Source organism: Sceloporus occidentalis, unplaced genomic scaffold (assembly GCF_023333645.1).
Source record: "Sceloporus occidentalis isolate IW3139 unplaced genomic scaffold, rSceOcc1.0.p SCAF_1, whole genome shotgun sequence".
In the NCBI taxonomy this organism is placed as follows: domain Eukaryota; kingdom Metazoa; phylum Chordata; class Lepidosauria; order Squamata; family Phrynosomatidae; genus Sceloporus; species Sceloporus occidentalis.
In genome coordinates this window covers 185647047-185786355 of record NW_028316981.1, presented here as the reverse complement: position 1 = coordinate 185786355, position 139309 = coordinate 185647047, and the positions used below count along the sequence as shown (strand labels likewise).

Genomic DNA, 139309 nt, shown 5'->3' with positions numbered 1-139309 from the left:
TATAAAATAAAGTGATTAAAAAGAAGCAACTAACTCTGGACACTGACACTGAACACTGGTCTAACAATGCCCAGTGGCCAATAAACTATTAAAGTAAATATGTTTAAATTTATACAGTCGTTGTTGTTTCACGTAATAGGGTTGGAAAATAGTAACAACAGTCTCTCTCTCTCTCTCACACACACACAAACAGTCAAGCCTCTATAACCACAGATTCTTTGTCCATGGATTCCAGCATCCACACCTTGATAATAGTCAAAAAAAGTATAAATTTCTTTTTTTTTTTTTTTTTTTTTTTTTTTTTTTTTTTTTGATAATAGTCAAAAAAAGTATAAATTTCAAATAGGAAACCTTGATTTTGTCATTTTATATAAGGGACACCATTTTACTCCACCAGTGTATATAATAGGACTTAAGCATTCACGCATTCTAGTATCCATGTCGCCAGTGGATACCAAGTGGATACTATCTATCTTGTTATTGTTATTGTTATATTGATATGTTGCTTGTGTGATTTGTTTTTATACTGGTCAATGACCGAATAAATTTTATTACTACATCTATCTATCTATCTATCTATCTATCTATCTATCTATCTATCTATCTGAATAATCATTTTTTAAAAATAGTGGTTTTTTAAAAAGTAATTTCGTTTAAACACTAAACTGGTTTAAACCAGCCAACCCTGATTTAATGCAGTAAACAAACACACTGATATTGTTGCCAGCGTTTCAACCAACCTCTAACAGTGCCTAAAGGATGTGGAGGCACTGAATTAAAACAAAACAAAACATTTTGGAGAAACCTGAAAAGCAGGCAGAATCAGCCACAGACATTTTGCTGCCTAAGGCAAAGGATAAAATGGTGCGTCTCCCATGCCACAGATGGACATGCATTCCCTTGAAGACAGCAAACTATCTTAGGGAAGACAGAGCAAACCACACAGCACACAGCTCTTCATCTCCAGCACCTTATTGTCACCTCCCAAGTAACCATCTCCCTCTCCCTAAAGGTGCGGAATCGACCATTGGTCAATAAATACATAAACAAATAAATATTGAGCTGAGCATTGCCAGCTCTGAAACCCAGCTGCTCATCAGGGTTTTAGGCAGGTGTTTTTCTAACTAGAGATGCCTGGGACCTTCTGTTTGCAAAGTACAGTATGAGCTCTGCCACTAAGCTATGGTAGCGTAGATGACATTGGCATGCGATAAACGTCAAAGTCTCCATTCAAAGGGCTAGTGATGACATTCAAGGCTCCAAACGGCCTGGGATCTTGACATTTCAAGAAGCACCTCTTTCTATATACATTTGCTTAAGGATAGAGGTCTGCTGGAGGGGCCCTTCTCTGTGCCCCCTCAGTGTGACCAATACACTGTGGGATAACATGGGAGAGGTTTTTCCGCTGCTGTTGCTCCCAATTGTGGAATACCTTTCCCTTAGAGGCCCTTTTGGTGTTGATGCTGGCAGCATCCCAGCACCAAGTTAAAACATGGCTTTTTATTAGAGCCTTTGGGGCCCAGGTGATTACTTCCCAAATGAATATGTATATAGTTTATACTAATCTTTTTAACCTGTTTGAATATAACATTGATTAATGCAGTATTCTTTTGGTCTGGTTAAACTTTAAATAATCTGTAGATGTTTTACATTTGTATTTAACCAATTGCAATTCATTTTACTTTATTTTACCCCGAGATTCCATGATATAGGATGAGGTAGATCTATCTGTCTGTCTATCTATCGATCGATCGATCGATCGATCGATCGATCGATCTATCATCTATCTATCTATCTATCTATCTATCTATCTATCTATCTATCTATCCATCCATCCATCTATCTATCTTGGATGGCAATGGCAAATCCCTGCTGAAGAAATTTTCCAAGAAAACCCCATGACAGGTTCACTTTAGGGTCACCATAAGTTGGAAATGACTTCAAGGCACACAATATCTATCTATCTATCTATCTATCTATCTATCTATCTATCTATCTAATCGATTGCAGGTATGGACAAAGTGCAGGCCTCCAGATATTAAAGTCATAGAGCTGGAAGGGCCATTTAGCCAACCTCCTATCCATGTAGAACCACAGTTCAATATCTCTGAGATATGACCATCTAAACTCTCTTTAAAAATGTCCAGCGAAAGAAGCCCCTCACTCCCTGTAGTAGTCTACTCCAGTCTTACTATGAAAAGGTTCTGCCTAATGTTTCGCCAGATTCACCTTTCTTGTAATGTGAACCTACTGGTTTGGGTCTTACCCCCTGGATCAACAGAACACCAACCCACATGACTGCCCTTAAGATATTTAAAGATGGCTATCGTATCACCTGTCTTCCCTTTCCAGCTAAACATATCCACCTCTCTTAAGCGTTCATCGTAGTGCTTGGCTGACAGACCCTTTACCATGTTGTTTGGCTCCCATTACTCCTTGCCATTATCACTTACCATTAGCTATACTGGCTAGGATTGAGTTGGAATCCAACAAGATAAGGAGAGATGTACATTGCTCATCCTGTCCATGGGTGAAAAGCCTCATCTGCTCATGTCTATGGATCTAGTAGCTTTTACAGGCACTGGGGCTTTGGTTTCCTTTTTTCCCCATGCACTTGGGTGGCACCATCTAAAGTTCCTGGATGACTGTGTCAGAACGGCTGGTCTAGAGGTGTTAATGGAGAAGGTGTAAATAGAGCTCCTATACCTATTTAGTACACCCAGCCCTCCACATTTGCAGCTTTTACTTTTGAGGATTTAATTATTCATAGTTTTGATTAATATGTTCTCTCTAGGGTTCTCTCAATCTTCCAGTGTGACTCTACTGGATGTTGACCATAGAAACATGCTGGAGGACCTAGAGAAAACACTTCTCTAAGTGAGCTGGCGGACTTAGAGATTCTCAGAGTGCTTAGGTAAAAATAATAGTAGTTTTTTTACCTGCAGTTTTCCCATGGGGATCCTGTGTCCCTAACCCCAGTGAACATGGAGGGCTCACTGTAGTTGTGCAAAAGAGGATATTTTGGAAGGCACAAACTGTAATGTTAAGGATGCAAGAGCAAATCCAGGCAATTTGCATGTGCTGCTGGGAGCCAACCAGGCACATTATTCCTGAACAGTTGGCAACTCAAGAGCAGAAGGTATGAATGTCTCCAAAGTCAGCTAGCTGAATGTATCCTCTGCCCTGTTCCCCCTTTCCTGCCCAAAACAGAGAAACGAAACACATATTACAGCAGGGTGGAAGTCATATAGTCCTACACATGTCTATTACCAGAATCACCTTGGAATGCAGACCTGATCCTGTTACAAGTTAAGCAGGGCTGGCTCAAGATATGTAGCTGCCTGAGGTAACATATAAGAAAAAGGCATGCATGTGCACACACATACACATACAAGAATCAACTGGTCTGGCAACTGAACCTAATTTCAACATTGGCAACCAGATAATATTCAGGGCCAGCCCAAGGCACTCTGCTGTCCCACTTCCAAACCGAGTTCACTGTTCCCAAGACCAGCCAGCTTATTATGGGAATTGAGGCAAAAAAGTTCTAAAACTGCCCTCTCTCTCCCTAGAGGTAATAAAATGATAACAGTGAATTCATAACTAACACTTGATCCTCTGTCTTGATACTGCAGATGTATTGTTTCAGGCAGCTGCCCCAAACTTATATGGACATATTTGTATCTTTATGTAATCCCTCTGTTTTTACGTTGTTTAAGTTACAGTGTCTCATGTTGGATCCATTGACTGTAAATAAAATTGATTGATTGATTGATTGTTGCATCAATCCTGAAGACCAAGATGGTTGTATACTTTTAAAGACACTGTAGCTGGAATTGCAAATTTCAGGTAGACTGCTCCTGCTCGCTCTACTGGCTAACCCATGTCATCATCATCTGGGTCATGAATTTCTTGCCTCCACTTTGCAGACCAGTTGTTTTCTGTGGCTGATGGGCTGAAAGTATTTTATTGTGCTAAAGCCCCCCAAGTATGGGGCCAATGAGAAGCTGTCGCAGTGACGCTCTACCTGTCCCATTTCCCTGGCCACACCTTTTGGTAAAACGCTATCGGTCTTTCCATCTACATCTCTGAAAACATGTCTTAATTATTCCAAACTAAAAAGAGAGAAACATTACAGAATTGGATACGATTTTGATGACTGCCGAAGTATCATCCATTGGATGTCCATTTTATTCTTCCATCATTATCCTAGTGATACCCCTCCTTGAACTTTACCCCCCTAAAGCTTTTTTTAAAAATCAGCCCAGGACAAGAATAGAATGTATTCATTTAAAAAAAAATCTTTTCCACTTTAAGCAGCAATATATCTGGAACCAGCTCTGTCTGGGGTTAGCTGTCCATGCTAGCCTTGGAAAAATTAATGGATAGCATTGATACAAAGAAGCTGCTTAGAACTGGAACATAGGGCTGGGCCTGGCTTGCCATTAAATGGTTGAGGCAGCTATTTCAGACCTTGGAAAATGTTTTTAAAAAGTAATTAATCACAAGGATTGTTCCAAGTCTTTACATTTTTGTGATGCATACTTTCAAGTAATTTCCAGTTTATGGCAATTCTAAGGCAGCCCTAGAAAACTAGCATGGTCTAGTGGTTTGAGTGCTGGACTAGGACACTGGGAGCTCAGGGTTTGAATTCCCACTCAGTTGTGGAAACCCACTGGGTGAGCTTGGGCAGATCCAATGTAAGAGGAAGGCAATGATAAACCTTCTAATGGGTTTCCATGACTGAGCAGGGATTCCAGTCTTGCTCTCCCAGAGTTTCGTTTCATTCCTTTCTCAATAACTAAGCTCTGGGAGACCAGGATTACAAATAAGGAGCATTTGTAAGTACTCCAAACTACGTTTATTATTATTGGTGTATTTTTTTATCAATAGGGCAGTGAAGAAGTAACTATGGGAATTTCTGCCTCAGCTGTGAAAATAAATTGCCCAGCCTTGGGTGCTATGGATCTTGGCTTTGTGAGGGGAAGGAGAGAATGCTTCATTATTTTACCTCCATTTTCAACTTTGCTGGGTCAGCCCCAGGACAGGATTGAGTGCTGAAATGCCAGACATCTCCTCGTGAGAAGGCATCCGCCATTGCAGTGAAGCCAGGAGAGGCACTTAGCCCTTCTCACCCCACAGTGGGAAGAAGGCCCAACCAGGTGTCACCCCTTGTCTGGGGTGTCAGCCAGTGCAGGTTGCACCCCACACCCTGCACCCCCCTAGTAACTCCATTGCCTCATTTAAAAAGCTTATCTTTTGCTGTTGTTTCTCCACCAACCCGCCCCTGTTATAGGTGCTCTCTGCAGCTACGATGGATGGGTGGTTGTCTTCCCACATGGTCCCTATGAGCCACTTGGTGCTGCCACTGTAGGCATGAGTGGGATCAGAATGAGGTGCCCAGTGTCAATAGTGTGGTTAGACACCTCGTTCTGACCTCAGCAGTGGCACTGTCTCATGTTCAGGGTGGCATGAGAAGGCAGTCATCCATTGTTCATTGCAACACAGCCAAAAGGTAAGGGATGAATTTGGGGAGAATTTGGGGCCATGTGTGGATGGGGCCTGTGATACCCCCTCTCAGCCTTCTGTCTCTGGTGTGTAGTGTCCCATTTCCAGGGTACAAGTCAATGTTGACGGCCATTCCAGTCAGGTTCTGTATGTGGACTGGGGAAGGGGCACTGCCTTGTTCCTTGCCACAGGAAGCAAAATAGCTTGGTGGAACAGTGCACCAATGAGCTTATGTGGCCCCTTTCTCTCCAAGTTTTTGCCCAATGCCATGTTCGCTGAAGAAGTAGAAGAAGAAGATACCCTGCCTGCATCTACACTGCAAAATTCATGCATTTTGACCCCGCTGCCATAGCTCCATGCTATAGCATTCAGGGATTTGGAAGTTTGTGAAATATTTAGCCTTCTCTGTCAGAGAGCTCTGGTGCCCAAATGACAAACCCCAGGATTCCATAAGATGGAACCATTGTAGTTAAAGCAGCATCAAACTGCATTAATTCTGCAGTGTGGCAGTAGTGCTTGTTATGTCTATGCCTCTTCTTCCCAAGACTACAAGGGGGTCCTCACCAGAGTGGAGTCACTGTGGGGATGATAGGAATTGCAAGACCAGATCCATGCCCTCAGTCAAGCCAAGCCAAGCCAGAGAGGCTGTCTCCCTCCCTCACTGACGCTCAAGATAATCGCTTCCCACAAATTACGAGCTGGACACAAGTTTTTACTGAGAAATAGATGGATTGTTGTTACCCCCTGTCTGTTGCTGTCGTTAGAGTGTCGTAAGCACTTCCAGGTTTAAATCCTGCTTTCGTACATGCCCTGCCTTCCAGTCCTCCAGCTTTGAATGGGCTGTTTGTTCCTCCTTCTCCTCTGTTAGAGCAATTTGTCTGGTTGGAGAGGAGGAGAGATCAGGCTGAGAGATTTGAATGATGCATGCTTATGTTCTCCCTACCACCTTGCTGTGCTTGAAAAACAGAAATGTGAACCCAGGCATTGCCTACAGAGTCTGACTGCTTCTTGCAAACTGTTGATTGGAGTAATCCAAGTTCTGCCTTCCCACCCCTGCCATTCATGGATAGGCCACAAATGGCTATCATCTATTAACTCTCCCAGCACTGAGACCTTTTCTCCTCTTTTCTCTGGATCCCTATTTCCCACCTTCAGTTGCCAATTCTGTCAACCTTTTCCTTCTTTCCTTTCAAATGCATTTCTCTCTTTTTAGAGTCACTTGAAAGATAAACACACAGAAATCTGACTGCTTGTTCCAGCACCTGCTGGTGCAAAATGGAAATAAAAAAAAATCACCTGCTCATTTGTGACTCACTGTGTGTGGGTCCATGCTGCTGCTCTTATAGGGATACTAAATGGTCGCATTGTAAAAAGAGCAACGCTTTGAGCAGCAGTTACTTTGCAGATCACAGGTCTTATATTCTATCAGCCAGCCATGCTGGCTGGGGGATTTGGGGATTTGTGGTTGTCAAAATACAACACAAATCCAAAATTCTCAAGCAGTGATACCTTTATTGGGCAAACATCAAAGAATAAAATACATTATGCAAGCTTTCGAAGTTTCATTGGCTTCTTCATCAGACAAAGATATTAAAAATCATTTGTTTCTTGTTTTTGTTAACCATCCTAGAGTCAGTCTCGACCACTGGTGACCCTGTGGATGAGACATCTCCAAGACCCCCTATCTTCCACTACTCTGCTCAGGTCTTGCAAACTCATACCTGTGATCTCTTTAGCCAAGTCCATCCATCTAGCATGCGGCTTTCCTCTCTTTCTGCTTCCCTCCACCTTTCCTAGCATTATTGTTTTGTCCAGTGAGTTGTGCCTTTCCATTATGTGTCTGAAGTACGACAGCATCAGTTTAGTCATCTTAGCTTCTAGGGAGATTTCAGGTTTGATCTGTTCAAGGACTCATTTGATTGTCTTTTTGGCTGTCCATGAGATCCTCAGCACTCTTCTCCAGCACCACATCATGAATGAACTGATTTTTGTCCTGGCTTCTTTCTTAATTGTCCAGCTTTTACATCCAGAAGAAAAATGGTGATAGTGTTACAGGCCTACATTCTTGAGATGTTGTAAATTAAGATGGTACTGAGAGATTTCAATGAAGGCAGAAGCCATTCTCCCTTTTGGACTAGAGCAATAAAAAGCAATAAAAGGTAATAAAATTTCAGTTCACTTAGCAACAACAAAGCAATTCTCTTGAGATCTAGCTGTCCCTGTCCTGTGCGAAGCTAACTGCTCCTTTCTTAAGTAGAAAACATTGACTTTATCAAGGAGTCTCTACACTTAGGACAAGTGGCTCCTATTAAAACAGAATATAGAGAAACAGAATGGTTATCAGTTGCCAAAGTGGTATGGAAAGGCTGCATCATTTCACACTATCTGTTCAACTTGTATGCAGAGAATATAATCAGAAAAGCAGGTTTAGACTCAGAAGAAAGAGGAATGAAGATAAGGGGAAGGAACATCGACAATCTAAGATATGCAGGCAAAACAATACTACTAGTACAGATGGATGGATTCTATTAAGGTGGTCACTTGTATGAAAGCCTTCTGCCTCACTTGTATGAATTTACAGAACCTGAGCAGTACAATGGAGGTTAGGGAATCTTGGAGATGTCACCATGATTTGGGATCGACCTGAAGGAGCTTTACAACAACAACAAATTCTGTACTGTTACATCTGGACAAACCTTTAGATGTTGTATAAGTAAAATTTGCCAAGTTGCAATCCCAAATTGTAGTCCAACAAAAGCGTTTTAGCTTTGTTATATGTAGAAAATCTTAGAGAATTATATCCCAGTCCTTTGGTTCCTACTTGTTTAGGATCAAAGGTCTGAAAACCAAGCCCTATGGGGAATGTCTTAGGAAGCTAGATTTGTTTAGCTAGGAGAAGAGAAGATAGAAAACTGACATGATTAGTCATCCTTAAATATCAGAAAGGATGTCACGTGAGCTTGTGTTCTGCTGCTCTGGGCATTAATACAAGGACCAATGCATTCAAATTACAAGAAAACAGAGTTTACCTACGTTTTAGGAAGAATTTCTTTACTCTAAGACCTGTTCAACAGAGGAATAGACTGTCTCAGAGTGGTGGAATTGCCTTCTTTGGAGACCTTTCAACAGAGGTTAGATGGCTTTAAGGAATGCTTTAGTTGTGTATTCCTGAAATTTGTTTGTTTGTTTATTTATTTATGGGGTTTATACCCCACATTTCTCCAAAAATGGGATTCATGGCTGTAGGGGGTGGTCTAGATGACCCTTGGTGTTCCTTCAAACTTTGCATTAACAATAAATGCTCGCAAATAAGAACCCAATACCGCTTCAGTTTCAGAAACGCACAAGTGCAGAAGCAAATAAAGCTTTGCTGTAGCTATCATATAGTCAATGCAGAGAACACAACTAGGACTTTCTGCTCAAAAAATGCATATATAATAACAGTCCAGTTGCGTAGAATAGAACCTGCATGGAACTAAACATATCCCTCTCATGCGTCTACAACCTATTGTATTATCGTAATTGTGAAACTGCGTGGAATGGTAGAGCACAATTTCATGATGCTCCAGTTTATTACACAAGCATGATAGTTGTGGAAATGATCCCAGTGTGATAATCTCCCATGTTAACTTAACCGGGGGGGGGGGGGGAGAGGAGAGAAGACGGGAAGGTTGTTTTTCCCTGTAGGCTCAGGCAAAAGCAAACTTTTACTAGCTTGTGTGTTCTTCCTCATTAATAATTTTTACCATCTTCATGACTTTCTGATGATGCTCGGCCTCACATGTCTTGGGTTTCTGCAAAATGTTAGAGAATGTCAACTCAGCCCAATGTGAAGTCACAGCTCCTCTAGCCCTTCTCCATGTCTCAGAAACTAAGCAGAGGCTATACCCTCATACCAACTGCCTGGTTGACTTTCTACTTTCCACTGAAATGAATGTTAAACCTTGTCTTTTTGACCTCCAGCTGGCAGTCCACTTGTTTACAGCCCAATCCTATGAGTAAGTTCTGCGTGCCAAGGAATGAAGCCTTAGGGACAATTCCCAGAAGAGCTTCCACAATACCTTCTTGAAGTGAATCCAGCAGAGTCTTGCAGACTAACAAATTAATTGTGGCGTGATTTTTTCTCCCTAGACAAATGTCTACTTCATTGTGGGCTGTGGTCTACACAAGCATGTGTCATAATTAATTTGATGGCATTTCAGGTGTCTTAACCACCATCTATACATGTTTATTTCTCACGGATATCAGTGGGCCTAACTGCCAAGTACTATACATTAGATTGACTGCAGCCCTGTAACCTGATTCTATGCAGAGATGGTAGGGCACATAAGCATAACCCTGTTACTTGGAAGTAAGTGGTATCCTATTCGGAGGTGGTAAACACTGGAGTAAAATGTATCCTATGCTGGAAGTGGGCAGTGATGGAGTGACCAGAGCCTGGAAAAGTTACTGTTTTGGATGACAACTCCCCAGAACCCTCCAGCCAGCATATTTAGCTTAGATGGGTAGAGTGAGCTGTCATCCCAAAAAGTAACTCTCCCATGATTTGGAACTGTTAGGGTGCAACTCAGCTTTCACTGGAAATGCATGCTATCATTGTTTTCAGTGTGATGTAAATGAATAAAAATGCATGGGATTAGGCTGTTAGACCTAAAAATGGGTTCACACATTAACACTTTTATGGTGTGGTCTGTTGTAAATTGCATTTCATTAACTATATAGACATTTAAGAGTCAGTTTCTCTGCCACTGATCCTAGAAATTGTGCAGAAGGGGGATCCTGGTTTGGAACTGCTCCAGAGCCCCAATCGCCTTAATCCAACCAGGAGGAGAGGAGGGGGAGAAGAGAGAGCTGGGGATCCTAAGGTTTTCTAGACTGTCCTTTACCTGCTTTGACTTTTGCTGACCTTCCTTCCAATTCTAGGCTGATACTCTCAGGGTCACTAATGCCACTTTGCGTTCACGTTTCTCCCAAAAAGAAGTCACTTTTGCTTTCTTCCAGAGAGGCTGATGACCATTATCTCTAATTTAGATGGGTAGAACTCGGAATTGCAATTTCTTTTTCTTATCGCAATGCATTTCCTCTGATAAATTTCAGCTTTTTTATTTTACTGAGTCCAGGTTAAAGTGCTCTCCTCCAGGTATTCTGTCATTTAAGAGGCTTATCTTCTATAATAGGCTCTGGCCCCATCTCCTACTTTTGAGCAGGAGAGGGGACACTTCAATTTTCTCCACTGCCACTACCACTAATTGTGACTTATTAGGAGATCATCACATTAATGTCATTACCACTGCTATCATGTTCATGTAATGGACGGGAGCACATCACAATTGAGGCATTTGTTTCTGAGTATTTTTGCAGTTGCGCATACATAACAACTCAGAGAGGTATGAAAGAAATAATGTACTTACAAAGTGGAAAAGAAGAAATCTTTTAGGAAACCTTTTATTCTAAGCAAGCAATCTTACACTAGCAAAAGAATATCTAGTACACGAAGGCACCTTCCTTCAGGCATACTTAGGAGCAGTTGGTCCAAAACACATTGCAGAAATAATCCACTTTGAGACTGCTTTACCTGTCCTGGCTCAGTGCTAGGGAAACCTGTGAATTGTAGTTTATTGTGGCACCAGAGCTCTCTGATAGAGAAGGTTAAATGCCTCCCAAAACTACTGTTTCCAGAATTCCCTAGCATTGAGCCAGGGTCATTAAAGCGGTCTCAAACTGGATTATTTCTGCAGTATGTTTTTAACCAAAGTTACAAAAACAGCCCAAGTCATATTTAGTCAAGATCAGAAGAAAGAGAAGCCCTAATGTGACTAGCTGAACATTCCTATTATACTCACAATACAGATGGTATTCTGGGTCTTTGGAAGTTTGTGGTAAGATGGGAGTCTGGGGGCCTTTGTCCAGCCCTGGATCAAGCTTTCTTAGGGACAGTGAGGCATGCAGCACCTCTCCTCCTTCTTTCACAATCTCTTCAATGATGCTGAAGATTTCTAAGTCAATTTCTCTTGCACCTCCTGGCACCATGTTTTATGACCTCTGATTTTGGAAGCATCTCAAAAGCTTCCACACTTCTCCCCAAACTGGTCATCCTCACTGGGCAATTGTCTATCATGATTTCTGTTGCTCCTACTGATGCTGGCCTTCAATAAATGTAATTAAAACCATCACATTATCAATAGTTTGCCTGGAAGAAAGACTATGGTCTTTGTTGTCCCATAGGGTAGGACCAGGTCTAATGGTTTGAAGTTACAGGAGGTTAGATTTCTACTGAACGTTAGACTGGTTTGGCAATGGAATCACTTGCCTAGAGAGGTAGTGAGGTCTCCTTCTCCAGATGTCTTCAGAAAGAGGCTGGACAGCTACCCAGGGTTTCCCAAACTTTGGTCTTCCAGATGTTTTGGACTTCAGCTCCCAGAAGTCCTTACTGTTGGTTAAGCTAGCTAGAGCCTCTGGGAGTTGAAGTCCGAAACACCTGTAGGACCAAAGTTTGAGAAACACTGTGGTGTAGCTGGAGATCCTGAATTGAACTCAGTTGATGGCCTATGAGGCCCCTTTCTATGCATCTATGATCAATACCCTCAGCTGTGTTGCCCAGATAATGAGAGAGTCCATTATCACATCTCCACTTCTCAACAGGTCCACTTCTCAGTCACTGTACACAGTTGAAGTCTGGTCACAGGTAGATTAAGGCTGATTGGGATCTGTCATTAAATCTTTGAGTGCATTGCAGCAGAGCTCCAATGCTCCCTCTGATTTCCCAATACAGTCAGCCCTCCTTATCCACAGATTTTTTTATCCACAGATTCAAGCACCCACGGCTTGGAAATAATCCCAAAAGTATAAATTCCAAATAGCAAGCCTTGATTTTTCCATTTTATATAAGGGACACCATTTTACTATGCCATTTAATGGCACGGATTGTGTTATTCACAGGGGGGCCTGGAACCAAACTCAGGCACATAACAAGGGCCCACTGTACTTTAATGAGAGCAAATGACATTATGAGGGAGAGGGGGACGCTTCCCCTCCATGTGGCATTGTTTATTTCACAGTATCAGTGATTCCAGAATAATAAACTGGAAATACTGATTGGTTTCTTTTGGCCACAACTTTACTAGCCAGTTTTAGACCATTCAGTCATTATGCCAGAGGTTTTTGGTAATTCGTGTGTGTGTGTATGCATATATGTATGTGCGTGTGTATCCCAGGGTAGGTTTCATGGGTGCAGTAGATAATAATTAATAATTTGTAACCTGCTCTGGCAGAATAACGGGTATAAAAACCCTGATTAAATGAAAGAATGAATGATTGCATACCCTACAACTGTCCTGATTTGGCAGGGACAGTCCCAATTTATCTTCTGTTGTCCCACTTTTTCGGCTGGTTTTAAAATGTCCCATTTTCTTTCTCCTCCTCCCTCTTTGTCTTTGGTTTACATCCATTGGTATAAACTGGCTTCAAAATACAAAAGCAGCTTACATCCAACTCTGCTGTGGGAGGATAGGTGGCGGCAGAGCTTTGCCTTTCCCAGTTAATTCAGGCAAAAGCAAACTACTGAAGCTTCCCCTAGCTTTTCTTCCCCATTAATAATTTTTGACATCTTGATCACACACTGATGTTCCATGGCCACATGTGTCCCAGTTTTCATCTGTGAAATTCTGGAGGGAATGTATTTGACTGTCCCTTAGCCAGTAAGTAATAGCTCACTCTATTTCTCCTCAGACTGCCATAGAAATGTGACTGCTGTCTATGTTTGCTAGTTTACAGTCAATCCTGGCCAGATCTATGAAGAAGTTGAACATTACTGATTCATCACAACATTCTTTGATGCAAGTGGGCTTAGGATTTTTTTCAAAAAACCTAAACTGTTTTTAAGCCTCCATAAAAAATTAATCAGTTTCTGTGGGGATCAGTAGCAGTCCAGCTTGCGGCTCACGCAGATTTCTCCCTCCTGATGCATTGCATAATTTGTATTAGTTCTTAAACCAGATTTGATTTTCTGTGCCTCTGGCATACTGATAACATTCATAAACAGAGTGTGACCTTTCTTCTAGCTAGGTGTCTGCTTTTAAAATGTATGAGTGTAAATCTGAACGAATTCCTGTAAACATTTTTGTCGCCTGTATGAGAAATGATCCAGAATATTTGATCATTGTTGTTGCCTTTTATAAAGCAGAAACATTGGGGTGAGGGAGCTATAAATGTTGCAAGCCAGGTAGAAAATGTGTGGCTCTCTGGATGATTTTGGACTCTTTCTATCCCTCACCTTTGGCTATACTTGGCTGGGAATGAAATTCAGCAATGTGGGCAGGGTCACAAGTTGCCCACCCTTGGTCTAAATAAATAAACGATTCTTATCTTAAGTTCTGAACAGAAGATCAAATCAGTCACTGACATTCACTGACCATGTTTGCACACCATGCTAAGTTTTGGTTTATGCCAGCCATGGTTTGTTGCTGTAGTAAAAATTGCCCCACACATAAATTCCCCCCCCCCCCCCCAATTTCTGGTCTGTTTCTCTCTAGCCTCTTTGTCAGCTCCTTTTTCAGGGTGGAAAGCAATCCAGAGATAAACCATGGCTCTGGGTTCAGGGGTAAAGACAAATTGTCGATTAAAGAAGCCAAAGCTCACAAGCAAGTAACAAACCATGGCTACTAACTTCAGTTTCTGGCTGGCTAACAAATCATGGTTTGTGCGCAGAGACAAATTCAGACACCACAACATGCCAAAACTGAGCAATCCACAACATGGCCACACAAGGCATTTTGCAAGTATCTTCTTGCCTTTTTGTTTTATGGCAACCTTTCTCCCAGCATACCGTTATTTGACAACAGAAAAATACATGGATATGAGACTGAGCCTGTCCTGAAAATAAAGCTAAAAACAGGATCCTGTATGCTGTTTCTACACCCTTTTTGGTCTCCTCTTCACTCAGTCCTGTGGCTTTAATATGAAGACTTTTTTCAGGTGCTGCTTTATCTTCTTTTACAGCCCTGCAACAAGAAAAACAGAAATTGTGGCCCATGTTGACTATGTCCCAATCATCTTGCTTCTGGAGCAGACCTAAACCAAATCCATAGTTTCAACATGAGAAGGAAAAAAAACCCCTCCTTGTTGCAACATTCAATTGGTAGACTGTTGACTTCTGAAATGTTGTTTCCTGATCAAGGAATTTCAAGGACAGTTTAAAGAAGGAGTGGAGAACCCTGGGCTAGGGGCTAAATATACACTTCCAGGGCTCTCAGTCCAGATTTTTGAACTCTCCTCATGTCATGCCTCTGGACCTTGCTCCAGGCAATGAACCATCCCTCTCTTTCTCCCTGCACCAGCTAAAAAGCTGATATTTCATATGAACCCTTGCATCATCATGAGACAACAACTCCTTGGATGCAAATTGCTTGGGTTCTTTTGTAGAATCATAGAGTTGGAAGAGACCACAAGGGCCTATGAACATTTCAGTGCTTATACGCCATACCCTCCAACATTTCAAGGATGAAAACCGGGACATATATGGCTAAGCAATATCAAGATAGTCAAGACGGCAAACATTATTAATGAGGAAGGACCTACAAGCTAAGAGAGGCTGAAGCAGTCTGCTTTTGCCTGAGTCTATTGGGAAGGGTGAGACTGCCCTCCCTTCTTCTCCCCCTGCTGAGTTGAGTGCAAACTCTTTTGCAATTTGAACTCTGTTTGCAACAACTGAAGTAAGCTAAGCACAAAAGGGGAAAAGAGGAGGAGGATAGAGAAACTGGGACATTTTAAAAGCCCCTGGAAAATGAGAGACAGAGGATTAATCAGGAGTGTACCTGCCAAATCAGGGCACTTATAGTGGTTTGAATACACACACACACACACACACACACACACACACACACACACACACACAATGTTCAAAGTGCAAACCTTAATTTTGCCATTTTATATAAGGGACACCATTTTACTATGCCATTGTATTTAAAGGGATTTGAGCATTCATGGCTTTTGCTATCCACAGGGGGTCCTGGAACCAAACTCCAACAGATACCAAGAATCCACTGTATAAAGTGGTGTACATAGTGTCCACAACTAGCCTAATTATGTTGGCAAAATCCATAAGTACATCTCCCCTGTTCTGGCAATAAAAATACAACAACAACAACAATAAACAGTTTGTTGCACTTTCATGAAAGCAAAACTGCCTGAGATGGCTCTCTTATTCTTTCATGGTAGGGTTGGCTCATATGCTCTCTTTCTCTATTAGGAATACAGTGGATTCTGCAAATGGAATTATTTACGGTGTGGGGTAAAGGGATATTTTCTGTGTGCCAACAAAACCCCAACCTGAAAGCACCCTCTGGGCCTTTCTTCTGGGCATAAGAAGCTTACAGGAATTCCTATTTGGCTGCCTGCTCTGGTCAAGGAATGCAAGAAAGGGGAAGGACAGCTATTGTAAGCCCCAGCTTGCTTAACAGAATAGTTATTTGTTATTCTTGGTTCAAATATTCTCTCTGTACTTGCTCAGCAGGGCTATGGCAGGACCACATATCATAACAAGAGCTCATCCAGTTTCCAAAATATTAGCGGCTATCACTTAACAACCCTAGGACAAGCACTCATACACAAGAGAGGAGACACAGGTTGTTGTTGTTAGCTGCATTTGAGTTGATCTCAACTCATGGCGACCCTGTGAATGAGGCGTCTCCAAGCCCCACTATCCTCTACCTCTCTCCTCCACAGGTCCATGATCTCTCTTATTGAGTCCTATCTGCTTTCTTCACTGTCCACCTCTCACATTCGTACATGGCAATGGGAAATGCAATGGCGTGGATGAGTCTAACTTTACTTTCAGTTGAATATCTTTATTCTTTAGGATATGTTGTCTAGTTCATATCATAGCTGCCCTTCCCATTCATAATCTTCTGATTTCTTGTCTGCAGTCTCTATTCTGATCAACGTTTGATCCAAGCTATGGGAAATCTTTAACTATTTCAATTTCCTCATTAACTAGGCTGAATTTATGTAAATCCTCTATGGTCATTATTTTAGTTTTCTTTATGTTTAACATTAGGCCTGCGTTTGCACTTTTTTCTTTGACTTTCTTTAGTGACTTTAGGAAACACATATCAGGTGTGAAATACTATAACATGTAAAAACCAGAAGTGGAAGCAGATCAACTCCTCAATACATTCTGGCACACCATGCTCACTGACAATTTTGGAAGGAGGATTCTAATTCAGTGTCCCCACCAACTCTCCTTATTCTCAGACAGGGTAGCTCCTAGAGGCCCTTTCTCACTATACAGTTACAGTGCTGTGGTTCATACTTGGGATTTGCAGTTTAGTTAGGGGCATTAAATTAGGGGCAGTGAGATAGATCCACAATCTGTTGTTGTTTGCCATGAAGTCATTTCCAACTTATGACAGACAACCCTATCAAACCTATTGTGGGGGTTTCTTGGGAAGATCTGTTCAGAAGGGATTTGCTTTGCTGTCCTCTGAGGCTGAGAGAATGTGACTCGCCCAGGGTCACCTGCTGGGTTTCCATGGCTGAGCCGGTATGAACCCTGTTCTCCACAGTCATATTTGGGATGGTTTGACTTAAAATGGAGGCTCCATGGCGAAACTCACTATGGGAGCTGCTAGGAAGGCTGTGCAGTTTACTTTATTCATACAGATTAGTGTAGCAGATTGTTTGAAAGACTGACAAGCTAAATTCAAAAACCACTTTTATTTTATGAACTATGAATGATCCCAATCAGGTTTTTTTTTATTCTTAAAGAATACTGAGTTTGGCAGTTGCCTGGGAGAGGCTTACTCTCTCAAGGGCCACTGAAACTGATGTGCGACGTGCGGAAAGTTTCAGCATCCAAAGAAAGGTACTCGTCCTCCAGAGCAGTTGAAACTGAACAATCCTTCATGATGGTTGTGGTTCTTCCAAAACAACAATGGGCTCTACAACTGGCATAAATATATAATTCACTGTACAATCAGGACATATCATACACAATACATGTACAATACACAATGCATTCAGGAGATCATCCCATGCATCTGACAGCCAGGACTCTACTGTGCACACACTTATGCCACAATACATGTGTTAGTTTTCCAGATTCCACACGACTCTTTTCTTAGTTTAATCGCAATAGGCAACGCTCTTTGCTTTTTGTTTTCTCTTCTGCCAACAAACCTTATTCAAGGTAAGGTAAAGTACATTTTTGTGCCACTAGAGGGAGGTCTATGAGAAAACATCCTTAGCAGGTCTTTTGCTGTTTCTGCTACTTTTTACAAAATTTGTGAGATTATTGAAAACAAGCAAAATCAATTTATAATGCAGCCAAGGATCTTGGATTGGATTCTTTGTGTTACAAGCAAAATGTTATGAGGACTTCATGACTTCCAAAATAAAGGCTGATCCTAAGCAGTTACTCTTATTTCAGCAGAGCCAGCATGTTGTAGTGTTGGACTAGGACTCCCAGAAGACCAGGGTTCGAAACCCTGCTCAGAAATGGAAATCTTCAGAGTGACTTTGGGCAAGTCACACTCTCTCAGCCCAGGAAGAAGGCCTCTCTTGAAGAAATTTTCCCAAGAAAAATGTATGAGATCTCCATAAGCCAAAGTCAACTTAAAGGCACATAGCAACAATACGTCTGTATTCATTCAGTGGTAAGTACTAGGCGGAAAATGCACAACAACAGTCTCAGAAAGGTGAGCAAAGCAATAAAGGAATGAAGGATAAGCAGCAATTCTACTTTACCAGAAGCTGACTGACTGCACCTCCCATAGTTTTTCAATATTGGCTATGCTAGCTAGGACTATTGGGAACTGTGGGCCCAAAACATCTGGAAGGCCACAGTTGCCCACCCCTGATGTATATATGTGTGATGCAGAAAAGGGGAATATTACTGTAATCCACTCAAATCTGAAAGAAAGAAAATGGCAGCATGAGCTTTCGTAGACATCAGTCTACTTTCTCAGATGCATTTGGGGAAGTAGACTGAAGTCTATGAAAGTGCATGCTGCCAATATCTTTCTTTCAGTTAGGAGCTTATTGCATGGACAAAAAACCCTACAACTTTGCTGTATCTGCTTGGGGTGCAGTTGAGTTTTTTGTCCATGCAATAAGCTCCTTAATCTCAAAGATGCTACAGGATCTCTCTGTGTACTGATTCTACAGACTAACATGGCTATGTCTTTGAATTCTACCACTCAAACCTGTGCGGGTTCCTCAGCCATCTTATGAAAGCTCTGCTCATTTCCATAAAGGGGATAAAAAGTAAGGAGATGGGGCAAGGTTGAGGAATCTCCCCTTAGCAAAGAGTCAAATTGACTTCTTATCCCCCTTCCCTGCATAGTTGATGGGTTTCCATGACTGTATCTCCATATGGAGGAGGCCTTTCTTTTCAGGAATTTCTGCTTAACAGGTTATGCGAGAAAGGCAGAAAGCCCACTCAGGGGGAAAATAATCTGGTCGTGAATCACTGATAGGAAATAACATCTTATATCTGAAAATGGGTTGGCAAGTGAGAATCTCTCTCCATGAAGATAAGGCTATCAGCATGACTAGTCACAATGGCTCTGTATTATCTCTAGTACTTATAACCATATTTCTCTAAGCATGGCATAGTGTTGCATTGTGATGTCCTTGGATTGCAACTGCTACTTCCTCAACTGCATGGAGTGTTGCCTCAGGTTGTTCAGGGTTTCTACAATAGATGGGCTGGGAGAAGGATGTGGAGAAATACAAATGCAAAAAGATGCAGACACTGATGGTTATCTAAACCAGAAAGAGGGGAAGGGACTGGGACATTCTGGCACCAATAAATAGATTAACACAGGTATGGTGATTAAAAGCATTTGTCCAAGCAGTGTATAAGAAATACAAACTGAACCTCTAGATCAGAGTGGGGATCATGTGGGCTTCCATATATTGTTGGGCTACAACTCCCAGAAGCCCTAACCAATATAGCCAGGAGAAGACCTTTAAGGCATAATAAAAAAATATCACTGACATATCAACAGTGAGGCCTGTGTGAAAGGGGGAAAAATCCAACAGGCAGATTGGGTTAGCATTGCATAAGCAGATGGAATCATTTTGAGCCTGCTACAGATCACTTAGAAGCTTCTTGCTATCCCTTTTAGTGGATAGATCTATGGACTTAAAACATGCTGATGGTAGCTGTTGAGGTAGCTGCTCTTCCCCACTGTTTTGCTCTTTGTGCATGCTCAACAAGGCCCTTTGGAGTTAGATTCTCTTTACCTTGCCTGTGGTAGGCAGGCACACACAACTATAGTTTATTGTTGCTGTTGTGTGCTTTTAAGTCGTTCCCAACTTACAGCAACCCAAAGGTAAACCAATCCATCCTCTTTTTTTCTTGGCAAGACTTGTTCAGAGGGTGTTTGCCATTGCCATCCTCTGAGGCTGAGAGAGTGTGACTTGCCCAAGGTCACCCCAGTGGCTTTTCATGGCTATGAAGCTCACTGGGTGGGTCACCTTGGTCAAGTCACACACTCTCAGCCTCAGACATAACAGCAACACACACTATGCTAAATATTTGATTGGCGTTAGCCATCACCATCAATAAATCTCAGGGCCAATCTTTAGACCTGTGCGGTTTAGATCTAGACACGGATTGCTTCTCACATGGACAGTTATATGTTGTGTGTTCTAGAGTCGGCAAACCAGACAATCTCTAAATCTACACAGACAATGGATCAATAAAAATATTGTATACCCATAAGCATTGTGAAATTAAATATTTCAGAAATGTGCGCTTTCTCTTTTTTCCTTTTCCATTTCACCAGACTGAGCCACAGCTAGTTAAATTATTAAATAAAACAAGCCTTGCCAAGAAAACGCCAGGATAGGTTTACCATAGGGTTGCCATACTTGAAAGCACACAACACTAGGGCAGGTCACACTGTCTCAGCCTCAGGGGCAGGCCAAGGCCAAGGCAAAGCTCCTCCCTTGCCAAGAAAGCACACCTAGTAGCACAGCATCATCCCTCCCAATCTCTAAGAAGCCAGTAGGTGGAGATGCTCCTGCGAGGCTGCGAGGCTCCCTCCCTGGGCGGCAGGTGGAGAGGAGGGGGCGGGACCTCACCTGCGGACAGGTGGGCGGAGGGAGGAGGGAGGGGCCTCGGGTCACAGGGCGAGGAGGCGGGGCAGCCCTGGCCACCCTCCTCCTCCTCCTGAGCCAGAAAGTGGCTCTCTCCTTGGGAAGGGACTCCGCCGGGCACAGAGCAGGTGGGCAACGGTGGAAGAGGAGGGCCAAGAGGACTCAGGTAGGGGGCTGGGTGGGTTGAATGCTCTCCTGGCCAGGACCTCCTGCCACCTCCAGGGAGGACGGGATGAAACACCTGTTGGCAGGCAGGCAGGGCAGAGGAATGCACCCTTCCTTCCTTCCTTCCTTCCTTCCTTCCTTCCTTCCTTCTTTCTCCCTCCCTCCCTCCCTCCTTCTTTCTTTCTTTCTTTCTTTCTTTCTTTCTTTCTTTCCTTCCTTCCCTTCCTTTCCCCTTCCTTCTTTTTTCTCTTTTCCTTCCCTTCCCTTTCTTTCCCTCCTTCCTTCCCTTCCTTCCTTCCTTCTCTTTTCTTTCCTTCCTTCCCCTTCCTTCCCCCTTCCTTCCTTCTCCTTCCTTCTTTCCTTCCTCGTTCTTTTCCTTTCTTTCCCCTTCCTTCCTTCCTTCCTTCCTTCCTTCCTTCCTTCCTTCCTTCTCTTTCCTTTCTTTTCCCTTCCCTCCTTCTCTTTCCCATCCTCCCTCCTTTCTCTTTCTTTCCTTTCCCTTCCTTTCTTCTTTCTCTTTACCTCCCTCCCTTCTCTTCTCTTTCCTTTCTTTTCCCTTCCTTCCTTCCTTCTTTCTCTTCCCCTTCCTTTCCTTTCCCTTCCTTCTCTTTTCTTTCTTTCTTTCTTTCTTTCTTTCTTTCTTTCTTCACAGGAGGGGGAATGGGGGTTTGGTTTCTCCTCCTTGGGAGAGCAGTTGGTGCCTCCTCATCCTTAGGAGAAGAGGTGATGCCCTCTCACCAAGGGTGACCCAGGCGTCCTCCTTTGCCAGAACAGGTCCTCCATTTCCCCCTTCTGCCCAGGAGGGATTTCAAAACATCCTCCCTTTGGAGCAGGGCTAAGAAGCAGGAATGTACATTTCTAGGAAGGGTTTGGTCTTTCCTTGGGTCCTGTCCCCCATTTTTCTTGAATGTCCTCCCTTTGGAGCAGGCCTAAAAATCTACATTTTTATGAGTGCTTTTAGCTTTTGTTTGGTAACATCCTCCATTTTCTTGGAAGGTCCTCCATTTTGCAGTGCCTTGCTCTCCTTTGTGGCCAGGACATCTGGTCGCCCTGCCTCTTAGCCCCTTGTGCCCACCCTTTTCAAGGGCCTTCCTGCTGGCTTGAATTTTACTCATTGGGTACAAAGGGTACATTTCAAGGTTCCCAAAGCACCTCTCTTCCACTTCTGACCAGTTCTCCTCCCCTTCCCAACCTCTCAATTTTCAGTTTCTTCCTGGGAAAGTAGAGGTAAGCAGGTGCATGGAGTCCAAAGAAAGGAAAAAAAAAACCCTTATTTTTCAGCCTCATACTCAAGGGTGATGCTGCTTTGCTCTTTTCTCTCTTTTGTGCTTGTTGTTGTTCTGTGCCTCCAAGTGATTCCCAAATTATGAAGACCTCAGATGAACCTATCATGGGGTTTACCTGGCAAGATTTGTTCAGAGGGGGTTTGCCATTGCCATCCTCTGAGACTGAGAGTGTGTGACATGCTCAGGGTCCCTCTCTTACCTTCACAGTGTTGTTCTCCACACTGCCATTTTTGAGGCGGCGAAGGAGATCCAGTGGGTTGTGACATTGCTTGCACAGTGGGTGATCTCCCCCTCCCTCCCTTGGGTTGTGCTTTCCTAATCATAGGGGTTGGTTAACCATTGAGCAACCTGCCAGGATCTCTTGCAGCCCAGGTCAGGATACTAGGCAGAAAGGGGTTTACTTATGGGTGGCCCCCTTCACTGTTTCTAATGTGGCAGACACTACAGAGTGTGGCGAGTCAGAAATACTTCTTCAAAGCAGTGTCTGTGTGTGGGAAACTACAACCATTTTGAGCTGGCACCTTGCAGTTGCTGTGTATGTTTTCCTCCAGCTTCCTGTGGTTTCCTTTTGACAAGAAAAGAATGCTAGAATTCCTCTGGTTTATTAACTGGTTATGAATTTATAAAGCAAGTCTTAGATTTGTGTGTTTGTGATACACACTCACACATGCCTGCACACACACCATGTATGTATCCACAGGTTGGGAAAGTGACTTTCTGGCTGACAACTCCCAGAACCCCCCAGTCTGCAGGACTAGGGGGACTGTGGGAATTGTAGTCCAAAAAGTCACTTTTCCAAACACTGGCTGTAGAGGTATGTGTAGGTATATGTCTATTTTAAGTTAATATATATTAACTTTAAATTGTTGGGGGTGTATTGACTCCTGTGCTAAGCAATCTTGGATATTAACTTTCTTTGAAGAACCTACGGAGTGTGAAGCTGAAGGCTTTCATGGCCGGCATTCATAGTTTTTTTCAGGCTATGTGGCCATGTTCTAGAAGGGAAATAAACTCTTCTAGAACATGGCCACATAGCCTGAAAAACCAACAAAAAATTAAGGTGTGCTGCGGATGGTTGAGACCAACGCCCCTGCAAGCAGTCCCACAGCCAGCTTGTTGTTGTTGTTGTTGTTGTTGTTGTTGTTGTGTGCCTTGAAGTCGTTTCCAATTTATGGTGACCATGGGGTTTTTCTTGGCAAGATTTGTTCAGTGGAGGTTTGTCATTGCCTTCCCCTGAGGTTGAGAGTATATGGCTTGCCCAAGGTCATCCCAGTGGGTTTCATGGCTCAGCCCTGGTCTCCAAAGTCATAGTCTAACACTCAAACTACTATGCCATGCTTGTTCTACCCACAGTTAGCAGAGGTCACCTATTAGAAACTGTTTATGAGTGGTGTGTTGGGAATAATCTTTTGCCCATCTGGGTTTATGGTGTCCAGGTGGAAAGGAGGATAGGGGTGTGTGTACATGTGCCTTCAAGTCACCTGTCAACCTTTGGCAGTCCTATTAATTTCATAGTGTTTTCTTAGGCAAGGGATATGCTGAACAAAAAGTGGGATGTAAATAAAAGTTTTATTTTATTGTTTATTTATCTTCTGAGAGAAACGCAGGATAGAAACTACAGAGAGACAGATGCAGAATCTGATATATAAAACAGATATTGAGTCAGTCTGTATGGTCACTCAGAGCACAGAAATCTGGGCTTCCTTTGCATATGGTAATCCTATAATATGTGTTGTTTTTGAAAAGGTGATGGCATGGTGCCACTCTTTAACATGGTGATCATAGTTCCATACCCACAGCTAGGGCTGTCATCATGTCATCAGTTTTAAAACCAAGCCGTGCGATGGCCTGCTTCACCCAGCTGCTACCTTGCCTTTAGTGTCACCTTGGAATGGAGTAGTTCTCCATGGAAAACTTGATGATCACTTAAAAGTTAAAAGAATAAAACCAGACTTAAAAAACCACAACAGACAAACCTCCGCATGTCTTTAAATTGGTAGTCATTTCACTGGGTTTGCACTTGTCTTGGAATCAGGGTACTGTTAGACAAGAGTCATGCTGTCCTCAGATCTGGAGGCATTGTGTGGGTGACTTGCTAGCTTTGTTTTTGTCAGTGGGGTAGGGCCTATATTTGACTTGACCAGGCTTGTAAGTTGATTTACCAATCTGAAAGCAGGAGGCAATGGAAGGGACATGCTTGTCTTTGTGTGGTTTTCACTCTCTCACATATCTCTAAGGCAGCCCTGGAGAATGGCATACCCTCTGGCTGTTGTTGGACAGCATCTCCCATCATCCCTTTGCCTCTGGTTATGTTTGCTTTGGGCTGATGGGAAGAGGCAGTCCAGCAAGGGTCTCATAATCCCCAGCCCTACTGTAATATTTGTTGTGAAGTTCTTGCTCTGTGTTTTTGTCTGTTAGTGATCATTTTGTATGGGAGCTGCTGCTTTGTGCGGGTAGATGTCTGCCTAGTAACTACTGTAAGTCCCCCCCCCCCCCCCCAGTGAGACCAGAGATGGGCAGTTTTCTTTGTTGGCAGGGATCCTGTGCATTTAACCACTGGATGACAAGCAGTGGTGTCACTAGGGTTGATGTCACCCTACCGCTGCCCCTTTCCACCAGCCTCCTTTGCCATGGTGGCGGTGAACGCTCTGTGAGACAGTTACTCCCATCTGCCCCAGGACCGCTACATCAACCCACTCCCACCATTGGCCACAGTTAATGGACAGCAGAGGTGGCCTAGCAGAGGGTGTGTGTGGCCGGAGGGGTCTTGGGCAGATGGGAGTGACTATCCCACTGAGTGTTCATCCACCTCCTGGAGGTGTCACCTGGTATGATCTGCAACTCCTGCATACCTCTGATGACAAGTAGAAAAAGGAAAACATGTTCTGTATGTTTGGAAAACATGCTGAATTCCCAAAAAACATTCAGAGGTAGCCATGTTGGCCATATAGCAAATCCAATAACATCCAAACAATGATACTTTTAGTAGTTTTTTGGGGGGTTTTCAGGCTATGTGGCCATGTTCTAGAAGAGTTTTTTCCTGATGTTTCCCCAGCATCTGTGGCTGGCATCTTCAGAGAATGCTGGTATGGGAGTGAGTGAGGTATATATACTGTGTGACCCTTGGTTGCAAGGAAGTGACTTACATGTTAATCTGTGAGTTGGTCTGTTGTTGAATGGCAAGACCTCAAGGTGTCCATTTAATCAGTGATCGATTGTCTGCTGGGAAAACCTTGGGTGGTTGTCATTTGCACTTGCTGGGTCTTGATTTTGGTGTTTTTCAGGACTGGTAGCCAAACATTTTTTATTTTCAGGGTTTCTTCTTTCCTGTTGAAGTTGTCTAGGTGTTTGTGGATTTCAATGGCTTCCCTGTGCATTCCGACCTGAGAATTGTTGGCATGGTCCTTTGTGAGGCCTACAAAGTGGCCTGTGGCCTCACAATGGATGGAGACATATTGGATTCCAAAGGAAGCATCTTTTTCATGTTGCAAATGGATGTTAAATTACCTGGACTTTGAGAATCTCCCAGTAACCACATGGCCAGGAGAAGGAGGTTTCAACCTGCAAGAAATACCCCTCCATACCATCTGAGAACAAAGACAGCAAAATGCAGACCTATGACTAACATCTTCAATTTTTAAAAATCTCCTGTATGGTTTTTTAACACCTTGCCTGATGAAGAAGCCAGTGCAGCTTTGCAAGCTTGTAACATGTATATTGTACATTTTTGTTGGCCCAATAAAGATATCATTGTTTGGATGCTGAATTCCCAATGGTGTTAAAACTACAGCAACCATGCCAGGAAAAAAAGAGGCTTTATAATGTTTTCTCACAATTTCTTACCTAAATTATGCCTGATTTAGCACTTGCTTGCACACACACTTTCTCTCCCTCTTTCTGCTGTGTCAGATGGTCCTATTTGTTTACACAAATATGCTTCTGAAAGAATATACATGAGATGTTCTGGAAGAGACAGATGGGTCGATTCAGATGTTTGCCTCAGTACTATTTATAACAAATATGGACTTGGTGCCTTCTAGTTCCCAGCTCTCATGCAAACTGAGAAAGCAGGTACAAATAAGCCTCTGGCTTACACCAGGTGACTCCTTACTGTTATACGCAATTAGACTTTAGTTACTTTAGGATTACTTCAGGCTGTGTTTGTTTTGGAAAGAAAAGTTTGAAGGTGGAGGAGATTTACCTGCCTGGGCTGCAGGGCAAGGTCAGGATGTTTCAATCCTCAAGGCAGAAAATCTAAATGGCAGCCTTCTTGTTCTGGTTGACATGAGGCACAATTTACCAGTCCTGCTTTTCCATAGCTCCCGTCCATGTTGGCTGATTGGTGTTGTATGGCATCCAAAATATGACACCTGTGGTGGCCACCACTTTACCTAGTCTCATGATAGAGTTCCCCTTTGTCAGTCTGCCTGGTATTGACCCATTTGGTATGCTATTATGGAAATCATAATAATGGTCAAGCAACCTTTCAGCTATGTCTCTAGGTAGAGCGGGATGCCTTGTCAATTAATGCTAAAGCATTAAGCTAGAGAGAGCCAGTGTGGTGTAGCAGTTTGAATGTGAGACTAGGACTATGGAGATTGGGGTTCAGTTCCCAGTTCAGCCATGGAAACCCACTGGGTGACCTTGGGTGAATCACACATTCTCAGCCCCAGAAAAGCCTGTGATAGGTTGCCTCAGGATTGCCACAATTCTTCAAATTACTTAAAGAAGCACAACAACAACTTTAAGCATACTTTACTATTAGGCACAGCGAGGCAACTGTCTCAGGTGATAAGATGCTGTGAGGCAATGGAGGCAAGTTCTGGGCGCCTCCTGAGCTCTATAGGTGCTTCCCTGTTCTAGTGGGCCAGACCACTGTACAGTATATCTCATGGCCTGTTCTGAGCTTTCTAAACTATCCTGCCTTAGGGCCTGTACAGACTGGCCAAAATAAAGCTGCTTCCGGTCACTTTGGAGGTATGCTATTTAAATGATGCATGTGTCCTAAGAGGCCAGAAGTTGTTCCAAAGCTGTGGTCTAGACCTTAGGACTGGAGCATGGCTTTGGCATGGCATACCTCCAAAGTGACCTGAAGCAGCTTCATTTTGGCCTGTCTGTATGGGCCCTTAGTGTGGTGAACAGTACACTCTCACCAAATTTTGATCTTGTTATGTTGTCTACATGTAACGGGGGAATCCTTTGCCTCAGGCAGCAAAACATCTTTGGACAGCCCTGGCTAATCCCTTGGTGCTTGCAACAGCCTGACCTAAGGAGTGCCTTAATAATTTATTTTTTAAGGCATGGAAAAAGAGTGTGTACTATTTATTAGGAGATTCTCTCTAATAGATTTAAAAATGGCATTCATTATTTAGTTTCTAAATTTTCTACATGTTGTATTTTTAATTTTTGTGTGTGTTTGAAGTGCACTTGGCCAACTCACACATACACTTGTGTATGCACATGCGTGTGTATGTGTGTGTACAGCAGACCATGTATTATGGAGTACATGCTCTATCTCAGAAATAATAACAGTGGCAAGAATAATCACAACAACAATAATACTTAATTTTGGTTGCTTTGTAGCATTAGTGGTTGATTCAGCAGCATCTTTTCCTAAGATACCTGCTGGCTTTTGATACCTGCACACCTGTCTGTAACATGCAGTCCATTGTCTGTATCTTGGGACCTTATGGCTAAAATATTTCGCCAATCCTTTTACTTCCTTGGTGCTGCCACCATCTTATAATGGTTGTGCCACCTGTCCTGATAAAGAGCTTGGAAGGGCATAAAACCTGGCACCCTTTTTTGCCATTCTGGTTGGAATGTGGCAGTTTTCTTCATCTGAAGAGTCAGCTCCACACTGTGATTTCCTGCAACACAAAAAATGAGCCCGTCATGCATGAGCTGAGTTGGTATCACCTCTCATTTGAGAGATGACTCATAGAAACTTGCCAAAGGTCATGGGAATGAGTCTGCCTAGAAGTTGTCTTTCCAACCTAGACTTCTAGCTGCTAGATTATGATCCCAGAAGGAAGGGAAGAAAGGAGAAATGACATTGAGTCAAGATAGGTTCACAACTGCAAAGTTTCTGTTATGTGAGCCCTGGGGAAACTGGTTCCTCCTTGCACTACTTCAGGTTTTTGGAACTGAAGGTACTGTGCTTCTTAGATCTTGGAAACATTACTCTTTTGGGCCACAGCTCTCAAACACTAGTCTCCAAATGTAACGTTTTGAAGTTGGGGCACTTCTCTAATTTCTCAGTATCTGCATGCTAGCCTATATGTCTCCTTTCCCCCTTGGGCCCTTTGCCAACCTGGGCTGGTCCTGGGCAGAATTAGGTGGTCTCCTCTAGCTTCAGGTTTTGGGAGGCAGCTGTAGGGTGGTGTCAGAAAGAGTTCTGTGTTCCCTAATTATGTTGCCTCCAGGTATTCTCCCATTGTCAAAGTGGAAGTAAACTTCCCAGTCCAGCCAGGTTTTGTATATGGAGAGTGGATGGACAAGTTTGCCATTTTGTCCTTTGTTTCCTTGGCCCAGCTCTGACCTTCTCCAGCCACACCTATGTAACCAGACTCCTTCCAGTGAAAAATGTGAATGAAGGAAGTCTTTGCCACATGTTGTGATTATGACCATTGGTGTAGAATGCTTTTTAAACAGGGAGGTGACAAATTAATGGTTAGTCATTGGTTTGAAAAGAGAATGGCAGACTAGATCATCCTTCCCAATCTGTGTCTCTCCAGATACCTTAGAATACCACTTCTACAATCCTGGATCATTGGCTGTGCTGGAGGCCAGCAGCATCTGGCAAGCTTTTATAATAAATCTTAAACTGAAACCATATGGCTGTTCCTAAGCCATTGATTCCACCTTGTCCTTCATCTTCTGTATGTTCTTCTGTTTATGGAAGAACTGACAAAGTGAGGACTAGAGGAAAAGCTCCCTTTTAACTGTTTGCTTCTCGATCTGGGTGGACTTGGTTTGTTTGAGAGCTCCACATGATTTTGAAGCCCGCTATGAAATACAGTACCCTTACTATAACTTCTTCCGGAGATACTTTGATAGTAGATAGTCAATTACCTTTGTTGTACCCATATATTTAGTATACTGTTAAACCCATTTAGGTGCATGACTCTGGATTTTATCCTTGACCCTTATATGTATTCATACGATATGCTAGAATATGTTGTTTCCAACGGATGCAATGTAATGTAATTTTTGTAAACTTTTTATTATTTTGTGCTGGCCATGTGCCATAATAACAAATTATTATAAATTATTACAGTACCCTGTCTGATCTTGGAAGCTAAGCAGGGTCAGCCTTGGTTAGTACATGGATGGCAGACTACCAATGAATACCAGGTTCTGTAGGCTGTATTTCAGAGGAAGAAAGTGGCAAAATCACCCCTGAGTACCCCTTTCGTAAGAAAACCCTGTGAAATTCATGGGTTGCCATAAGTCAACAGATTACTTGAAGGCATGTACACACACATGTGATAGGAGAACTACTCCTCCTCTAGACAGGGCAGTGCCAGAGTGAACATAGATTGACAATTCTACATATTGGCAACGTCAGAAAGACATGGCTTTTAGTTTGGGGACACTGCTCTTTAATATTAGTCATAAAGAAACTGGAGTCAGGAACTGCACCAAAGAATTCAGGAAACTAAAATCTAAATTGTGCAGACGTTCAGATGAATCTCTAAACTGGGCAATTGTAGGCCATTTTATACATTCAGCAGATGTAGGAGGTCATGTTTTTGTCAATTTCTTCCAAAGATCAGACTAAAAACTGGTATCTTGAATATTCTAATCTTTCCCCTCAAATTAAAAAAAAAAGTGCACCTAAAGAATTAATACTTCTGGAAGAGAAAATTTCTCTTTAGTTTTTTCGCCTGATGAGCTATATTTCTGTGTGAACAAAGAAAGTGTAGTAATCCAACAAAAAGCCTTTAGATGCTTCCCAGATGATACTGTCCAGGTTTTTATGATGATGACTGTATCATTTGGACCTGTGTAAATGGGAGTGACAGATGAGACACTGCGAAAGTACCTAAATACCTAGGTATCTGACTTAGTATGGTTTTTTTTTTGTTTTTCTATTGTAGATTTTGTTCTGCATTTTAATTTAATTATTGTTTATTGAAATTTATACACTACTTGGGACTTTTTTGTAATGATGGTGTGTGTGTGTGTGTGTGTGTGTGTGTATATATATATATATATATGTATAAGGGCAGGGAGAAGGTGTGTAAGATGGGTGCTGAAATGACAGAAAATATTCAAGCAGGAGCTCCTGGGGTCAGAGTAAATAGATCACTGAAAGAATATTGCCATGTAAGTCCTTGGCTGACAAAGGAATATGAACAAATTATTTTTTGGACTACATGCCCAGACTCCTGCAGCTAGTATGACCATAGGCTTTGATGACTGCTGCATTCTGGACATTAAATGTAAAGGTAGTCCCTTGATATGAATGTCTAGTCATAACTGACTGTAGCGGGCAGTACTAATCTCCCTTTATATGCCAAAGAGCCAGTGTTGTTCGAGGACTGCTCTGGTGGTCATGTGGTCAGCATGACTGCACCGAACGCTGCTACCCTCCCACTGAGAAGTGGTACTTATCTATCTATAGTGGACCCTTACCTTATGTGTGGGATCCATTCTGGACTCCCCACATAAGACAAAAAACACGTATGCTCGAGCCCCATTGAATATAATGGGGCTCGTGCTTGTGGCGTGGCAGAGTGCGCGCATCGCAGGCATGCACAACATTCATTCTTTTTCCGCATGGCTTCAGCGTAAGCTGAAAGCTGTGTATAGTGCGCCTGTGTATGGCGCAGGCACACTGTACATTTTCATGCTTTCAAATTGCTAGGCTGGCAGAAGCTGGACATTAGAACAAAAAATTAACATATCCCAGCTCTCAGCAACTATATATATAAAAAAGAAGTGGCTATGCTTTTCATCCATGACTATTTCATATGTTGTTGTTGTTATGTGCCTTCAAATAATTTCTGACTTATGGTGACCCTAAGTCATGGGGTTTTCTTGGCCAGATTTGTTCAGAGGAGGTTTGCCATTGCCTTCCTCTAAGGTTGAGTGAAACTTGTCCAGGATCACCGAGTGAGTTTCATGCCGAGCTGGGAATCAGACTTTGGTCTCCAGAGGTGTAGTCCAGCACTCAAACCACGATCCCACTCTGGCTCATATACTGTATAGCATCTCTATATTTGTCATATAAAATAAAATCTGCCTAATCTCATACTTACCATCAGTTGTGAGCAGTCAAACAGCTCAACATCATTATTAGGAGAGGAAGAGGGCCAACTAGTGTTTGCACCAATGTTTCAAAACCATTGGTATCACAATGCTGTTATTTACATTTGAACAGCAGGCTTTGTCTATATCAAGAATGTTTTGCAAATTCAAAAGTAAATGCAGTCCTGCTTTCTACTTTTCATTTTAAGGTGGGGGACTAAATGCTGTATTTCAGTTTCAGCACTGGGATTATTGCTGTCCCATCCACACCCTATTTCCATTCTCTGCTTTTTTCTAACAGCTAGCCTAAAAATGAGTTTTGGCAAACTCCAAAGCTTACTCACTGGTTTTATTATCTTTGGTCTGTCCCACTAAACATGCTGCTTGACTATGAGTTTTAGAAATGAACTTTGTATATTGTAGAATTCAGAAACATGTCCATGTTACTCTGGAATATCCCTTTGAATTTGGATATTACAATTCCTCTGGGCTTGTTCTACCTTCTCATATATTTTTCAGAACTGTGAGAAATTGTTTGTGGTGGGGCTAAATAAGGTGCTAATGGTTCCTCTTTTATTTAAAATATCCTAAGGCAAAAGAGACAGTGTGGCATAGTGCTTTGAGTTCTGGGCTGTAACTCTGGAGACCAGGGTTCCAATTCTGACTCAGCCATGAAACCCAGCCTTAGAGGATGGCAAGGGCAAACCCCCTCTTAAGAAACTTGCCAAGAAAACTCTGTGATAGGTTCGCCTTAGGATTGTCATAAGTCAGAAATGACTTGAAGGCACACAACAACAACAAGGTAACAGAAAGAGAATAAGGGAAAGAAGGTTATTATATGCTTACAAAGGGCTTGGCTCTAGAATGGGTGAATGAGGTAAGCTCACAAAAAGTCCGACTTTGCATATCACAGTAAGTTAGGGTTGTGCGGGAACCTTAGTTTAGGATATTGGGACATGGAATAAATAAATGGACCACAGAGCTTCCATACATAGTTTGCATAGCAGGATGTCCAAACACATCAGAAGCCAGCTTCTGCCTTCTCTCTCTCTCTCTTTGATCCCTGGCAAGCTATTTAAGTGATCAGTTGAAATAACCCACAGGGTTAAGTGTCTGTGTCTGTGTTGGAATGAAATCCTTGAAATGAAATGAATGAATGAATTTGTTTAGCCGTTCCCGCTGCAAGCAGGACTCATGATCAGTCAAGATGTGCCGGGATGATGACTTGTCCACAATGAACCAGAAATCTTTAAAATCCCAGCTTGTTGGGATGTCTGAGCATGTCCAATATGCGCCCACTGATACTGGTGGACAATAAATGGATCAAAGCCAGAAAGTGATGTTACGCCACAGCCAGGATCAACCATCCTCAAGACTTAGTTGTGTGTCTTCACAGGAGCCTTGATTAGTCTGCCTCTTCTGCCTGCAACTACATTGCATAGCAAACCACATTGATATCATGGATAGTATCAAAAGTGGTTTGTGATGTAGCAATATGTTGGTGTGCATACACAGTCACCCCTTCCATTTTCACGGATCCTGCCTTGACAGATTCAACCATCTGTAGCTTGAAAATATATTTTTTAAAAATTAAAAAAAAAAAAAAACCCTAACCTTGACTTTACAATTTTATACAAGGGACACCATTTTACTATCTCATTATACAGTGGGACCTTGTTATCCGCTGGGGTTTGGTTCCAGGATCCCCTTGGATAACAAAATTCATGGATGCTCAAGTCCTATTAAATATAATGGCAGAGTAAAGTCGTGTCCCTTATATAAAATGGAAAATCAAGGTTTGCTATTTGGAATTTATACTTTTTTAAAAAATATTTTCAAGCTGTGGATACTTGAATCCATGGATAAAAAAATTGTGGATAAGGAGGGCCGACTGTATACAATGAAACTTGAACAGCTACTGATTTTGGTATCCATAGGGATCCTGGAACTAAACCCCAGTGGATAGCAAGGTCCCACTGTACAATGAGATAGTAAAATTGTATCCTTTGTATAAAATGGTAAAATCAAGGTTAGTTTTTTGGAATTTTTTAGTGGACACCAATTACAAAGCTGAGGGGAAAGGCAAAAATTCCAACAGTTGTGTCTAACCATTCTTGGGCAAACCTAAATATTCCTGTTTGATTTCAACTGGTATGTAATTAACTCATAGGCTTGCTTTCCACAGAACGTGATGAAGCTTTCAAAAATAGATGAGAACTTTATTGGTCTCCACAAGACATGGTAACTAGAAAGGCAGCCTTGTGGGTTCACTACTGTGCCTGCCAAATGCGGACTTTGGGGAAATTCTGTTTTTTTGGACTACACTTCTCAGAATCTCCTGGCCAGCAGGCTGTTTGGGAGACTCTGGGAATTAAAAACAAAACAAAAACTTTTGAAAGCTTCATCACGTTGAAATTGTTGTGGCCCAGCATTCCCTGGTCTTCAACTTTACTGGGACATCCTATGGTTAGATGCAGGCAGGAGTGTTGGGCAAAGGGGACGATGAATCTGATTCATTAAATAAATTCCTACAGTCTAATGATTATGCAATGCAGTTTTGTTTTCCACATTGGTAATGGAGCAATGATTGACGTGCACTCCCACTGAACCAGTCATCTGGGGAATGTTCTCTTTGAAATGGGCTGCTTAGGCAGTTGGCATTGCACTTGCCTATGCAGTAGGAAAGAAAGGTAATTCTGGAGAACTTGTTGTGGGTGAGGTCAGTTGAAAGCAGGCAACAGCAGGAGTGAGAGAGAGAAGGAAGAAAGGCTTTGGAGTGTTCTGCTTTTTCAGAATCATTGATAGAGAGTCCTCAGGGAACATAGTGTAGCACTTTGATTGTATATTCCTGCATGGCAGCAGGTTGGACTGGATGGGCCTTGTGGCCTTTTCCAGTTCTATGATTCTAGTGTTTTACTGAGTAAAGAGGACAGGTCTGTGCCCCAGGGATCTTACAGTCTAGAGGTGACATCAGAAGGGGAAAGGAAACAAGGGAAGAGGCTTATCCGGGGTAGCTGTGTTGAACATACAGCAAAGTACAATAACATCCAAAATCCACAAAACTGATATCTTTATGGGGCTAACCAAAATGCACAAAATCCATGATGCAAGCTTTCAAAGCCCCACTGACCTTTTATCAGGCAAATATATTAAAATTGTAAAAGAGAAAGAAAAACATGACAATGTTAGAGTCACAGGCCTACATTTGTCAAGTTGTTGTGGTTCTTGTTCTCAGTTAAGATGGTATGGAGGGAAATCCATGCAGGCAGAGGCCATTACTTTTGGCCATGTGAGCTCTGGGAGACACATAAAGCTCCCAATGCTCACTACTTCATTTGAACACACACAGTCCAAGAAATAAAAATTAAACTCCATCAGCAACAAAGTAAGGAAATATCTTTTTGTGTTGCTAATGGACTTTAAATTTAATTGTTTAAGAAGCAGTGGTTATATCATCTGCAAATGATTTGGGATGGACATAGGCTGAATTGCAGTGTGGTATGGGAACATGCCACACTTCTTTGCAAACACTAGATGAATGTTTAGCACAAGAATGGGAGACTTTAGGCTCTCTGGATGTTTTGGACCTCAGCTTCCAGAAGACTCCACTGGCAAGGTTAGTGGTAAGGGATCATGAGAGCTGCTGTACAACACATCTGGAGGGTGAAGAGTTCCACAGCTTTGGTCTAGAGTGGATGAAAAGCCTGAGGGCATGGGTTGAGGTTCCTGGCATCCCATCATTTTAGAGGACAGCATAATATTTGGGGAGTTTCTCAGGAAGACAAGATGCAACTGTGGAGTTGGTTGAGGAAGTTTTCAATGGGGCCTATTTTTTTCTACAGGGGGTGGATGGATGGGGTATGTGGTATAAAGGCCAACAAAGGTCTAAGTCTAAAGTCTTAAGTCTGGAGCATTAGTAGTGTCAATAAGTTTTAAAAGGACTGTGTGTGTTCAAATGAAGGAGTAGTGAGCATTGGGAGCTTTATGTGGGTTGAGTGTTGCATGGAAGTGGTGCAGTGAGAGTGCCATATTGGACCAGCTGTGGAATTGTGCTTACTGCAGGAGTGTGGAACCTGTGGTCCTCCAGAGAGGATGCTGTGTGTTGTTTGGACTGTTGTTCCCACCAGCTTGGACCAGTGGCCGTGCTGACTTGGGCTGCTGGGAGTCCTGACAGTATCAGAAAGGCCATATGTTCCCTCATTCTTGATTTACTGGTTGTATACTTAGTCCAGACTGGACTCTAGGGAAACCAGTTGTGCCTCTTTGTGGTAGAAGCTGGCCCTGAAAATTATATTGGATTTCAGCACTGAAACTTTCCCCTGTCCCCTCCAGAATTTTCAGCTCTTCTAAAATGGATTTTTCATTTTTTAATAAGACAAAATATTTAAATTGGAGTGAGAATCATGTGGCTCTATGATTGTACTGAACTGTGTTGCAGCCCAAGCCAGTATAGGTAATGGTGAAATGCAATGAATTGCAGTCCCACAACTTCTGCATGATTCACAACCATGGCTTAAAAGAATTAGTACTGTATTCTTGAACATCACCACACGCCACACACACACTTGTACAAAGCCAAGATGAGGATTGGAAGGAGGGGCGATGTTGACTGCTGTCGGTTTCACATTGCTGATAGCACAGATAGTTGGGTATTTTTTATGTCTGAAATGGTCTCTCCTGCCCTTCAGTGCTATTGACATTCTGAGAATGGTTTACAAGGAAAGAAATATAAAAATACAGTTGCAAAAATCAAATTGCATACACATAGAGAATGCCGACTTAAAATAATCTTTAATAGTTTCAAAGAGCTAAAAAGTGCAAAACGTTTTTTAAAAGTATGGGGGGAGAGGCGTGCTTGGCTCATGGAAGAAAGAAAAAAGAGTGCTGGTGAGCCCCGTCTAAAGGTCTGTTTGAAGGTACACAGACTAGACTTTCCCCTTTCCTTGGCTGAGTGCCAGAACAGGAAGATGTGGAGCCAGAAAAATAGATCCTGTGGAGTTAAGCTTTAAAAAAATGCTGCTAGTCCTCCTCTCTCTCTTTCTTTTTTTCCTCCCATCTTTTTTTTATTAAAGTTTATCATACACATACATTCTGAATTAAGCATATCAAACAATAAACTGAAATGCGTGAACTTGTGATCATACTGAAATACGATTATAATACAATAAGATAATTATAATAAATAAAAATGCATCTGAGGATGTAGACTGAAGTCTATGAAAGGTCATGCTGCCAGTTTCTTTCCGTTAGTCTCAAAGGTGCTACAAGATCTCGCTACGTACTGATTCTACAGACTAACATATATACAGTATATAGTTCCACTAACCTTACAAACAACATTTTTGTTTTCCAACTTTCCCCTCATTGACCTTTCCTGAATGTTCCACTTTCTCTTTCCCTCCCTCTTCATCTATAGAAGGGTTGTTGTGTGCCTTCCAGGGTGGTTTTCTTGGCAAGTTTTTTCAGAGGAGGTTTGCCATTACCTTCCCCTGAGGCTGAGAGCATGCGACTTTCCCAAGATTGCCCATTGGGTTTCTATGGCTGAGCTGGGAATTGAACCCTGGCCTCCAGAGTCCTAGTCCAGCACTTAAGCCACACTTATTCAGGGACCATCTAGGGTTCCCTTGAAATGTTAAGAAGCTGCCTCTTGGGGGGCCGTGGCCCGGGTGAACTCAAGCTAACTATTTTTAATTTTCAACTGCCCTACCCAGAAGGGTTTTTTGGAGGGAATGTTAACAATGCATTGTAGAATATTCTTGTCTCAGCTCCCCTCCCCTTGCTGAAATGGCTAAGAATGTGTAATTTCAGTTTGCTCCCTACCTTCCTGGAACCATGTCATTTAACTATGGATACTAAATACCCTGAAGACACTGGATCCCATCTGATCTTGGAAGCTAAGCAGTGCCAGCTCCGTTTAGTACATGGATGAAAGACCACCAGGGAATCCTAGGTGCTGTAGACTATATTTCAGAGGAAGGAACTGGCAAAACCATATTTAAGTATTCCTTGCCTAAGAAAACCCTATGAAAAATCCATGGGGTTTCCATAAGTGGACAGGTGACTTGAAGGCGTGTGTATGTGTGTGCGTGCACACACACTATTCATATAATGCTCTGGGGCATGTTTAAAACACTTAAGATATTCCTCCTCTAAATAATCTCTGCAAAACTTTGCCCTGCACCACTTAAAGATTGGTGAGTAGCTTGCTTAGAGCCCACCCAGATGTGGAATTCAAACTACCAACAGGATTTAGGTTTGTGAGTACAGTCCTTGGCCTGCTTTCCTGTAAGTCCCACTGAACTTAGTAGGACTTGCTTTTGGACAGACAATGATAGACTGTACAGTACAGTATTGGTGTCCCTGCTGTCCAAGTGTTGCTTTGTGATGTGATCCGGTTCCCACTTCTTGCATTGACACTTAGAAACTTGCTGTTTGTGAATTTGGAGAACTGTTTGAAGTTCAAAGGCATTTGGACTAAGCTAGAAGATTATTTTGCATTCAGCATCCTAAAATTGAATTGTTTGTCATCATATAACATTCTGCATCCCAAACCCATTTTCTATGCTTCATCTTATAAAAGCCTAGTATAGGCAACAAAAGTTATTTCTGACCCAGATCTAAACCCAAAGATGCAACTAGCACAGGGGTGGGCAGCCGCAAAGAGGGCTTCTGTTTCATTTTCAGCCAATTTTTGGTTAATTGTAAAGTGTGTGGGGAAAATAAGCTAGGTGGGGGAGATAAATGGGTCATGTGGTTGCGGATACAAAGTTGATGCCTTGTGCAGAGGTTTTAACACTTTTTTTGCCATTTTCAGTTGAAAAAACTGGTGAAGAAAATTAAAAATATTTTGTTGGCTTGGGACTTTGGGGGCTTCAAGGACGGCAAACTGATGGGATGTGTCTCTCCACTCCTGCACTAGCAGTTGCCCAACAGTCCAGCAGGATCTCCTTCCATTCCCTTCTGCTGACTTCCAAAAGCTATTCTGGAGATTTGGAAATCATTATCACTAGGTACAGGAAAAAGTTTACATCAGGAAAAACACACAAAAGTTAAAATATAACTAAACTATCAACAGCACTAAATGGAAGTTAAAAATAAAGCCATGAAAAAACATGAAATGTAGACAGTGCGGCACATTATTAAAAGCTGTTTCCATATATGGGGTAAGTTTCCAAAAGGCCTGTTGAAACAAAAAAGTCTCCAGTAGGTCTGGGAGATGTATGGAGACCTGGAATGGATGTGGTAAATTCTGGTAAGGGAATTTATCCCCTTCCAGATGAAGTCCTTATGGAACAACCTCCCTGGATCTGCGTTCTGAACCATCCTAGTAGGTACATTATATTAACACAAGTACAGATTTAGTACAGAGTATTAATTGGCAAGAAAATATATACTGTTCCTACTTAATAGGTACAGCTGGAGGGTGTGGTGCTGTCCCCTAGGGAAAAAATAGCCCAGAACATGGTGACCCAGGTATTTGGTTGAACTGGTTATTGCCAGGCTGCCAGGGCTTGTTTATTTTCTACAAAACCATTTGCTTCATCTTATAAAAGCCTAGTCCATACCTTGGAAGTTCGCTTAGTAGGACTTGTCTGGAACATGGTATGGGTACATTTGGTAATGCAAGGCTCAGCAGTGCTGGCTCCCTGGAAAGTGTATGTGGATGACGGTCAAATTTGCAAATACAGTTTACATTTTGGGGGTACGTTTTAAAAAATACCTAAGTGTCAAGCTCAAAAAATCAACCATGTACAATGAATGATTCCTCATGGAACATGTGCATCACTCTGGATTTATAGTTGATTGATAGTCAAACCTGGAAAAGTCTTTGCCAATGGTTTCCCATCATCCAGGACAGAAGTGACAAGTGGGATTTTCAACAAATCTGCAGACAATGCTGAATTTGGAGGGCTTGCTAATACTTCAGAAGACAGAATCAGAATTTGAGATGACTTTAGTAGACTGGAGAACTGGGATAAAAAAAATCTATAGGGATGTATGGAAGGATCATACATTTAGGCAGGAAAAAAATGCACAAATGTAGGTTGTAAGACACCTAGCTTGATAGCAGAATGTGTAAAAAGGATTGATCTTAGTAGAACACAAGGTGTGATATGACTCAACAGTGTGACACAATGTTTAAAAAAGCTAATGCTGTTCTAAGATGTATTATCAAAACCATACTGTCCAGATCGAGGGAGAGTTATAGTTCTATTCTGTTCTGCTTTGGTTAGACCTTGCATGGAGTACTGTATCCAGTTCTGAGCACTGGAGTTTAAGAATAATAGTAGCAAGGTGGAACGTATCCAAAGAAAGGCAACCAAGATGATAAAAGGTCTGCAAACCAAGCTGTGACAAGGATTGAGGGAGATGGATGTGTTTTGCATGTAGAAGAGAATATTGAGAATATGACAGCCATCTTCAAATATATGAAAGACTGTCACATAAAAGATGTTTTCTGTTGCTTCAGAAAATAGGAACTAAACCAGCACATTCAAATTACATGAAAGAAGATTTCAAATAAATAAGGAATCTTCTGATGTTAAGAACTGTTTAAGAATGGAAGGACTACCTTAAAAGGTGCTGGTTTGCTGGCAATTTTCAAATAGAAGTTGAATAACCATCTGTCAGATATGTTTTAGCTGTGGATTTCCTACATTGGCAGAGGGCTGGACTAGTTGAATTATTTATCAAAGAGACATATTTTTCATGGGGCTGGTGTGGGGTTTTGTGTTTGGAAGTGCATAACAAGGCCAATCCTATCATTAGGCAGGATGAAAGGGGTTTCCTTAGGTGTCTGGACATAAGAGCAATGAATTGTGATGCTCTCATAACTGGGATGTACCTTCTGTTGCTAGCCTGACTCCTTCCCTTTCTTCCCAGTTCCAACATACCCTTCCCCTTTGCTTGAGTGCCCACTACCAGCCTCCTCTTTCTCTTCCTCTTCCTCTAGTGGCATACCTAGTATATTCAACGCCTGCTGCAGATCATTCTTTAACACTGCTGGCTGGGTGGCAAAGTGAGGAGACTTGTTTCCTGACCAGCCAGCAAAGCTGCCACATGTAAAAGGTAAACCTTCAAACCAGTGGCTGTTGGTGGGGTTGAACTTCTGCTATCACCCTGCAGCCTTTCCAGGTCTGGTGGGGCTGCTGGCTGGGTGAAAAGGGGAGGAGACTTGCTTTTCCACCCACCCAGCGGTGCTGCCAAGCCCCAAGGTGTCACCCAGTGTGGTCTGCACCACCCTAGTGATGCCCCGTCTTCCATCTTTCACTACCATGGTTGTCCCGTACCTGTACACCTTGTTCTGTCTATGAAGAGCCAGCAGGACATGGACCCTTTTAAATAACACAGGGAATTGAAGAGGCGGTGGCACAGTACTTATGGCCAGAAAGGTGGAGGCAACCGCAGCGCTATTCCCACTTCAAATGAGCTTTTCCTTTCAGTGGTGGGTAATACCGTCTCTGCACTCACATGGAAATTGCACAAAAGAATCCTCAAAAGAAAGGCCATATTGGGAATGTCTACCCTCTGATCTATGTTTCCTACTTCAGTATGAGGTGGAATAACTAATTCATTGAGAGATTATGCTTATATCTCACATACCTTGTCTCAGTGTCATTTAAACAAAACCAAAGCATGCCAGCCAGGCCACTCTGTCCACAGTAGGAACTTATTTCCTCACCCTTTTGGACTCAGTGTTTTGTTATGGCCAGTAAAAAAACAAACAATTTAGCAGGGAATAGTATGTAATTCAAATTTCTGTGAGAATTGACTTAATTCTTCTGCCTTTAATGAAGAACTGATGAACTGCAGGACAGACCAAAAGATTCAGGGTTGGGTGTGGGGACTACACTTATCTATATTACTGCTTAAGAAGATAGTCACTATTATCACTAGAATTAAAAACCAGTAGAACACAGTTGTTGTCATTCCATTCTTACAGGCTGCAGACTCGAGAGACAAAGTGACTTGTCCAAGGGCACCGCATGAGTCTAGGCAGGCTGAAATTTGAACCTGCATATCTGGGGCCAAGTGCAAGCCAACCAGTTCTTGCTTCAGCAACAGGAGGTAGGCTGATGCTTCCCCCTCATTCTGGGGTACTTGGTGATGGTGTGTCTTTCTTTTTAAAAAAATGCCAAATCTCATGTTACAACTTCTTTTGCACAGTTAGTGTCAAAGGTGCTGCAAGATCCCTTTCCATACTGATATTCTGCAGAAAGCACAGATATTGAAGTCTCATTGCTGCTAGACTGGACAACTCCCTTCCAAAGGAGGGTAGACTGATTCCATACCTGTTGTCCCTCTACCAGCAGGCAAACACATCTTTATTCTGCCAGGCTCCTTTTGTGTGTATGTGTGTGTGTGTGGGTGGGTGGGTGGGGGCAAATCTAGCTAGTGAGGAAAGCATACCCTCCAATATTTCACTCTTGAAAACCATGATATGTATAGCCAAGCACCATCAGAATGTGCTCAAATGGCAAGAATTATTAATGAAGGAAAATGCATAAGCTGCAGCAGTTTGCTTTTCCCTGAGTCTACTGGGAAGGACAAGATTCTGCCCTCTCCTTTCCTCCAGCCGCTCAGTTAATGGAGTGCAAATTTCTTTTGCACTTTGAACTCAGTTTGCAGCAGCTGAAGTAGGCTGAGGAATAAGGACATCCCACTTTGCTGCCCATGAATGGGCGAGAGACACGGACTTCAAGTCTGAGAAAATGGAGGGGCGATTGTCCTTGCGTTTTTGTGTTTTAATTTTGCTGTAAGCTGCCTGGAGTCTATTCTGGGAGAAAGGAGAGATATAAAGCAAATAAGTAAACCATATCTCTCTTTTATACATACAAACACACATACTTTCTCTAGTTGGTAACCAGACATTTACTGTCTCCACTATATTATTGCAGGACTTCACCCCCTGAGGACCAGGCTGAGACATTTGGAGGCTGCTGCAGTGCAAAGGGAGAGTATTATAGCCTGACCACCTTACTCTGGTTGGCAGGGAAGATCTCTGCTTCCCCTTGCCCCCCTCCTGGCTGGGGAGGCAGGCAATGGCACACTCAGGACAGCTTGCCTTCCTTCTGACAGTGTCTCTCCAGTCCTTCTTACAGACTGCATTGGCTCAAGGTGGGTATTCACTCCCATATATAATGTCTATTTAAAATGTAGTGTTGAAACAGTGTTCTGTAGTGGTTAGCATGTTGGACTGGAATCTAGTTTCTAGACCTCACTGAGCCATGAAAAACACTAGGTGACCTCAATCTGAATTTCACATGTGGTTGTTTGTGAGGAGTAAATAGGGACAGGGGGAGAAAAGGCTAGCAAGTTACCTTTGGAGGAAATACAGGATATAAGTAGAAAGGTAATTATAACGTGATGCTTATTTCAGGAGGAACTGGGGCTTCTGGCACTTCTTCTGGGTTGCATGCTGTCTTGCCATGCTGTCTTGCCAACAAGAACAATGACTTCTCTAAGTCATCTTCCTCTAGATCAGTGAAACACCTAATCAACAAAACTGCCCCTCTGCAACAGCATAGGTCTCAAAGTAACAAAACCCCAACCCCAAAGAGCAAATTCCAGATGCTTCTGGACTCTGTGACAGGTTATATGTCTGTCACAACAGAAGTTAGCTTTGTTTTGGCAGGCATCCATAGGATCTCTCATATTGTCAGTTGCTGAATACTGGTGCATGCCAATCTTCAAATATTGTATGATATAAAACATTGTTTCCTATTGTCTATTTTATACTGTATACTGTACTAAATATCAGGTCATGTCACGCACAGTAACTGTAGGCAAACCTGATGTTTCTAGGATCAAATTTAACACCCACTCTTCCCAACAGAATCTTGATATCCACCAAAGGATAGAACAACAAGTAGTAATAGAATGCTCACAGCCCTTCCATTTAAAGAAAAACAAAAACTAATCTCCCATTACTTAATTCTCATAGTATAATTTAGGGCAGAATGGAAATCGTTTTTGTTTTGCTATTAAACAATTTAAAGAAAGAAATCCTTTTTGATCTCTTGCAAATCAGAGCTCTACTAAATAGAGTGGAAGATGGCTGTTTGAAAAGGGCTGTGAGGCTCAAGACTTCTGTTGATCCCAGGTGTAGTTTCAGGACAAGATCACTGTGAAAGCAGAACTGAGTTCCTCCACCTAGGAATGCTTAAGAGCCCTTGTGGCTTTCCTTGAAGTGCTCCCACCCCTCCGGCCAAGTAGGCCTTGCCTGAGAGCAAAACACTTTCTGGGCGTGGATCAGGCTTCTTTTTTTCAAGGAGTGGGCTCTGGCTGACTCACTGGTGGTGTCCTTGCTGCAGCGGGTGTGGATTTTCTGAAGCGTAAAGGGAAGGCGGAGGAAACCAGGTTGCTCCTCCACCTTATGTTACCTTCTCACAACTGCTGGAATAGTGCCCAGCCTGAAACGGAAATGGAATGCCTGAGAGCAGAAACTGCCTAAAAGTGAAACACACCTCTCCTAGGAGGGGTTGAAAGTAATGCAGTTTAGTCCCACAACTAAGGGAATGAATGCTTCTGGAGGAAGATAAAATCAGGAAATACAGACCTCAGGTGCCCAAACCACTATCCACCACCACCACCTTCCCGGATAGTGCAGAGGAAGGAGTCTGGGGCTGCTTCACCCTCAACCTATTCTGGTGTGTTTGTACCCACCTAAATATTGGTTATGACAAGCACCTGTTTACAAAAATGTGTCATGTACATAAATGCAGCATGGAGCCATTAGGCAGGCTAGCCAGTGGTGAGGGATGATCGGAGTTATGGTCCAACAATACTTGGAGGATCATTCATTCCCTGTCCCTACTGTAGAATGAAGAAGTAAAGAAACACACCAAAATATCCCAGCATCTTCATTCACCCATCTAAATTATCAGAATGCAAGAATTTGATTTGATGGAGTAATGAGGGCTGAGGTTATGGGCAAAGCTCTCAGAGGTGAAAGATTAAACAGGAGCAAAGTATGCTTTGTAACATTGGCCAGCAGTTTGTATCATTCAGATGGATGCACTTTTCAAAGGAATTAAAAGATGACAATTTTAGTTATTTTTGATTAGTGTAAAAACAAAGAATTACTGTTAAAAATTGCAACATGAATGGTAATGAACTAATTTGGGTGGGTATGTTTGAACTGTAATGAATTAGCAACTTTCTGAGCTCTGGGCTTCACTAACAGAAACATAATGGAAAGAAATCATTCTGTATTAATGCCACAGCAACTTAGAGGTCTTTAAACAGAGGCTGGATGGCCATCTGTCGAGGATGCTTTGATTTAGATTTCCTGCATGGCAGGGGGTTGGACTGGATGGCCTTTGTGGTCCCTTCCAATTCTATGATTCTACTGTATCCAACTTGGGGTGCCACATTTTAAGATGGAGAAGGACTGGAATATGTTGAGAGGAGGAGGTCAAGGATAATTAAGAGTATGGAAACCTAGTTCTGTGAGGAAGGGCTGAAAGAACAGTTTGTTGACCTTAGTGAAGGTTAAGCAGGGATATGACAAGCAGCCTTCTTTTATGTAGAAGATGCTGCAAACCTGTTCTCTATTGTTGCCAAGGGTAGGCATAGAACTAGTGGCTAGAAATTTCAGGGAAGAAGATTTTGCCTAAATGGGAGGAAGGACTTCTTAATGAAAAGAGTTGTTCAAGAGTAGAACAGATTGCCTCACTTGGCAGTATGTTCTCCTTTGCCGAAATATTTTATTTAAGCAGACAGGTATGTGGCCATCTCTCAGGGATGCTGTAATTATGATCTGCACTGTATTACAGCACTGAGCAGAAGGATGGATTTGGTTTGTTGTTCTGTGCCTTCAAATAGTTTCCTTCCCATGGTGTCCCTAAGGCAGGTTTGCACAACTTGGTCAATGGTAGGAGCCAAAATTAAATAGGCTAAACCTCTTAGGGCCACAGATAGACTTTAATTAAATATTAATTAATTAATTAATTAATAATAATATTAATTCCATCCTCTTCCTCCTTTCCCGGGCCTTTTCCTCAGGAGAAATCCAAGCAGCAGAGGAGCCTTGTCTGTCTTCCTCTGTCTGGACTTCTCCTTGGTAGAAGGCCAGATGGAGGAAACTTCTTCCTCCACCGCCTGGCCTTCTCAGGATAAAATCTGGTGGAGGAGTCTTGCAGGGCAGTGTTTGCCCATCCTCATCCTCCTCCACCGCCCGTCCTTTTCCTCAGGAGAAAGCAGGGTGGCAGAGGAGACTGGCAGGTCAAGTGTTTGCCCATCCTCCTCTTCCATCTGTCCTTCTCCTTGGGAGAAAGTGGAAGAGCCTTGCAGTGCGAATATTTGCCCAGCCTCCTTCTCCTCCACCAACTGGCCCTCTCCTCAGGAGAAAGTGGGGAAGTGGAGAAGCCTTGCAGGGCAAGCATTTGCCTATTCTCCCACTCCTCTGCCTGTCCTCTTCTCAGGAGAAAGACTGGAGTTCCACATCCTCGTGGGCCACCTGAAATCCTTTGGTGGGCTGCATGCAGCTCCCGGCCCGTTTATTATGCAGGCCTTCCCTAAGACGACTCTATAATGGTTTTATTAAGGCTGAGAGTGTGTGGGTCATCCAGTGAGTTTCCATGGTAGTGGAGGAAATGGAATCTTGATCTCCAGAATCATAATCCAGTGCTCAAACCACTACACCACGCTGACTCTCCATGGACTAGGTTACCTCAGGTTTATCTTCCACATTTACAGATTTAAAGTAGCCAAAATGTGTCCCTTCTTACTGTATTTCTAACTCTGTCCTTTTTGTGTGTGTGTCTCCAACACAAGACAACTCAAACAACACTACAGTGGGAGCCCCGACAACGTCCCCCTCACATTCTTATAGCCTTTCGGTATGTATGCTTTTTTTTAAGGCTCCTCTTGGGTATGAGGTGGGTGGTGAAAAGCCTCTAATAATGCCCAGAGTACTAATTCTCCCAAGGGTGATGTCAGCGGCTGCTATGTTTACCATTATTTGGCTATCCTTCTACCACCTGGATGACCCTCCCTGCTTCCTTCTGGGTGTAATGGGAAAGGGCAGTGGTAGGAGGAATTTGGGGATAAGGGAGAATATAGTCCAACTAAGTAACTTTTCTCATTCCTAGGAAGTGGCATATCGAAACCCTTGTGGCAAGTTGGGTAGATACTGGCATGCTCAAGGCAATCCTATTAGTGCTCTACAAAATTACTGCAGCAAATAGGGACAGAATTATAGCAGAGAAGCATATAGCATATTGTGAGATGTGTCCCTTGAAGGGGGGAAAAAGAGAGAGATGGGTTTGGTTTCCTTCCACTGTGGTCAAGTGATGTTTTGGGTGGCAGCAGCTACAACTTGGGGAAGTTGGGGGGGGGGAGTTGGATTGTATTTCCCACTCATAAATAACCTCTCACCCCTCCTTTTTATTTTCCCATGGCAGAGTTCTGAATTGGCGGCAGCCATAGCCGTGCCTTGTGTCTTTGGAGGCCTCCTGCTGATTGGCCTTCTGGTTTTCATAGGACTCAAAGTCCGTGAGAAGCGTCAGACGGAAGGCACCTACCGGCCCAGCAGTGAGGAGCAGGCGGGTCCCCGTGTGGAGGCAAACAGCAATCTCAAGCTGCCCCCGGAAGAGCGACTCATCTGAGATGGGGAAAGGACTCTGCTCTTGGGCCCTTTTGGGAAGAAGCCCCAAAGGCCTCTTTTGGGAAGGAGCTGTTCAGCATAAAAAAAGAAAGGAAAGCAAGCATAAAATGGACCTTCTGCTGTTGTGCCTGAGCCTCTTGATGCATCCCTCAGCATTACAAGCAGGCTGGATGTGAACTGCAAATGGGAGAGGTCGAAAATGTCCTAACAAGGGCTTTGAGGATCCTCTGGTGCTGACATAGCAGTGATGGGGAGAAAGGCAGCCTGTTTGGAGGCCTCCCTGCTCACACAGAAGAGAAAGGATGCTTCTCCCTCTTCATGGGATGCCAGTTCTCCAGAGCTGTTTCTTTTGTCCGTCCTGTCCAGAAGAATGAACTTCTAGAGGGGATTGTTACTGCAGCTGATACTTTTGTATGAAAAGGAAAGCAATAGCTGAGACTGCTATTGGGTTTTAAGCAGGGCTTGGAAAAGATAAGTCCCTGGTCAGTACAGAGATTGGGGGAATGCTGATTGTTGTCGTCAGGGAAAAAGTAACTTCCCCTAAGCTCCGGTTTTAAGGGGCCCTACCCTATGGGATTAGGGATAGGGTTTGTTTTTATGAGAAAGAGTGTACTTTGCATTGTGCCTTTTAAATATGCCACTATTTAATAAAGACTCATCTCACTTCTCTGGTGGTGAAATGGTGAAAACATTGGTGCCTTGAATGTATTGAGAGTGTCATTGACTGCCCTGAACATTTACGTTTTCTGCTGCCTGAAAGGTTCTAAATGAACCAAACAAGCTCTACTCTCCAAAACCAGACAAATAAAATGAGGCAAACCTCAAAGGGATCAAACTTCAGGATTACGTTTGTCAAGCAATCCAGAAAATTTGTTGTGTTTCAAGTACGTTGAGTGCATTCTTTAACTCTTCCCAATAAGTCTATTACTGTAGGAACAAGCTACATTTCATTAGTTAGTAATGAATAAAAAGTATAGGAACTATGCCTAGAATTATAGCTTTGAATCCAGCCTTTGCCTTCCGTGGATTCCCATATTGCAGATGGAATGGCTGAGGCTGAGAAAATACTGTCTCCCATTAGCCCTACTGAAGTCTAGTGAATTCATGGCATATTTTATTCTTCCCTCAACTTCTCACATTCTCTCTGGGCCTGTTTTTTCTTCTTCTTGACAGAAAACCTACTCTTGTTCAAGATGGCTCAAACCCACTGGGTGTATAGGTGACAGAATTAAAAACTGGTTTTCTTTTAACTTTATGGAATCCCCCCCTCCCCTCTCTCTCTCTCTCTCTCTCTCTCTCTCTCTCTCTCTCTCTCTCTCTCTATATATATATATATATATATATATATATATATATATAATTTTTTAAAAGTCAGCATGTCCCTTCTTGTGGCACAGTTAGCAGTTCTGCTGTGTTTCTGAATGAGGAGTAATCCTTTTAACTATAGAGTGGCAGGGATGTGTATACTTCCAGAGGGGGGATTGCAATTCCCATTACTCCTACCCAGTATAGTCAGTGGTGGGGAATGCTGGGAGCTGCAGTCCAGCCATTTAGGGGGCCACATGTTCTCCATACCTAGAATGTTGTTGTGTGCCTTCTATCACAGAGTTTTCTTGCCAAGATTTGTTCAGAGGGGTTTTTCCTTTATCTGAGGCTGAGAAAGTGTGACTTGCCTAAGATCACCCTTGAGTGAGGATCCGAACCATGGTCTATTGAATTGTAGTGCATCACTCAAACCACTGCATATCCCCAGCATAGCTATATCTAATCTTTATATAACAATTGAAGGCAAAAGAGAGAGATGGACTTATCCCACACCTCCAATCTCCCAGTAAAATTGTGAACTTGTGGAGGTCGGTGTGACATAGTATTTCAAGTGTTGCCAAATTCCGGGGAATTCCCCAGAATCCAGAGAATTTAATTAATTTATTTCCGGGGATTTTGACTGGCTAATAATAATAAATATTGGGGAATTCCAGGGATTTTGGATTTTGGTAAAACATTCTGGGGAATATCTTTGAGGCTTGTTGACAATACTGGACTCTGGAGACCAGGGTTCATTATTTTCCCCAGCTTGCCCATGAAACCCGCTGGGTAAGTCACACTCTCTCAGCCTCAGGGCAAACCCCCTCTGAACAAATCTTGCCAAGAAAACTCCACGATAGGTTCACCTTTGGGTTGCCATAAGAGAGAAATAACTTGTAGGCACACGATGATGAGGACGACAACAACAAGAAGGTACAGTGCTGGAGAAAAGATGACCTCGAAGTTATGAACAAGTCTCTTTGTCGTTGGCGGGCACTAGATGGCAGCAGACTGTAGGAGAATTCATTTAAGCAAATCCTGAGCCATCAAATCCCTGTTGCTGCTGCCTTATAGGAATTTATGTAAGCTTGCCTACAGATATGCAAATCCAAGCAAGTAGACTTAGGCAATGCTGAAGGAACATCCAGCATTGCAGCAGTTTCAGTTATGGGTTGTCCTTGAATGACATAGGGGCCCCAAAGGAGAGCTGCTATTTTCCTCTTTCAGAATTCTAATTCTAGCCTTTTGAATAAATAGGCTTATGGGTTTCTTGTGTGTGGGTGTGTGTATGGGTGTGTTTTAAGGGAGGGAGACAGGCAGTAGGTTTTCTTGATTTCAACTAAGTTTATTCCAAAAGGATGGAAAATCCAAAATGACATTCATCCTCTGGTAGCAAGCAAAGGATGCAACCCACACAGAAATCCTGCACAATCCTTTCTGCATTGAATGCATGGTTGGTCTGTGATGCCTCCCTTTAATTTGAACTGTGTTTGTGCAGGGTATTCCTCAATACAGTTGTTTTGGACTGACTGGGTTGGTTGGGCATGTGGATCAATACATATGGCTGGGCCCAAGTTGGGAAGTCCTGGCACAGAGGAATGTTGCTCTGTTTATCTGCAGTTTTGTGTTACCTGGAGTTCTGTGTTGCCTGAACTTCACCATCTTATGATGGTGAAAGTATGGCCTTTAGGTTGCATGGAGCTTGCAAATCCCACTTTTGCATCTTCATGGCCACCTGACAGTCCTCCCCACCCCTGCAAGCCTCTCAACTATGTTGGCATAGTTTTGGGGCAATTTCTTGCTTAAAAACTGGCCAAAATTGTGAGGCAGATTGCCACCTCTCAAGCCTCCCTCCCCAAGCCAGAAATGGCAACCAGATGTGACACTGTGCCCCAGGATGGCTTGCATGCGGTGAAAATTCCTCCAATCTGCTGTTGACCACCCTTGCCTTACTACTATAGTCCTGCCCCCTGGAGTAGCTACTACTAATACAAACATTTGAAAACTGTGGCTAACATCCTGTTAAGCAGTTGAGATGTTGCAAGCTAGAGCAACGACCACAAATGCCCCTAAAATTCATCTTTAAAACCAGGCAGCCATTATTGTTAGCTTCTCGTGTTGTGAACCTATGAACCAAAGATTTCAATAGAAACATTGAAATTCTTCTTTCGGGGGAAATAATATGTGGAAGCCTGGTGATTTTTTGTTTGTTTGTTTGTCCTGTTAAAAATGGTGATGTCACTAACTCAGTAACATTCTTTTTTTAAAAGCAATGCAGCTGTAGCACTAGCAGTAGCAAGAATATTTCCATACTGCTTATCAGTGAACTAGCACTCCCTAAGCGATTTACAATGTGGAAGCCAACTGCTCCCAACAAGCTGAGTGCTCATTTTACTGACCTACAAAAGGATGGAAGGCTGAGTTGACCTTGGAGTCCTCCATGATCGAGTTTACAACATTTTGGTTGCAGGACCAGCATTTAACCACTGTTCCACCAGGGCTCCTGCAGTGAGTGATGGAGTTCGGCAGCACTGGTGGGCAATGTGTCAAAGTACGATGCAACCATCTCTTTCTTGCTAATGAGTTGCAGTGATGAGCAGCTGAGAAAGGACTCCTTGCTTTTGCCTATCACACTGCAGCTTACTGGTGGGAGAAGGCGGTGTGCATCATCCTTCAGCATCCCATTCACCAGTGCCACAGAATTTGGCTGCCTGGTTTTCAAGGATTTTAGGCAGTCAGATTTGGAGATGGAGTATAACTATGACAGTGTAGGTTTATGTCCCATGCAGGATCTCAGCCGACATTGGCAGATTTGAGGATTGAGGTTGAACTATGCCCACTTTCAGCCAATGCCAGAACTTTGAAATATACTTTTTAAAAGCAGCAAGTTACAGTTATAACCCTAAGCCACCACCAAGTATTTGTGTGTGTGTTGTGTGCCTTCAAGTTGTTTCTGATGTAAAGCAACCTTAAGGTGAAAACTGTCATGAGGTTTTCTTGGAAAGAAGTGTTCCAAGGAGGTTTGCCATTGCCTTTCCCAAGGCTGAGAGAATGTGACTTGGGCTTTCATGGCTGAGCTGGGATTCAAACCCTGGTCTCCAGAGTCATAGTCCAACTCTCAAACCACTATACCACACTGGCTCTACACTAGTATTTAGTTACCATTATATTTTCATACCAATTTTCTTTTTCTAAAGTTAACCATTTCTCAAAAATAACTGTAGCAGCCTCCTTTCAGTTACTTTTTAAAAACCTAGCAATAAAAGTATTATTAAAGTTACAGGTTAACTTTTTATAAAAGTCACACAGCAAATGGAGCAAAATTATATCTTGCTACATTTACAACCACATAAGTAGAACTTGTACTTTTGTTACAGGAGTTATACCCTTGTTATAGGAAACAAAGTCAGTGTGGGTGGGGAACTAAATATATCTAAATCTTTTATCTTGTAACTGATTATTACCAAGCTCAGTTAAAAGCTGATAAAGACAACACTGCACTTTCAGAACATTGTGTCCTGTTACTTTGCTTGATCACTTTCCCATTGAGCATTCACAGTCACAAGAGCTTTTGCAACTCACTAGCGTTGCAAATCCAGTGTGATTGTGCATGAGCAGTTATTAGAGACCAATGAACTAAACCTGATACACAAGCTGCTCTGAGGCCATAGTACTACTGCTTGCAGGCTTTCCTCTCAATCAGCCAACTCTAGACTGTCATCAGGACAAAATGCAGCCCAGCAGAATAGTTTGGCATTAGCAGCATAGGATGGAAGGGCCTGCATCATCCCTTATCTTTGAAAACTCTCAGTCTTGTATTTCCTTTTAAAACCTCTTAGGGCTGTGGCCTGCTTTCCCAACAGGTAGCTTGATCCAGCAGGTACCCATCAACAGGCAATTTGATCTGCTGCAAGTTTCTCCACACTCCTCCCTTCCATCTATCACAGATAGATGACTTCATGATGATGTCTCTTCTGGAAGCTTCTCATCTCCTTGCAGCACATTTAGACTATGCTAAGGGTCAGGGCTGGTGCAAGACATCTTGCTGCAGGAAGCAACCCATGTTCTCTCCCCCTCTCTCTTTTTCATGTACAGAAGTTGAAAAGGCACTCATAACTCTCTCCTCCAGTGTCTTACTGGAACTTCCCACCCACCTCTCCTAACGGAAGATCTGTTCCTTGTAAGGCTGCCTTCACCTGTAAATTGTACCAACCTCTGCTTTTCTGGAAAGGGCAGGCAAACTTCTGTAAGGGCTGGTGCAAGACATTTGAGTTCCATTTCTGAGACGTTCTTGGGGTCACTGGATCCAAGTGGTGGGTGACTCCCAAGGGCAAATGGGAAGGAAACAAAACTAGCAACATGTCTTAGTGTAAAGTTCTTACTCCCAGAAGAGTCACCTCAACCTTTTAGAATAAGGCGGGGGGGGGGGGGGTTGATATCATTGTGAAGTCCTGGCCTTTGGAGGAATCACATAGGCTGGATTTGGACCCCAAGATTCATCTCATAGTTTGAGATTCCTCAATTGTGTACAAAAGCAATTGAATTGTGCTAGGATAATGTGAAGGAAGAATCCTTTAACATAGGCACTGGCAGCAACCTGATGCAGAAGCTAAAAAGGCCAGTGTGATTCTAAGCTGCATCAATACAAGTATAGTGTTTAGATCAAGGGAAGTAATAGTGCCACTCTATTCTGCTTTGGTCAGGACTCACCTGGAGTACTGTGTCCAGTTCTGGGCACCACAATTCAAAAAGGAAGTGGACAAGCTGGAGAGTGTCCAAAGGAGGGCCACCAAAATGGTGAAGGGTCTGGAAACTATGCCCTATGAGGAGAGACTTAGGGAGCTGGGTATCTTTAGTCTGGAGAAGAGAAGGTTAAGAGGTGTTATGATAGTCCTGGAGTGGGAGTTTTCTGGCCAATTCAAGGGAGCGTTTTTCCTCTCTGGCAAGGGTGTTGGCCTCACAAGCACAATGATTACAGCTATCATTTCTGTGAAGGCAATGGAAGAAAGCCAGCAGATTCTCAGCTGGGTGTGACTTTCTCCCCAGATAACTCCTTATTTGTAGCTTACAGTACTCCCTTGTTCCAGAGTTGTGGGCAGGGAGGGACTGATGGTAGTACTAAATATTCTTCAGACATGTACATGCAATAGCAATAGCAAGTACATTTCTGTACTGCTTATCAGTGCACTTAAGCACTCCCTAAGTGGTTTACAAAGTGTAAGCTAATTGCTCCCAACAATCTGGGTACTCATTTTAACCACCTAAGGAAGGATGCAAGCCTGAGTCAAGCTTGAGCCCTTTTGCTGGTACTGAACTCACAACCTTACGGTTTGTGAGTGAGTGGCTGCAGTACAGGCATTTAACCACTGTGCCACCAGGGCATAAGGCAAAAAGATGATTCACAGTGAGGAGTCCCTCTCAGCCACTGGTAGATACTGTTTTCCCCCATTAATTTAATCAAACTTTCTTATTTTATAAAAAGATACAATTTACATCGGTGGTCATCATTCTGATTTTGTATTTCAGAGGCCAATGCTTGACTCTGTTTATGTTCACTGCTCATTTCCACCCATACACCATCACCAAACAGTGTAGCCATCAAATGATGAAGGTGCACAGGTGAACTAGCCAACAGCACTATTCTTCCTTCTAATTCTCCTCATATGACTCTTGGTTGCTACATTTAGGAAACATTTCATAAGAAGCAATCTTCTATGTTTAGAAGAGGAAGGGTGCTTGGTCAGTGTGACAAATTTATTTAAATGGTTGTCCTACCCAAGCTTGGAAATGTTACATTTTTAAATGTTGTAGCCCCCCAAAGCAGTGGTTCCCAACATTTCCTATGCCCCAAACCCCTAGGAAATGTTTGATTAATGTTCACACTCCCTTAAGAAGTAATCTCATATTTGAAGGTGAAAAGGTCTAATTTCTAATTTTTGAACTACAAATTGAACCAATACTATATCGTGGAAGAACAAACTGAATTTTTTTTTTTTTTTTTGGCCACATCAGGAGAAAACATGGCTTATTAGAAAAGACAACAATGTTAGGAAAGGTGGAGGGAAGTGAAGAAGACCAAACGGTAGATGAATGAACTCAACTAAGGAGGTCACAGGTATGAATCTGCAAGAACTTAGAATAATAGTGGCAGATAGAGTTTTGGAGATGCCTCGTCCACAGGGTTGCCATGAGTCGAGATTGATCCGAGGGGGGTTAACAACAACAACAAAGAGTGTTTCAAAGTCCAGAGTCTCCCTGCTGTTCTAGAGGACAGCTCTCTGGTGTGACTTGACCAGCCACACGGGCAATATGTTCTTTCCAGAAGCCACATGTAAGAAGGTCTTCTTCACCCAACATTACCCTCACTGCATCTTCAGGATTACCTTCTAGGTCTCAAATCTCTTCTTCAGTTCTGACACTCTGGGCTGGACCACAGGCCTGGGAACCAAGGGGCGTTGTGTGACCTGTCCAAAGACAGGTATGGTCTCCTTTGCCTCCTTGACATCCTTAGTCACACTAACTTTTGTTTGGAATGATACTGCAGGTGCCTGGATGCTGGAGCAACTGGTGACTGGTGGCTCTGCTTCTGGGCTGGAAAAGGCTGCTAAAGAGTCAAGGATCTGGTGAACCCTTGGTTCCTCTACAGATGTTACACCAGTGTGGCTTTCTGTTCTATTTGCAATAGGATGGGAGACCTCCTGGTCTATGTTCTGGGTCCATGCCACATATGATACCTCACTGTTATCAGAGGCAGCCATCTTTTCATCCTCCTCTTCTTCTTCCTGGAGCTGGAGCAGTGGTGCCTTCTCAGGACCAGAAACCTCTTCAGATTCAGAGATACCATGGCTATATTTCTCATTGTCCTGGTCTGCAGCACTCATGGACAGTAGCAAGGCACTCTGCATATCCTCCTGGTCCAGAGAAGCCAGAGACATCCGATCCACAGACAAGGACTCTCCATCATCCTGTTCCTCAGACAGGGGTTCATAGAGGGTCTCTCTGCTGGGCCTCATCTGCAACAGAGAAGGAGATACTGAGTTATCCAAGGGGTAGTCTAAAGCAGGAGTGGGCAACTGTGGAAGGCTAGGGGGTTGCATTGGTCTCCCAGGATACCTTGGAGAGCTGCACCCCCCTCAACACACACAGCTCTGCAAAACAAATCAAAAACATTTTTTGCCCCTGAATGTCCTTGGGAGCAATGCCAGTTGTTTCAGCTAGTGTAAAAATTAAGTGGGGGCACCAAATGTGGTAGAAATGCCCTCCACACCACTTAGAGGTCATTGTAGTGCATTTTGGAGCAACTGGGGGGGGGGGGAATTCGCATATGGCACATGGCACACTTTGCCCACCTTGATACAAAACACCCTTCTCCAGATGGTTTAGACTACAGCTGTGATAACCATTTACTATTGGCCATGCAGACTGGGACTGATGGGAGCTATGGGTCAATACACTCCAAGGGTCAAAGGTTCTCTGTTGCTGAGTTAGAGTTTACTCCTCTTAGAGCTACAACTGTAATGGACTATAACTGTCAGAATCCTAAGAACCATGCTGGTTGATAGATCCTAGAGTTGCAGTCCATAAAAATAACTTTTCCAAGTTCTGGTTCCTCGGAATCAGAGTTACAGCATGCCATCTGTACCTGAGCATCTTTGAATAGTTGCACAGGAGTTTATCACACAGGAGGATTTTCTCTTAATTTCGAATGAAAAGAAAGTGGGGCCAGAACACATTCACGTGAATTCGCTAGTTCAGCAAATTTACGTGAATTCAAATTGCATTTGAACTGACTTCCCATTGTCCAAAAATAGCTTCCCATTGCCCGAAATTGCATGTGGTAGTCTATCAGAAATAACATGAAACTCCATGATTGTGTTCCGATTGCCATTGGATTATACTTCCAATTTCCCTTGTCTGATAACGTCCAATGATGCCTGAACAAAGAGGGCTCACCTTCATATAGAAGTTCTTCTCATCTAAATTGCAAAAATCAAGGCTACGAGTGCCATAGAGAGGCCGTCCGGCTTGGCTGGGCTCCAACAGGTTTAATGTCTCAAAAATTTCACCTAAGAGATCAAAGTCGCCTGAATTCAGGACACCCGGTTGCAGATTTTCACTTTCATCTTGGCCCAGGGAGCAATCCAGTGATGTTGTGCTGGAAAAGGCAGAAACATCCCTGGGAAAACACATATATTTGACATGTGAAGCATGATCAGGAATAAAAAGAGCATGGCATCTTATGATGAAAGCAGAATCTAAAGTGACATGGGCCCGTTCTGCACGAGCAAAAAGTATGTACTAGGTACGTACTAGGGTTACGAAAGGGCGTCCCTTCTGGATGCCCTAACCCTAGTACATACCTAGTACGTACAAAATGGCGGCACCCTATACACATGGGCGCCGCCATTTTGACATTGCGGCTCACTTATGATGCCACAAGTGCGCCATTGGCGCCTTGTGGAGTCATAAGCGCACCGCCAAAAGAAGCCTCTTTTTGGGGCTTCTTTTTCAGCTGTCAGGAAGCATCGCCATTTGGAGGCTGAGGCTTCCCAGTGGCGGAAACGGAGGCGCCAGCAGACCGCCCTTTTTGGGCGGTCTGTAAAGCGCCATGGAGAACAAGCCTGGTACGACAGGAAATTATAGTGTATGTTAACATATGTTTGCATAAGTAAAAGCAAGGAGTCTTGTTAAAGTTTATCTAGTTTTATTTGGCATCAGTATGCCAGCCTGGAGATAACACATGGCCCACGGGGACCAGTCTTTTCCCTCCCCACCATATTTGTATTGCTACTTGACAATATCTCTTTTGCTGCACTTGATAAAAGCTGCACAAAACATAGTAAAACTTTTTGAAATGCTCCATTTCCAATAATTTTGAAATTGAGAATGCCAGCACCACCATTAAGCAAAGGAAAGCGACTGCCTCTAGTGGCAGAGGCTAGGAGGCATGGATCAGGGACAATGTGCTGGTGGCATCAGCAAGGTGCTCCACCCTGCCATTGCTGGCTTAAGTGTTTGTTGTGCCTGGACTATGGGTTGTTTTAGTAGGACGACAGAACTCTGGGTGTCATGCAATCTGTTTTATGTCTTATAAGCTAGCCACCTGCTCTCAGTGGAGGAGGCTGACTTATTACCTATGTTTGAGGAACACAAAATTACACCACCTTTGTATCTGGTATCAAAATCTCTTGCACTGTTCCAGTCAGAAGCTCACTTGGCCTCAGTTGTTTTTTCCACAAAGGAAGACAGTTGCAGCTCTGGGTTTTACAACATCACTATGTCAGTCCTCCTTAACCTGGAGCCTTCCAGCTATGGTGGGCCCTTCACCAGGTTGGGAAAAGTTACGTTGCATAATAAAAGCTACACTCTATAATTTTTAAAATGTTAAATAATATGATTAAGTTAAAAACCTGTTTGTGAGATTTTAAAAATAATCTATGAAACTCTGGAGCATAATTAAATTCCAGACCATAAGGGGACACTTCTGTCTTCTAGAAAACCATTCATATGCCTCTTTATTCAGAAGCAAATGTTACTCTGGCTCTAAGAGGACTTACCCATAGCAAAAGGGCACAGAGGGTTGTAGTCTATCTAAGGCAGGGATGAAAATCATGTGGCCCTCCAGATATTTTTGAATGGCAGCTCCCCGTATTCTTTACCTTTGGCTATGCTGGCTAGAATCACTGGGATTTGCAAACCGACAATTCCCACCCTGATTTAAGAGGTTTAACCTGGTGTGTCTTTAGACCTCCTAGGAGTTCTTATTTTAATTTAGTCAGTGCAGTGCAGCCAGTACAAGAGAACTTCCCTGAAATTACTAGTAGGTATAGAGCCACCCTTTGGCTTTTTGCCACATTAGACACAAAATTCTCATGGATCAGAGAGAGGGGATATGATCAACATAGGAGCAGAGCTATGGATGGAAGCAGCAAATGGTGTCCACCTAATTTAGTACGCCTCACCTTTGATCCTCCAGTTCTGTTCTGCTGGTCTGCCTTTGTGGTCGCCTGGGACGAGACTGTGAAAAGAAAAAAGGAGAGGCTAAGAGTCTTATCACACAAAGAAGGTAACTCACATTTGCACAGCACCTTCTATTGGTGCTTATTGCATTGTGAATGTCCTCACAATTGTGCAAGTCCCCAGATGATACATGTCACTCCTGGGGGAGTTGTGTGATCACAAGACACATGGTGTCACTGCCCCTTCCATTCCCCATTCCTCATCCCTTTGCTATTCTGAAGCATCCTGACTATCTTTTTTTCCTGTTTATTTCCTGTCTTTCTTTTTTTACTATTAAAAGGGCATAAGGAAGGGAGGTGGGTTGAGGGGGAGTGCAGAAAGAGAGTGCAATGGGCACCATAGCCCCATTTGAGCAAATGAGAAGAGATGCAGTGATGGCTGCTCTACAAGCAGTATGTTGCCATTTTATTATCAATTGCATGACTGCTGCAGGAGTGAGGTTTGTGTGGAAGAGTGTCTAGATTCTCTGTCCAAGGACTCTCTTTGCATCTGATTTCCAAAAGGAGGCAGTTGTGCTTTTTTGTGAATCCACCTCAAGAGTTTGGGAGGGGAGAAAGAAGGCTACACTCTCAAATTTTCATCTCTCAAAATTACATACATTAAGTAAAAAGAGTGTGGTGGTGGTGATTATTGTTAATTACTATATAACCCCACCCAGTCAGGAATAAATCCAACAGCATCCATGGCTTTTCCAGGCAACCCTGAAGCATCCTTGCCCTTCCCAATGTGCATGTATGCGTTGTGTGCTTTCAAATCGTTTCTGACTTATGGCAACCCTAAGGTGAAGCTTTTATGGCATTTCCAGCAAATACTTCGCTCAGCCAAGGACAAGAGAGACCCTCTCACAGCCTCAAGAGTTTACCGTATACCATGCAGCTGTGGACAAGTCTACATAGGGACCACCAAACATAGTGTGCAAACAAGAATCAAGGAACACAAAAGACACTGCAGACTGGGTCAGCCGGAAAAATCAGCAGTAGCAGAACATGCCACAAACCATCCTGGGCATAAAATGTTTTTTTGAAAACAGTGAAATTCTGGACCATGCTAACAACTACCATGTCAGGATGCACAGGGAAGCCATTGAAATCCACAAACACCTGGACAATTTCAACAGGAAAGAGGAAACCCTGAGAGTAAACAAGATTTGGCTTCCAGTCCTGAAAAACAGCAAGCTGAAGACTCAACAAATGCAAATGAGAAATCTCCCAGGCTCAGGGGCTTCCCAGCAGACAATGGGCACTAATCAAGCAGACACTAATCCTCCTTTGCGTATCCTCCCACCCTGAGGCCTGCCGTTAGCAACAAAACAATATGCATGCAAATCACTCCTCCTTTCCCAGGGTGACACAACACACACACACACACACACACACACACACACACACACACACCCAACTCTTTTCCGGGCAAGCATTCTCTGAAGATGCCAGCCACAGATACTGGAAAAACGTCAGGAAGAAACTCTTCTAGAACATGGCCACATAGCTGGAAAACCCCACAAAAAACTATTGTTGTGGATGATAGGTTTTAAAGGTTCTGACAGAATAGAGTAAGGCAGAAGACCCAGATTTCGTTGAGAATTAAGATTTATTCAAAGCTAGCTGTCTCCAATGGAATTCCCATTCCAACAGAACTGAAGCCTTGAGCCAAAGACAATGATTACTTTATAGGAAAACAGACAAAGAAAACTCATCTTCATCACCTCATTGGGCATTTCACACTACAAATATATAAATTTCCAGCAATCATAGCCCAGATACATGAATACATTTAAATATACTTTAAAATACATGTGACTACACCCCATTGCCCCTTATCAACTATGCTGGCACTCAGAGGCCCTTCTGCCAGTGAAATTACATCCTCTATCAGTCTTTTGCTAAGGCTCTTTGTTCCTTTTAGGCACCTGGATGAATGCTTCACCTTGAACATCTCTACATCTTCTCCCCTTTCTGCATTCCACTCTCCCAGAAGCCTCTATTCTAAACTGCGAGTACTTTGGTTCACTCTCTTATTTTTTCCACAAACACACACACACACACATTGATTCTTGCATATTACCAAACATTGATATTTGGGTTTGTCCACCTCACTATCATGGCATTTTGGATTTTATTATATGTATTTTTTGCTGTAAACCGCCTTGATTTCTTTAGAAAGGCAGTATAGAAATAAATTATTATTATTATTATTATTATTATTATTATTTTCTTGGCAATATTTGTTCAGAAAAGGTTAGCTATTACTTTCTTCTGAGACTGAGAGCATGTGACTTGCCCAAGTTCACCCAATGGGTTTCATGGCCAAACTGGCAATCGAACCCTGATCATCGGAGTCACAGTTCAACACTCAAACTACTACATCATGTTCTTATTAAGCTGAATGTTTTATCACTTTCTCCAGAACTTGGATGGATCCAGTTGTAAACTATACTATACATGACTATGCAATCACATACATTACAATCCTACAGAATTTGGTTGGGCTTCTGAACAAACCTGCTAGGATTAAACAGGCCATATAAAATATGGAAGTCTCAACATGGCTGATATTTTTTTATTCCACTGCCTCATTTATTTGCAGCCATCCATTTTCTCCAGACTTGCTTATAGATACCCACCTACAAACATAAGCAGTATTTGCACACAAACCAGACATTCAAAACGTCCTGACAATTTTTATATGCAAGAGACGCCTTTCTTTACTTGTTTTGTTTTATCATGGGCTAGTGAATGGACCAGAGAAATAGGATAGGAAAAGTGATTTGCCCTCCTCCCAACAAATACCTGGCAGATGGGGAAAACAAATAACAACCTGCCTCCCAATGATGAGCCACCTCACCTTAGAAACAGTCCCAGGGTCTCTGCCTTTTACAATCTTCATGCAGCTGTCTCATAGGCCTGTTACAGACAGCCAAAATAAAGCTGCTTCGAGTCACAGTGGAGGTATGGTGTTTCAATGATGCATGCGTCCCAAGAGTCCAGAAGCCACACCAAAGCCACACTCCAATCCTTAGGGCTGGAGCGTGGCTTTGGTGCGACTTGTGGACTCTTAGGATGCATGGATCATTGAAACACCATACCTCCACTGTGACTCGAAGCAGCTTTATTTTGGCTGTCTGTAACAGGCCATAACTTTCAGGCAAAGACTTCAGAAGGTGTTCATGGTCTCCCTGAAGTCTCCTTTGTCTTGTGGATGTCTCTAGCCTAGTTCCATTCTTCTTGCATGTCATTTTAAGTCTCTATTTCCCCTCCCAAGGCCCATGCCTACCTTCCCAAAATGCTGGGTGATGGGCAATCGGCTTTGCAGGGTCTCAGACTGTTTGTTCCTTGTGGGCATGATAGGACTAGAGATGTGATCGCAGTTCAGGGAATGACCTCGCTGTCGGTGCTGGTCTACACTGGAGTCCTAGAAGAGATCAGAATTATATGGAGCATAGGCTCTGCTTTTATTCCCTACCCCTGCCAGGGTGTCAAACAAAGCAATATTTACTCCCATAGAGAGTAAATAGAAACACAGACTGCAATACTAACAGAGAGCAGCCATATGGGGATTTTTCTTCTGTATCTTTATAATTTTAATAGACAGTTTGGATAGGGAAAGGAAATTGTTTCTTACCTTATCCATCAGGCGGCTCCGCATATTCTTTAGCCTTGTTTTGGCATGGCCTTTGGCCTTGAGACAAAAGGGAGACAAGATGGGGAAGCATACAGCAAATGTCAAGATGTATAAAAATGTGTGTATATGCAGGCACACACACATACAGAAACAACACACAAAGATATGTGATTAAAAGTCTAAGATTGATAACTTCTGAAAAACTCAGTTGCTCCTTTCTAGGGCTGTAGGAGGTTAGGAAACATGTATTCCTTCCTTAGATCAGACTTTCAGATCAAAAGAAGAGGAAGAACAACCATTCAGGTAAGGAAACAAGTCCCACAAGTGCCTTACATATTGGTATACGCTCCTCACTGCTGGATTGGCTTTGTTTTTCATGGTACTGATCAGGGCTCCTCCACCTTTCTAGGAAGAGAGAAGAAACATTAGCTCAAAGCAATAAACTGAAATCACACCCCACTCTAATGGAAAAAGCAAGAAAGGGTGAAAAACTCAACAGCAAGGTTGGCTGTATGACAAGAAGAAAGGTACTTGCTTAAAAAGGAAGGAGAGTAGTAGACACCTGATGTGTAAGAAGCTGGCCCAGAAGATGGAAGCTCCATTCCATGGTCTGTCTACCATGGAAGAGGTCTCTAAAGCTGCACCCTTTATAACAAGGATGAGCCAAATCTCTCCCTCCTGGTGTTGTTGGACTGAAACTCCACACTCCCCAACATTTCAGATGAAAACAGGGACATGTGTGGCCAAGAACATCAGAACGTGGTCAAGATGGCAAGTTATTAATAAGGAAGAATACACAAGCAGCAGTTTGCTTTTGCCTGAGCTCACTGGGAATGGCAAGATTCCACTCCCTTCTCTCCTCTCCTCTCCTCTTCTCTCCTCTCCTCTCCTCTCCTCTCCTCTCCTCTCCTCTCCTGATGCTGAGTTACTTGTGTGCAAATTACTGTTGCACTTTGGTTTGCAACAACTGAAGTAACAACTGAAGCCTGAGGACAAAGCAGGAAAGTGAGAGGAGGAGAGAGAAACAGGAAAAATTTAAAAGTAGCTGAAGCAGTGGGACAACAGAGGATTAAATGAGATTGTCACTACCAAATCAGGATAGTTGGAGGGTATGCAACTATCATTAGTCTAAGTACATATACAATCAACAGTGAGGAATACTAGGCATTGCAGTCCAGTGACATCCAGAGGGCTGCATTTTGCCTGCTTTCTCTCAAGTGGAGACACATCAAATTAATACAAAACATTAATTATCTTGATTATGATAGGACTAATTTTTAAGCTTGCTAGATACAAATCCACAAAAGACACACATCCTTGTTATTCTGAGCTGAGAAGGCCCTGCACGGGTCCTTAAGGACTGCTTTCGCTGCCCAAAGACACATTTTTCCATGATGAAAGCAAAGGAAAGGATGGAAACACACACCGATCCTGAGCTTTACTCAGAATACAAATTGATGGCCTGGCAAGGAGAGACATCTCTACCATTTTACACCCTCTAAAGCCACCGAACTAAGCAAAGTGCTGAGTGTTGCTATTTTATTGTAAGCAGCTCAGAGATCTTAAAATAATAGAGCAGAATACCAACATTTCATCATTGCCTCTCAGGTAATGCTTGGGGAGAAATGCTATTTTATGACACTGATTGTTATGCATGCCTCTCTAAGGATAAGGGAGTATTTAGAGCATTTTTTCTTTATTTTACAGTTCCCTGATTTCGCCTCTTGTCCTTTATTGACCCCAAATAAATCTCTTATTTTAATCTGGGCTCTGGAGATGGCAAAACAATTTGCTTAGCCCTTGAGTGATCACATTCACATGTCTAGTCATTTTGGATCTATCTTACTTCAAAGATAAAATGGAAATAAAGAGACTCGATCTGGGCTGGTGGCACCGAGCAGATTTTCCTGCTCTCATTTTCCTACATTTTAAGTGTTTCCTTATTGACAGTCAGGGAACATACAGGTGGTTACAATCTGCTCATAGATACATTACCAGAGCATGCTACAGTGTGGTCCTTCATTGCAGGGCATGCAGTGTAGTAACTGTGATAGATAGCCTTATATACAGATGATGTTTCATGTTAAGTAAGCAAACTAGAAGATGGGAACAGCCAAAAAGACTACCTATTGGTGGCTATGCAAGATGGAATATTTTCTGTAGGAGTCCCTCCCTAAAATAGACAAACCGACTCTATCCTTGCCTGCTTTTCAACAGATAGCTAAAACTGTACTATTTCTTCAGGTCTTTGACTTTTAAAATGTTTTTTTTAAATAATCTGTTTTTTTTTAACTTCAAGTTTAATGCACATTGCTTTTAGGAATTCTGGTAGGCAGAAAAGCCATTTATACGTACTTTTAATAAATAAAAAAAATGCAGTTGTGGGGACAACAAATAACTGGCAGAAGACAATGACTCCTGCCAGAATGAGGTACATTCACTTACCTTTAGGTTCTCCAGCCACAAGTGATAGGCATGCATGCTACCTGGGAAAGAAGAGAGCACAGATGAGTAGCCATCAGGACTTAAGTTCTGCCCTCAAAGATGTTGGGCTGAGAATTGGATATTGTATATACAAGATATACAATGCCCCCCTCCTTGTTTTGCTATTAGCAAGCTAAGTCCGTTTTGCTTAGACAGGCTTTTAAAACATAGTTTTTAAAGAAGAGACAAAGTCTTTCCTCCGGGAAGGTCAGATAATCACTGGCGAAGAGGCATACATGCTCCACCTGGCAGGCAGCGTGTTTCTGATAAAGTCTCTTTCGGCTCGACGCTCCCTGAAGGTAGGCACACTTCCCAGATCCTCCTCTATGTCCACAGCCTCAGCCCCAGGCAGACTTGGCTGCTGAACCTCTGGAGGAGCCACAGCCTCAGGCTTCCCAATTACAGGTTCAGGTTCCAGGGGCTCTTGCTCATCCTCTGAGTCCTCCGAGTTGTCCTCCAGGCTGGACATGTCAAACACACACTCTCAGAGTGTGGTGGAGTTTCCCTCTTTGGAGGTCTTTAAACAGAGGCTGGATGGCCATCTGTCAAGTATGCTTTGATTGAGATTTCCTGCATGGCAGGGGATTGGACTGGATGGCCCTTGTGGTCTTTATGATTCTATGATTTTAATGTCCTGGGGATATTGTACTGTTTTAAAATGCTATTATCTTTTAAAATGTGTACAGCTGATCCTCTATTTTTGTGGGGGATCCGTTCCGACCTTAAGTCAGAAACTACTTGAAGATACACAACAGCAACAACACATATAGTAGCGGATTCAGTATCCTACAAAGGAATGGACATGGTGGCAGCTTTGAACATATACCCTTCAGAGAAAAGCAGTGGTGCAACTATACAATTTTAGACCCTGCATCTCCCCTTTAAATATTCAAATCTATTACTATTAATAATCTAAAACGATAGTGCACAACATTTTTCTTTCTCCCCCATCCCTTCCCTGCATCTTCTTTCCATTTTAAATTCGCTTAACTTGTAGCACAATCATGATTACAGGGGCAGGACTTAAAGCAAACAAATTTTCTTGGACATAAGCACCATTTTGTCATAGCATTCCAGCTTGACCTGCTCTAGGACCCATAGCATCAAGTACCTAGCAAGGATATATAAAAGCTAAAAACAACAAAAATGCATGTCTATAACCATGGATGTACCCAGCCCCCATAATTCCCCAATTCCAATGCATTTGTATGTTTAAATGAGAAGAATGAAAGCAATAGCAAGTACATTTCTATACCTCTTATCAGTGTACTTAAGCGCTCCCTAAGTGGTTTACAATGTGTAAGCTATTGCTATTTGTATGTTTAAATGAGAAGAATGAAAGGATGCTCTAGCACTGAGCATCAGCTTCAACAGGCCCTGGCCGGTCCATGCTTGCCCATGGGGTGATGCAGGGCCTTTTTGTTCCTGACTCCATCACCTTCTGCTCTGTGGATGCTCATGGGAAAGAAGGCTTGGCTGTGGGAGCTCTTGATGTCAGGTGTGAGGCCCCTTGTAAAGTGCATGCAACATTATGGTGGCAAGTAAAGAGACAGGGCCACCTGAATCCTGGGGTCAATGCAGGACAAGAACTCCCAGTCTTAGATCTTCTCACTAAGGTAGTCTGGATATAGTGAGAAGTTTTAATCCTCAGTTGTGTATGACCCTAAAACACCAAATTTATTTTACTTCCTAAAAGCCTGTCTCTGCTCATACCTGAAGTTAGAGAAAACCACTGAAAGTATGGTTAGCCACACAGCTGAGCCTGTGGATACCAAAGTATGTGGATGCTCAAGTCCCGTTAAATACAATGACATAGTAAAATGGTATGCCTTATATAAAATGATAAAATCAAGGTTTGCTGTTTTCATGTCTGTTTTAATGACTTTCTCCTTTGTTCTTACCCTATTTTGCTGGGTTTCTCTCTCATTATCACCAAATCTTATATGGGAGTAATGTAACTTGTATACAGTATAACACTTTGCATGACTATCTCACCTCACTTTGTTCACAGGTGTCATGTGAAAAGTGTTAGCAGAGCTGGATTTATACATCTGGCAGCAAGAGGCAAAAACCCCCCAAAATGGAACCCCTCCTCGGGTTTAGAAGTAAATTGGATGGCAAATAGTTTTCCTTCCACTGGTAAAAGGACAGTGTGGACTCCTGCACCTTACATGTACTAGCTTTAGGGGTCTATGACAGGCTGTATGGTGCTCACACTCAGATTTGTCCTCTAAAAGAAGGAATGGTTAGAAGCTCAGAATCATTGCCTGGCAAGCTGCCATAGCTGTCTGTAACAGTTGTCATCTGAGGCACCTGAAGTTCCCTTACTCTTACTAAATGCAGGACGGGCTCCTTGAGGGAATATGTGGTCCTCTATTAACTATTCATACCAAATAAAATAAGTGGGGAAGGAGGAGGGAGAGGCTGACCTGAGATTGGTCAGCAGTAGCAGACTGCCCATTTCTACTGTTTCACTAGTGATTCTGGACACAACAGTGCGGAGTTTGAAAGAAACACCTCTGAATGGGAATAATGGTGAACAAAGTAAAATGGGAAGACTGACAGGACACCACACTGGAGAGTCTGAATAATTTAAAATTGGAAGCATCTAAAGGCTCTCAAAAACTTCCTGAGTAATTTTCTTTTTAAATACAGTGGGCCCTTGGTATCTGCTGGGGTTTGGTTCCAGGATCACCCATGGATACCAAGATCCTTGGAAGCTCCAGTTTCATTCTGTACAATGGCACAATAAAGTGGTGTCCCTTGTATGAAATAGCAAAGTCAAGGTTTGATTTTTGGAATTTATAAATTTAAAAATATTTTCAAACTGAGGATGGTTGAATTTGTGGATAAAGAATCCATGGATATAGAGGGCGGACTGTGTACCTTTTTAAAGAGCCAACAAAGGGGAAGGTGCCAAGTTCTGCAGTTTGGTGTTCAGCAGCTTCAGCAGCGTATCCACCTCTGCTAGCAAAGAGAGAAATGAAAACAAACTGACATCTGCATTACCTGGGGACAAGCTTTGATTGATCTCCTGCTCAAAGAGGTCACAGAAGTCCTCTCCGGCATTTAGCTTCTCCAGGCGGTCCTCAATAAACTGACAGATGTTGAAAGCATATGGATGGTTGGGGAGAGACAACAAAGAAAGGGACCAATTAGAAAGTGCAGGAGAGACATCATCTATGGATGAATTATGCATATTTAGAATGAATAACCCATGAATGAACATACAGGCATCTCCTACTCTTTGGGAAAATTAGTGGAGGTTTCATAGTGGCTTCCCAAACTGTGAAACAATCCTTAGAGGGCATCGTAAGGAGATTTTAACATTCCATAGGGGGTAAGAATAGTACAACCTTTCTCCTTTGACCCCCCCAAATCTACCCAAATAACCCTTGTTGAATGTATGTGTGCATGCATCCTCAATGCCTTGTCATCTCCACACTGATCTGGGATGTTTCCTCTTAAAGTTGTGGATGGTTTTAAAAATGAGACTCAATGAGATCCTGTTTCATTTTTCATATTTTGCTAATATTTATATCCTAGCCAACAGAGCAATTGGCTGTATGCATACAAGTCCTCCAAAACCCTTTGCATACTTAATGTTTGGACAGATCAGTGGTTCTAGGTCAGGCCTCTTAGAAAATAAAATAAAGTAAAATTGAAAAAAGAAGTCTCCCCAAGTGCAAAAAAGCTTGAGATTACTATACAAAAAGGATAATGGAAGAATAGACAAACCATGACGAGACAAACCAATAGAAGACAAAAAAAATTATTAAAGCATAACATTTCCTTAATATGTGAGTTCATTACAGTATTATTTATATAGCACAAGAAATTTGCATGCCACTATAGGAAGTAACATAAGCAAAAAGGACAGGTTTCTGCTCTAAAGAATTTGTTATCCAAATGTAGTCCTGGGCAGGGGTAAGACTGGGTGAAGGAGATAATAAAGAGGAAAGGCAATGGGGTAAAGGTAACTGCAAGTGAGTATTGGAGGAAAAACAAGGGCACTATTTAAATTTCATTTAAGTGTGGCCAAAAGATGAAGAGATTAAGCCAGGAAGTATAGGAAGAGGAAATGGGTTTAGTTGTATTAGAGAACTCAGTGGATATAAATATCACAGAGAAATGTGTGTAAAGAGGATGCAGAGAGCAGAGGAGATATATGGGACTCCATTGTACGAAGATGTCAAAATAAATCAGATGAGCAGATACGTGACCTTTGCATTTTATGATTTACAGTGCGTGTGTGCGCATGTGTGTCTGCATGTGCGCATGTGTGTGTGTGCAGTGGTAGAGAATTAAGGCACTGACATTATCTGCCACCCCTGCAGGCTTCTCTGCTTCCTCCTAATAGAAGATGGTGGAATACATTTTCTCAGCAAGGCTATAGTGCTGTGTGCATCCAAAACAATATGCTACTGCTTTTGTAATACACTGTTTCTGGGGTGATATGGCTTTGGATGGCTGACTGCAACACCATTTATTTTTAAAGAAACCTAGTGGTGGAGATAGAAGCAGCTAGAACTGGTTTGACATACTCCCTACATCTTCAGATTTTCCCTCAAGGCATGGCTATGTGGGCTGTCATGATGGGAACCTACAATTCAAAATGTACCAGCTTACTCACCCACAGTGTATGTGTATATGTGCATGTATGTAAGCTCACATGTAAAGGTTTTTACTCTAAGGAACATGGAGCTGAACATGACACTTCTCCTTTTGTGTCCCTTCCCTTTTTTTGACACATTTAAGAATGTATGCTTGAGTGTCATTTTCTTTTTCCTTCCCCCTCCCTGTTTCCTTTTCTAAGGAGTTTATCACATGGGGATTTTCCTGTGCAGAAATGGGATTTAAAACAGGGAAATCCCACAAAAGCGGGATCATTTTCACACGACGTTGTGTATTAATGTGTGTAGAAAGTTGCTTTTTACTTTCGGGATTTTCCCAAAAGTAAAAAATGGCTGATTTTGTCCACTTTCTGTACATTTTATTTTCAAGTTAATGCTAACTGCCCCTTATGAGTATGAAAATGATCCCGCTTTTGTGGGTTTTTCCCTGGATTTAAATCTTGTTTTTGCATGGGATTTAGGCACTTAGCCTCCCGTGTGATAAACTCCATAGAATCATAGAATCATAGAGTTGAAGAAACCTGAAGAACTATCCAGTCCAACCCCCTGCTATGCAGGAATATACTATCAAAGCACCCCTGACAGATGGACACCCAGCCTCTGCTTAAAAACCTCCAGAGAAGGAGACTCCATCACACTTTGAGGGAGCGTCTTCCACTGTTGCATAACTCTAACTGTAAGGAAATTCTTCCTAATGTTTAGGTGAAATCTCTTTTACTGTAGTTTGCATCCATTGCTCTGTGTCTTACCTCTTTGAAGAGCTGGAGGTGGACGGCCCGCTGGAAGAAAGCCTGCATGGTGCTGGATCCTTGCTGCAGGAAGCTGTCTTGAGAAAAGGAGATGGGCTCTCCCTGCAGTGAAAGAGGAAATGAGATTGACTCAGAAGTGGTAGCAAGTGGGATGGAGGGGCATAGATTCACAGATGCAATACATCTGATTTGTGTGGTGGTGTAGGACAACAGAGGCTCAGAAGAGAATGTTGTGAGAAAAATAAATGCTGGGAAAGATACTTAGGGTGCGGTACCTGGTGCAGTACTTCATGGTGTCTCACCCCATAGTCCCCAGTGTGACATGGTGGTTTCAGTGTTGGACTATGACTCTGGAGACCAGGGTTCGATTCCCAGCACAGCCATGCAACCCACTGGGTGACCTTTGGCAAGTCACACTCTCTCATACACCAGGGGAAGGCAATAGCAAATCTCCTCTGAACAAATTTTGCCAGGAAAACCTCATAATACGGTTGCCTTAGAGTTGCTATATGGCAGAAATGATTTGAAGGCACACAACACACACACAGACACAGTGCTATATTCCACTTTAACCACCATGTCTCCATACTACTGAATCCTGGGATTTATAATTTGGTAAGCCACTAGAACAAATTGAACATTTTTCCAGTTATAGTACAAAGCAGGTTTTCATGCTTATGTTTATATCCTGAAAACTTCATTACAAAATTCCTACACAGTAATCTTCAAAGAGACAAACAAGCCAATATATTTTTCTCTTACTTATCCTATGTGCTTTTTAAATTCAGTGGTGTGGTGGTAAATTTGGAAGTGCAAGTGCTCAGTCACCCAGCCTTCCCTGTCTGATAAGAGTCCAAAAATGCAGGCAGCTGCATTGATCAAAATACTTTGCACTGCAAAAGGGATAGCTCCCAACAATAAAAACCATCCCACTTGCCATGCAACTGTGAGGAGTAGCACATTAAACTAACAGGATCAGGAAAGCCTAAGAGGGGAAGAAGATGACACCATCCATGGCAGAAATCATGCAGTTTGACACTTTAACTGCCAGGACTCATTGCTATGGAATCCTGGGATTTGTAGTTTATTGTAGCACCAGTACTCTCTGACAGAGAAGGCTAAATATCTCATGAATCTACAAATCTCAGAATTCCATAGTATTGAGCCATGTCAGTTAAAGCAGTATCAAACTACATTATTTCTGCAGTCTATCTTCCCTGGTATTAGACAGGTTCAAGTGTTGGACCTTGCAAGCCTTGGTTCCAATATGCCACTGCCTAATTTCCTATCTAAAATGTTCCCATGAAAGAAAAGGGAGTTTGGCATATGGTAAGCAGACTCAACAGCCAGGCTACTTACTGGATTAAAAACAAGTGCCTCGCGGTAGCTGCCGAACAAGAGTGCTTGTGCCCTGAGGAAGGCTCGGGCCACACCGTCCCCAGTGGTTGCTGATTGTTTCTTCAACTGGAACTTCAAAAGAGAGATCTGAGCAGAGAGAGGAGTAGAATACAAGCTCATCCTTGGTCCATAGGCCTCTCCACAGTCTGTGGGCCTGAACAGACAGGACAAATAAAGCTGCTTTGGGTAACTTTGGAGGTATGCTGTTTAAATGGTGCATGCTTCCTAAGAGGCCAGAAGTCATGCCAAAGCCACGCTCCATTTCTAAGGACTGGAGCGCAGCTTTGGCACAGCGTCTGGCCTCTTAAGATGTGTGTGTCATTTAAACAGCAAAGTGACCCAAAGCAGCTTTATTTTGGCCTGTCTGTTCAGGCCCAATATCACAAAGATTAGGTTCAAAACATATTTTTCCACAGAAGCCCAAACAAGCAAGCGACAGCAGGATATCACCCGTGTCATTGTCAAACTCTATAATTTTCGGTGGTCTGTGCAAATTGAAAAGTAACATTAAGAACTTGTATCTGAGTTAGTTTTGCTTTCACCTCCCTATCTACTTTCTTTTTGTGCTGTGTCTTTTTAAAGCCTGTATACCTGTGAGCAGGAACTGTCTTGTCTTTTTAATTGATACCTAAATTGCTTTGAAAGTCTCCTCAGCTGAAGAGTAGGAGTGGAGTGGGATTATAGATGCTATAAATCAGGACTGGGTAATTTATGGCACTCCAGATGTTGTTGGACTGGAGAGGAGAAAACAGTTATTTTGGCTTGTTCTGGCCCCACTTTCTTTTCATTCGAAATTAAGAGAAATTCCTCCGGTGTGATAACCTCCATTGTTCCATACTGCCATATGAGACAGAACATCACTTAAAATCATATATATCTCTTAAAATCAACTTGAATTCCACTGTCTGCTTGCTGTGCATTAAAACAAGAACATTTGAAGACTCCTTTGGTGCTTTCGGTATTCAAATATGACTAAGATGTTTCTGAAGGATGTGATACATTATTAGTGCATGTAAATAGCATGTTAAAAATGTCGAGTTCTCTCAAATTATCGTTCTATTTATTGTATGGGAGTTGCACTGCAATCAAAATGACATTAATCTTATGAAATATAAGTAAACCAGCTTCAAACCTGTTTAGGGTAGCTGAACTGGTTACTGAACCATGTTTAGAAATTACTTTCTCAACAGGATATGTACAAAAGATTATTAATGAAACAGAACTGAACTACACTTTATTAAAAATTTTACTCTTTGGATCAAAACATACTCCCAAGCTGGTCATGGTTTTTAAAGACCGGAAGAATATTCCAGCAATTTAAGTAGGACAATTCATTTCCCAATTTTGCCATATCTTTGCTATTAGGAGGACAACAGAAGGATATCAATATACTTGCAATGTTTTTTTTTTTAATTTAAAAAAGGTTACAAAAGCAATACTAACTATATCACTTGGGAGACTTTCCAGGTCCGGGAATGGCGATTCCATTGTGTTGGTGTCAATGTTGAGGATGACAACATCTTCCAGCGCCTTGCTCCTAACTGTCTAAAGATATCCAAGAAAGAAATAAGAAACAGAAAATGCTTGTTTATGTCCACACTGCCATCTTTCAAGGCCTCTGCCACTCATGATAATCTGACTATGCTACATCTGATTTCATCCTCAACCATCCTAATTTGAGCAATTCCCATTCATATCTGAAACTAGATGGGTGAATGGTACCAGAAGGCCATGTTCTCAAACATATCTGTTGTGAAGACATGAGCACCCTCTCCCTGAGGCCAATCCCACCCACATCATCCAACCCTTACTACAGTGAGCCACAAGTAGGACCAAGGTTACCCAAATAGCTGCTAGGAGGTATCAGGAATTTTCTAGGGATATCAAAGAATCAGCTTGCAATCTGAAAGATATCTTCCCTGCTCCACCTTGGCAATGCTTTGCACTAGCAATGGCAATGCTGAGGTCCAGCTCTGGGTCTGGGAAGTGTACTGACTAAGTGGCTATAAAATGTCTTGGGCTTGCCTGCCTGGACTGCAAACAGTGGGCAAGCAGACCAAAGCAAAGGGAGTTTGTTGACTAACAGGCTTCCATTGATCATGCAGGCTACTTGTTGCAAAGGAATGGGAGTGGGTGGGTGGAAATAACCCAGCAGAACTTCTTCAGAGATGGTTCTGTTCCAAATTCAGCTCTGCTAATACAACTCTGAGTACTATACAAGCAAGGCCTGTTCCAGCTAGGATTGCCAGTTCTTCTCAGGTTCAGAGTCAGGGGAAAGGAACGTGTGCTTAGAAGGTCAAGAAGGAACCTGGTACATTGGGGAGTGATGCTTCATGGCACCTGGCAAGTCAGAAAGACAGAACTTGATGACCCAGGGATGGAGCCTAATGGATATACAAGCACAGTAAATGTCAAGCCATCTCATTAAACCAAGCAGAAAATAGCCTAGCCCCCAGTGAGACTTCTCCCTTCCCCTGAGATACAAGTTCTTTTCTTGGAGACCCCAAGAAAAAGGCTAAAATCTTGCCACAGTAACTCAAAGCCTGAACAATGGGAGCTGTATCTACCAGCGAAGGAGTGTCTTAAAGGAACACAAGATGTCTCCCCTGGCTCCATGCAATTCCTGCATAAATTCTCTGTGTACTTCAATTAGATTTATGCATGAAAGTTTCCTAGACAGTTGAGCCCTTTGTTTACTAGTGGGAGGGAGAATGTGCCAGTTTAATTTCCTGCTATAGCTACCAAATAAGTAGTTAGCTCAGGCGCCAATGACAACCAAACCTCCCCATTGCCCAAATAATTGTAGTGTTTGCTGCTGCAAACTTTATTAAAACGATGTTGTAAAAGACTTCAGTAAAGAACTAACTCATAATTAACACCATGCAATTGTGCAATCGGTCCTCCATATCCACAGATTCTATAACCATGGATTCAATAATCCATGGTTTGAAAATATTAAACAATATATATAAATCCTTGATTTTACCATTGTATATATGAGTCATCCTTGCTTTTAATGGGACTTGAACATCCACAAATTTTGGTATTCACGGGCTGTTATCCCAAGGTCTAGCCTCCCTCCATACCCCTTCTTTATGATACATTTTCATTCCCGTTTCTTATGATCACTATACTAATGCTTTATGACACATAACCTTTAGTCTATGGAAAAGGTGGGGAAAAGGTAGCTTGTGGACTGCATGGGGCCCCAAAGCTTCTCAGGACACCCTCAAAGACCCTAGAACCCCAATTCTTTTTTCAATTGTTTTTAGGAGTGATTTTTTTTTGCCAGAAAATCAGCCATAACATAACATAACATAACAATTTAAACCACCTAAAAACACAGAGATGAAGCTGAGCTCTTTTACTCAGACAGACCGACAGGTGCTACAAGATCTTTTTGCATCCAAAGACATGGTAGTTTGTTTCTTCCCTTCATCCCCCAAGCAGCCTAGATGCTGCAAAAACAACTCAGACAGGAACTGGAAGTTACGTGACATGACATCTGGGTTGATGGCTACACACCAGCATGGTGGCCAGGGTGTGCAAGGATGAAAATTATTCTCTTCTCCCAGTGCTAGTAACCATAGCCCCCCTTGGGCTTTTTTCCAGTCCTTGTTGCTTGTTTCTAACTGCCTTTGAGTTGAGCTTGACTCATGGAGACCCTGTGTATGAGAAATCTCCAAGACATCCTGTCTTTCACTGCTCTGCTTAAGTCTTGTAGATTCATGCCTTTGACCTCCCTAATTGAGTCTAGCCATCTGTTACAGGGACTTCCTGGGAAAGGTTAAGAATGGTAGAAAGACACTTAACCTTTCCCAGCATTATTGACTTTTCTAATGATTTGTGCATTCTCATGATGTGGCCAAAGTATGACAGCATCAATTTGATCATCCTGCCTTCCACAGAGATTTCAGGCTTGATCTGTTCAAGGATCCATTTGTTTGTCTTTTTGGCTGTTCACATAATCCTCAGCACTATTCTCCAGCACCACATCTCAAGTAAGTTGATTTTCTTTTTATCCACTTTCTTCACTGTCCAGCTCCCACCTCCACACATAGGACTTTATCACATGTGAGGAATTTCTCTTAATTTTGAATGAAAAGAAAGTGGGGCCAGAATGCATTCATGTGAATTCGCTAGTTCAGCGAATTTACGTGAATGTGAATTGCGTTCAAGCTGGCTTCTCATTGCCCGAAAATAGCATGCCATTGCCCGAATTTGCATGTGGCAGTCTATCACACAATAACATGAAATCCCATGATTGCATTCAGATTGGAAGTGCAATTTCTCTTGTCTGATAAACTCCATAGAGATGGCTTGGATGATTCTAACTTTACTGCTCAATTGTATATCTTTATTCTTTAAGATCTTCTCTAGTTCATTCATCACTGCCCTTCCCATCCCTAGTCATCTTCTTATTTCTTGATTACAGTCTCCATTCTGATCAATGTTTGATCCAAGGTACAAGAAATATTTTAATTATTTCTATTTCCCCATTGTCTAGAGTGAATTTATGTAGGTCCTCTGTGGTCTTTTACCACATTTTTGGTGCAAATTACTCATATGTAGTGAGAAGCCTGTCCTGGAGGTCTTTAAGAGTGGTGGATGTTGAAATACATACATATCATGCTTTAAAGTTGCTGAAAACATAAACAGGAAAGGATAGTGAAGTTCATTTTTGGCTTCTCACCAGGTAACTGTCAGCTGATTTTCAAGATGGTGCAGTGGGGATGGACAGGGGGTAAAAACTGGCCTCCATGCTCTCTGTAGTTGCTCCATGTCTGCCTTAAATTCTAGCTCCATGCCTGCCTTAGACTCTAAGGGTTAGAGGCATGGTTCAGTTATGGCCTTATTTGCTCTAGGGAAGGATGGCTTTGCAAACTCACCTCCATGAAGCTGGTATGGACTCCTATGAGGTAGGGCATGGGGGCACTGTTGAGGAAAGAAAGGTGAATCAGAGTTGTACATTATACCTTGATGTCACCTGTCAACTCAAAGTGATCCTTGACTTTCATAGTCTTTTCTTAGGCAAGGAATTATCATAGGAAGTTTTGCCAATTCCTTCCTCTAAAATATTGCACACTGGACATCGTATTGGTTAGAAGTCTTCCATCTGAGTACTAACCAGATTTGACACTGCATAGGTTCCAAGACAGAATCTGTGCTAGATATTTAGATTCCTGGAGTCACTTCCCATCCACCCCCCTTTTTTGCAAGCGTATGGGGTTAGAGCAGCTTTTCTCAACCTTTTCACCCTGGAAGAACCCTTGACATAGTTTTCAGGTCTCAGGGAACCCTTGCATAAAATCATTATACAAAACAAATGTATGTTATTTTTTCCCAATCACAATCCCTTGTGAAACCCCTAACAACCTCTCATGGAACCCTGATTGACAAACTCTGTGTTAGAGGCATTCAGTTCAGCCCTCCTAGTCCCACTTTGCTCCTAATATGTGAAAAAAAAAGAGCAAAATTAAAAAGTGGTCTGATTTTAACGCTTTTTGCATGGGTTAATTCCAGAGTGCCCCGACGTGTCTGAAAATGATCCCATTCCTGCATGAGATTTAAATACCGTTTATCCATGGGATTTGGGCACTTTACCTCCTGTGTGTTAAACTATGTGTAGGCAGTAGTAGTGAAGGAGGAAGCAGAAACAGCCGGGAGTGGACACAGAGGCAAAAAGAAATAGGTGGACTTCACTTTTCTCTCTTTTTTCTCTCCATTCTTAATATTTCTTCTTTTGCAGTGCAATCATCCCTTTAAGATGTGCACTGACTGTGGGAGCTTGGATTAGGCAGAAGCCTCTTCTCCTGGCAGAAATCTGCTTTTGCTAGCTAAACTCAAAGATTTGCTGATAGAGCAATCTGCTAGTAGAACTGCTCCTCTGGCTATGAGCCGGCAACAGATGAGCCAAATAGATGGATAGATAGATATTCCAAACACCCCTGGGCTGGTAAGCATATGGATTCAGCATAGCTCCAGCTGGCCCAGGAGAGACTCAACTGGCTCAGGGCCAGATTGACCATCTATCTATCTATCTATCTATCTATCTATCTATCTATCTATCTATCTATCTATCTATCATATAGCCCAACTTCCTCCCAATATGGGACCTAAGGCAACTTCACAAAACAAATTAAAACACAATGGATAATATTTTAAAACGTTAAATAAACAATCATGTCAAGCAGCAGTTAAAACATAAAAACAATTGTAAAATACAGCACATCCCACTTAAAAGAACTTAGACAGCAGAACAGTCAGGGGGCTATGTAAACAAAAAAGTCTTTGGCTACTGAAGAGAGGGGGCTTAGCCTCATGAGGAAAGGAGTTCCTCCGACTGGGAGCATCCACTGAGAAGGGTTTCTCCCACATCCTCACCAAATGTTTCTCTGATGGTGGTGATGGTTAGGATTTGTTCCAATGCTAGAGAATGGTTCTGAGCAATTCAAGGCAAGAAGAATTAAAATTAAGAAGGGTTACCAGAAAATAAAGTAAGTAAGCAACCTTTCCCTCACCACTGAGGCTGCTTTGGGAAACTGCTCTGGCATCACACATACTAAGTTGCCCTACATTGATTTAGACCCACTGAGGACCCTCCAGTCTTATGTCAGCACTGACTAACAGGGGCTTTCTAGGGTTTCAGATAAGGTTTTCTCCTTAGTCTTTTCTGATGAGGCTGATGATTGATTTGGAGGTTTTCTGCATGCAAAACATGTGTCCTACCACTGAGTTAAGACAACTCTTTTGCAGTCCATTTTACAGGCTGCCTATTTGATTTTTTCAACACCTCCATGCTAAATGGAAAACTGGTACTGGCCTATAATTTAGCCCTTAAATGAGTCCTCACTGGGGAATACCTTCACCCTAGCTAAGCTTCCATGACACCACCTTTTGTCAGAGCTTTTGATACCATCACATCTTGATTGACTCCAAGCAACTTGGGATGCCTCCACTGCTTCCAACATTTTCTCCTCCTTGGCACAGAAGCTGCAAAGATGTAAGGGCCATCACTCACCAGCAGTAGTCCAGGAGATGTGAGGGCAGCGCAGGGATGTAGATGTGCTGCCAGTGCATGGGATACAGCATGGAAGAAGATGCCTGCACACAGGCAGTGAGCTGTAGTAAGACAGAAACAGGCCTTTTGTTAGTGTGTGTTGTGTGCCTTCAAGTAGTTTCCGACTTATGGCAACTCTGTAATGGGGTTTTCTTCGCAAGATTTATTCAGAGGAGGTTTGTTATTGCCTTCGCTTGAGACTAAGAGAGTGTTATTTGCCCAAGATCACAGTGGGTTTCATAGTTGAGCTGGGAATCGAACCCTGGTCTCCAGAGTCATAGTCCAACACTCAAATCACTATGCCATGCTGGTTCCTAGAATGCTCTTCAACGATGAATGAAGGAACAGACTGGAATGATTCAGGTGCTTTAGGTGTCTTAGGCTGTCTGCACAGGCCAAAAGCCCATCTTCTCCCCCTCTTTTGGGATCATCCTGTTCAGATGACATACATTCCAAACCCCAGTTCTGGTGCAAGCAGTCCAGATGTCATCCAGCACATTCGATACCAGAACTGAGTTAATCCTCCCCCTTAACACACATTTTAAAAGTTACCTATCACCACGAATTTTCCAGGAAGATCCTGAGCCTTCCATTCCCACACTGTGGCAGATGTCTGCACTGGCATCCTACGGGCAGCTGCCCAACACTAAGCTCCCAGTCTCTGCCCTTTTCATTTCTGGGCTTGAGCCTCAGAAGCAGCTCTTCCAGTACCTGACCTTTCCTCTTCTCCATCCCCTTGCTCTCACCGTGCTCAGCTTGCTGGTGGTCAGCAGGATCCTTCGTTCATGAAGCAGGCTTGCATATAGATGCAGCATGTTGTTCACATCCACAGCCACAACAAACTCTGTCAGATTCCGCTGGGGATGGGGGAACATTTATTGATTTAAATACCTATATCCTGGCCTATATCAGGATTCTGAGTGGTATATAAATAAATCAATTTCAAACAGTAAGGGCAATCTCAACCATCTAAAAACATATTAAACAAATTAATCTAAAACAAAAGCATACCTAGTCATGTGTGATGTGCAATAGCATAGCATGAATGGCTTCTGCTGTCCCCTTAGCAACATAACATGCCCAAATTTGTGCCAATTGTGCTGAGACTCTGGATCTATTTCCATTCAGGTCTCTGAGCATATAGAGAATGTTTTACACAACAAAATAATCACACCCAGAACCTCATACTTGCAACTTTAAAAGCATAATATTTACAGCCATGAGAACTGATACCTCTTCCTTGAGGGAAGAAACATGATCCATATTAATCTTAACCTCCTACTTCAAAGCACTATGATAAAATCAACACTGTATGACTTACATTTTCAGGGATGGTTGGCAGTTTACCGTGGTCAGGGGCAATGAAATAAGCCTGGAATAGAGAAGAAAGGAAGGGATGATCAGGCCATGCTGGAAGGGTGGGTGCATGAGTGAAGCAAAGTGAATACAAGCAGCAATATTGGCCTCAAGCCAGAACTAACTAGCAAGGTTAGTTGGGGGCCAAATAATACATTATACCAGGTAATTTCCTACTGAACTATCAAAGTATTTTTTTGAGCAAATGAACTGTTTAGGAGATGTTGGTGATGATTTAGAAACATAGAAAGCTGCCTTATAGCAAGTCAGACACTGATTGGAAGAAGCTCCCTGGGATTTCAGACAGAGGATACCCCAGCCTGACCTGGAGATCAAATTTGGGACCTTTCAGAACATGAACCCTCAACACTTCTACAGCTCCTCCACAGATGGAAGGCAGAGGATGAGATGTTTAACTGTGCCCTGTGTTTTAGTCTGAACTTTAAAGGATGCTGAACCTATGAAAGGGGTACCATCCAAGATCATTCTTGGATAGCTCCTTTAAAGTGCAGGCTGGAACTAGATTCAGTGCTCCATTGACAGGGATGCCAAGAGGCACCAGTGGATTTATCACACCCACAGTCTGAAGTAGTACAACCTATTCTGATCAACTTTTTCTATTCTACTGGTACATAAGATGCCGAGCAGACATCATATAGGAAAATGGAGGAAATTCTATATGGCTAACAGCCACTAGTTTTAGCCTACATATGATGGGCATCTGACTCACCAGGGCTGTCCCAGGATCCTGGTTCCTGCCTTCTAAGTTCCGATTCTTCTCAGTGGAAATTTTCAATTTGGTCAGCTGTGAGTCCTTGAAAGACAATCAGAAGTGGTTACAAAGGAACTCAGAAAGATCTGATGGATTTTCCAAGCCAAAAACCCAGGTGGCAACAGACACAAAATATTAAAAAGTATTTTTCAGTTACAATTTTGCCTTTTCTGTGTGAAAAGGAGTAGTTGTGCTAGTTTGCTGCAGTGGAAACAACTGACCAAATGTTGCTGTAGCATAAGCTGTTATTCCAAGTATCTCTTAAAGTAATTCTATAATCAAAATAAAAATCACTCATTACTTTTAGCTACTTTCAGCATCCCCCTGGTGTCCCATCTCTGTTTTCTTCCTTGAGTATGTAATAACTTCTAATTTCTTAGGGAATGAAACTGTTCCCATCACCAGATCTTTTTTGTGCAGGGAAGATTACCACCTGTTGAACTGCAGCCTCTCCATACACTTGTTTGAAAACATACAGTACTTACAAATTCAAGCCTGATAGGACTGCTGAGGTCAGGCACAGGGTGGACATGCAGTGCTGACAAGAATTCATTCAGTTCCATCAACTGGTGGTGGAGGTAAAAGGGGAAAAAATCAGTCTCTGGATGGAAAAAAATAACATGGATACAGGGCAAGATAGTAACAGAGGACTCCTATCAGGTTCTGATGCAGACTTGCAGAATTCCCTTCCTCACCTGCTTCTTGACTAAATTATCCGCAATGTAGTTCAGGATCTTGTAGAAAATTTCAAACCAGGGCAAATAGCTGCAAAAAGAAGCAACGGAGAACCCATTTATCATAAGCACATGTGTGGGTGAGGAAGATTGTGCTCTCACTCTCTGCCATTTTCAGACCTGAGAAAGACTCTTAGCAGCCCATTGCCAGTTCAGGGGAACTGATACTAAGCTGAAATGGATCAAGGTTTTGCTTCTGATGAACACCTATGGCCCTCCAAATATTTTTGGCCTCCAGGTCCACCTTGACGTATAGGAACTGTTGTCCAGAAAATCTGGAGGGTCACAGGTGTCTTAGCCCTGTTGCATATGTTCCTACGGCCTCTGAAGAAGCCCTCATTTAATTAATTAATTAGTTCATTAAATATGCTGCCTTTCTCCTATATTGGACCCAAGGTGACCCACAAAAGATAATTAAAACTGGTAAAATTTTTAAAACAGAAATAGAAACACCACATTAATATAACAAGTTAAAAATATAATTAAACCATACAAAGTAATAAAATAAAATAAAGTAAAACCATTAAAAATAGACAAATGCAAACAGTCCAATAAGAAGCTCTCTAGGGGGCCATTACATATTAAAATTCTGCTTGAAAAGAAAGGTTTATATCTGCAGCAAAAAGTGGGAAGGAGTTCCAGAGGATGGGAGCAGAAACTCTGAAGACTTGCATCTTCACCAACTGACCCTGTGATTGTGGTGGACCAAGAGAAAACTTTCCTCTCAAGATCTTAGGGTTCTGTTAAGTTCCTATGGGAGCTACAGTCTTTCAAATAGTATGGTCCTAAACATATGGGCTTCATAGATCATAACCAGCACCTTGAATTGTGCCAAGAAATGAACTGGTAGGCAGTGAAGTTGTTTCAGCAAGGGAGTAATATGCTCCCTATAACTGCATTCTGGCTGCATCATTCTGGACCTGTTGAAGCTTCTGAACAGCTTCCAAAAGTAGCCCCATGTAGAGTGAGTTACAGCAGGATGTAATCAAAACATGTGTCACTGTAGCTAGATCTGGTGTCCCAAGGAACAGGTGTAGTTGGCTCAAAAGTTTTAACTGTACAATGCACACTTGGCCACTGCTGAAACCTGGGCATCCAGGCTCAGTCAGAAGCTGTAATCCACTCACCTGGTGCTTGGCACATAAAAGGCCCCAGAGTCTGCTCTAGGGTACTGTCTCATCTAACTGATCTTGGAAAAGCCCTAACATTAGGCAGACTGAAGTGATATTGGCTCAGGCAGCAGCTGACTGAGGGGAAATCACATAAGCAAGACATTGGAAGACAGCATAGACTCCCCTGGACTGCCTCAGGTGCAGTGGAAGATTCCCCCCCCCCCCAATTGATGTTGGCCTTGATTTGTGGTGACCCTGTGGATGAGACATCTCCATGACCCCCTGTTCTCCACTATTCTGCTTAAGTCTTGTAGATTCGTGCCCTTGACCTCCCTAATTGAGTCTAGCCATCTGATGTGTGGTCTTCCTCTCTTTCTACTGCCCTCCACTTTCCCCAGCATTATTGTCTTGTGCAATGAGCCATGCCTTCTCTTGATGTGGCCAAAATATGACAACCTAAATTTGATCATCTTGGCTTCTAGGGGAATTTCAGGCGTGATCTGTTCAAGGACCCATTTGTTTTTTTGGCTGCCCACAGTATCCTCAGCACTCATCTGCAGCACCCCATCTCAAATGAGTTGAATGCCTTTTTATCTGCTTTTTTCACTGTCCAGCTCTCACATCCATACATAGTGATGGGGAATATCAGGTTTGGATGAGTCTTATTTTGGTGTTCAGTTGTATATTTTTGCTCTTTAATGTCTTGTGTTTCAAGTCATAGATCATGAAAGACTATTGAACACCCTTAAAGACATGGGAGTGTCAACATGTCTGATAGTCCTGAGGAATCTTTACTCAGGAGGCCACTCTCAGGACAGAACATGGAGAAACAGAATGGTTCCCAATTGGCAAAGGGGTTAGACAAGCCTGCATCCTCTCACCCTATCTGTTAAACTTGTATGCATAACATATTATGTGAAAAGCAAGAATAGACACAGAAGAAGGAGGAGTGAAAACAGGAGGAAGGAATATCAACAATCTAAGATATGCAGATGGCACCATACTAGTAGCTGAAAACATCACAGACTTGGAACTACTGAACTAAGGAAAATCAAGGAGGAAAATGCAAAGGCAGGCTTATTGTTGAACATAAAGAAAACAAAAATAATGACCACAGAAAATTTACACAGATTCAACCTAGACAATGAGGAAATAGAAATAGAAATAGTAAAATAATTTTCATACTTGGAGTCAAATATTGGTCAGAGTGGGGACTGCAGTCAAGAAATCATAAGAAGATTAAGAATGGGGAGAGCAGATATGAGAGAACTAGAAAATATCTGAAAATGTAAGCATGAAAGTTAGAATCATAGAAGCCATTGTGTTCCCCATTGCCATGAATGGATGTGAGAGCTGGGAAGAGAATTAATTCATTTGAGATGTGGTGCTGGAGAAGCATGCTGAGGTTATCATGGACAGTCAAGAAGTTGAACAAATGGGTCCTAGAGCAGATCAAACCAGAAACCTGTCTGGAAGCCAAGATGACTAGACTAAAGCTGTCGTACTTTGGCCACATCATAAGGAGGCACAACTCACTGGAAAAAACAATAACAATAATAGGAAAGGTGGAGGGAAGCAGAAAGAGAGGAAAGACCATGCTAGATGGATGGACTGTATTAAGGAGGTCATGAGTATGAATTTGCAGGACCTGAGCAGAGCAGTGGAGCATATGGAGTCTTGGAGACATCTCATCTACAGGGTCACCATATGTTGAGAGCAACTCGAGGGTGGATAACAACAACAAAATGTCTTGTGTAGTTCTTTCATTGTTGCCCTTCCCATTCTTATCTCTTCACTGCAGTCTCCATTCTGATCAGTATTTAATCCAAGGTGTGAGAAATCTTTAAACATTTTTATTTCCTCATTGTCTAGGTTGTCCTATTACCATGGCTGAAATAAGATTCAACCAGCTGTTCAATTGGCTACTTTATATAGTTTGTAGGTAAAAACCGAATCTGAGAAGAGACTGACAGTTGCCTGAAAGTTCAGAGTGGAATTACATATGACATTCCTCTGTGTAGTTGGTGAAGAGAGGCAGCATGTCATAGTGGTTTGAGAGTTGGACTAGGACACTCGGAAACCAGGGTTTAACTCTTTGCTTTGCCATGGAAACCCACTAGGTGACCTTGGGAAAGTCACAGTCTCTCAGCCTCGGCAGAAGGCAAGGACAACCCCTCCTCTAAACAAATTCTACCACATAAACACCATGATAGGTTTACCTTAGAGTCAGCATAAGTTAGAAATTACAACAATAGTTGGTGATAAGAAAAGCATAAAGAAATCAATTCTTCTTCCCACGAGATATAAAATCTAATTTTTTGAAGAGCAACTAAGAGACTGAGCTCTGAACTTTCATCACATAATATATTTGCTCAGCAGGAAGAAGTACTTGTGTAAGTTGCCTTTTTAGGTAGCTGCAGATTCTGAAAGTTATTGTTCCCCAAAAATAACCTTTCCAAGCCCCAGAAGTCTAGAAAAAAGGAGCGACCTGTAGACCTTTACATCAACACCCTCTTTCCAGATTACCAAGTAATGAAGAATGCTGCTGTCAGAGACATGTCAAATCCTACCTGAGAAAGAAGGCGAGACAAAAATGAACTGTCATACCTGAGGATGCACAGGCAGGTATGGAAGCCTATGGACAGCCGGCAGAAACCAAAACGTTGCTTGCCTTCCATGTCGGTGAGTGCAAAAGTAAAGTGCTGGACTGTGGGGGTTTCCTGGACCCTTAAGAGGGAATGGAGGAACAGTATGAAAGCTGTGATGGGCAGCAGGGAGAATACAATAACTAATCTAAAACAAAAGGGCATTCTTTAATTATATTCTGTGCTAATTGATTGATTACTGGATATGCTCTCTTCTTTTCCAAAAGTACAAAGCCGACACTTAAGTTGTGAAATATATGTATATGAATACAGACAGGTCTGTATACAGAAGTTTAACTACCTTGAAAGCACCAGGTCCCCTCTGATATTAAAAAACTAAGCAGAATCAGTCCTTTTTAGGACTTGCATGGAGGATCACCAAGGAACACCAGATTCTGTAGGCTATATTTCAGAGGAAAGAACTGGCAAACCATCTCTTACTGTTCCTTGCCAAAGAAAACACTATGAAATCCATGGGGCCGCCATAAGTCTTCAAGGCACATATACACACAGACAGAGTGGCCAAGAAAGAGAGAAGTTAATGTGTTTCATATTCTACAGATTATATATCATTAGCCTATGTTTTAAAATTGTTTTATTAGTATACTTGAATTCATTTCTATTTTAATATGCTTTAAGGCTTTTTTTATTGAAAGCTTTTTAATTATGTTGTAAAATACTTTAAATCTCACCCTGAGAGAAAAACAGGAGAAAAATCAAACAAACAATTAAATGTGGTGTCAGAGGGGTACAAAATGGTTTGGGTCAGCTGTTCCATGCTGGAGGCTCACTTTGAAATCATTTTGTATTATTCAAGGGAGAATGGACAGGATTCAGCTTTACAGAATTTGTTTGTTCTTAGTAGAGGCTCAACATGCACTAAGTGGAATCTAGGATTTTCATACTGCTTTAAAAACATTTTGGGAAGGCCTTCCCAATTTGTAGGGTTGCCATAATTCTCTAATCTACCAGTACATGGACAGCTTTTGCCCGCTCCTGTTTTACATCCATGTTTCCCAAATTATGACAGCTGTGTAACACTAGCTTTTGAATTAAATGTAGCATATAAACTTCTCTCTTGCATCCAAACATGTTTACTTTTTAGCATGTTTAAATCTAAGATAGGAGAGGATTCTGTTGCCCTCCAAAGGTGGATCAACTGCAACTTCCAGCATGCCTCATCACTGGTTATGCCAGCTAGAGCTGCTGGGAGCTGCAGTTTAATGACACTGGGAGGATCAAACAATTCCTATTCCTGGTCCACAAAAGAACCTTCTCCCTCCTTTTGGTGTTCTCTGGAGGAGTCCCTTGATGGAAGGAGAGAAGTCAGAACAGTTATTAAACAGAAGTAAAGGAAAAATGTTTCTTTGAATACATAGAAACATGGAATCACAGAGTTGGAAGGGATTTCATGGGCCATTGCTTCCAACCCCCTGCTCAATGCAGAATCTCCAGCTAAAGCATCTCTAGCAGGTAGAGTTCCAGGCTCCTTTTGTTTAAGATATATTATTTCAAATTTGCATACAAAGATTTTTTTAAAAAAGACAGAAATATATACAAACAAGAAAAAAACCCAAAAGACAAAAGGATATATGCGACAAATAACAAGAAATATAAACAACAACTATATTTATTGTTATTTGTTCAGGCTTCATTTGAAGACATCCAGAGACGGCAGCCCACCACCTCTCTGGGTAATTAGTTCCACTGCCAAACTACTCTTACTGTCAAGAAGTTCCTTCTAAGATTCAGTCTCCTGCAATGTCAAACCATTAGACCTAGTCTAATGAAAATCATTCATCCTGAGTGGAGTGACTGAACTAACCAACTTGATTAAACAGAATAATTCTCTTTCTCCAACAGAGCCTGATTAGAAGGCAACATTGCTCAATGAATCATATGGAGACACTCTGGCATCCTCTTCAGTGGATGAGTTTCATTAAACTCATATGGAGACTTTATTTTATTTTTTGCTTTTGGATTTAAGATCACCAACAGATGGCCCAGAAGACCAACATTTTGTTCCACTGAGTTCTTCATGCTTTCATTTTTAGCATCTTATTTATCTGCATTTTTAAAACAGACAAACTATGTCACCTCCAAGATGTCAGAGAACATCCGAACCACCATTACTCCCCAGTTTTAGACATTATCCATTCATGTTTGTCCTTGATTATTACATGCCATGTGAAAAGTTTCTGGCTATAAAGAACCATCTCAGAGGTTTCATATCACCTCAAATACAAAATGTTTTAATGAAGAATAGTTTGTGATTTCAGCCTTGAAACAGTAGACGGGATGTAATGGGAAGAAGAGATCACATGATGTAACTGTATGTGTGAACAGATGACCTTATGATGCTGGGGTGGGGTGGGTATAGAACAGTCAAGAAAAAGGCTGAGAAAATCCCTGTGCTGAGGCAAAATTCTACACATCTAATTCTAGAAAAGGGGAAATGTTACACAAGTGATGGCGGTGGGGAACTTGTTACACAAGGAGGGATCTCAGTCTCCAGCATGTCATTCTTAGCAGTTAGAAAATGGGAAGCTGTTACGGCAGTGGTGCCTTCTGTGCATGGCGTAGCTGGGTGATGTTTGCCAACTGACCAAAAAAGAAAACAAGAAATCCTGCCTAACTCTCTCTTTGCCTTTGATAGAAAAATGACCAGAAAAAATTAACAAGCAAAGTTGTATACATGATATGAAATTCTGTTCATCAAATCTCTGCTCAGGGCGTAGGTGCAGTACACGGTTGAATAGCTGGCAATCTTAAGTGTAAGCAGAGCAATGTATAATATGTCACATAAATTATCCTTGCAAGGTTTTGTGTACCTTTCAATATCAAAGGGGAAGCAAAACCTGGGCAGCATCTGGACTGATTCCTACAGGGAAAGAAAAGGGATCCTTATTATTATGGGGCAAACATCAGGCTTAACACTAGGTCTCCCATTTAAGCATCTAGAGAAAGACTTTAGATCAAACAGGGCAGCAAGGAAAATCCTTGGGCAAGTAGAGCATAACATGCATTCTCAGACATTAGTATGCAAAGTTTAGGATTCAGAAAGATGATGTCTGTCTATACCTGTGCAAGCGTCTTAAATTGCCTGATGGATTGCCACTACATCCAGCTGAATTTGGTGCTTTCCATAATGGTACAATTCAAAGACATAGCATTCAGTATGCAAAAGGATCTTGTAGCACCTTGGAGACTAAGAAGTTAGTCTTAGTTCAGAGGGCTCATTGCTCTTAGCTTATTTGATCTGGCAGAGGAGGAGAAGGAATGGATTTTTATCTCTCCCCTGAGTCCACTATTTGGTTTTTGTGCCAGACACAAAGGAAGGGGAAGTCTGTCTGGCAGCTTCATCCTTCCCTACAAGTTCACTCAACAGAAGTTCACTCTAGGCTACTTGTCACGGCTTTTAAAAAAAATTCAGGCTAGTTACTTTGTGGGTTTATATATAAGGCTGTGGTTATGGCCTTGTCTGCATGGACCAGGATACTTCTAAGACAGCCCCGAGTATCCTAGCTTCAGCCTGCCCAACCTGTCCTTATTACCTGGTCCTCTATTCTGGCACAGGACTAGCTGTTCACATTTGCCACCCAGCACAGCAACCTGCAGGTTGTGTTGCTCTGAAATCACAACAAGGTGTCCAGCCTTGATCACATGGCTAGGCACCTCATTCTGACCTCAGACTAAGTGATATGTGCTGGTGGCAGGACATATTTCAAACAGCTGACCCTGAGCTGGAACAGAGGTATTCCCAGAAGATCCAGAGTAAAAAGTAAAGTTTTAAAACAAGTTACAAGAGAGGGTTATAGTTCAGTTCTGGTGCTGAACATGCTGGACATCATCTGATCTGTTAGCACCAGAACCGGGGTTTGAGCTTTGCATTGTCCAGATTCCCTGAGGAAAGCAAGCAGGGAGGCTGTTTCATTTGGCCAGAGCAGACAAGACCTATTATTGCTACTGAATAACTTCATATTCCTATCAGTGTAATTATGAGTTGCCAAACAATATTCTATGGCTAAGACTGCCAGATTGGGTGGGTAGGGTGAGAGTTGGAAAGGAAAGAAAAATAAACTCATAACCAAACCCAGATTCTTGATGTGTTTTGTTACCTCCTTTACAACCCAGCATTGCACACCAGTGTTTGTTCTTGGCATATGAATCTTGGTCACTTGAGAGGCAGGAGCCCTGGTTCAAGTGACAAGACTTTCTGGGTAATTTGGCCTAGGAGTTGGCAACATATGTCTTCCTGTTTTTTAGACCCTGAAACATTTGAGGGTGCTTCCACTAAAAGTTTGCCACTGAAACTCAGTGCCAACATATTAATAAAATCACTCTTCCCACCATCTGATCTCTTTGGGAAGGAAAGGAGATGCTGTGCACTGTAGGATTCTATGGTCCAGAAGAAATTTAAGTTAGCCATCTACAAGTAAGTTGCTCTACTCTATGGCTGAGCTACTCTTGCTTGCAAGAAAAAGCAGTTTGGAAAAACAAGCCATGTTCACCAGCAGGACATCTCATTAACAGTAAGCCTGTGGATCTTACAGAATGCTGGCTAACTATTGTATTGTACCTGAACATAACATGTAGTTTTTAAAGCCAAGAGATAGAAAGCAGAGAAACAGTGGCAACTCTAGCACATCCCTGTAGTGATTTGGGGATGTTAAGCAACTGGGAATGGCAAAGTTAGTGAGAACAACCTTGCAAAAGATGACAGACCTGGTCATCGAACTCCAGCGGGAACTGTCTGAGCACTTGAGGATCTGTGCAGAGAAAGAGAGCAGAGATCAGCTGATGTCATTCAGATACATTCTTTTTCTAATGAATTGACAGGGAAGCAGGGCTTGTTTGAGATGAGCCATAAGGCTCTAGTCCCCTGCTCCAGCTGCTTGGGAAGCCTAGGATCCTCTCTATAGAACAGAACTTGGAAATATTGCCTTTTTAAAAATAGCACAACTCCCAGAATGTTGACAACAGCAAATGTGAATGCCCACCCATAGATGCAAAGGGACCGTTCACACTAACGTTTTTGTGATGAGTAGAACCGGGGAGATTCGATGATGCAACACCAAATCAAAGTTCCCACTATGTTTACCCCGATCAAATCTCTCCATGGCAATTTAACCCTGATGAAGTTCACATTACCATTTATATCATTTTAAAATGGACCCGTCATTTCAAAAACTGTCAATCCAATGTTGCACATCTATGTCACACTGCTTGGGGGAATCCTCCCCCCTCCCATCAGCTTTGGAGGATGGCAACGGCAAACCCCTCAGAACAACCCTTAGCAGGAACCCTGGAATAGGTTAGCCTTGGAGGTCAGCCATATAACAATAATATAATCTCTCAGCAATATAATATGTGTGTGAGAGCTTTACTTTGCACCACCTAGGGAGCAGAGTTTGCTGTGGTTTTATTTCTTGGGAAAGAGGGAAAAACGACTCCTAAACCCTGATAGGGTGTTTTTAAAAAATGTCGAGCAAATCATGCGCACCTTTGTCATACTGATAATGTGAGTATTTAAAGGTGCTGTCTACTGTAGCCATGCATTAGTGCATATGTGCATAAGCTGTCAATTTTTTTTTTAAAAAAAACACAGTCTAATGACGTTCCCAGGAGAACCCCCTCCCTGACTTTGGTGAACTCTGGGAATCAGACATCAATGCAGATAAGGGGACTAAATCACTGGCAGAAGAGAAAAAAAGCTGGGCTGCATTTCTGGAGCTGCTTTTTTCACTCCTACAACTAAGTGCCAAGAGGAAAAAACAATGGCCTTGGCTGGCAGGGAGAGAGCAAAGTGGTGGGTGTGATCCACCCCCTGCACATTAAACCCTTCCTCCTGGATGCCCTGAATGGGATTGGGAGCAAGTTCCTATTGGTGGCACCCTGATAAAACCCGGTGTTTCGGACTCGCTCTTGGAAAATCCAGGGATTTGCACTGGTCTTCCTTGAATTTGGGTCAGGAAAAACAAGCACAAGTGCGAACTACCACCTTTTAAACTGGTTTGCAAACTGGCCCCAAAGTATCAGTATACTGCTTCCCTGAAAGAGCTCTACATAGTTCAGTGGCAGAGAATCTGCTGTGAAGACAGCCCAGGTCCAACTGATGACACATTTCCACTTATAAGGATCAGATAGCAGGTTATACAAAAAGGCATCTGTCTGAGACCCTGGAGAACTGCAGCCAGTAAGGATAATGCAATACAAGGCCAGGGAGATAAATAATCTGACCTGGTATAAAGCAGCTTTCCATGTTCTATCCCCTCTGTAACTGGATATTTAGGTGATATAAGGACATGTTGCCAGTGAGCTTGGGATGAAACTATAATAAGTACAGTTGGCTCCACAGTAGAATCAAACAGTTTACTAAGCAAATGTGTAATGGTCAATGTTAGCACTCAGGAAGACATGGAAAATTCTATTTCACCAGATACCAGGACACAGTGGGTTATTGCAGAGAACAATACAAAGGGACATTTTGCTAGAAAGCAGAGTGATCCTCACTGTGAGAATATGATGTTAGAAGGCATGTTTCCCTTTTTATTATTTGTGAAATGCTAGACAGCGTGCAGTTCCCTTTCTAACTTAGGCCCGGTCCAGACGGGCCAAATGCACCATGCTGGCAATGTACTAGGGTTAAGGGACCGCATAGCAACCACACGGTACCTAACCCTAGTATGGTGTGGCGCCCTAACAATGGCGGCGCCCTATGTATACATAGTGTTTGCACGTTGCGCCACACCAGTTACGTCACTAGTGCACCACTGGCGCACTTGAGCGTAACTGGAGCAGCTCTTTTTTCTCCTCAGGGAAGATGCGCGGTTTGGCGGCTGCAGCTTCCCTGCGGGGGGGGGGGGGGAAGGTGCTGGCAGGCCTCCCTTTTTGGGAGGTCTGTAGCGGGCCATAGATGCTACAGAAACACTGAGAAACTCTAGACTCGTGGTGGATACAGTACAGATCATTTGCTGCAAGTTCTTCCTTCCTGAGTCCTACAAATCCCCTCTGTCTCTCCCCAAAATAAGAAACCACACTGTCATAAGCCCCTGGGGTGGCCACAATTTGCCCTCTATATGCATTTTCACCTTGGAGCATTTCATATTTGCCCAAAGCCTTAAAAACAGAGGAAAAAGAAAATGAAAGTGAGTCTATATTCTAGAGCAATAACGCTTGATGATATCAGTGCCGTGTTCACTGAACCATGACGCCTATGACCTTAATTATCTTTTGCAAAATGCAGTTTTAAAATCTGAGCCAAGAGTTGGCATGCTCAGCTCTAATGGCCATTCTTAATGTTAGCACTCAGGAAGGCATGGAAAATAACCACATAAAACACCTCCATTTTGAAGATATGCCACTAAGTACCCACAGCCCTCTTGCACTTGGTATTCAGAGCAAGAGCTTTAGACAGGTATGCATGAGGCTGCATGTCCAGTATTCAGAAACTAACCAATTTGTGCAATGGAAGGAGAAAGGCTGGCAGGAGATGATGAAAGAGCTTCACACTGTCTTGTTCTGTTTCCAGGCACAACTGGGGTGGGGTTTTGCATGCAAACCAGCTTCCTTGGATAGCACAACTTAAACAGCAGTTCCCATTTCCCTTCTTTTTCTTATTTTTAACAACCACCCAACTACTACCTCAAGCCTTCTGAAGAAAATCAAAAGAAGTAAGGGGAGGGTGCCAAAATTACTGTATCTGTTTAAGAGTTGAAAACCATCCTGTTCAGAGAAGCCTTCCCAGGCATCGCATAATTGTCGCTTACTATCTGATGTTCTGTTGTTGACTGTTTATCGATCCATTTCCTGTATTGCTATGTACTGTATATGTATTATCCTACTTGTGAGTATGTATTTTCCCTGGATAATGATTAACCTTCCATTTTGAAGCCAAGCCCTCCCTCCAGTCCATCTGCCTTGGTCCAGGCCTTGGAGGTAGAGAGGAACTGCTGGACCTCTTACCCTTTCCCTCCACCACTCCCTTCTCCTTCTGTGTCATGTCTTTTTAGATTGTAAGCCTGAGGGCAGGGAACCGTCTAACTAAAAAGATTGCATGTACAGCGCTGTGTAAATTTACAGCGCTTCATAAATAAAGGTTAATAATAATAATAATAATAATAATAATAGGAACACATGGAACTGGAAAGGATGCAGATGGATGGGGGAGACTAGATTGTTGCCTTAAGCCAGCTTTAGATACTGCAAAAGACAAGAGCATGAACCTCACATACTGAACAGGGCTGGTCCCACCCTTAGGCAGAGTCAAGTGGAAGATGCTGAGAAGCACCAGTAGGATGATAGAGCAAGAATTGTGTGCTGAGTTGCCTGCAACCACTAAGGTTAGCTGTGTTGCTGTCAGGTATGGTGGAGGATGCTATCTTATCACCAGGGTTTGACTGCCAGTCCAACTTGCTTTTGTAAATGGAATGGGTACAAGCACATTTTAAAGATATGCCACTGAGTATCCACAGCCATCTTGCACTTGGGATTCAGAGCAAGGTCTCTAGACAGGCATGCATGAGACTGCATGCCCAGTATTCAGAAACTAACCAATTCATGCAGTGGAAGGAGAAAGGCTGGCAGGAGATGATGAAAGAGCTTCACACTGTCTTGTTCTGTTTCCAAGCACAATTGGGGTGGGGCTTTGCATGCAAACCAGCTTCTTTGGATAGCACAACTTTGCTTTTTGTCTTTCAAGCAGCAAAATGTCTTGGGCTGGCCCTGCAACGAGGCTTGAAATATAGCATACCTATCTAGCAATTACCACCCAACAGTCATTCAAGATCGTGGTTGGAGTCTTCCATATTATTTTGTAAGTGACTCTCCACCCCCCTGCTCTCATGGTTGGAAGGGGCTCAAGTTATTTCTTGGGTTGGTTTTGTTACCCTGGTTGATTTGGGTTCTGCTAGTCATTTTTTGAATGTCACATCTAAGGGCAGAGCACCTCTGAACATGCATAGAGTAAGTCCTTCTCCTTGAAAAGCAGATACATTCCTGGTCCATGTGTACTTTAAAACAGATCAGTTGTTCTCAATAGTTTAGGGTTGCATTGCTCTGGATAGTTTTTATAATTGAGTTTTGTATAAAATAGTTTTGTAATGGTAATTGAGTAGTAATATGAGTGCAAAAGTAACTCTGCCTGTTGCAGTCACAACTCACCATCATCTCCAGGCACTGGACAAGCAGCTTCGAAGAAAAGATCAAATATTTTCTGTGGATTTTCCCTAAGGAGAGAAGAATCAGGAATGGATCCAAAGGTGGCTTAGGCACAGGCAAAAAACAAAAAAAAAAAAATAAAACAGGCTTGGGAGCCACATAAATGGCAGGAGTGGGTTAGATGTCAGTGCTATGGGTCCTTTCCAAAATGCAGAAGCAGTTGGCCTCACAGGGTCTGGAACAGTGGCATTAAAGAACTTTTCCAATGCCAACCTGTTCCATGCCTGTTTAAAAAACATGAGATCCACTTGTGACTTTGTATTGAAAATGTCTGTTTCTTCTCCTTTCTTCAATTATTATGTAGTGAATGGTAATATCAGCTCTCCCAGTGTGATCCACTTTAGTTCAGGAATATGTGTGATCCAGTTATGGTGCCGCACAACCCACAAAGTGCAAATGAATTCTGGACCCACTTGTGTGTTGGTTCTCAATACTTTTGCCATACTTTAGGATGGCCAGCCAGACCTGGCTACACTTTAGGATGGTCACCTAAAATGATACAGGAAAACTCAGTTCTATATAATTTGGAATTCTTAGTATATGGATATCAGCTTCCATCAGCCACAGTCCACATCAGGGACGTAGCCAGGATTTTAGGAAGGGGGGGGGGGGTCCAGACTAAGTGCCATCATTATAATGGGTCTTGGGTGCAGTGGCGCAGCAGCACACACCATTCATTTTTCTAATGGAAGGGGGGGGGGGTCTGGACCCCAAGACCCCCCCCCCTTGGCTACGTCCCTGCCCACATGGACAATGCTAAGACACCATAGTCCAGTACATCAGGAGGTTTTGTACTCCTGATATACAGGAACATATATAGCCCCTCAGTCTAAATCACTAGTAAGGAACATATCCTTCTCCAGATGTTTTGAATTTAAATTGTTATTAGTCCCAACACTGGAGTGTTAAAGAAAGATGAGAGTTGCAATCGAACAACATATGCAAGGCTACATAGTCCTCAACCACAGCTTCCCTGAACAGCACAATATTTGAATCATAGAGTTGGAAGAGACCGCAAGGGACATCCAGTCCAACCCCCTGCCATGCAGGAACTCACAATCAAAGCACCCCCGACAGATGGCCATTCAGCCTCTGTTTAAAGACCTCCAAAGAAGGAGACTCCACTACACTCCAAGGGAATGTGTTCCACTGTCGAACAGCCCTTACTGTCAGGAAGTTCCTCCTAATGTTGAGGTGGAATCTCTTTTCCTGGAGCTTGCATCCATTGCTCTGGGTACTAGTCTCTGGAGCAGCAGAAAACAAGCTTGTTCCCTCCTCAATATGACACCCCTTGAAATATTTGAACAGGGAGATCAAATCATCTCTTAACCTTCTCTTTTCTAGGCTAAACATCTCCAGCTCCCTAAGTCTCTCCTCATAGGGCATGGTTTCCAGACCTTTCACCATTAGTTGCCCTCTTTGGACACGCTCCAGTTTTGCAACATCATTTTTAAATTGTGGTGCCCAGAACTGGACACAGTATTCCAGGTGAGGCCTGACCAAAGCAGAATAGAGTGGCACTATTACTTCCCTTGATCTAGACGCTATACTTCTATTGACACAGCCTAAAATCGCATTGGACTTTTTAACTGCTGCTTCACACTGTTGACTCATGTTCAACTTGTGGTCTACTTGGACTCCCAGATCCCTTTCACACGTAGTTTCATTCAGCCAGGTGTCACCCATCCTATATCTATGCATTTCATTTTTCCACCCTCAGTGCAGTACCTTACATTTCTCCATGTTGAAATTCATTTTGTTAGCTTTGGCCCAACTTTCTAATCTATTAAGGTCACTTTGAATTTTGATCCTGTCCTCTGGGGTATTACCTCCTAATTTGGTGTCATCTGCAAATTTAATAAGCAGGCCCCCAATTCTTTCTCGCAAGTCATTGATGAAGATGTTGAATAGCACTGGGCCCAGGACAGAACCCTGTGGCACCCCACTGGTCACTACGTTTGGAGGTACACAACTTTGAAGATGTTAGGATATCATAGAGAAGGATATTATTTACACAGTTCATCCATCTTTCTGTGCACTGATCACAGAATCCCAGTGGCCACACTGGCTAGGGGATTTGCAAAATTTTAGCCCAGAAAAGTACATTTTCAATGCTTCATCTGACTCAGTAAAAAGCCTCACAAACAGTTCTCAACCTAAACTGCCTACCAGGTCTAAACTATTATAATCGTTACTGTTTCTTCAACAATCTCACTACGAACTGGCCTAGACTTTTTACAGGCTGAAAGTGGTGTCACTAGGGTTAGCATCAACTGGTGTGGTAACTCATGGTGTCACCTCCTCCCAATTGACTTCCTCCTATACCACAGCAAACAGAATTCTTAGTAATTATTATTTTTTACTAATGTTACTCATAAATCGTAATTCCCATATATCACCGGATATAATGGTAATAGCGGCATAAACAACTAGCAAAATTTAAATCATACCTTTAAATTACAATCTCATATGCACAGCATAAATGTACAGTGGACTCTTGTTATATGCTGGGGTTTGGTTCCAAGATCCCCCGTGTATAACAAAATCTGTGGATGCTCAAGTCCCATTAAATATAATGACATAGCAAAATGGTGTCCCTTATAAAAAATGGAAAATCAAGGTTTGATATTTGAAATGTATACTTTTTTTAACATTTTCAAACCGTGGATGCTTGAATCCGTGTATAACAAATCCGTGTATAAGAAGGGCCAACTGTATTTACATGAACATAGTTTCATGTGGTTAAGGTGAAAATTTGGTAAAATGTATTAATAAAAAAGAATTTTAAAAATTATTAATTTTTAATGTTTTACACTAAAAATTAAAATTCAATGTTTAAAGAAAAATCTGGGGCTTTTTCTTTCTCCTCCAATGAGCCTCACCTGACTCATACCATCTCTTCAGTATTTTAAAGGGATGCAGGGGAACATTGCAGCCTGTTCCTGCCAAAGACAAATGTTTGGGGACAGTGGTTGTCACCTGGTGTGGCCAGCGTTCTCTGAACCCTCCTAGTGATGCCCATGCAGACTGAGAGCTTCCCCTGGTCAACCCAAATACCTAAGTAACCAAAGTTAGCAGCCTTGGTTCAATGGGAAGCTCTTAGGGTTTCCAAGGGACATTGAGCCTGATTTAGCAATCACTTCTCTAAGCAGTTGCTATGATCAATAACCAGTTAAGAGATCTCATTCAGTATAGGTAGCATGTTTTGTTGCTATGAGAGGAGGGATTTTGACGTCCTGTTGAACCACAGCTCTCAAACCACCCAAAGTCACAAAATGTTTCATTTTCCATCTGACCAGCGTATAAGATATTTGAAGTGCTTTTTCAGCACCATAGCATTAGAGCTGAAGAAAACTGCAGGCCAAAAAGCAATTCTGACAGATTGACCCACCCGGCTAGTCCAAGGCCTTACTTGATGCGGGAGCGGGATCCCATTGCCTTCAGTTCATTCCTTCACATGGTCATCTAACAGAAGCACCAAAACAGGCAGTCTCTACCCATCCAGATCAGAAGACTGAAGCCCTGAAGACTGAAAAATCTCTCTAGAGCTCACTTTGGTGCATTTCAAAAGTAGTATTTCCTTTTGTGGCTTTTTGTGAGAGGAAGTATGAAGCCTGTGACTGTCGTAGCTCACTGCAAGAGTGGGAGCTGCAGGGACTAGGGGGAGGGGAGAGCTGGTTGTTGTTTGGTCCCTTTCTGGTATTTTCTGCTCACCTGAACCTTCAGCTTAAGGTTACAGTCAATTCAGAGGATCAAGCAGAGTTGCGGCTATACAGTCAGCCTTCCATATCCACAGATGTTTTACCCACAGATTCAAGCATCCATAGTTTGAAAATATTTTCAAAAAGTATACATTCCAAAAAGCAAACCTTGATTTTGCCATTTAATATAAGGGACGCCATTTTACTGTGCCATTGTATTCAATGGGACTTGAGCATTCACAGATTTTGATATCCATGCAGGGTCCTGGGACCAAACCACAGTGGATACCAAGGGTCCACTATACAAATTTGCCCCCTCTCAAAGCTATTGTATACTTGCTAGATATAAGTAACGAATGGCCTTTGATTTCTGGTGACTATTAGCTCTGACATATCTTATCTGCTTGGGTTGGGGCTGAGGTCTGTCTGTGTGTGTGTGTGATGGAGAGGGAAGGGAGAGAAACAGCTTGGCCATTGTGGCATAGTGGCTTTAGCGTTAGACTAGGACTCTGGAGAGCAGGGTTCAAATCCTGACTCTGCCATGTAAACCCATGTGTGACCTTGGGCAAGTCATGCTCTCTTAGCCTCAAAGGATGGCAATGGTGAACCCCCTCTGAAGCAGCTTGCCAAGAAAACCACAGTATAAGTTTTCCTTAGGGTCACCATAAATCTGAAACAGCTTGAAGACACAGAACAACAATTTGTAAACATATGATAGTTTAATTTTTTAAAACACCACCTGGGTATGCTGCGTCTGATGAATGGCACAGAAATGTTTTAAAATAAAATAGATGTAACTCTATATGTTGTGGATTACACAAAGGCTTTTTATAAGCTTATATGTGTTAATCTTTTTATTTAGACTAGGATGTACACATTACCTCTCAATTTCTATTTATTTTAAATACATGATTGTTGAGATAATAATACATATTAATGCTTTTTTTATTTCTATTCCCCCAAATTATCCACCCACCTAGGAATGTACAGTATATTAATATCTGTCAAGTGAGTCATCTGATGATGCATTTGATGGAAGTGGGCTGTGGTCCACAATAGGCAATGCCAAATATAAACATTAGCCTTTACGGTGAAACTAAACCCTTTGTTGTTGCTTTTGTTGCAACAGATTAACACAACTACCAACCCACCCTCAGAAATAAAGTAAGCCTCCCATACTCTTTCTTCTTGAATAAAGTGATGTAGTAGCAGGGGTGGAAACAATGCGGCCCTTCACTGTGTTGGACTGCAGATCCCAGTACCACTAGCCACGATAGTCAGTAGTGATAAGTTCTGAAATTTACAACAACAACAGTTTATTTATGGCACACAGCCAGTACAAGAATAAAATACAATGATGGCTAGAAATTTACAGTCCAACAATGTATGGAGGGTTCCATCATTCCCATTTCTGTAATAATAGTTGCTGCAGAAACTTCCTACAAAGGGGAAGACAGGAGACTGTGAAATTATATTGGTAGGATTGTTAGGTAATCAGATTCTACTAGCTACAGTACTTGCTGACCATTTAGGGATAATCAGGACAGTTCGCCTTCAGTATCCACAGGTTTTCTCAAACTGTGTTGCAGCAGATCTTGTAGCACCTTTGAGACTAACTAAAGAAAGAAGTTGGCAGCATGAGCTTTCACAGACTAAAGTCTACTTCCTCAGCTGCATTTGGTGGCGTGGTAAGCCAGGGACAGACTTATATATCCCCTAGATGTATGAGAATGCCAATTTGAATTAAAAATCATTTGTGCATTAACTGTGGTCATTTGTGAACAAAGGCATTGTGAACTAGCCTTTGTGTGTGGAAATGCAATTCCAGTTTGGCAACGGAACTAGCCTGTGATGAAGAGAATAGATGAATGTAGGACGCACCCATGAGGATGTAGTCAGATAGTGTTGAAATGTGTGTAGTGTGTCAGGATGCCATTATCTCTGTTCAATCCATTGCTGAGGGACTGTAATTTGTGGATGAACTCCAGTTCTGCTGTTTCTTTTTCCACTCTACCCTTGTAGTACTTTTGTTCAAGGAATGCTGTTCTGAGGTCTAAGATGGAATGTCCAGGGAGATTGAAATGTTCTGCTATTGATTTTTGTGTGTTCCCATTCCTAATGTCTGATTTATGTCCAGTTATCCTCTAGCACAAGGACTGGCCTGTTTGCCCGAAATAGAGTGCTGATGGGCATTGATGTATAAATCAATGGCATAAATCACATTGGAGGATGAGCAAATTAGGGTCCCCCTAATATTATGGGTGATGCCATTAGATCTTGTGATGACATTTCCTGGATAAATATGTGGGCAGAGTTGGCATCTTGGTTTCTGGTACCTGTGTCCCCATCTGTGTCATGTTTCTTCCTGTAGATGAGTACCTGTTTGAGGTTTGGAGGCTGTCTGTAGGCAAGTTAAGGTCTTCCACCAAGAGCCCTTGAAAGAGGGGCATTATTGTCCAGAATGGGTTGTAGTTCATTGATGACATGCCTGAGAGGTCCCAGTTGGGAGCTGTATGTAACCACTAGTGAGGTTCTGTCATTTTCTCTCTTCAGTTTGGATACAAGTCTTGCGTTATTTATTTGTTTTTTCACTTCATGTGGTGGCTACTGTAGTTTGACAAATGCTTGTTGTAATTTTTGAGTTTGGCATCCCTGTCTTGGGGGTCTGAGCGGATATGATTGTATTGGAGGTCTTGGCTGTTGACTGTGGATCTGGTGCTGTGTTCAGGGTGGCTACTAGAAGCAAATAAATACATGTAATGGTCAGTGGGTTTGCGATATAGTATGGTGCTTAGATGTTCATTTTGTAGCTGTACTGCAGTGTGCAGAAAGTGAACTTGTTCTGTAGATAGTTCCAGGCTGAGGTTGATGGTGGAGTGGAAGTTGTTGAAACTCTGGTGGAATGTCTTGAGTGAATCTTTCCCATGAGTCCAAATTATGAAGACATCATCAATGTACCTAAAGTAGAGGGATGGTTTCTGTGTGCAGGTGTTAAGGAAGTGTTGTTCTAGGTTGGCCATGAAGATATTGGCATATTGTGGTGCCATGAGTGGCACCATGGCTGTACCATTAACTTGAAGGTATATGTTGTTACTAAAGGTGAAGTAATTGTGTATAAGAACAAACTGGCAGATCTTGGTAGTTAGGTCTGATCCCATCTGGAATGATGTTCCTGACCACTTGTAGTCCATCTTCGTGTGGGATGTTGGTGTATAGGGATTGCACATCCATAGTGGCTAAGAGGGTGTTTCCTGAAAGGTTGTGGATTGATCATATTTTCTGTAGAAAGCCTGTGGTGTCCTTCACATAGCTGGGAGTGTTGGTGGCGTATGGTTTAAATACATTGTCCATATATTTGGAGGCACCAACTGTGAGTGTTGCAACGCTGGAGACGATGTATCATCCAGGGTTGCCCTGTTTATGTATTTTGGGTAATAGATGGAACGTGCCTCGTTGGGGCTCTTGGAGTGTGTCAATACGGATTTGGTTTTGTGCCTCCATGGGGAAACTGCATGGGAAATGTGTTGCAGCAGGCAGTTTCAAAGTGACTGCTATAGCCTCTCTAGGGATCACCTCCTCCTCCTCAAATTTATCAAACTGCAGCTGGTACCAAGGGAGCAAATACTGCGCTGCCTCAGGAATCACTGAACAATATTGTTATATTGTGTCTTTCTCTGTCTTGTTATTAACTTTCCCAGTTCCATTCCCATCTTCAACTTCCTCAACCTAAACAGCTGAAGCTGCAGTACAATTTCCTTTCTTGGTCTGAGGCACACATGGGTTGCATCATTCTTACCAAAAGATGGACACAAAAAATCTTTCTTCTTCAGCACTGCTTATGTGTTTGAATTTTTTAATTCTTGTTTTCTCTCTCACACTTTCTCATCCTTCCCCTCCTGCTACAATTATTTGCTAAATGTCTGCTCTTTCCCTTCTCTCTCTCTCCTTTTCTTCCCCCCCACATCTGCTGGTTGCAAGATATCTTCCTGTAATTCTGTAATTCCCTTTCTCCAGCTCTCCTGGCTATATTTTACTTCTTCCTCCTTCTCCATTCCTCTCTTTCTCTCTCCCATCCTCCTTTTCCTTTTAAGGAATTTGTCATACTGGGGCTGATGTCAGCATTAAAGAGAGATTAAAGTGCATTTAAAGCATCCTGTAAACGAAGTGGAAATGGCGAGTAACTGCACAAATGATTATCACACCCAACTGCTCAAATAAAGTGATATCAGAAATACATTGTCGCTGAAATCCTGAAAGTAAAAAGATGCACATTAATGCTTCTTTCTGACCACTGTAATGGTGGGTTTTGTGTGATGTTGTGTGAAATCATTCCGCATAAGAGATCATGTAACACCTTTGAGACTAACTGAAAGAAAGAAGTTGGAAGCATGAGCTTTTTGAGGAAGTAGACTTAAGTCTATGAAAGCTTATGTTGCTGCCAACTTCTTTCTTTCAGTTAGTCTTGATGATGATGATGATGATTTATATCCTGTCTTTCTCCTAGTATAGAGACTCAAGGTGGCGAACAAAAATTAAACAGTACAAGTTAAAAACAATACAAAGTATTAAAAATACAAAGTTTTAAAAAAGCAATTAAACAATTTTAAAAAGTTAAAAATATTAAACATTAAAAATTTAAAACTCTATATAAAACTCTATACAAGCCTTACACAACACTTAAAATCCAACCCTTTAATTACTTGTTAATTTAGGTATGCTCTTAATTTCAACAACGTTTGTTTTAACTGTTCGAAAATGTCTTGAGTCCTAAACTGGGGAAAAGGTGGGAAATAAATAAATAAATAAATATCATCATCATCATCATCATCATCACTACCACCACAGATACAGACATGCATGTATACACACACTACAGTGGTCAAGATTCACCAGTACTATTGTTCTAGAAATATCACAGCCTTTGGAAAACTGGCTTATTTTGTAAAAGGTACTGTATTTACATGTCAAAACAAATCATGAAATGTACTTGAGTTGGCTTTGTATTTCTTTACAGTCTTTAGCTGCGTATATTTAGCCCAACATATTGTTTTTCTCCTGACTGTGATACTGGAAAAACGGGCATGTGCATTTCAGTTACTGGAGAACCAGAAGGATTTGGAACAGTATTAAGCAGCGGTATTCTGTGGGCAAGAATTAATGCATGTGCGCCAAAGGGGATCTCAGGTCATGGGAACCAGTGACAGGATGTCAGGAGAAAAATCCCAGGCAGGCTCTTAAGCAGCTGCTCAGCAGCCAGATCTCTGGACATATTTGCAGTGAAACAATGATGCCTGGAAACAAGAGGCAAAACGGTGGTCCCCTTTTCATTGTGATGGTAACCTGTGTTAGGATGCACAAGGGGGATCACATGCTGAAAGACCTCTCTGTATGAAAATATCACCTCGTCACAAAACCCAGTATGTCAGGGAAAAGGTTGTTGCCTAGCCTTCTCATTGGTGTGCTAGTTTTCTACATGCAGGATTTAAAAAATAGTAATAATAGTGGTACACTGTATTATGTTATTTGCTTCTGGCAGCCTGAACAGAAACAGCCAAATTTGTCACTCTTAACCCATAAAAGAGGATTTCAGTATAAAAGAAAGTGAAGTAAAGTGTATCCCACTGCACATAAAGGCAGAAGGGTAGATTGGGAGGAGGGCATCTAGAGCAGGCAGTGGTGTCATTAGGGGGTGTGAGGGATGCGGGTGATACCTTAGAAGAGGGGTGACACATGATTGGGCTCTTCTCCTGCTGTGTCTGTGCGTGTGTGGGGGGGGGTGTTGCAGTGCTGCTGCCAGTGCCTGTCCATTCTTCTTCAGTACCATGGCTCTCTCCCTGAGGAGAAAGCCAAGGCAATGGAAGAAGAGGAAGGGCGATTACCCCTCCTGGCTTTGCTTCCATCCGGTTCCCATTTTATGAAGTAGTCATACAGAGGTGAAGGAGGGATGAGCCTCCCTCCCCTCCCTTGCTTTCCTGGCTGTTCTCCCCTGCAGCCCAGGTAAGTGGGTGGCAGAACAAGTGGGCAGCGGAGGCTGCCCCTGCCCCCGGCAATCCCCCATACACCGGGCAACACCAAACCTGGGGATGCCACTGAGAGCAGATAATATGACATGGCTCTGTGCCCCTCAGAGAAGATTTGCACACTTGGCTGCATTGTTGCTAAAACGTCCTTAAAAGGTGGAGGAAGCATGCGTTTCTGAAAGCCAGGTACACTTCCTCAATCGTCATAGAATCATAGAATCATAGAGTTGGAAGAGACCACAAGGGCCATCCAGTCCAACCCCCTGCCATGCAGGAATCCAAATCAAAGCATCCCCGACAGATGGCCATCCAGACTCCACTACACTCCGAGGAAGTGTGTTCCACTGTCGAACAGCCCTTACTGTCAGGAAGTTCCTCCTAATGTTGAGGTGGAATCTCTTTTCCTGCAGCTTCCATCCATTGTTCCGGGTCCTAGTCTCTGGAGCAGCAGAAAACAAGCTAGCTCCCTCCTCAATATGACATCTCTTCAAATATTTAAACAGAGCTATCATATCACCTCTTAACCTTCTTTTCTCCAGGCTAAACATCCCCAGCTCCCTAAGGCGTTCCTCATAGGGCAAGGTTTCCAGACCCGTCACCATTTTAGTCGCCCTCCTTTGGACACGCTCCAGTTTCTTAATGTCCTTTTTGAATTGTGGTGCCCAGAACTGGACACAATATTCCAAGTGGGGCCTGACCAGAGCAGAATACAGTGACACTATTACTTCCCTTGATCTAGACACTATACTTCTATTGATGCAGCCTAAAATCGCATTGGCCTTGTTAGCTGCTGCATTGCACTGTTGACTCATGTTCAACTTGTGGTCTACTTGGACTCCTAGATCCCTTTCTCATGTTGTCTCCTTAAGCCAGGTGTCCCCCATCCTATATCTGTGCATTTCATTTTTTCGCCCTAAGTGCAGTACCTTACATTTCTCCCTGTTGAAGTTCATTTTGTTAGCTGTGGCCCAGCTTTCTAGTCCATTCAGGTCATTTTGAATTTTGATCCTGTCCTCTGGAGTATTAGCTATTCCTCCTAATTTGCTGTCATCTGCAAATTTGATAAGTATTCCCCCAATTTTTTCCTCCAAGTCATTGATAAAGATGTTGAACAGTACTGGGCCCAGGACAGAGCCCTGTGGGACCCCACTGGTCACTTCTCTCCAGGATGAAAAGGTGCCATTGTTGAGCACCCTTTGGGTTCGGCCGGTCAACCCATTACAAATCCACATAACAGTTGCCTTGTCTAGCCCACATTTTACAAGCTTGTCAGGGAATCGCCACTCCCTCTAGTGTCCCTGAATCATTGCAAGGGGAGCGGATTTCCTACGAATCCAAAGAAATCCACTCCCCAGGAATGATTCAGAAATGCTAAAGAGGGAGCGATGTTTCCCTGACTATTGATGAAGTGCGTCTGGCTTCCAGACATGCATGCTTCCTCCACCTTTTAAGGATGTTTGACAGACATTTTAGCAATGATGCAGCCAATTGTGGAAATCTTCAGTATCTGCTGTCTGAGGCAGTCTGTTTGCAGGGCAGGACTGCAGGGATTGCCTCCCTGCAATATGGACATCAGTGTGCTACAGAGAACAGTGCTAAGCAGGGGAGTCTGCAGTAGCAACATAAGAAAGAGCCTTTAAAGGCTAATGAATTATAGCATCATAGAGTTGAAAGAGACCTCGAGGGCCATCCAGTTCTGCCAGCAGGAACGCCAACCAAAGCAACCCTGACAGATGGCTATCCAGCTTCTGTTTAAAGACCTCTAAAGAAGGAGACTCCACTACTCTCCAAGGGAGTGTGTTCCACTGTCAAACAGCTCTTACTGTCAGGAAGTTCTTTCTAATAGGCACAAGCTTTCACAAATTATGTTATAGCATGGTTTAGAGTCCACTCTGTAAGGTTATCCTCAGCTGTCAGGAGGACATTTGTGGAAAGAGAGAGAGGGGGGGGTAATGGGTAGGAATTCTATGCAACGAGGTCAGAGGGAAATGAAATACAAACCAAGAGTAGACATTAACAATTAGAGCTTGAGTATTTGCAGAAGCAAGAACCAGTGGGGTGTCATGGTTTCAGTATTGGACTGTGACTCTGGAGACCAGAGTTTGATTCCCAGCTTGGCCATGAAACCCACTGGGTGACACTGGACAAGCCACACTCACTCAGCCTCAGGGGAAGGCAATGGCAAACCTTCCCTGATCAAATCTTCCCAAGAAAACCCCATGATAGGGTTGCCTTAGGGTCACCATAAATTGGAAATGACGTGAAGCCACACAACACAGACACATACATTTGCAGAAGCAGCACAATGGCTCTGTTAGCTGTTAACACAATCAATTTAGGAATGGTAAATTAATTAATTGCTATCTTGGGGCAAGAAACTATTGTTTCCAGTGAGACCCAGATTGCCTTATGTGAGAACTGAACATGATATAACTTGGGTCAAGCCACTGAATGCACTGAGTCGCCTGATAATGCCCCAAGTGATCTACCCCATGCAGTGATTTACCTTGCCTGCCTGCCTACCTACCTACCTATCTACCTTTTCTTTTCTTTCTTTTTTGGGAAAATGTCCTTTTCTTTTTTGATATGACAGCTTCTGTTTAAATAATGAGAATAAGGCAAGGCAGGGTGCTTTATTTAACTATGCAAGTTTTCAATATAAATGAGTGAACCTTTCCAAACTTAAAAATAACTTCTGACTCAGCATGGATTTTGCTGATGCTAAGAATTCATTCCTAGATACAGTATTTGGGAACAGAATTATTCAAATTTAATAGATTATGAAGAAATTACCAATTTCTCCTTCTGTGTGGATGCAGGCCTGACCAGGCGTCACTCCTTATCCTCCCAAGCTACCCTATTGTCCTTATGTGCAATGGGATACACTGTCTTGTCAATAGTGACGAAAAGTTTGAACTGTTTATCTCTTTTTGTACCTAAGAGAATGAGGTGGTTCTCTCTTCTCCTCCCTTGCCTCAGGAGGCAAAATACTGTAGGCTGACCATGATGTTAGCGAATGACTTCCAAATTAAGTGTGTGTGTGCGTTACCTTCCAATTTAGGGTGACCCCATGAATTTCATAGGGTTTCAAGGTTCCACCTGGAAGTATGGAAACCCCAATCTGGAACAGAGAAAATTAGTAGTCATCTATTACAATATTTGGCTATGAGGACTAGAAACATGTTAATTAAAACAGTCAGGGCGCACTATTGTCAGGAACCGCTGGTCTAAATAAAAGTACCTTGTAGTCATAACCCTCTACCACCCACAATTTCTGATGTATCATGGGGCTGAGAGTAGCCTGGTTGCCTCAAAGAAAAATCCCATTCTTCCAGTTTTATTATTTCAGAGGTCCCACTGAACCAATGAACTTTACATAAGCCAGGTATTAAATTGGTCTACTCTAGCTGGGTATAGTAACTGGATTTGGGCCGAGTTTGTTCACTTTATTTCATACATTTTTTTTACACATTATGGGCAGTATAAAACTGTACTTAGGTTTTCACTATTTTGCATAGCTATCCCCTCTCCCCACACATATATTCTATATACTGGGTGGACAAACTGCAGCCACTTAGGGCCATTTTTGCAGCTCCAGAATGCACCCAGATAAACTCTAGGGGTGTGTGTAGGGCATTTCCACCATGTTTGGAGCATCTGTGGACCCCACATCAAAAATAATATTTGCAATTTTAAAAAATCATGAAATGCATCCAAGTGTCCACTAGGGGGAAAGAGGTGCATTTCCATCACATTTTCCAGCCACCAGGCCTTTTTCGAAATAGGAAATGCATAGGATATAACCTATATTTCTGCTGTTAAAAGGCCCAGGAAGAACCCAAACCATGGTGAAAATGCCTCCACTCAGCCTAGAGAGGGGAGGAATTTTTCTTTTTACAGGAGCAGGTGCAGTAGAGAGGTGTGTTCTTCCAAGGTCTCTTGGGGGACTAATGTGATCCTGTAGCCTTTAACAGTTGGCCACTTCTGCTGTATATGATTAAAGCCCTCCACTGTCAAATTTTTCTTTGCATGAGCCCCTATTCTCCAAATGTCTCAGTGCTTCCTTGTATTGCCAACCACCAAATCTCCCCAGTGCAGTCAGCTGAGCTTTCCAACACTGTTAGGAGTTTATCACACAAAGGGCGAATTGGTAAAATCCCATGCAGAAACAGGATTTTAAAATCCAGGTGTTGTTTGTCAGATGCATTGGTGTGAAAGTGAAATAACATGATAATAATCAGAATGGAAAACCCCTTTGTACTTTTAGAATTTAGCGAAAATAAAAGGGAGTTGGTTTTGACGAATTTGCATTCGGGTTATTTTCGTGTTATTTCTCTTCTGAGCAAATGTCTTCTGAAAAACATCCCACAAACGCATGTTTTTTCAACTTTCTGTTTGGGTTAACCCCAAACGTCATCTGAAAAACAACATTTTCAGTTTAAACGTAGTTTCTGCATGGGATTTGTCTGGTATGATCAACTCCTTAGACAGAGCTAATAATAGACTGTTAGTATGTCATACATACCCTGTGCTGTATTTTGTGGTCCCAATATTTCATATTGTACTTAGAGTTAGCATATTTTTGAGAGATCAATGACTTCTCAGGATCACTAAGGCGGTATCCAGACCGGCGCAAAGCGCCGGCCTGGATACATACTAGGGTTGCCTTGGGGCGTCGTTTACAGATGCCAAGGACATACTCTGTACGTCAAAATGGCGGCGCCCTGTCTACATGGGCGCCACCATTTTGACGTGACGGATGCACCGCGTCCAAACAGCACAACGTGGGCATCACGTCCTGGCACCGCTGCAGGGCGCTTGTGGCGCCCTTTCAGCAGCGCCAGAAGGAGCGCCATGTGTATCACTGGTGCGGCGTTTAAATGGCCGCGCCAGCGATACAGAGAGAAAGGGGCTGAGTGGCCCCTTTCTCCCTTGCCCCACCGCTGTTGGGATGTCCTTGGGGCATGAAGCCCCAAGGACACCCCTTTCCAGGCTGCGGGGAAGCGGCGTTTTGCCGCTTCCCCGAGACCAGGAAAAGCGGCGGATCGGGGCCTTCAGGGCTGCCGCTGTGGTATGATCAACTCCGGAAAGGACGCCCCTTCCTAACCTTAGTACGTGCCGAGCACGTACTTTTTGGCGGTGTGTAACCCGCCTTTGTTATGAATTTTTGTTGTGAATCCAGGGTAGAGTATTTTTCATGGCTTCCTATCTTTCACTCCGTTTCGGGGGGGGGGGAGCAAAAACAAACACCTGTATTGGTGATGGATTTGTGAGAACCTGGTGAAGTACAATAGCATAAAAACAACACTGTTGTGGTTCCCTAAAAACAGGTTTTGTTTAGCACATGGTTTTAAGGTTTACAGCCTTTTTCCTCAGATGCCTTTGAAGCATCACACAATTCCTTGTTGGTTTTGGTGCAGCAGACTAGAGACTGTTCTCCTGCAAACAATAAGATTGTGCTTTCCAGAATAGACAATTATCTTAAAGCTGCAGTGTTAGAGCTACTTTAAGCATAAACGAAAAAAGCCTTAACATGTGTATTACTCTTAACATGTGCACAGTGGCTATTTAAGATGTCCTATTAAAATAGGCCAGTTAGGGGAGCATCACATACCAGTACAATGGAAACAGTGAGAACTGTGTTAGTGAATAGGAAGTCAATGTGAATAGTCAGTCAGTGGGGGTGGGTACGGATGTTGTAATGGATCTTTAGGCTATATATGGCATACAAAACCATATTTATCTTTGTGAAACTGTGAATCACTTTCTCCTTTAAGCATTGCCTAAATGATGCCTCACCAAACCCTTCAGTCCCTTGAGAGCTGTGCTAATACCCAGATTTCTCCACCATTTTTGTTTGTCACTGTTCATCCATTGTGATATAATGGTCTACTGAACTGCAGCTTGGCAGATCCTGATTCTCAGTCTTCATGTGTGTTGTGTGCCTTCAAGTCATTTCCAACTTATTGCAATCCTAAGACAAACCTATCTCAGTCTGCACCTTCACAAAATTCCTTGTTTTATTTTGGGTTAGTTATTTCCCTCAGCCTACCTCATAAGGTTGTTGTGAGGATAAAATGAGCTGTATGTGCCACCTTGAGCTCATCAGAGGAAAAGCAGGATATGAACATAAGTAATGAAATTCAAAGTATCAGTGAGGCTTGTCAGAACAACCTCTCAGTGGGAGGTTGCTCCGTTTTAGTAAGTAGAGGCACCATTTTCTTTTTCTGCCTCAAGCACTCGAATATCAAGCATGCCTTGTTTGTGTTGGATGTGATCTCCTGCTACCCAAAATTGAACTGATGTCATCTTAGGAACATGGACAAAAGAGCACAGTACAGGTGGTGCCTAGTCCTCTCTTTCTATGCCACACAAAGAGGCACATTGTGATGGTGAGACACTTCCATGGAACAAGTGAATCACGATGCTCTCTTTGTACAGAGAAAATTGGCACCCAGAGCCTTCCAAAGGGAGGCCAATAGCAATGTAGGCTGAGGAAGGAAAAAAACATTGTGTGTGTTCCTGCAGCAGCATAGAGGCCTAGATGAAGGGATTCAGGAGACAGTGGGCCCTCGGTATCTGCTGGGGTTTGGTTCCAGGACACCCACCTCCACTCCTGTGGATACCAAAATCTGTGGATGCTCGTCCCATTAAATACAATAGCTTAGTAAAAATGTGTCCTTTATATAACATTGCAAAATCAAGGTTTGCTTTTTGGAATTTATATTTTTAAAAAACGCATTCAAGCCATGGATGGTTGATTCTGTGGATATTGCGGGCCAACTGTATTGTCCTAGATACAGTTCTGATGGAACCTGGAAGTGAAAAAAAGACTACAGACTTGCCAATTTTGGGTTTAGAGTGTCTTCCTGTCTCTTTTATAAACACCTTGCAAAGGGATATTGCAGCACCTTTGAGACTAATTCAGTGTCTCTTGCAGATGCTGCAAGATCCGTTTGCATTGTGATTTCCCAGACTGACATGGCTATATCTTTGAATTCTTTCACCATTGGTAACAATATGAATGGCAGACACCATTTCCATCAAGGTAAAATGCCTCCCTGCAGTGACACCGCTAGACTGCACCCACGATTTCACATTTCAGAATATATAATTGTGTAACATTTGAGCAAATGAGATAGATAGACAACGGATTTTCGCACACAGTCAGTGTGGTTTAGAGGGCTGGACAGGTACTTGGGAGGACCAGGTTTGAACTCCCACTGAGCCATGAAAACTCTCTGGGTGACTTGGAGGGTGGGCTGGCTAGCCATTCATCCAACCACTCACTCAGTCTCATCTACTTCACGTTGCTGTGAAGAGCAAGTGGGAAAAGAAGCACTTGATATGCTTCCTTGAGTTCACTGGAAGGTGGAATATAAATAAGTAACCACTATATACCAGATGAAGATTTCAAGCTGACAGTTCTAAGGGCCTAGTTTTGTTCCTGAAATCTCCCAGGCAGCCAAGGTGATCAAACTGATGCTCTCATACTTCGGCCACATCATGAGAAGGCATGACACGCTGGAAAAAAAACAGTAATACTAGGCAAGGTGGATGAGAGGATGGATCGGCTCAGTTAAGAAGGTCACATAAGTACAAATGTGCAAGAACTAAGTAAAGTAGTGGAAAACAGGGGGTCCTGGAGGTGTCTCTTTCACAGGGTCGCTGACTCAAGAGCAGTTAACATCTTTACAACCCCTTGAATGAGAAATGCTCAAGTTATGCAATTTAACTAAATGGGACCTTCCCGATGACTGGCTGTGAGGATAAGGATGGGGATAAACTAGACTTAAGTAAGGGGTCAATCTTCTCTTATCCTTTCCTCCCTTAAATTGTATGGAAGAAAGAGTAGGCGGGCTTTGAAGAAAAAAAGAAAATTGAGTTATGCAGATCCAGCCTAGGCTCCTGTTTGTGAGGGCTAGTCTACTTGTTAGGTGTACTATGCAAATTGCTGCAGATTTTTGCACATTTGCATTGACAGTTGTCTTCATTTTCCTATGCAAATTTGTATCTATTCACCCTCCTCCTGCAGAAAATGTGCAGCTATGCAAATCCATGCAAAGTGGACAGAGCCACATGTTCAGTAATGTGAACCTTGTTGTTACTCCAGTAAAAGCCACAAATCTTTGTTTTTTTAAAAAAGGCTAGCAAGCCGAAGGTTCTCAAAAAGTGATTAGAATCCTTGATCTAATCACTCCCCCACCACAGTGATCAATACTCCACTGTATCCTCTTAGTAAACAGTGCCATCAGGCTTCTGAACAAATGAATGAGAGCAATGAATGGAAAGTGCTCAAGGGTACTGTTAGGGTAATTATCCAATGGGAGCTGCACTGCATTACTCAAAGCAGGAACCAAAAAGCAAGGCAAGCCTGCTCTACCACCACAACCTGTTTGCCAGCCAGCACACCCTGCTAGTTGCTCCATCTCCCTTAATATGTAGAGACATTCTTAGCCCCACAAGGACACCTGTGGGGAAGGGAACCATCAATTAGCCTCCAAATGACAAAATGAGGTCACGAGGCAATCATGTCATGTAGTTGAGCCCAGAGTTTTGTTCAGAGGAATGTACGGAAACTCAAAAATGCAAGAGTGTCAGTGAAAGGTACTGATGTTCCAACTCTGTCTGGATTCACTTCTAATACTGGAACCCTGTGTGTGTACTTTAGGAAACAATGGATTGAACGAAGCAAATAAGAGTTTAATTGAACACATTCTTGTCTTAGATTACAGCCACTCTACTTTTATGCAACTGGGACAGACTTACCTTTGAAGCTGTAAACAAAAATCCAGCAGTGATACCATTGTTGGCCAACCGAAATACACAATATCCTTGTTGCAAGCTTTTGAAGCTCCACGGGTTTCTTCATCAGGTAAGATGCTACAAACCAAACAGGAGGGGGAAAAACACAATTGGAGACTGTTGTTTCAATCCTTAGTAAAGATGGTATACTAGGAAGGATATATTTAGAAGCTGTAGGTTTCTCGGGAACACACACCATTTGACTTTGATTGTTAGACAATTTTATGGAGGTAAAGAATGTGCTGAGGATACCGTGGAGAGCCAAAGACAGCCCAAGGGGTCCTTGAACAGTTCAAGCCTGAAATACCCCTAGAAGTCAAGATGATCAAATTGAAAGTTTGATCTCATCAGGAGAAGGCAAGACTCATTAGAAAAGACAGAAATGCTAGGAAAGGTTGAGAGTAGTAGAAAGAGGAAGACCACACACTAGATGGCTGGACTATATTATTGAGATCTTGGGCATGAATCTGGAGAACTTAAGCAGAGAAGTGGAAGACAGGAAGCCTTGGAGATGTCATAGAGTTGTCATGAGTCGCGGTCAACTTGAGGGAACAACAACAACAACAACGAATGTTTGAAGGCTTGCACTTCATGTGTTGGGGGAAAAAAAATGAAATGGACAAGATGTGTAATTCAGAAACATAGCCATGTTGGTTTGGAATATTGGTATGCAAAGGAAGATGGTGAGCAAATGCGAGTGGGGGGATCCAGCTGGCAACAAATCCTTTTAAACAGCTACGAAGCATACTCATAATGACTCTTGCATGTACAACTTTTGTTGCTATGCTAAACTGTAACATTACTAGTAGAAATTGGCCACTATGATGCAGCCTATTTATGGCACACCCAGCATAGTGTAGTGGTTTGAGAGCTGGACTACGACTCAGGAGACCAGAGTTCGAATCCCTACTCAGTTATGGAAACTCACTGAACTTGGGCAAGTCTCACCCTGAGAGGACAGCAAAGGCAAACCCTCTCTGAAAAAAAAAACCTAGGGAGGCACACTGCAACAATTTATGGAAGATCAAGAGTGGAACATGGTTTAATAACTATTTAAACATTACATTGCCAGAAGGCACAGGCACTCTGCCTTTGCAAATCCATTGTCATAAAGATCAAGACACACCAGGTTTTCAACCACAGGACTTGTGCTATGGAATAAAGACACTACTAGAATTTTTAATACGCAGGGGAAATAAAGAGTGAAACAATGTGCATACTTTTTCAGCAGCTTATAAAGCACATCTCTCTCATCTCCGCTTGAATTCATATCAATGAAAGCTGGACAATTTTTCTCTTTTACTACAGATCTTCCTTTCTTATAATAGTCAGGAAGGTTTGAGGTTGCCAGGAAAATGCTGACTAGCTTCTTAGAGGGAGAGAAGGGTACCAGCAACACTTATACACTGTTGATGCTCCTACTTCTCTGCCATTGCACCTGGGCACAACAGTTTAATCCTGCTTTTAAGGGTGAATTGAACAAGCTGAGTTAAAAAAACCAGCATTAGCCACAAATCATTATTCAGTAGTTTATTGTGGAGACGTATAACTGCTTTTGACAGCAAACACACTCAAAAGGGGGACTACATTTCACCCTAAAGGACAGAGCCCCACCCAACCCTCAAAGCATCCCCACCCACCCAGATCCATTAACCTTTTCTTTAAGCCCAGCATGGATGAAGAAACAAAAAACCAAATGCAAGTTTTGAGTTAGTGCATACTCATCTCTGAAAACAAAAACTCACACGACCATACAGAACACTTAGGGGCACAGCACTGCAGGGAAGATGCAGAGCAGGCAGGGTGGGTGAGTGGGGAGATGAGAAAATATACTGGGTAGTGCTTTTAAGCTAGACATATTATCATTTGCTATTCCTGAACATGGACTGTAAAGCCTGCTATACTCCCCCGACACACCCCACCCCCAGTAAACCTATTTGTTTCGTTTCATCATGTGTTATTTAGGATGGGCAGGTGGGAAGGATGTAACGTGCAGCTCTGGTTTGACTCCTTTAGGGTGGCCAAGAATGTTCAAGTCTATGCCAGCGCAGGTGATATGGTCCATTGGTTCAGAAGACTGGTAGGAATAAGGAGGAGTCATGAGGAAGGAAGAAAGGATGGAGAGAGAAAGAAAGAGAGAGAGAGAGTGAGGAGGTCTTCATGCTACTTCTTCCTCTGCCTCCTCTTCAAACTCTCCTTCTTCAGCAGTAGCATCCTGGTACTGCTGGTATTCTGAGACCAGGTCATTCATATTACTCTCTGCTTCTGTGAACTCCATCTCATCCATGCCCTCACCCGTATACCAGTGGAGGAAAGCCTTGCGGCGGAACATGGCTGTGAATTGCTCAGAAATACGCTTAAACAGCTCCTGGATAGCTGTGCTGTTGCCAATGAATGTGGCAGCCATTTTGAGGCCACGAGGTGGGATGTCACAGACAGCTGTCTTCACATTGTTGGGGATCCATTCGACAAAGTAGCTGCTGTTCTTATTCTGTACATTCAGCATCTGCTCATCTACCTCTTTCATGGACATCCTACCTCGGAAAACTGCTGCAACAGTTAAATAACGCCCATGGCGGGGGTCACAGGCTGCCATCATGTTCTTGGCATCGAACATCTGCTGTGTTAGCTCTGGCACTGTCAAGGCCCGATATTGCTGACTGCCACGGCTGGTTAATGGGGCAAAGCCAGGCATGAAGAAGTGGAGGCGAGGGAAGGGCACCATGTTCACAGCCAGCTTGCGAAGGTCAGCATTGAGCTGGCCAGGGAAACGGAGACAGGTGGTCACACCACTCATGGTTGCAGAGACCAAGTGGTTGAGGTCCCCATAGGTGGGAGTTGTGAGCTTGAGGGTCCGGAAGCAGATGTCGTAGAGAGCCTCATTGTCGATGCAGTAGGTCTCGTCTGTGTTTTCCACCAACTGGTGCACTGAGAGAGTGGCATTGTAGGGCTCCACCACTGTGTCTGAAACCTTGGGTGATGGCACCACACTGAAGGTGTTCATGATACGGTCTGGGTATTCCTCACGGATCTTACTGATCAGCAGGGTCCCCATCCCTGATCCTGTGCCCCCACCAAGTGAGTGGGTCAGCTGAAAGCCCTGGAGACAGTCACAGCTCTCTGCTTCCTTCCTGACCACATCAAGGACGGAATCCACCAGCTCAGCTCCCTCTGTGTAGTGTCCCTTGGCCCAGTTGTTCCCAGCACCACTTTGACCTGAGCAGCAAAGAAAGAGAGGCAGGGTGGTGGAGAGAAGGAAATGAAAAGTTGCTTGGTTCATTATTGGATTTTTATAAGAACAAATTCAACTAGTGTGCTGGCTCTCTCACATTCATGCATTGTCACATTTACTGTCAGCCCTCCATATCCATGGATAGTTTATCCATGGATTCAAGCATCTACAGCTTGAAAATATATTTTTAAAAAATATTTAAGGACACTGTTTTACTCTGCCACTGTATTTAATGGGACTTGAGCATCCATGGATTTTGGTATTCATGGGGGGTCCTGGAACCAAACCCCAGTGGATATCGAGGGCCCACTGCACATAACCATTCTCTAAGAAACCATCTCCCTACAGGCACTTAAAGCTGACCAATGGAACTCGGTACTCCCCTGGTGAGTGAATTGTTTCAAGTCCAATTTTTCACTGTCTATAAACAACTGTGCAAAAAAGGAGAGCAGGAATACATTTCTAAAACTGAATGCTTATATTATTTAAACTCCAATTAACCTGCCTGTTTGGTGCTAATAAAAACCTGAACAAAACTACAGATCAATGTGAGTGCTCACTTTTTTCAGTGAAAGATGCCATGACGTGGCATTTTCCCCCCAGAAGAAAAGTGCTCCTGGGGTGGAGACAAAGTTACCTACTGGCAGTGATATCTGTCCCCATTCTTGGGGAAGTTATTTTAAGGAAGCAGTCTGTAACATCACCCACAGACAGTACCATGATATGACATGCTAAGTGAGGAATTATGTCATCAACAACATTCTCTAGGAAGAGGCAAACAAGTTTTGCTCTTCTTTCAATGCCTCTTAGAAAGACAACAGCCCTTTATAGCCCTTTATAATGAGGAACAAAAGCATGCTGCAAAATTATCCCATTCTTTCAGCTAAAACTCTAAACTCTGACTATTTCATGCAGCAAAACATGAAGTCTTAGAGAAAAGCATGCTCAGTTAACTAAGTGCTTTTCAAATTATTAAAACCATCCCTCCCAGTTCTGGGAATAAGCCCTCCTATAATCATAAGCAGTATTTTGTCATGTTGTCAGCAGATCTAAATTTTGATAAGGAATCTCAGCCATCAATTAAGCAACTGGTTACTAGCCTTTATGATTTGTAGGAAAACTGAAGGTGGCATCTACAAGACTTCTTGATTTCAGGGTGTGAGGCTTTCTTGCCTGTATGATTAATAGTATCTCCCATCATGCACCATACAAGCACCATACAAAGAAAAACATGTCTTGCAAAAATAAGTTCTAAAAAGCCCTGTGCTCCTTTTGAATGAAGTATCTAAAAGTAGAATGTAAGCCAAATAATATTTGTGCACAGAGATGTTCTGCGAAAACTATCACTGCAGTTATGAACCTTTCCTTTAACCTTTCCTTTAAGTAGTTTTCAAGCTGATGGGCAATAATTCAAACTCCCACTCTAGATTTATATTATCTAAATAGGGTCCAAGGGTAAGCAGTTAAAAACAGTGTCCTTGCCACAGAAGCAAGAACACTGCAGTTGCAATAAAAAGCTGGCTTTCTGCATGACCAAATGCAATTACAGTTCCTCAGCCCAAGAACTTTCTCATTCCAGATGGCCATTACATTCTCCCATTCTAGGATGACTCACCTCATTTGCTTCTACCCTACTCCTAGCAACAAGGTCACAGTCTAAAGTCTGCCCAAAGAGCATGATTCTCATCCCAGGACATAGGACACTAGGCTATGTCTGTACTTGTGGAATCCAATCTTATACAGAGATAGATGAAAACTGTTTTATTCTGGCTTCTTCCTTAAGGCACAAATGGAAGGTGATTTAATTTAAGACTTACTTTTGTAGAATTAGTGAATCATCAAGGAAAGGCAGTTTCTAAATCTGAGGCACAGCAAGACATAAGCTTGCTATTCACTACAAAAGTACTCAAAGCCATAGGCTGTTTCCCTTGCTGGACTCCAAGGCAAGAATACATTGAAAATACTAGATGCTATGGGGTCAGAGTATTCTGCAGCTTCTCCCAGCCTGGTGTACTTTAGTTGTGTTGGACTACAACTCCCATTATCCATGCTGAATGAGGATGGTGGGAAGATTTTAGTACAACTCATTTGGAGGGCACCAGGCTGGGGTAGTCTGGCACACCAAATTCTTTTTAGTGTCCAGAAACAGCCTGAAACTGGCATATCCTGAAATGACAGGGCAATTCATGTTCTCTTTCTCAGGCTAATTCTGAGAATTTTATTTGTAATTAAATATTGCAGGGATGGGTAGGTATCCTGGCTGAAGCTTCACAGAACAGCCTGATTCACAACATGAACAACAGCGCAGCACACATCACATACTGTTGCCAGTCCTGAATCCACGGGAAAGACCTTAAAGCAGCCTTCCAATATTTTTCACTATTACTCCTCTGCCCACTGGCAGATGGGAATTTTAGTCCAATACATATAGAGGACACTAAGCTGCCCATCCTTGATGTAAATGATTTTAATTTTATTTCTGCGCCACAAGGAATTGTGCCTATGGTTTCCTTTCTCCCTGTTATCCTTAGAATGACCTTAAGAGGCAATTACACTAATAAAAATAAGATTCTGAGTTCAAATCAGTGACTCCCAAGCTTCATGTTTGAACCAAAAGGTCTCCCCTTGGTCCCTACAGTCCATGTTTTGACACTTTTTACCTAGTATAATAACCGGTTGCAAAAAAAGTTTCCCCCGACCTTGTTCACTTTGGAAAACAGCTGTTTGTAATGTCAACATATAAATAACTTTAGGTTCTAAATAACTCAGATTCAAATATACAGACACACACACAAACACACAGAGTGAGGTAGTTTTCTAATTTAATGGGCAGTGTCTGCAAGTGCAGACTATCGCTGCTCCTTCTCAATTGTTCCTTACCAAAGACAAAGTTATCAGGCCTGAATATCTGCCCAAAAGGTCCAGACCTGACTGAGTCCATGGTGCCAGGTTCCAGATCGACCAAGACAGCTCTGGGCACATACTTGCCACCTGAGGAGAGATATATAAAGAGGGCTTTTAGAGGAATTGGTTAAAAATCCACCAGGTGGCAACAGTCCTCCCTTCCCAAGAGAATGGCTCTGATGTCTATTCAGGCAAACACATGCCAAGTAAATCAACCATTTCAAAGCAGGATGTGGTTTGTTCCTATTTGTGTTTACTGGTCACGTGTACCTAAGCTCTCCCTCTGAATTGGTCTCAGAAGATAAAAACTCAGAAGCAGCTTTCAGGATCGAGGCTGCTTCACTCCAGCAGCAAAAATGTGTCCTAAATCTTCAGTCCACCCTCTGGTTTCTCAGCACTGAGATGGCAAGCTTGATGAGATGCTTCTCTGGTGTTTTCCGTCCTCTCCCAACAACTGTTCAGTTGTAGCAGCTGCAGAAATGGTAGGCAGCTGCTACAGACTGCTTGCCCTCTTCTCCCCAGCTCCAGAGTTCATAGAGAGGTTACTCCATTCATTCTTATAACAGTGGCTGATCAGGTGCAGAAAGCAGGCAGACTGTTTTGTGAACCATCCGATGACAGCATTCATATTGATTGAATTTAGTCTAGCATCTCTCCCCAATTCCAGTGTGTTTACAATGAGGGTTGCCAGGTCTAAAACAAAAGAAAGCTCCTGTACCTCTAACAGTTATGGAGAAGAGGGAATTTCAGCAGCGATAAACATCCTGTTCTAGAAATATTAAAGGTATAGAAGTCCTCTCCTGTTTGTCACCTGGCACCTCTATTTATTATGTATAAATGGATAGTCAAAGACAGTGGGGGATGTATCACACTTTGGAAATATAATAGTTTGACACCACTTTAAGTGTCATAGCTCCATCCTGTGGAATCCTGGGATTTGTAGTTTGGTTAGGTATTCAGCCTGGCCTGTCAGAGCACTCTGGTGCCTCACCAATCTACAAATCCCAGGATTCTGTAGGATAGTCATGGCAGTTAAAGTGATGTCAAACTGCTTTATTTCTGCATTGTGGATTCACCCAAGGTCAGGATATAGTTCAATTGGAGGGGGGGGGGGGGGATAAGAGAAGACAGTGGGAGGCAAGTGGCTAAATTCATTACAATGAAAAGAACTGAGGGAAAATAACAAACTGGTTTCTAGTATTGTAACTAGGTCACAAACTGAATGCTGCCCTGCACTGGGCAAACTGGGTAGAAAAAACCCAGAGATACTACTTTTCTCTAGTCTCTGAGCTGCACTTTTGTTCTGCAACTGCAGAAAATTTTAATTAGGAACTAGGAAAGTTGGGATTGTCAATTCAGCTCTTGGCGTGCAAATCTGTATCCACCACCATTTGAGGCAGTTCCAATATTTCACTAGCCTTGCTGAAAGACCACTAGCCCCCCTCCAATTCCTTTGACCTTGTGTTGTGCCTTTTGAGATTGCAGGAGTGGTAGTGGTGGTGTAAAAATGCTTTAAGTGAATAGATAAATTGCTTGCATGGAAGCTGGGCAGCTAAAGTGTGATAACATAAATGTGCCCTAAGAAACCAGGCACTGCCCAGAACAAACCTGAGGCCTCATTGTAGTACACATTGATCCGTTCCAACTGTAAGTCACTGTCCCCGTGGTAGGTGCCAGTTGGGTCTATGCCATGTTCATCGCTGATGACTTCCCAGAACTGTAGGTAGGGAGGAAAAGGCAAGAGCATTAGGGACCCTCATGTGACAAAAAGCCTTTTGCAAACATACCTGTAGCCCAGGATCCGTGAAAGGAGGAAGCAAACAAAGCAGGTGGACTCCAGAGAGTTTTAAAAGCTTTACCAATAATGTTCTTGGAAGAGCTTGGAAAAGTTACCTTTTAGGACGGAAACTCCTAGAATCCCTCAGCCAATTGGGGATTTGGGAATTATCACCCATGAATGTTTTCCACAGATGTGAGCTATGATTCATTGCAGTTGGGCTCAAGCAGGAGAACATCCCAGTGGATTGGTATCATGCAGCATACTATCCAGGTTTTTCACCAGACACATGAGATCTCTCCCCTACATTGGTCCCTGAGACACTGCAAGGGGAGGTCTTCTTCACAGCTGTGGCTGACAGCCAGTAGTCACCATCACTATACACCTGCCACGTGGGAGAGCAGTGAACTCTGATACCTTGGAGGAGGGGAAGACTAGGTATCAGAATCACCCCCACTGGTTTCAGTAGTACTCAGATGGCATATATTGGATTTGCTACCAATTAGCTGAAGCACTGGCTGTCTAAGAGTATGGTTTGCTCTTCATTCAGCACAGCCTATTTGTCATTCTGACCTCTGAAGGTACTTGCATTAGAGATGGCATTTGGTTTCATAGAGCATGATCTAGAGCACAGCCGTGGGCTCATCAGCTTTCATAGACTCTACCTCTAGGTTATGTTTTCTATAGAAGCTCATATACTCCTCCCAACCTAGAGTCACACAATATCCATGTATATATACCCCACTAATTTCCATGCCAGCATTCTCTGAAGATGCCAGCCACAGATGCCGGCAAAACACCAGGAATAAACTCTTCTAGAACATGGCCACATAGCCTGAAAAACCCAAATACTGCGGGTCCACTGCATGTTACAGAGGATTCTGGGAAATATTCTACAAGGCACATTGGGCCAATTCATACTTCAGGACTGAGGAATATAGGAGCATCCAGATGTTGTTGAACCCCAATTCCCATCAGCCCTAGCCAACTTGGCCCTTGATAAGGCATGATGACAATGACACCATGCCTTACCAGTGTCATGTCTTATCTAGGCAATGAATTTCCTCTTGTGTTTCCTTCTTTGATAATCAACCAGCTCCCCACTATTACCCCATGTTCCATGATTAGGTCTAGCTTTGCCAGAGTGGAGAAGTTGCTCCAGGAAGCAGATACTGGTGACAAGCTGCTGAAAGACAGAGCTGTGAGCCAAGTAAGCAATGCAGGCCTCAGTTAAGATAGCAGAAGAAAGAATGTCTCTTTTCAAAAGGAGGTACAACTTGAAAAGGGCAACAGGAAACAACAAACAACAGTGAAGTCAACCATCTTGCAGATCATCACTCCTGCTGCTAAGCTCATCTTGTGAAAATAATCCTCAGTACATGACAACAATTTTATAATTATTTTGCTGGACACCACTCCTGTTTTTAAACCAGAAATTATTTTCTAAGTCATTTCTACATCATCTGACATTGTCGCATGGATGCACAACAGTCTCACAAGGGCTACACCACCACAACAAAAATGTATGTGTGGTCCTCGTCCATGGTTCCTACATAAAATACCCTTGAATATGGAAAGCCAGTACATCAGGATAGAGGCTTCTTGGTGAGATCTTTCTCAGCCAGAAGTTATCCTTTTACATATTTCATCAACCTGACACCATGAAAACCAAAAGCAGCTAAAAATCAAGTCCTGTTACATCAAATTTTGATTTAGCCAGTTTGTGAGGCTTTGGGAGAGTTGGAAGGCCATCACCACCAGAAACAATGTTCTGTTTTTTGTTTTTGCTTGTGAATATTTTGGTTTGGGGGGGAATTAGGAGAGCTACTGGATGCCATGTTTCCATCACCCCTAGGCCAAATGGACCGATTAACTTATTCATAAGGCATCTCCTATGGGACATATTCAAGCACCCATATGCATTGCACCAATTGACACAATCTAATTATGAGGAGGGCTCAAAGGTAAGCAAATACAAGATTGCAATGTTCAGGTTAGAACTGAGAAAGATGCTCATCTGAAACTCTGGGTAGCTGCTGTCAGTAAGTGCCCCCAGTACTGTGCTAGTGGAACCAAGAGCCCTACACTGTGTAAAGGCACTTACTATGTTCCTAAATATCATATTCTTCTATGCATGTTCAGACAGACTGTTAGAGAGACCAGAATTTCAACACATACAGCTGCTGACAGCATTAGCACTTCTCTGCTTGCCTGTTTTGCACAAGGCACATATACCCTTACTACAGCTCTGTGCACACGGTGCTTTATTCAGAAGTAATATGATATCCTTCCTCATGTCATATTTCAGGCACATGATTTAACTGCTGAAACCACACCCATGTCTTAAAAGTAACCCAGGAAGCAGCCCTACTTTGGAAACTCAGCAAGTTGTCATCACACAGTCATTTGAACCAAGAGATCAAGTCACTATCTGGTATAGGTGCAGCTGCTTTCAAAAGTTCATTTATTCTGTCACCAACCATCAGCCAGAAGAAAATGTGCTAAAGAAGACATTCAGAAAAAGGCCAACTAAAGAGTTGGGAGACCTCACTTCACTTTTTCCTAGAGCTTCCCCTCACCAGCATAACCATGCTGGTTGGGTTGCTCTGGAAGTTATAGTCCATTTTGATTCCAACATCTGCTGTTCACCCAAAGTAAGCTTAGGCGCGTTATAAACGGCCATTTAGTACACGCTCTGCGCGTACTAGGGTTACAAATGGGCGTGCTAGGGTTAGGAAGGGTCTTACCTTCCTCATGGCCCCTGAGCCTAGTACGCGCGGAGCGCTACTAAATGGCGGCCCCCGTCCACACGGGGAGCGCCATTTTGATGTCTCGGATGCACAGCGTCTGGATGTGGCACGGCGGAAGTGACGCCGCGAGTGTGTGCCTCGCGGCGCCATTTCCAGGGGCCAAAAAGGAGCGCCATTTTGGCACTCCTTTTTAGCTGCGCCGGGAAGCCTTGCAGTCTGGCCACTGGGGCTTCTCGGCGTAGCTAATGACGGTGGCAGCAGACTGCCCGCTTTAGGGCGGTCTGTAACGCGCCTTAGTTTCTGGGGTTTTGCAGCTGTGAGAAAAAAGGTACCCCTCAACACATTTTTAAAACACATTTTTAAAATTAGGCTGTTTTTATGGATCCAGATACAGAGAACCTTAAGGCAGGGGTAGGCAATGGGGTGCCCTCTAGATGTTTGCTACATTTTCCCCATAAGGACCATGGTCTTAGCAATAAAGCAACCACCACCTTAGGATGTTCATGCAAACAGGCACAAAGTTTTCTGCAAAGCAGCTATTATCCTGAGACCTTGCACCCACCATCTCTGGGCCAGAAATAAGGCAAAAGAAGGAGTAAGAAGTACAACTAGTAGACAACTCACCCTGGCTAAGGTGCTTGGAGCTACAAGTGAAGTGGAGGCCTACAAAAGTGGAAGCAGGGGCTCTTTTGCTGATAGCATGTTTTAGCGCAATGCTACTGATTTTCCTTTTGGCAGTTAGGGCTTGTCTTTAGCCATTATTGAGATAGAGGACCCAATGGACTGACTAATGAAATCAACAAGACGCAGCAAGGCCTGAGCAGATGGCAGAGATATGAGGTGGGTATTTTCCCTCAAATACAAATATCATGTAAATAAAAAACATCTAATTCAACTATGTATAGCTGTTCATATAGTCATGCAATAGAAAAAAAATCAATAGAAAAAAACTTCCTTAACAGCACTTAGTTCAATATGTATATAAACAGCTGTACATAGTTGACTTAGCTATTTTTATTTACGTGATATACCTGCATCATACATGATACACCTGCATCTGTGGTTTGTTACTGTTTACTCAGAGGCCTTCAATGGTTTGTGTGGAAACTTCCTTGTAGGCTATCCACAGATAACTTTCCAAGATGGAACATTTTCCAGGAAATGTTCTGATGCCTTGTTCTAGTTATTCTTCTAAGGAGACAGGCACTGAGAATCCCTAGTTCTCAGAGCAATAGATTAACAAATGAACATGCTGCTAAGTTTAATTCTATTTCACTAAATCATTTGCTTCTTAGTTAGGAGTACAAGTAGGTAAGACTAAATGTGATAATGAGAGTATATGGTATTCTCTTCACACTATTGCAAGTATTTCAATAAAATAACCTCCACATAAAGCTTTGAAAAATGTTTGAATATATAAACCAGGCATGCTAAAACAGATAATATTACTTCGGAAATTATTTGGGAACTTTTCTGGAAAATGTTCTAGTTCTGTTCTTCAGAACAGAAAATCCACATCACTGATGGGTGGAGCTTTAGGGATCCTTAGAAGATCGGTTTTTTTTCACAGCTAGGCAATGTGAAGCAGCAATTCCCAACTATGGGCTTCAACATAGCTAAAATATGCCCAGAGTTAGTAGTTGCATCCAAAACGGAGACCTAGCTGCTCTATATTCCAGAGATGGAGAACCTCTGGCTTTCCAGATATTTTGGACTACAACTTCCATTATTATTTCCCATCACCATCCATATTGGCTGGTGTTTTTGGGAAGCTGAAGTTGCACTCTGAAGTCATGCTGCAGGGGAATAAGTATGCAAGAAGGCCTGCTACACTGCTGAAAAACATCATAGAGGTCTTCCAGTAATATGGATGATTAACAGAGAGGGCAACATTACCAGAACACACATGAGTGGATGCTTGGGCCTGTATGCTTCAGTAGATGCTAATGGGAAGGAACACAGTGCCAAATCATTAGCTGAGTCAGGGCAACTTCCTTCCTTCCTTCAGTGCTTAAGTGGTGCCTTTAGCCACAAAGGGCTGGGTTTAACATAAAACAGCTTATTGCTGGTCTGGCATTCTCACAGCTCTTGCCACCAGTGGTTTAGACTAGAATTAGGGGACAAGCATTTAAGAACACTTTATGGTATTTTGGAATCTTTAAAAAGCATGGTGGGTTAGCCTCCTGGCACCTTCCAATAAACAGGTACTGCAGTGTTATTTTTCCTGTGAGATGATACTCATTGGGATTCCTCAATGCAACCTGCACGGCACCTCACCAGAATTTAAGGAGGCAGAACCTCAGAGGCATGGCCATTGCTTTGAAAGCACCTGCTGTCTCTGAGCCTCAGTTGAGGGGAGGGAGGATGGTTTGGTAACATCAACTGAACTATCCTGCAACCACAGAGAGAAAGGATATCTGCCCATTGTTCTGTAATCCAAGTAAGAAAACACTTATTTTTTTGCAAGATTGAAATATATCTCCAATTTTAATCCAGAAGATTACAGCTCTGCAGTCTAGGTTTTTAGACATTTGATCCACAGACTGGAGCACATATCTAGGTGCAACAACTTCACCTGGGAACAGGCAGACCGAGGCAATCTAGCACAAACAAGACAAGGTGATTCACAGCCACCCTTTGGCCCAAATGACAGGTACCAGTGCCAGACTATAAAAGACAGACCTGCAATGAGGCAGATGAGCCTGGGCATATCCAGGGCTACCTGTATGCGGCATGTTTCCAAGCAACAGATTCTTCCATCGGCTCTAGTGGCCAAAGTCAAGCTTAGTCCACAGTAAAGTGACCATCTGTAGTTCTGAAGCCACAGAAATGATACCGAGAGGAATGGTGTTGAGGAATACATGAGGAATGTGATATACATATAATATCACATGGATAATATTGAGATACCACCACTGGAAGTGACAACACTTGCAAAAGACAATGACCATCACAGAACTAATGCTAGTTTTCTCTATCACCTCCAAGCCAGGGCTTTTCAAAAGCTTCAGCCTAATACTGAGAGATGGTGCCCGATATCAATCTTTCCCCAAACTGGTATCCTCCAGATGTGTTAGCCAAAAGCCATGCTGGATGAACATGCTTGGAGTTATGGTCTTAAAGCATGTGGTGGGCACCAGCCTAGCAAAGAGCTGTCTGTACTGTATATCACTCATTGAGCTCCACTTATCTTGGTAACCGCAGCCATCATTAGATTATTCTGGCATCCAAGGCAGAAAACCCATGTTACTGGGGAGTCCAGACACCAAAGAAATGGACAGGAGCTATGTAACAGCACCACTGATCCATTTCAGTGGGATTCATTGAGGCCAACTTACAGACGGTATTTCCCTGTATGAGCCAGAAAGGGCTCTGAGATACTCAGGAGATCTCTTCTCTTAGTCCAACCACCATCACAAGCATGATTGGTGCAGACACAAGAGAGGGCCTTCTTGGTGGCTACCCCTAGGCTCTGGAACTCTGTTCACAGGGATGCCAGAATGGCCCTTTCCTTGTTGTCTTTTTTATTCAGGAAGATTTAAAAATGAAAAGCATTGAAATAATGCATTAATGCTGTATTGTTTGATAGTGAATTGTTTAAATTGCTTTTAATCTTTTAATGACATTTTATCTTTTTATGTGCTAATTCTAAATCATTTTAATAGTGTCACACAGTTTAATCATATTTTGATATTCACTTTCTTGTATGTTTTTAGCTGTATTGTTTTTAAATTGTAAGCTGCCTTGACTCCCATTTTTGAAGAAAACTGGTATGTAATAATACTAATAATACTAATAATAATAATAGTAATTGTAGGATAGTAGTTCCATAGTGTCTGTGCTCACAGATCATCTTGCCTGCCCCATCATCCTGTTATGAGTGTCAGCCTCAATATCCTTCAAGGTGGGGTGGAGCTGCAGCTTTGCCAGCATGGAGAAAAAAAAAAAAAGGCCAGTCATTTTCTCCTTAACTAAAATGTCTCCCACCGCTCTCTGCAGGTAGTCTAGTTCATCAAGGTGGTTTTCAATAGGCAGAGCATCTATCTGGAACACATCTGTACATACACACCCCTAATCTCTACCTCATACCTAATCTCTATCTATTTGCCATGCCACAATGACCACAAATGGAAGTAACAACACTTGCATGAGTCAATGGCCCACTGGAAAGCTAATTCTAGATGTTTTTATACCATCTCAGAAGCAAGGGTTTTCAATGGGATCACCTTCATCTACCTGATGCTCAAGCTGTTTGATGTGGCAGGGACTGCTATGTTTGCGCCATATTATTGTGCCTATATGGTTTGCTGGAAAGTTGGCACAGATGGCCAAGAGCTGATGGCTCATGGACCAGAATCAGTTTGCAGACCACTGCTATGAGCAGCACTGCCTCAATGTAAATTTAGTGGAGACTTGTGAGAATGAGTTCTCCACGTGTGAAGATTTACACTTGCGTGCATCCAGAGAAGTGCCGTGCAGTGTGCTGTTGGATTTACACACCTACTCACCTGCCCATGCCTGGAGAATTTTGTATAACCCCCCCTTTAGTGTTAAGTAAATTACACTTCTTAGTATTAATATAACATGATATAATATTTCTAGTGTAATATAATAATTTTAGCCCCAAGAAATCAGCTGCAAGTGAAGGACCTCAGCTCTGTTTTACCACCAAATTGCTCCCTGTTCTCCTCCCCTCCAGTTATGTCACTGCATGTGACTGTATGAACACAGATCACCTGGATCTAGACTACCCAAGAGAACCCAGAGTCCAGGGTTGTACAGAAAGTGAAGCGAGGCCTCAGAAAAACCATGCTAATATTAGCCACCTGCTGAGTAAACTTGCCTTAGCATGCACTTGCAAAAACTCCTTCTGTAGGTTCCCATACAAGAAAAAGCAGTGTTCACTTTTTAGTCACACAGTGGCTACAGAGCGCAGGAAAATCTCAAACTGACCTAGTCACCTAGAGAGCGCTACTACAATACAGTGCTCCAAAAACTGGGCTGTGGATCAGAGAGTCCTTATTTTATGGGGTAGGACTGCCCTTTTAAGAAAAAATATATATTCTACTGCCCCCATCCCCATCCAATCCCATCTTAAATTATGAACTATGAAAATGGCAACCTGCTTTGCATAAAACTGTAAATTTGTTGCATGAAAAGGAAGGGGGAAAGAATGTAGCAGCACCTTTAAGACTGATTTGAGTGTTGTTAGATTCCTTCTTCCTTCCTTTTTAGACAGTTGTACAGATTCCCAAGAGAATAGAGGTGCTTTTGATACATACGCTTTTACTACACTACACTGAGCAATGGCAAATCTCCTCTGCACAAATCTTGCCAAGAAAACCCCATGATTAGGGTTGCCGCAAGTCAGAAAAAGCTTGACGGTGCCCAATAACAACAACTGCCAAATATTAAGCAAATGTAACACTTCTTTCCCAAAGGTGGGGACAGAACTTGGCGTCTTACACTTGCTTCCAGAAATCTATCCCACTACAGGTTTCCCTTCTTCCCACCAGTAGCAGATCCTGCCCTGACAATAAGCTGTTCCTATTAAATCCCCAAAGGGATGATATTTGACCTTGTCTTGACATCAAAAGGTCCACAAATGGGGCTCTCCGCATTTCCCCATCACATCGTACCCACCTCCCACGATCAGTAGGCAGGGCACCAGTCCCCAGCCATTTCTCAATGCCTTCTGAAAGACACGGTAGTTTAAAATGGAGTCGTCACTGTATGTGTCAGTCTCTACCCGCCTCATGCTGCTGCAGGAACAGGAGCAGCCTGAGTGGCATATTCTATTTATACCCAACGCCTGTGGAGTGGAAGAGAAGGAGAGGCTGAAGGGTGGGGATGCCACAGTCCTTGTCTCCTTTAACCTCCTCTTGCACATGCACCCAGGCGCACACCCTTCGGAGAAAGCAGCCAAGCCAGGAAGGAGAGACAAACACCGCAGTGGCATATCTAGCACAGAGAGCAGGCTTCCGCTTGCCTGGGCACCTGATCTGTTGGAAGAATCCAGCAAAGATGGCTGATCAGCTTTCCCTCGGCACTCGCCAGCTCCAAGAAGAAGGGGCTTAGCTGCTGCAAGAAGTTTTCACTGAGCAATCTCAAAACAAATGTGCTTTCTTCACCCTTCTGCCCTTTAGAATTTAGGGGACAAGTGGATTTTGTTCTTGTTTTTACCAAAGAATTCCTTTCCACTTTTTAGGGATTAAACCCTTAGTTTCCCCTGTCTTTGGAATCCTTTCCCTGCTAGCTCTGATAACTCCTGCTTATACTCAACTATAAGTCAACTTCATGTTCAAGTCGAGGGCAAGTTTTAGGGCCAAAATTATGGATTTTGACATGACCTGTAGATATGTCAAGAGTAAAACTTAGGTGCATGTGACAAAGGATCTAAAAGATGAAGCAAAGGAAAACACTGCCAAAGAAGTTACAAAATTCCAGCAGGCATAACTGTGCTCATACTAAAAACTGGATAGAAGACAGAGAGCAGGGTCAGTGTTTCCAGGATAGATTACATTCTTTCTTTTCATCAGGAGATGGTTCCTTTTTTAAAAAAATAAGAGTTAAAATATAGTGCTTACATCAACCCATGGATAAGTTGACTCAGGTTTTTTGGATCAGTTTTTTGAGTAAAATTTTTAGACTTATACATGACTATACATAGTAGTTCTTGAGCCATCCCCATCCATCTCCTGGTGGCAGTGCCTCAAAACAATCCTATTTTGATCAACCTTGAGTGACATCTATTTAGTATCCTTTAGGCCAGGCTCAAGAAGACGGACCTGTAAGACTGTGTGCGCGAGTGAGTGAGTGAGAGAAAGAGAGGGTGAAGGACACAGAGCCATGTACATCTTAAACCCCTGGCTGGGAGAGTGCAGCTGCTGCCTTTGTTCTGCAGAAATATAAATGAGAGGAGAGCTAGCCAGATCTTATTACCATAAAAAGGGTGAGGTTACTACTAGTGCCAGCTTGGTTCTGGACTGCCTGGCACAGTGGGCAAAGGAGTGTGAATATAGTACAGTCAGCCTCTGTAACCACAGCTTCTTTATCCATGGATTCAACCATCCATGGCTTGAAAATGTTTTTTTTTTAAATATAAATTCCTAAAGGCAAACTTTAGTTTTGCCATTTTCTATAAAGGACACCATTTTACTATGCTACTGCATTTAATGGGTCTTGAGCATCCACAAATTTTGGTATCCATGGGGGTGCTAGAACCAAACCCCAGTCATCGGATACCAAAGACCAACATGCAGCGACTGAATTCTCCCTTTCTGCGGCTGCAAACTGCCCCGAATCTCAAGGTCAGGATGAATCCTCAGTCCCCAAGGAAGCATATTATGTCTGCAGAGGCGTTTGCCTCCACCCAAGCATGCTGAGCAGATAAGTCTTTTTAAGCTCTTCCTGTGATTTTTTTTTTAAACTGTCCCCATTTTTAACATTATTAATGCCTTCAGATCCCCACTTGGTTTATCTACAAAGTCTGGCAGATGTTTTAAGACAAGAAGGCAAAGCAGAGGGTGGGGAGGAGACCAACTGCTGTCTTATGCCGGAGAACCGCTACATAACCCTAGGAGGGCATTGCAGCAAGGCAGCTGCCAGTCAAATGCAAGTGGTCAGTCTTAACAGACACTGGGCACTGCAATGGCCATATCAGGCTAGAAGAGTCTCCAAAAGCAGAAGCCCAACTGTCCAGGCTCTCCTTCTCCCATTCCCTGCCATTTTAGCAGTTCTGGGTTATTCATAGACTGAGCATTCAGCAAGGGAGGGAGAGGGATCAAACACAAGAAAGCTGAACTTGGCAGCGGTGACTCAAGCCTCGGCTCTCACCGAAGGGATCAAGCAGTGTCAGGCAGCAGGTGGAGACTCACACAAGGGAAAGGGGGGGGGGGGGGGAAGGCAGCCAAGAATAAAAACTCTTGGCAGGAGACTTTCTCCCTGATTCTATTCTTTTGCATGGAGGAAAAGATTTTCTATAAGGAAGCCTACCTCCAGTCTTAAGAGACACAACTAGGCCTCGGTGTGCCTCAAACTGGCCTAGGTCCAAAACACACTGCAGAAATATTCCGGTTTGACACCACTTTAACTGCCCTGGCTCAGTGCTAGGGAATCCTGGGATCTGTAAATTTTGGGGCACCAGCACTCTCTGACAGAGAAGGCTAAATGGCTCACAAAATGACCAGATTCCCTAGCATTGAGTCAGGGCAGTTGAAGCAGTGTCAACATGGATTATTTCTGCAGTGTGGTTTGGACGCTAGTACTGAGAATCAGATGGTTTGGGTTAGTCTTACCAGATGGAAGATAACCTGAATTACAGGGTGATGGTGGAACTCAAGAGGAGCAGCTCTGGAGTAAGAGTTTGATCCACAGGGAGAGGCATCAGCCTGTGCTACCCACAGATCCACTCCTTGCCCTTTCAATGGCTAGGCTCTGAAATACTAACAAGGGTGGGCCATCTCTGTAGGGGAGGATAAGGTGTGCTGCATCTCTGACCAGAAGAGTGAGAGGCAGCATCTCTTTCCTAACAGGGCTGGTTCTAGGCCATGCCAGGAGTTCTGTGGATACAGCCAGGAAACTGCACCAAGTCAGGTCTTTCTAAAGCAGTATGACGTGGGCCCTGTCGGAAATGTGCAAACATGCAGCATCCCTTCCAACAGAGTTCAGGTGAAGAGTTGCCAATTTCCTTGGAATCTGGGGAATTTAATTAATTTCTTTCCGGGGATTTTAACTGAATATTCCAGTAAACATTGGGGAAGTCTGGGGATTTTGGTAAAATATTCTGGGGAATATCTTTGAGGCTTGTTGGCAACAGAGAAGGCACCCCATGACTAAGAGGTACTTGGGTCCTGTGGTGGACCTTTACTCCAGTCGGCCAAGACTAGGTTGGCAACGGTCAGGTCAGCTAGAGGACTTTTTCTTCAGCCGCCCCTCGACTGTGGAATAACCTGCTGGAAGATTCCACAGCTGAAGATGCTGTCTGAATTTAAAGGACCATTAAAGGCATGTCTCTTCCAGTAGGCTTATCCAGATGATTTTTAAACTGTGAATTTCGATGCTGAATCTTAACTGTGGACTCTTTTAAAATGTCTATGGTCCAAAACATACTGCAGGAATGATCCAGTCTGAGACCGCTTCAACTGTCCTGGCTAAATGCTATGTAATTCTGGTAACGGTAGCTTTGTGAGACATTTAGCCTTCTCTGTTAGAGAGCTCTGGTACCACAATAAACTACAGTTCCCAGGATTCCCTAGCACTCAGCCAAGGTGTTAAAGCCATCTCAAACTGGATCATTTTTGCCATGTGTTTTGGACCAAAGTCTTATTTGTTCTTTCAATCTGTTCCCTGTTTTAATCAGTGCATTTGAACTGATGTTGTGCATTGTTGATTATAAACCATCATCATGTTCAAGCAGCAAGGGAGGTGCCCAAGCCAGAAAAATCAATGGCAAGTTAGGGAAACTGACCCAATTAAGGAAACTAAGCTTGTTAGTCAAGGTGACAATTTTTAGGGGTGTTTATGAAACCGGACACAGTCCAAGAAGCATCTCAGAACTTGGACCTCATGAAGGCAGGGTCACCTAACCTTCAGGAGGAGAGGACAAGGCCCCACAAAATGGAGGACCTTAGAGAAAAAAGGGACTTGTCGGAATATAAACCCACGCTTCTTCATCCTGCTAAAAAAGGAGGGCTTTTTGGAATGCCTCCTGGACAGACGGTGGAAATGAGGGACATGTCTGGAAAAAGAGGACCTAGGAGAGTGGGGAGGGGAACAAAATGGCTCCAAGGGAGGAATCTCTTCCATGGGCCACCTTTCTGCGCACCTCCCTCCACTGCACATGAGCCAAGAGCCCCACAGATGTATTCTTGATGTTCTCTTGACAAGCCCAGGCTGCATTGACAAGGAGAAGGAATCCAGGGCTGGGTCAGCTTCCTAGAGGACAAAACAGCCTGCCTTACAGGGAGTTTGGATTTCTAGGCTGCATCCACACTGGGGGAATAATCCGGGTCGACACCACTTTAACTGCCCTGGCTCAAGGCTATGGAATTCTGGGAATGGCAGTTGGTTGTGGCACCCTGGATTATTTCTCCTGTGTGGCTGCAGCCCTGTCCTATCCATGCTCTATGGCAGGCCTGTGCAACATATGGCCAAGGGGAGGCCATATGCGGCCCGCCAAAGGATTTTGGGTGGATGTGGAATGATTTCAAGGCTCCTCCGCTGCTCAGCCTTCTCCTGAGGAGAAGGCCAGGCAGCAGAGGAGGAGGAGGGTGGGCAAATGCTTGCCAAGCAAGGCTCCTCCACCGTCCAGCTTTCTCCTGAGCAGGAGACCAGACTGCAGTGGAGGAGGAGGGTGGGCAAATACTTCTCCTACAAGGCTTCTCCGCTGCTTGGCTTTCTCCTGAGGAAAGAAGGCAAGGTGGAGAGGATGAGTGGGCACTTGCAGTGCTCCTCTGCTGCTCAGCTTGCTCTTGAGGAAAGGGCCAGGCGGAGAAGTATGGAATGAATATCAAAAATATCATTATTCATAATATTAATAATTAATTAAATGTCACTTCTGACCACTTGAATGTGAGCAATCTGTCCTTTTTGGGTGAGGGGCAATTAAATTAATGCATTTCATTCGTTCTGTGGAATGAAGGAGTTAAACCTCTTTTAATCCTGGCCCCTTCCTACTCCTGGGAAGATGTTCAACCAAGGCTTTATTTTAAAGGGGAAATCTTTCAGCTTTGCCAGCCTGGGTCCCTAGTCACTCAAAGCCCACCATCCCCAGATGCCTAGCTCAGCACAGCCCTATCCCATAGAAGGTGCCTCCACCAGGCTTCTCTTCCATGCTTTCTTCCTGGGTTTAGACTAGTGGATCTCCAACCAAGGTGTGCAGCCATGGGAGGGAGGATCCTCTTCCCAGATCCCTAGAAATCTAGTCCCACTGGGCTGCAGAGAGAGAGGGACTGCCCTTCCCATCCTCCCCCCACTGGCTGGGATTTATGTCTTCGCCAAGGAGCCATGTTGGCGGCCGCATTGCAGAGAGAGAGGCACCCAGTGTGTGTCGTCGACACAAAAACACACAAACACACACCAATCCTCAGGAAAGCAAAAAAAAAAAAGGATCGATCCCCACTTCTGGATCCCGGGCAGCCGTGATCCAAAACCCAAGCATCCTGGGTCAGAGTTGGCAACAAGGAGGACACAAACCTCAACACAACAACGCACAGCTACACAACACCCACAATCCCCAGCCAGGATGGCTTCCATCTTTACTACTCCCTCTGCCACGTCTCCCAACAAGATGGCGCTAAGATATAGTCCCTGAGAGTGCCTTTTTTGTGCCCTACTGCAACTCCCAGCATCCCCTTACAAGGTTGGCAGAGGATGATGAGAGTTGCAATCCAATTTTTTTAATTTAAAAAAAAAGGATTTCTTCCATAGAGGGAAGCCAGGAAGGTTGCTGGGAAGAGACCAAAGGAACCCCCCCCCAAATAAAACAAACCCCTACTTAGGGCATGGATTGTGCCCCAGCCCTAACCTTGGCCCCGATCTGGTTGCCGCACTGGCCGGCTTGCAAATGGACGATCTCCCTCATGGTGGCTGCTTCTGCTGCTTCTTCTTTTTCCTGGATCCGATCCGAATCTCCTCCTGGAAGCTCTTGCTGGCTGCCTGCTCCTCTGCTGCGCCTTAAATGGGGAAGGGCAGGGCCAAAGGAAGGGAGGCACTGCGCAGGCGCCAACCAGCCCTCCCCTCCCTTCCTGCAGCCAAGCCAAGGCCCTCTGCACATGCTCAGAGGCAGGGATGTTTGCTTCACCCTTTGGGGGCAATACAGCTATGCTGTCAAGGAATCAAGGCTTTCATGCTTTGGGCATCAGTGAGTGCTTCTTGCAGCCCCTTGGAGCCTCACTGAAAGAAAGAAGATGGGGACACTGATAGGCTCCAAGGGGCTGCCAGATCCTTTGGCTGAAAGAGAGAAGTTGGGAGCATCAAAGATCCCTTCAGATCCCTTCAGATCCCTTGGCTGTTGCTCCCAATTTCTCTCTTTCAGCCAGGCTCCAAGGGGCTGCTAGATCCCTTGCCTGAAAGAGAGAGGTTGGGAACATGAGCCAAGGGATCTTGCAGCCCATTGGATCAAAGATCCCTTCAGATCCCTTGATTCGTGCTCCCAATTTCTCTCTTTCAGCCATGCTCCAAAGGGTTGCAAGATCCCTCGCCTGAAAGAGAAAGGTTAGGAGCGTGAGCCAAGGTCTCCCCCCTTGGAGGTCTTTAAACAGAGTCTGGCTGGCCATCTGTCAGGGTTGCTTTGATTGAGAGTTCCTGCATGGCAGAATGGGGTTGGACTGGATGGCCCTTGTGGTCTTTTCCAACACTATCATTCTATGATTCTAAGGGATCTGGCAGCCCCTTGGATCAAAGGTCCCTTAAGATCCCTTGTCTGTTGCTCCCAATTTTTCTCTTTCAGTCAGGCTTCAAGGGGCTGCCAGATCTCTTTGCTGATGCTTGCATCTTCTCTTTTTCAATTAGGCTAAAAGGGGCTACAAGATCTGTTGTTTGATGCTCCCATCTTCTCTCTTTCAGTTAAGCCCCAAGGAGATACAAGATACAAGATCCCTTGGCTCATGCTCCCAGGTTCTCTCTTTTTGTTTGGCTCAAAAAGGCTATAGGATCCCTTGGCTCATGTTCCCAATGTCTCTCTTTAACAGATCCCTTGGGTCGTGCTCCAGGCCTCTCTCTTTCAGTTAGGCTCAAGGGGCTGCAAGATCCCTTTGCATACTGATTTTCCAGACTAACACAACTGTGCATTTGAATTCTACAGCTTTTGGGGATTATTTGGGGCAGTGGGTTGGTGTATAGTAGCTGTTGGCAGAGCATAATGCTGGCTTGGGACATATTGCTATCTTTGTCAGAAGGTAAAATGCCATCCCGTGCTCCCTATGCCCAGAAGCAAACTGGACTGCCATCTTACTCTCACTTCCCCACCGACCATAGGGCAGTGCCCTTCCCTGGTCCTGTTGGCTGGTAGAGCTTGGCATTAGGAAGTGGCACTTCGCCCCAGAACGACTTTGTAGTTCAGCCAGGAATATTTGTGCTTTTTGGAAGGAGAATCTGTTCCCCTGTTGATGAAAAGGAGGGTGAGCAAATACCCTCCATGCTTAGGGAGAGCCGTATCTTACCTCTACTTGCCATTTTCATTTATTCTGCAGTAGTTTGTCCTGTATTGGATTCCAGGTGTGTAAGTAAATATTGTGCCTTTCCCAGCCTTGGGTCATTTGGAGTACCTTTACCATCATCCCCATCCAGCATAGGCACTCAATGAATGATGTGTGTTGGTCCAAAAACTAATTTGTTTTTAAGGTAGGGAGGGGGCTGCGGGTAGGGGTTTATGTAGAATTGGTTTTATAAGTATTATGTATTTTATTTTTATTTATTTGTTATTGTAACCCACCTCGATCTGTAGGGAGAGGCAGAATATAAATAAAATATTCTTTATTATTATTATTATTATTTATTACCTGGGCCCCAGTGTTTGGGAAAATGTGGATATGATTTATTCGTTATTACGGTATATATGCAACTATAAGTCAACCCCATGTATAAGTCAAAGGCAGGTTTTGGGGACCAAAGTTAGGGATTTTGATATGAACCATGGATAAGTCGAGGGTAAAACTTAGGGGCATGTAATGAAGGTTGTAAAGGACGAAGCAAGGGAAAACAATGTCAAAGTGCTGATACTAAAAGCTGGATGGATGAGAAAGTAGAAGGGGGGCAGTGTTTCCAGGGCTGATTAAACTCTTGCCTTTCACCATATATATACTATATATATCCCTCCATGTTTACAGCTTTGACATTTGCGGATTTGATTATTCACAGATTTCATTAATATGTTCTCTCTAGGAATAGCTAGGTCCTCCAGGGCAACTCTATAGTTAACTTTAACTAAAAGTTGCACTGAAAGACCTGAAGATTCCTAGAGAGAGTACTCCACTAGGCATCTGTAGCTCCTCCAGTCCAGTTCTGTGGTCAGTGTCTGTTGGACGTTGACCACAGAGTTGCTCTGGAGGACCTAGAGATTCCTAGAGAAGTGTCCTCTCAGGTAAAATCATGGTGTTTTTGTCATTTGCAGTTTTTCCATATCCATGGGGGTCTTGTGCTCCTAACACTAGCGAATATGGAGGGACAAGACACATACATATATTGAATTAAAATTCAGTACTTACATTGACCCATGGATAAGTCGACTTAGGTTTTTAGGTCAATTTTTTAACCTAAATTTCTAGACTTATATATGAGTATATACAGTTACTACACTTATTTCCTATCTTTTTACCAAAATATTCAAGGCAAAACCCCCTCTTTCCCCATTATCCTTACAACAGCAGCCCTGTGAGATAAGACAGGCTCCGAGAGGGTGACTGACATGGTTCAGTGGAGATTCCCAAGTCTCCAGATCTCCATCTGGCGTACCACAGTGGTTTTCATTAGTGTTTACTCATAAATTGCCATGCACGGGATTAGCAGCCTATAGTTAAAAATCGGGGTGTTCTCACTTAAGATTTGAAACGGTTTAAGATAGTACGGGTTTAATAAAACCGAATCAAGAAAACACTGTTCTTATCCCGCTTTCAGAACCGCTTTTTTTATCGTGCCCATCTGGCAATTTAAATCGATGTATTTACCTTCAAGCGTTCCTACTTGGCATGAAATCGGTGTTTAAATAAATCGGTTTTTTTCCTCCATACCTTATTTGGAGCTGTCAATCAATAGTACGTCATTATGACGTAGGCTTAAACCGGATTATTTGGAAGCGATTTATCTTTTGGCATCGTTTCCATTTCATTGACCGTTTGTAAAACGAAGTATTTTTGGCGGTTTTTTTAAAAAATTGGACCAATCAGGGCGCTTAATTGATCAAACGTCATAAGCGCTGCTCGCCTTATATACATTTCCCTCCCACTGGTACCTGGTTTACCTTTGCTCGGGATCTCAGCAATCATGGATCGTCGTCAGAAATTTGAGTATATGTTTTCATTGATCCCATTGCTTATTGACAACCTCTTGGTCCAATGCGGAGCTGTTTTGACATTGTGTGACAGCGGGGAGCATGCTGAAGAAATGAGAAGTTATATTTTATTATTGGATGAAATCCTTTTTTTATTTCGGCAAGGCGCCCAGAACTGCTTTCAACCGATGGCTAGGAGGTGGTGGATATACCCCAAGACTGATGTTCACTGGAACGTGTATGCTAGAACTGTCTGGTCTGACTGTAATTGGAAGCAGTATTTCAGAATGCCACGCGCGGTTTTCAAAATGATTGCTGACGAGCTGCGTCCCCATCTTTCCCGGCAAAACACAAGGTTCCGCAAGGCAGTTCCTGTAGAAAAGCAAATTGCCATGGCCATATTTTACCTGGCCCATGGTGGCTCATATGCCACAGTTGGAACTTTTTTCGGTGTGGGAAAGTCAACAGCATACAAGGCTATCATTGAGGTGTTCCTGTGTATGGAAATGGTTCTACTGCGGAGGGCTGTCTATCTAGGAGACTATAGAAAGGTTTGTCTATCTATCTATCTATCTATCTATCTACCTATCTATCTATCTAGAAGACTGCCATTGCCTCAGCTAGTCTGTAAATGTCTCAGCTAGTATCTCCACCTTCCTGCCTTCCTGTCGTTTTTTCTGTTTATCCATCCATATATCTATCTATCCATCTATCTATCTATCTATCTATCTATCTATCTATCTATCTATCTATCTATCTACCTGCTTAAAAATTTAAATTTAGATCATCTACAGCATGTGCTGTGCTTATTATATTACTAATGTTATTTTTCTGGTCTATTATGCAATCACAGAATATGTCTGGCTTTGCAGCCCTGGGGTTCCCTCAGGTGATTGGAGCAATTTAAGGATGCCACAATCTATCTATCTATCTATCTATCTATCTATCTATCTATCTATCTATCTAAAAGACTGCCATTGCCTCAGCTAGTCTGTAAATGTCTCAGCTAGTATCTCCACCTTCCTGCCTTCCTGTCGTTTTTTCTGTTTATCCATCCATATATCTATCTATCTATTCATCTATCTATCTATCTACC

General features: G+C 42.8%; 3 protein-coding genes across 5 annotated transcripts; 1 reads left to right on the top strand and 2 right to left on the bottom strand.

The window, feature by feature from the left end:
* Positions 1 to 20284: 20284 nt before the first annotated feature.
* CRB3 (crumbs cell polarity complex component 3) lies at positions 20285 to 47593 on the top strand. 2 transcript variants are annotated; one of them, XM_089486496.1, is made up of 6 exons: positions 20285 to 20776; positions 40270 to 40385; positions 41260 to 41384; positions 42215 to 42434; positions 46095 to 46159; positions 46724 to 47593. In XM_089486496.1, the coding sequence occupies exons 4-6, from the start codon at positions 42359 to 42361 to the stop codon at positions 46925 to 46927; spliced, it is 345 nt and encodes a 114-aa protein (XP_089342622.1). In that variant the 5' UTR covers positions 20285 to 20776; positions 40270 to 40385; positions 41260 to 41384; positions 42215 to 42358; the 3' UTR covers positions 46928 to 47593. The 2 variants fall into 2 exon arrangements, with proteins under 2 accessions (XP_089342622.1, XP_089342613.1); XM_089486487.1 differs by lacking the exon at positions 40270 to 40385.
* Positions 47594 to 53989: 6396 nt separating this feature from the next.
* Positions 53990 to 97529, bottom strand: DENND1C (DENN domain containing 1C). The gene is made up of 23 exons (XM_089509845.1): positions 97448 to 97529; positions 93979 to 94043; positions 89542 to 89585; positions 87648 to 87697; positions 84779 to 84898; positions 81021 to 81090; positions 80811 to 80891; positions 80284 to 80367; positions 79519 to 79569; positions 78944 to 79054; positions 78159 to 78259; positions 76027 to 76072; positions 72581 to 72682; positions 71099 to 71224; positions 69740 to 69841; positions 67366 to 67453; positions 64318 to 64358; positions 62206 to 62277; positions 61873 to 61929; positions 61525 to 61662; positions 58194 to 58249; positions 56185 to 56407; positions 53990 to 55244 (listed from the first exon to the last, which is right to left on the bottom strand). Exons 1-23 carry the CDS (start codon positions 97468 to 97470, stop codon positions 54618 to 54620), a joined length of 2478 nt encoding a protein of 825 aa, XP_089365971.1. The 5' UTR covers positions 97471 to 97529; the 3' UTR covers positions 53990 to 54617.
* Positions 97530 to 114076: 16547 nt separating this feature from the next.
* TUBB4A (tubulin beta 4A class IVa) lies at positions 114077 to 134912 on the bottom strand. Of its 2 annotated transcripts, none has more exons than XM_089486469.1 (4): positions 134752 to 134912; positions 120306 to 120414; positions 118674 to 118784; positions 114077 to 115777 (listed from the first exon to the last, which is right to left on the bottom strand). In XM_089486469.1, the coding sequence occupies exons 1-4, from the start codon at positions 134806 to 134808 to the stop codon at positions 114720 to 114722; spliced, it is 1335 nt and encodes a 444-aa protein (XP_089342595.1). In that variant the 5' UTR covers positions 134809 to 134912; the 3' UTR covers positions 114077 to 114719. The 2 variants fall into 2 exon arrangements, with proteins under 2 accessions (XP_089342595.1, XP_089342603.1); XM_089486477.1 differs by lacking the exon at positions 134752 to 134912 and adding an exon at positions 128868 to 128940.
* Positions 134913 to 139309: the final 4397 nt, after the last annotated feature.

Bases quoted from the DNA above. Each gene is read 5' to 3' on its own strand.
- CRB3 (XM_089486487.1), top strand. From the start codon at position 42,359: ATGGCACACTCAGGACAGCTTGCCTTCCTTCTGACAGTGTCTCTCCAG. The intron at 42,435-46,094 runs GTGGGTATTCAC...CTCCAACACAAG, and splicing joins ACAGACTGCATTGGCTCAAG to ACAACTCAAACAACACTACA. The intron at 46,160-46,723 runs GTATGTATGCTT...TTCCCATGGCAG, and splicing joins CACATTCTTATAGCCTTTCG to AGTTCTGAATTGGCGGCAGC.
- TUBB4A (XM_089486469.1), bottom strand. From the start codon at position 134,808: ATGAGGGAGATCGTCCATTTGCAAGCCGGCCAGTGCGGCAACCAGATC. The intron at 120,415-134,751 runs GTTAGGGCTGGG...CCCTACCTACAG, and splicing joins GCAACCAGATCGGGGCCAAG to TTCTGGGAAGTCATCAGCGA. The intron at 118,785-120,305 runs GTTTGTTCTGGG...ATCTCTCCTCAG, and splicing joins GTACTACAATGAGGCCTCAG to GTGGCAAGTATGTGCCCAGA.
- DENND1C (XM_089509845.1), bottom strand. From the start codon at position 97,470: ATGGGATCCCGCTCCCGCATCAA. The intron at 94,044-97,447 runs GTAAGGCCTTGG...TTCTCTCCTTAG, and splicing joins GGATCCCGCTCCCGCATCAA to GGAAAATCCACAGAAAATAT. The intron at 58,250-61,524 runs GTAGGCATGGGC...TTCTTTTCACAG, and splicing joins TCACCCAGCATTTTGGGAAG to TCTCGTCCCAGGCGACCACA.